Raw genomic sequence first — 113,888 nt, forward strand, 5'->3', positions numbered from 1 at the left:
ATGTTCAAACTAAACACGATTTATCATGCTTCAATATCAACTATCATTTAGGGCTAGGACTATTAAAGTATCTAATATCTTTTGCATGTAGAACATTGATTGCAAAATTATGCATGCCATGATGCCATCATAATTTCCTTTAGAAGATTAAAAAACCCTGCAAGTCCATGTAAAATTGCAAATTGGGCATAATGCACTCCAAATGTCTGTTTTACGTATTTTCTTGTCGACTCTTATGCTGCAATAAAATATTTTCTTTTTCATGCAGAGGATGAATTGTTTTTTACAAATGTCGACCGCGAAGGATATATACCATCGATAAGATAATATCCCATTATATAGTCACTTCCATTGATTGAGTAGTTAACCTTCAGAGTACATCATTCAACAAGCTCTCTAAAGGGAACATCCTTTTACAATTATCTTGAGAGTTTTATTTCACAATTATAAAAAATGAATATTTTCATAATATATTTTGAAAATATTCTCATAATATAATATCTTTTTTAATATTTTGAATCAATTTAAATTTTGGTCTGGCTTATAAATTTGGATTAATCTAAAATTGAACATAATTATATAACATTGTATATGAGTAGATATTGCAAATATCAAAAGATCTAAGGATATCATTGATAGTTAGAGGAAATATTTGAAATGAATAAAAAATATTAAATTATAATATTTAATAGACAAAAAAAATAGATAAGCTAATGTATTGTATATTACAAAAGTTCGTATGTTAAAAAAAAGATTTTGGTAATATATTTTAAATGATAGGATAAAGGAACCATTGAGAATGGTGTTAGCTGACCTCAGTTGACAGTAGTGAAATCAATTATCTATCGTACCCATATCCAAACAGTCTCAACCAACATTTTTCTAAGCAAGCAGATATATCATTTAGATATGGAAAACGAGATACATTAGGAGAGTGGGATTCCCCAACAAATACCCCATAACCATAGCGCAAAAGTGAAAGAAGGAAAAAAAAATCGGGTTTTGGGACCAAAATCTTGATCCCCACTCATACCATGCCAAGAGGGTGCCATCTTAAATGATGGTTTTTACAGTTCACACAGACATGTACTGGAAAAGGAATGGAGAGGCTTCTCTTTGGTGGAAACACTGATGAAAAAGAATTAGTAACTTTTTAAAAGAGAAACAGAGAGAGGGGGAATCCAACCGACCAGTACCTGAATCTTTTAATTGATGCATCAAGCCATCGACATGAGTGAATTCTATGGTATTGTGAAATGATAAGCGGTCTTGGGTGAAACTTAAATACTAGAAGACCTTGTAATGCCCCACTGCAATACTAGAAGACCTAACATTCAATCTTGGGTGAAACTCAAAAAAACAAAAGCAATATGCCATCATTGGACCATTGGTTGTTCACGAAATAGCTCAAAGACATCTTCTCATTACCCTTCTGCCAATCTTGGTAGGAAATCGCCCATCCATCTCAATAGCTCATGATAAGCTTACAATTGGAGAGAAAATTAACCAATCCAAGTTAAATATTTAAGAAATTTACATTTTATACAGTCTTTTTTCTCCCAAAATAAAAAAGACTGTATAAAATGGTAATGTTTCGAGCATCCCTACTTTGAGCTTGAGATGAAGAATTTGTGCACGGAAAGTTATGGAAATCTGAAATAGACATATTTGTAAGCACACACTAAGAAGAAAACTATCAAGGCAATATAGGAAATCTATACCTGAGTTCGATTCAAGTAAATGCACTAGTGTAATAATAATAAAAAAAAAGTGTGGGGAGAGACATCCCTTACCATGCCTTTAAGAATGGTTAATCATTGAGAATACATCAGTGAACAAAAGAAAAATAAAGGTAGAAACACTTGAAGTCACTGCTTAAAGCTTCACACAACCAAATATACTTAATCTGCTCAACCAAGAAACATAGCAGTATCCAAATGTCATATATGCGTTAATCATGAAGCCATTTCCCATTTCCTCAGGATTTCATTTAAGTATATCATGTATCAAAATATATGGAACCATTTTGAATCCAACCTTTTGGGACCATCAAATCTACGAGTGAACAGCACTGTAGGGGGAAGAGGCCGAAGATCTTCGTTTGTACAAAGATTGGAGGAACCCATACTAATATTTTTAGGGACGATTAAGTTAAATATGGGTAAATATTGGAGGAACCCAGACTAATATTTTTAGGGAAGATTAAGTTAAATATGGATACAGGGCAGAGGCAATACACATACCAACAGACTACACAAAACTACTGACATGTCATAATGCGTATACACCATTGAGCAGCTCAGATTCTTCAAAATGAATAAACAGAGGGTTTGAAACCTAGCCAGTATTATAACTACCGGGTTTCAGCAGAGACATCTTGATCAAATTGTGGTCTGATATAGCGATAAGGTGCAACTTAAATAAGACATTTCTATATTAATTTATGAGCAAAAAGCCTCATCCCATTTCTTTGGATCAGCTACAAAACCTTCATCTGCTCATTATAGCATTACAAAACCTTCTTCAAGAGAAAAACCCAGATACCACATCCTTGCCAAACTTACCTTCTGGGTTTTTAGCGCCCTCAACCAAAGATTTATTGATGAATGCCATGGCCTTACCCCTCCTGAGGAGTGAAATCATTATCTATCTTACCCATATCTAAACAGTCTCAGTCAACATTTTCGGACAATTCCCCTAATTAGTGGTACCTGAATCTTTTAATTATGCATCAAGCCATTGACATGAGCAAATTCTACGGTATTGTGAAATGATAAGCAGTCTTTTCTTGACCTTGTCCTCATAATGGGCCTTTATTGCCTTGCTTAGTCTTTGTGAGGCCCAACTTATTGTACTAGTCCATACAACTGCAGCCATGAAGTCTATGCTAATGTCACACTTTCCTAAACTTATGTTGACCAAGCCCACAATCTCATCCATCTTTCTCCACCTCATCCCTTATTTGTGTTGAAACTAACTTGTCATCACAAAGGCAAGACATTGATCAGTAGGCTACGCAAATATACTGCTGCAGCATCATAATATGTCATGTTATACCACTTATATAGCTTCTATTGTTAAAAAATTGAATAAGCCTAAGGTACACCATTCATGGTCATGATTCAGTGGTGCCTGGACTTTTGTACAGATATCTCAACCAATCTATTTATAGAAGACAGGTTAAAAAATGAAAAACACCTTACTAGATTAAATCTGTTGAAGAACAAAAGGGAAGCCAAAAAGAACACATATAATGGAGAAGAAAATAGTTTGATTGGCATAATTGAGCTCTGTACTACTCAGAAAGCCATCAATGAGTCTCATTGCTCACAACAGAACCAGCACGGCCTACATTTCTTTACGTTGTCTGCATTATTGCTACATATAACTTCTCATAACTGAGTGAACTTAAGTAAATCCTTAATGAATCATATATTATTGGAACGGCTGTGAAACCCACTCTCTCAATGATACCATTGCTCCCGCATTTCTCTTCTCAAACCATGCCCTTTCTGACCTCCTGTTATCCTTGTAATGCCCCACTGGAATACTAGAAGACCTAACATTCAATCTTGGGTGAGACTTCAAAAAAAGAAAAATAACACTTCTGCCTATCTTGGTAGCAAATCACTCATCCATCTCAATAGCTCATGATAAGCATACAATTGGAGAGAAAAATTAACCAATCCGAGTTAAATATTTACGAAATTTACATTTTATCAAAATAAAAGCGAAATAATGATCTGTTGAATATACATAAAGCATACTAAAAAAAAAAAAAAAGCAGTTTTTTGGCTAAATAAAAGCAAAATGCACAAACCAAAGAAGGATTTCTGTTCAATTACTTCTAGCAAAAGAATTGTTGATAAGAAATGTTACAATAAGCAGAGCAAAGAAGGAAAAAACACGAGACTTAAAAGTGATAGAGACAGAGAGACCTGAAGCAAAGGATTTAGGGTGTCTTTGTGGGAATCTAATGCGGGGAATCCTCTTCAAGACATGAGCTTCTCCACCCAGTATTGCCCTCTTCAACTGCACCTCTCTCTTTATCTGACGTGATAGCAGAATTTGTTGTCTGGTTGTTCTTCAAGGAAGCCTAGTACATGGCAAAAATCTGCCCTTTACTCGTGTTCAACTTGAGACAATTTACCATCTCTTTACAATTTTTCTCCCATCTTGAATAAAATAATATTTTTAGAAATATTAATTTTAATTTGATGTGTTTAAATTTAAAAAAAGAATACTATTTTACTGATAAATAGTAAATAAAATGTAGATGGGTTTGTAACTCTGTCATTGCACTTAATTTTAGGGGCGTATTTGGAGCTCTCCTTCTGGTCTTAAAGCAGCAAAGTTATTTTGGATAATATTTGGTTTTTTTTTTTTTTTTAAATATTGGATAACATTTGTTGTTTGATTTGTTTGGTGTGATCAACAATAAAAATTCATGGTACAAGAAAAATAATTAGATTTCATAGCTAAAAAAGCAAAAAGCCATATAATTTTTATGAAAATAATAATTCTTTTTCTATCATTTTGAAAAAAAAAAGGAAGACTTTAATAGAATATAGAAGTGGAAGGTATTGAGACACAGAGGGAATAGAACCTTCTCGTCGACTCATAGCTCCCAGACTCGCTCCCATTCATTCCCTTAAGTTAGAGATCTATGTTTTCCTCTTCCCACATCACCTCTTTTGGTAGTGCATGCCATAGATCCCAAATTTGTAGTATGCCCTCACAAATGACCGATGTAGGAATTTTAGTTTCCAGTTAAAATCTATTCTGCCAAGGTACTCAAATGTGCTAAAACAATTGTATCCCCCATGTTCTTGAATGGACTACGGCTCCCTTTTTGCCGTCCCATTCGAGATGTTCTAGATTATATTGCTTTGGCTCCTACGTAGTTTCATCCTAACGTTTGGAGGATCCTTATGTCGTGTTGCATCGTATGGTGCTTGGTCTTGGAAACCGACGATGAGGATTACCCCAACTTGACTGCCAGGGAGTTTTTTACACCCATGGGATATGGTGCCACAAAGGTAATTTGTGTATTTCCCACTCTTGTACCAACTACTAGGTAGCTTGCTTGGAATGCCCGCTCGTCTTGTGTCAAGGACTGGTTTAAAAAATTCCTTTTCATGTCGGGTCACAGTTGAGAATTCTTTGCCGGCGAGGCTGATTGCCAGGAGTTTCCCATTCGAGCTGTGTGGGGATTTGTTCCAGAAGACATGGTGTTTTCTCTGAATCTTTCCGATTGGGAGCAGGCTTGCTTAAAGAATGTCTATCCCTGGGTGAGATGACACTCGGAAGAAGTTTGGACTAACGCCTTTTTTACTAGAGCTAATATTGATTGGTTTTTAGTGATGTTAGATCGGTTACGTGTTAGCGGTCACCATTAGCTAAGGGAGTCATTCGCTTCCTATGACCAAAAGAGGCCTTCTAACACTGTCCAAGGGGAAGGAGAAGAAACCTCGTACGGAGGACAAGGTGATCTGCAAATCGATGGGAGTTTGCGACCGTTCGGGGCTCGAGCAAGAGGCTCCCCTTCCATTTGATGGCTCTAGCCCCTTTCTGTGGGCTTAGTCATTATCGAGGGCTGGTGGATCAAGTCGGTGTGTATCACCCAACCTAAACAACCTTGATGACATCTTGGAACAGGCGGAAGTTGATTTGGCTATGGAGTTGGGTTTCGAATGCCCTTTGCTTAGTCTTCGTTTGGCTCCATCACTTTTCTTGGTTTTGCATTCTACCCCGCTAGGTGATCAGGGGGCTGATTGAGGCTTCCAGCCGGGACGAGGAACTTGAAATGACCTTTTACTTGGCCTTCCTTGAACCTGTTCTGGGTGTGCCATTTGAGGATATTACAGAGATGCCTGCACCTTTGGACGATAATGTCGGGGCATGCGTGAAGACTTCTGGGGTGCCTTCCTACCTGCCTGTTGGCGTTCTCTGGGGAGGTGTTGATGGTGGCACCCACACCCCCTGCTCTATTCCCTCCACCGTTTCTAGTGGTGAAGTGATGAAACCCCGATTCTTCCCTTTGACCCTAGGGGTTTGTCACAAGACAATCCCTTGACCGTGGATTTGAGCAAGGATAGGGTCTCGATACATTCCTTACCCTTTAGTACCTCTTTGAAGTCAGAGGTTCTATTGCCGGTGGCTATGGAGGAAACCATGCCACCAGCTTCTCTGGCAGGTGACGTAGAGCCTCTGGGTGAGCAAGGTTCGACGCTCTTGGGAGCGTGAATCTTCTGCCTTGGGCTCCTTCTCTCACTCCTTCCTACCAGCTTGGGCAGCTGGGAGGCTTGAGGTCGACTTCTTGGGGCGAGAGGCGTGGTTTCTTTGGATTGCCCGGACCCTTCGAAACCTATCCTTCTAGGTCTTGTTCTTCTGGATCCTGTCTGAGTGCTCACATCGTCAGGGTTGAATTTATTCATGAAACAACTGACAAGCTTAGAAGTTTCCTTTCCTCGATGAGCTTTCTCAACGCTCATCTTCAATCTATTCTCCTTTATCATTCCTTTATTGACCAATTTGTGATGGCATGTTAGGGGATTGACTCCGTGGCTACATGTATCATCGACGGTAAGGCTAAGCTAGAAGATGAGGTTTGACTATTACGATCTTTTGAGGTCCAAGCTCATTGAGAGGTCACCAAGGTGAGGGTCAAAAGGGATGAGGCGAAGCCACCTTTGCTCATGTGGATGCTTACTCCCGCTCATTAGAAAGGAGCATCTCTGCTCTCCGCGAGGATGCGTCCTACCTCCGGAGTGACCTAGAAAAATCAAAGGAAAAGATAACTCGCTGCTACCTTGAGGCTAAGTTGTTTGAAGATGAGCGAGATACTGAGTGAGATCGGCTACCTTGCTTGGAGGTAGAGTTGGAGGAGACTAAGGAGCAATGTTGTGGGTATGTGGCCACGATGAATTGAGTAGAAGGGACCTGTCGGGACTTACGTACGGACCTTGACCTCCTTAAAGGCGAGATGGAGAGTCTTGATAGTCGATATGCAATCGCTAAGAGGGAGTAGGAGAAGGTGGAGGCCAAATTTGTCAAGATTAGTGACTCCTTGTTATGCACGAGGAGGAAAGTTGCCTCTCGAGACTAGAGGTGAAAAAAAAGCAATGAACTGGTAAACTGGACCAGACCGAACCGGTGGGTTTGGTCTCGTATCAGGTTCGGTACCGGTTCCATTTTTCTCAAAACCTGTCGAAATCAGCCTGGTTCCGTTTTTCCTTTTTCTAAGATAGGACCCAACCAGACCGGACTGGTTCATATATAGATTTTCTTAATTTTTATATTGTATAAAATATTTTTTATATGATTTTTTATATTATATTTAATTTTTATATATAATTATATATAAAATAATTTTGTATTATTTGATAAATTACTAATTAATATAATATTAAATTTTAAAATCCTATATAAATAACTATATATTATCACTATAGTTTATTGTATTAGTAGTTATACTAATATTATATCATTATATATTATAATATATATTACAATATACTACAATATATTATCACTATATTATATATATACTATATTATAGATACTATATAATATACCAGAAAAACCAGACCGAAATAGGAAAAATCGGAAGTACTGGTTTAAGAATATAACGGGTGCAGTATCGGTTCTTTAAATCTAAAAACCGGTATATACCGGTTTAGTTTTAAAATATGTCCAAACTGGATTGAACCAGACCGGTTACATCCTTACCCGAGACCAACAAATAGCTACTTTAAAATTTGAGTTGGCTTCTTCTAGGGAGGACTTGGTCTAACTTTCTCCTCAGTTGTCAACAACAAAGGTAGTTCGCAGCATAGCTTGGGGCTATCGATACAAGTTGATGGAGACGTTGAGAGACCATTTGATGGAGAACTCTCAGACCGACTTGAATACTCTAGCCCTGAAGACTCTCAAGCCAGACTACCAGTCACTTCAATTCCTCAACACTCTGAGTAGGGATCTGATACCCATTGCCTTTCCTCTTCCAGCCCTAAATCGTTGATTTTTAGTTTTCCCTTTGTGCGTGTATCGATGATGATTATTTTTTAGACATTTTATTGTTGATCCAAACAATATTAATATCGATGTGGTAACATTTCCTGATCTCTGTGTGTGTACCTCACTTTGTTTATTTACTCGGGTTTCATTGAGTGTAACCCGAATGGTTTAGGCCTTCATGACTTGGGCCCATCTAGTTTACTTGGTAGATGATACGAGCTCTGCTCTTTAGCTGCCAAAAAAGTGTTTGGGCGGTAGCTATTTAATTACCTGTGAAAGTTGCCTCGGCTTCCTTGTTGGTTGCGCAGTTCGGCGAGGAAGGGAATACTTTGGGGATGTGTTCCTTCTTCCAACCGCCATGTGGGTTTAGAGACACTCGACTTTGCCGTGCTAGTCGGCGGGGAGATGCATGCTTAGGAAGGGTATCCCCTTCTGTGATTGCCACTTGAGTGCACACATGAGTGTAGGAACACTCAGCTTTGAGATCTAGGCAGAAGATGAGCTCGACCAAACTAGGTGGCTTGGAGAGAATACCTTGAGATGCTCTGCTTTCCACGGGTGCTACAACTCTTTTCCCTCGACATCCCTTAGCTAGTAGGCTCTAGGTCGGTGGTAGGTCGTAACCACATACAGTCCTTACCATTTTGGCTTGAGCTTTCCTTCTTCTTGGGAGGTCACTCTGGCTTCTTTCAGAACCAAGTCTCCTACTTTGAACAATTTAGGCCTCAGTCTTCTATTGAAGTATTCTTTGCTTTCCTCTTGTTGGTAGTCGTCCTTATTTCTGCTTCTCTGATTTCTTCTACCAAGTCCAAGTTCTCACGTAATATTTTTTCGTTCAGTCCTTTGTCGAAGTATTGGACTTTGTAGCTTGACATTCCTACATCCACTGGGGTCATTGCTTCAGTTCCATAAGTTAGGGCGAAGGAAGTTTCTTCTGTCGGGGTTTTGATGGTGGTTCGGTACTCCAACAAAATCCTTGGGAGTTCTTCCCCCAAGCCTACTTTTCGGTCGCTAGTCTATTCTTCAAGATCCCTACCAAAAGTCTTATCAGTCGCTTCCACTTGCCCATTGGCTTAGGGGTGCCTTGGGGAGGAGTATCTGACCTTTATGCTCAACTACGTGCACCAGTCTTGATAGTAATTAGAGTCGAACTGTCGCACATTATTCGTAATGATGACTCGTGATATGCCAAATTGACATACCACAGCCTTCTCAAGAAACCTGGTGATGTTGCGGCAGTTATTGTTGTGAAGGGTTCCATTTCTGCCCACTTTGTGAAGTAGCCCACCGCGATTATGATAAATTGTACATCTCCTTTTCCCGAGGGCATTGGTCCTACGATATCTAGTCCTCATTACGCAACGGGCCGCAAAGATGTAATTGATGTTAGCTCCTCAAGCGGACAATGTTGAATTGGCGCATGTATTTGGCACTTCGCGCATGTCTTGACGAATTGTTCCGCATCTTTGAGAGCTCGACACCATTAATAACTTGCTCTCATGACCTTTCCCACCAAGATTCTTCTACCTAAGTGATTCTCGCACACTTCTTCGTGTAATTCAGCCATCACGTACTGGGTTTCTTCCAGCGAGATACACTTACACTTGGTCCACCACCACTTGAGAATCTGCCTTTACTTCCACTTCCGTCGCAGCTAGTGCCTTTACTATGGCGAGTCCCACAAGTAAGGCTTCAGATTCTGCTTTGTTGTTGGTGGTTTTCAACTTGAGCCTAACCGAGTAATAGGCTTCTTCCCTAGAGTTTGATATTATGTATACACTTACAGCTCCACCCGAGCGGCGAGACGAGTCATCGACGTAGACTTGCTAGTGACTCCGGATAGGTGGGGTGGGCTCAGCTTCAAAGGGATTAGTCAGCTTGACAACAAAATCTACAAGGGCTTTCCTTTTAATGGTAGTCTAACGAAGATAGTCGATGTCGAACTCGTTGAGTTCGATTGACAAGCTTACCAAATTCTTGGATGTTTTTAGTCGTTGAAGCACTTTCTTGAGAGGGGCTTTTGTTAGGAACTTTATCGGGTTTGCTTGGAAATAAGGTCTCAAACGGAGGGCAGGTACCACCAAGGCAAACGCTAATAGCTCCATCGGTGTGTATCTAGTTTCAGCCCCTTCAACTGGTATAATAGTCTGGCCTTTGTGCCTTGTCTTCTTCTCGTACCAAAGCTACTGACATGGCTTCTACCATGACGGACATATATAGGTACAAGGTTTCTCCTTGTACGATTTGACTCAACAGGGGTGCATTCGATAGGTATTCTTTGAGCCGAGTGAATGCTTCTTCACACTCTTTAGAAAGTATTTTTCGATATAAGAAAAAGCATCTATCATAACACTTCTCAATATCAGGTTTTTTTTTTCTACAATATATTTATTATTTTCTTTGTTCATGACCGGTTTACAAAGCATATTGTACAGATTATTTATCTTTCTATTTTTCAACGCATTTTACATTTTTTTGTTCTTAAAGAAAACCTATTGATTATAAGAGAAACACATGCAAATTGTAATTTTTCCTTATTCTAGGCTGAAAATCTAAAAAAGAAATTTTTTGAACATATAGAGCAGTGGTCCGGCTAAATCGTGTATAATGAACACTGCATTAGCTTCTTTATTTTAAACTTAAAACCAACAGAAGCAGCATCTTCAACTCAATATTCCAGAAAAATCAGAAACCGAAAAGCACACACATGCATACTTGTTGCCAAAAAAATTCATTTTATAACCATCAATTTCTAGAAGATTTGAGAGCTCTTTGCACACATTCTATAGAGGTTGAAAAAAAACTAAAATCTTGTTCTTTCATTTTTCAAAATATTTATATGCAAACAATTCTTTTGAGCTTTTATTTTAATTAAGTTGGAGAGATGAGTTATGGACATGGTGGTATAATTGATGAAGGCCCATCACTTGCCTAGACCTATATCAATATCTCTCACTTCCCAGAGAGTAATTAAAAGTCCATCTCCAAAAGAGTGCAAAAAGGTCAAAGCCTATGCACTTCCCTCTCCCTCTCTTTCTCTCTCTCAAAGCCCACCTCCCAAAACATGTGCTTCACTACTCTTTATTGAAGAAAATTGATTGACCTAGTTACTTAAGATATACTCAATATCTAGGATGAAGTAAAGAAAGTGACATGCCTTATAAAATAAAACTGTGGTGAACTTATAAAATATATTAGGGGTGGGCAGCGGGGGCCCGTCCCCCGCTACCTCGCCCCATCCGCCCCACCCTCGCATGGGAGGCCGAGCTACCCTGAACTGCCCATGTGCCAGGGGGGAGGGGGGCTGACCCAGCTCCGCACCGCTCCTATATTTAACATAAAAATATATATTTTTAATATTTATATAAATAATTTATATAAATATATTGTATATAGATATATACATTTTTTAAAAAACTTGCCTTGGCCTCCTAGACCAACTTTTATGTAGGAGGTCAAGACAATACAATAGTCATACTTAAGCAATGTGGGACTTACTGTTAAGTGGCTTACATGGCAAAAAGTCCAAGCGTATACTTCTTCTATGTGTGTTGATGGTATAGATAAGTGGCTTAAGCATTGCTAATAGTTGAGGTGTGATCATCAATCTCTTTATCTTTATGAGGCTGAGTTTTGGACCTTTAGACTCTAGTCTTAACTGTTTTCTTTTTTTCTTGTCATAAGTTATATAAGCAGACCTGTATATTTTAAAACAATGATGACACTCTCTGAACATTCGTATAGGGCAAAGATATGCCATTTGACCTATAGCTCATGATACTGAACTTTCTAGCTTTTAGCAAGTTCAAACTTGTCACGTTGTTTATCATTATGTTTTTGAGCAGCATAACAGAACCCAGAAAACAATCAAGGTGGGTAACTCAATATATATACAAGGGCCAGTTACGTGAAATGTCCCGTAGTGTGTGGAAATCCCCAACTTTGTGCAACAACTTCACAAATTCATATACTCTAGGAAAAATGGTAGCACTTTCTTCAAGCATTATAAGAATTCACTTACAGTAAATAAGGTAAAAAAAACAGGGCCATAAATTCTACAAGAAAAAGCTTATGATTCGGCAAAAAAAAAAAGCAATATTTGGTGAATTAAAATTATCTAATACCCACAATTGATTGAGCAGCTCAAACACAAGAGGCAGATACACAACATTAAACCTCAAACAGAGGAACATGCGCAACAGTTTCACAGAGGAAAGAAAATTATTATACATCTAAAAATGACTACTTTTGTAATCCAACCTACTCGTGAAGGGGGGAAGATAAATGCAATGGCAACAAGAGATACCTGCAGCCTCGATCGATCATTCTTGAAAACCCCAAAATATTAACTTCTATGTCAAAATGGAGGCACGGAATTGAAATTTGTAACGGAAGCTGGAAACGTAGGACCTAGCTTCCCAAAGAGAGACAATATTCAAGTGGAGAGAAGGCTGTTTGCACACTAAGGTAGCCGATTGTGGGATTTGAAGTTATTATGTGAAATTGGTGAACCAAGAACGGAAGGGAGAAGGCCGATGTGGGGAAATGGGACTCGGAAAATGGGCTAAAAGCTCACGACAGAGGAGTTGACGCTGTGAGAGAACACTGGGAAGGGTGGAGCTTGCAGGATTTGAAAATTGAGTCTGTTGGTGCAATGGGTCAAAGTGCAAAAGGGTGCTTGCACGTCGAAGTGGGCAAACATCAGGGCAAATAAGTTGGGGGGAAATTAAAGGCATTTTGTGCTTTTGGCGCCCCTATGCTTCAATCCTGGCGAAAATGATAGCGACGAAAAATTTTTTTACCTTGCGAAGGACAAATTCGTCGTAAGTAACACATTAGATCGCCGCAAAACACATTTTAATGAAAACCCAGCGTGCAGATTCATTTTGACAGATTCATACTTTTATTTTTTATTAGTATCCATGTGGATTGATTAATTAACTTGCTGCTTGACCAAGTAAATGTTTGTGAAATCCCATTTCCTACTAAATAAATTTTATAAAAATTTCATTACCAAAGCTGCTATCAAGCACTGGAACCACAACTCAGAAACACAATTCGATGGCATGGTAGTAGTGTATTTTAAACGAAACCAAAATAATTAACAAACCAACCCAGAACCACAACTTATATGCACAAAACAGACCCACAACACAGATGCACAAAAAAGACTCACAACTCAGATGCACAAAAAAACAACCACAACTGTCATGTGCACTAAAATGCCACTGCACTAAAACAGAACCACGTAACAGATGAAGTTTGTGGTTCGTGCAGTCACAAAGGCTAGTTGAATGCACAAAACACAAGCTGAAGACCACTTCTCTTTCTTTTATATTTTCTTTAAAAGTTTTACTAATTTGAAATATAAAATAGATGTTAAACACATGTAGAGCATCTGAAGCATGAACCTTATTGTTAAAAAAACAGAGAAATGCACTAAAAATTCTAGTTAGTATCGATGGATGCTAACTCTTCCAATATTCTAATGGGATGAATTAACTTATAAGGTGATAAATCGGTGCAAATAATAAAGTGATTGGACCACAGACTTTAAATTATAAGTCGATGTTAAAAGGCCGCGACGATTTTAAAATCGCAGGAAAAAAGTTACTTCTTGCATCGATTTTATTTCAATTTTTTATCTGATTCTTTATTTCACTTTAATTTGGTTATTTTAATGATTTGGTGGAGTAGGGGATAGATCTACTTGGAGGACTGATGAAAATTTTGCAAGGGAAATGCTGGCTGGAGTAAACCCCATCATCATTCAACATCTCCAAGTAAACTTGCTTTCATTAATCTATGTCTAAGAAACTCTTTGAACAGGAAACATACAGAAAAATGAATGAAATTGGAAGAAGTTTTGAAATCCATATATGATATATATGTTTATATGTTTTGAAATCTCCAAGTAGGTCATCATGTTCGTTTGCCAAAACATACCCATTCTAATTTATCTGCAGGAATTCCCTCCATCAAGCAAGTTGGACAGTAAAATATATGGTGATCAAACTAGTACAATAACCAAGGAGCACATAGAAAAGTACTTAAATGGGCTCACCATAGATGAGGTAGTTGTACTGATTATTAGCTCACAATAGTCTTATAGTTATTCCACAGCCAATAAATATGCTAAAGAATGTCTATCACAACATGTTATCAAAAAATTTCCGAAATGTTACTATGTTTCATATACTTATAATCTACAGTTAAACCATGCAAAAATTAATGCCCTGTGTCTGGAGGCTTATGCTAACAAACCAGTGCAGTGTTATAACCTTTGTAGATACAGACTTGCTTATCCTTTAAATCAAGTGTTAATGGTAAGGGAAGCTAATTTTAACACTATTACAACCACAAGAATAAACAAGCCAATAATGTAGAAGGTAATGCTATAACTGCTAGCAAGACATCAGAATCGAATATGATGATTGGCATGTGCTTAAAACTAGACGATCTTATTGAAGCATAGAGAAATCACTTACCTACAGATTAGACGGTAAAAAAAAGGGGGCATAAATTATACAAAAAAAGGCTGTGTAAAATATGTTAGTAAAAGAATAGGTGAATGTTATAATTAATGGAATCCATTTAGTTTTGTAAACTAAAAGAATTTCCATCTCACAAATAATGTGAAATCTCATTTATGGTATTTTAAAATATATTTATAACAATATAAAGAAATAAGTCCAATTCATTTTAAAAGAACCAGCACTTAAGATCATGACAAATTGCACGATCTTACTTATCATGGCTAAAGTGAGATTGATGATATTATTTGTAATACATAGATCAAGAAAAACCCAAATCATATGAGATTTATCACAAATTATAATTGACCCTTTTATAATAGATATAAATTATTATCAGAACTTCAAAAACTTTTTTCTCCCAAGGAGAATATGTGGGTGGCCCTCATCAAAATGGAAAGAACTTTCATGCACCTGGAATATGATTAACTACAAGAATATGATCAAAATGGAAAGAACTTTCAGAAATGAGATGAGATGACTTTAGATGAAAGATAAAAGTTAAAAAAAATATTGTTAGAATATTATTTTTTAATATTATTATTGTTTTTATATTTGAAAAAGTTGAATTGAGATTTGAAAAAGTTGAATTGTTTATTATATTTTGTATGTAAATTAAAAAAAATTGTATAGATGAGATGAGATGAAACACTTTCTGAATCTTAACGGAGTCTAATCTAGTTCTAGGATAATGTCCAATAATTCTTGGCCTAAATAGTCATAGGCTTTAGCCGTGCATAGATTCTCGTAGGGCCTGGGGAGGCAAAACGATTAGGAGGCATAATTAATTTATCTCCTTCTTCTTCCAACATTTGAACCACAAGTTTCATGGAAGGACGAGCCATTGGGTGCCACTGGATGCACCGAAGTCCCACGATTGCAAGTTTTTTTGCAATTTTCATATCTCCATCATCTCGATAAAAACTACATTGTAGATCCATTCTGGAAAGTATACTTGGCTAGCATTTTCCGACGTAACGTCAGTACTTCTCTTCCCTCCAACAATATCAAGCAACAACATTTCAAAACTATAAACATCTGCTTTATAAGACACAGTCCCAAAGTTTTTAGAGAACACTTCAGGTGCGATGTAACCCATGGTCCCCCTGCCTGTGGTCATAGATACTGCACTTTGATCCTCGGAACACAACTTTGTAAGACCAAAATCATAAATTTTTGGAATAAAGTTTTGTTCTAACAAAACATTATGAGGCTTGATATCAAAATGGAGGACTCATGGCTCTTATCGTTATAGTTGTGCTGCTTCTTCATCAAACTTGTAGTGCTAAGGATTCAAATCGGGATTGTGTTCCTTCTTCCTGCGGCAATATCCCCAACATAAGTTCTCCATTTCGATTGGAAGACGATCCTTCAACCTGCGGTGATGAGTGTATGAAATTGTACTCTAAATATTCTATTATTGGATTAAAATGCTAAAATGTGAATAGAAATAATAGGAATTAATGTGTATTCTTGAGTTGAGTTTCTATTTATTTTAAAATACTCTTGAGTAGATTTTCATATTCAATTTCAGAGTAAGACTTTTCAAATAAGGATAATTATGGGGTTTGATAGTAATTTAGATCAAGAGAAAAAGTCTGTCTGAAATTTGCTAGAAGACACAACTTGTACATACTTTAGTATTTTAATCATAACTTTCTGTTCAAATATCGGATAGATTCAATTCTTATGCGTTGGAAAGCTATCTTAAAGGGCTACAAAGTTATGTCTAATAAGGATTTCCAAATTCAAACTCCTGAAGTGCGTACATGGCTGCAAATTTGAGTCTTAAAATTAGACGATTTTGTATGCGGGAATATGAAAGGTATTAGGGTTTATTTCCTACCCTATATAAGTATTTCATTAGCACGAAATTGAGGGTGAAAAAAAAGGGAGACGGCTCAATTCTGAAGAGGGGGAAACGAAATTAATTTCCATGACCTCTGTTTGCTTTATTTTTCTCTTTAGATTTTTGTTGTCTATTATATTTATGGGTAGCTAAATTCTCAAGTAGGATTATGAATGAACTTGCACATTAAATAATATTTTTAATTTATGTATTTGATTTTCAATTATTAAATTTTTTTTTTATTTTATCATTCTCAATTCATTGTTGATGTTTTCTTCTCCAAATAATCATAAAATTTATTCTGTTTATAGATTCATTCATGCCTTTTCTATTGAATGGATTGGCTCTTTGATTATGTTTGGATCAATTATTTTTCTATATTAATTTAATTCTTTGCTGCAATATCGCTTCCTGAGTATATTGTCGTTGTTAGATTTTCTTAATAGTGATAATAATTTACGTATTTTAAAAGTGGTGAATGATTTTTCAAATAGTTACATTTGATTTAATATTGGTTTATAAATTTATACCTTCCAATTGAGAATTCTAAGAATTGAGTTCCCAATTGAGTTATTCAATAAATTAAGGATAATTAAAACACCAGATTTGTGTAAGGGATTCTCGACGATTTACTATTTGTCAAGTTTGAATATTTTTTTCATTAGTCATTTTGCTTTACTTTAATTTGTATTTAAAATTAATTTTTATTCTCCATCAATCATTTAATATTTTTCTTTAATTTTTTTTATTCTATATATTCTTTTAATTTGTCTCTCGGTAGAATCGATATTTCAAAATTGTGCTACAAGTACAATATTATTCTTTGGGCGTAATCATGCGGCAACCAATGGTACTATAACCTATCATGTCAGGAAAATCAAACCATGTTACACTTATTTGCCGGAGAGTACAACGTACAGGAAATCAATTACACTTTCCAAATAATCCGAGTTGTAGATTCAGGTATTCAATAGGATAATTACTCCTCCATCCCTCGTCATTTTCTAAGCAAAAATAATTTCAGTACATCAACGACTTATGGTACATATTTCTGTCCCTACGAAGAGTTGTTGAACGCCGTAGTTTTTTTGAACTGTGAAAAGCGAGTGGATTTCCGATGGTATTTGAACAAATCTAGTTGCTTTGGCAATAGAGTGTATACTTCCAACTCATCTTCATCCAAGCCTGAGGCCGGTTTTAGATATGCTACATAGATGCTGACGAGTGCATGGGCTGTGGAGGACTTGTTCAAAGTAGAGCAAATATTTTGGACATCGTGGCGCACGAGGCCTCAATCTACCAAATGACCCAAGTAGTATTTCCTGTACAAAACCTATTGCTATACGGTTTTGGGCTTTCTTCGAGTTTTCCGAAGAATGTTATTGCTGCAAAAGACATACGGGTGAGTATACAATGCGGGATCCGATTTCTTATTAAATAAACGATGAATGCTCTTTTATGAAATTTCTATTTGATGGCTTTTTTATTCCACGAATTAGTTAAGGACATAATTTGATTTATTAGGTTTAAATTTTAAAATTCATCTGTAAATTTTAATTTGATGTGTGATGTAAATGTCTTTCAAATGAATTATTTAATTTCTTTATGCATGTATACCCCATAATATATAGGAATGTTTGCAACCGCTAATATTATTTCTCTTTTGTTTGTCAAACCAGGAATCCTTGGAATAGTGGAAAAAATAGGAATAGCTTTGTGTACATGTAAGGTTGCAGGTACATGTACACCAGCAGTTGCAGAGTTACAAACTTTGTGGAGAGCCTTAAAGCTTTGTGAGGAGGTGAATTGGCAGAGGGTCATCTTCGAAGGTGATGAGTTGGGGATCATACAAGCTGTAAATAGGAATAGCTGCTGTCGGGAGTGGCATGGACAGATAGTTGAAGATATACAATAGACTGAATTGGTCAATACAATACACACAGAGATAACAATAGAGTAGCTCATACTTTAGTTAAACTGGGTCTCAATGTAACAGAAGAGGTTGTTCAGGAATTAACTCCTTTGTATTGCAAGACAAACTCTGTAATGTTCGTTTTGAGGTAATACAGAAATGAAAATTCTGTTTCAAAAAAAAAAAAAAAAAAGGAATCCTTGGAATACCATTTTGGGTTTACAATGGTGAGGTTAATTTTTATCTAAAAATTGAAGAATATGTGATCGAAATCACAATGAAATTATTGAACAAAAAGTTTGTATACACTCGTCTGAAATTATTTTCAAGTCACCTTTTCGTTAATTATTTTTCATGGAAGCTAATTTATCATGTATATACTTTTTTAACTATTGTAGTTATTGAAGATAAAGTAACGCAGACAGCCCTCGGTGCGGGGAGTGATATCATTCCCCTGAGTTTAATTTGCACAAGGGGCTCCTTAATTTGATTTCCACTGTAAAAACTTCACTCAACAGAGACAGAGTTGAGAGATAAATTTTTCTGGATTTCAATTTTCTGATGCCTCTAAATTAATTTGCACGAGGGGCTCCGGTCCCACATATAATAATAATCAAAGCCCCGCGATTCAATACATCGAAGTGGCCGAAGGTTTAGGCGAATTTCCCACTCTATTAAATTTACAGAAAAGAACAATTCTAAAATCACAAAAATCAACTGAATTCTTTACCTGATCATTCATTGCTCTTTGAAGCATGAAAAAAGTCTCAGCATTTGGTCAATTAGAAGAAATTTTTAAGGACAGTTACTTGAAAATTTTAAGAAAGTACTTTGATTAGGAAGGCAATTAGTTCTATGTATGTATTAACTATATTTTCGACTTCATAAATTGCTGGTTTTTAAATCTGACTTTGCAAATGCTGATGTTATTTTTTTTCTTTGTCAAAGCAGGATCGAAGGCATATCAATGATTTTATCTACAAGTATTTTATATATTATTGGCATGATCATACAGGTGAGGTTTGTATGACATAATTAAGATAATTGATAATTTAGTATAGTAACATGGTAGAGTTCGAAAGAAAACTGATCAATACTTCAGCCGTATGAATTAAATATTTGATCTCATGCTAGATCTACTTAATTATTAAAGAAAATAAGAGAGAATGTGATTTACACGTGAGGATGCATGGTGTAGGTAAAAACATAAATGAAATGATTACTAAACATGTTAATGTTTGAAGGACATAATTAAGATAGAAAGAAAAACATAATGTTGGGTTTGATGAAATTTACACTGAAATTACTTTGTGCTTAATTAATAGAAGTGAAACAACACATAAGTTTCCAGCCAATTATGATCTATTTTGGTGATGCTTTTTCATAGGACTATGCCACGGAGCAAAAATTATAATGGGGACCCCATTTGTGCTTGCATTCTTTATATATAAATGGCTTAGAAGACATTTATCAGCGTTTGACATCATTGAAGAATATTCACAAAATAACAATAATCTCATGCCAATAAGGTATTCGTATTTAGAAGTTAGGAAAATGACCAAAAATTTTAAGGATGAACTAGGTGAAGGTGGCTATGGCATTGTCTTTAAGGGAACACTTCGAAGTGGCCTTCAAACTAAACCTATATAATCTTGATAAACATATAGAGTTAGAGATGGAATCAAATACTAGTGTATGATCATTTATAAATAAATGCGGACTCCCTCTAAGAATCGTAGAGGAAATCGTTCTTTACAAAACAATGCATACTTATAGTTTTGCACTTATTTTCCTATTTTTCAATTTTAAAATTTTGTTATCTAGAAAATAAGCTCGCTTTCACGAAATTTTTGAGAAGATTGTTAACGTCAACAAGGAAAGAAAGCAAACTTCTTCCATTTAAAAGACGGAGCATATTATATATTTTAACAGGCATGGTACCAACCTCACTGATTGATCGATTGCCATGTTGTAGAAGACTCATTGGCATAGGCTTCTTTCTGTATGTATGTATGTGTGTGTGTGTGTATATATATTGTATAGTAACAAGTTTCATAGCAAATTCAAATTATCATTTCTTTTTTTTTTTTCAATTTTAGTATAGTTTATTCCCAAACACATAAAAAGAAATCGCCGATATGATCATTTGATCTTGAACAAGGAAAATTATTAAGTAGCCACAGAATACAGCTACGTGATACTCCCAACTTATTATGACATGCCATACTGCTTGTATAAACATTAATTTCTTATGACATGCATAACATTTTAAGATATATTAAGAGTACCACTTGTCCATATTTTAAAACTATCTAATAATTACTTATAAAATAGTGAACATTTAATAGAAGTGGCGCATGATAAACTAAATATTGGTTTATTTCTATGCATGCTAAAAACAGGCAACTAAAATTAGGCGGCATAACCACAAACGAAGATCACGAAGACCATGAGAACAAACCTACTACAAAGTCTATGTTCATTTGACAATATTAAACCTACTACGAAGACCATCCTTGTAATCATCTCATTGGGTATTAGAAGGACCCAGAAACGAAGCTCACCATTTTGTCTTTTCTCTTTTCATTTTCTTTTGTGGTTAGTTTATCTTATATATTTAATTCCAAAAATAGCAAATAAAAAAAGGCTTTGTTGTGGACCTGTGGTGCGAAATATAGATTGCTGCTATTTATGATACAATGCCAATGGATGATTAAGGAAGGTAGAAACGGTATTGAAATTTGTAATATTTTTCATCCTCATTATAAATATCATGTCTGGCCGAGCTACAATTTGGTTTTCTAAGCTTTAGCAGGCAATAAAAATAGAGTATTGGTATGGGCATAATTATTTTACAACTCCATAATACAATATTGATTCTTTTAAAATCAAAACAGAAATTAAAGAAATTTAAATTGTGTATTTTTGGATAATAATATACTTATAATTATTCTTTTATAATTATTTTACAATCAATCAATACTACTATACCATTCCAGTAAAATTTAAATTTAAATTTTCAATATTAGCCCCCACTTAATATAGAGTTGTAAATAAACTATTTTTCAATATTTTATCATGTAATTTTTTCCTAGTTATATATTGGTTCTATCCCTACTATATTTGATGATCCATTATATGGAATGCTGCCTCCCTTAACAATTTTTCTTTCCTCAGGAGACTTTCTCATTTGTGGAATCTAAGATTTCTTACTAAATAATGTTAGATATAGTCGTGGAGTATACAAGTACTGTACAATCATTTTAAAAAAGAGTAGGGTCTACTATTAAAAAATTAGATTTTTTTTCATGTTGGTCTCCTATTTACTTGTTTTTATCAAAAATTAGATTTTGTATTTTTTTCACTACTAGGTCAAAAAATATCTCACATAATGCCTTTTGGTCACCAAATTTGTACAAGCTCCAAAACACTACAGTCCCCATGCAATGATCTACTACATGGGCCAAGAAATGGTGCTGTTGAACTAGCACGTGACTCTCACACGGCACAAAAGTTGCACGTGAGCTCCATGCGTCGTCATTGAGAAATGAAATTTATGGAATTGTAAAAAAAAAAAAAAAATGAAGTTTTATAGAAATGAAGTTTTCTATATTACAATATTTTGGTTTAAGCATGGCAAATGAAGTTTTATAGAATTGTAACAAAAATATGAAAAATGGCCTATGTGTGCTTCGGCTTTGATGAGTTTGTTATATATGGTTGTAATGTGTTTTAATTTTTTCTAATTAGATATTTAGATTTAAGACAAAATTTATAAGAGGAATATAATTTTTAGTGAATTTTGGAGTTAGGATGTAAAATAATCATTTTTTTACATATAGATAGAAACAATCGAGTGAACAATCGAGTTTTGGTGGAAGTATTGGTGAAATGGAAAGGAATGGATGAGGAAGAAGCCACCTAGGAGTCTTATTGGCAATTAAGGAACACCTACCCTCACCTTGTGGCCCAGATGCTTTGAAAAGTAGGGATATGTCATGGGTTGAGGGCAAATCGAGTTATGGAGCATAACGAGAGTTAACTATGTTAAAATGGATATTCATCGGTTCGGGAAGGTTGCAGTTTCAGGGAAGTGGTAGTTAAAGTAGTTAAGTTGGAGAAATGCAGTACTGTCGTTTTGTGAATGAGGGAAAATTGTGTTTGTTGTGCAATGTCTTTTTTAATAAATGGAACAGTATCGTTTACATTTGTAGTTAATAATAGAGAGTTGATAAGATGTCGTCTTTTGTTGTTTAAGGAATACGTTTTGTTTTGCCTTTAACTTGTAATTGTAATATGCTATCGTTTGGAAAGAATATATAGTTGAAGGAAAAATGAGGAAAGATCATCGATGATCATTTCAGAAGCAATTATTCTTCAATCTCTCTCTCTCTCTCTCTCTCTCTCTCTATATATATATATCTTTCTGCACTACAATTATCTAGTATAAGTGGAAGGAATTCATGGGTCCATTACACCTATCATAGTGATTTTCACTCTCAAACAATTCATAAATGTAGGCATTATGTCGAACTACGTAAATTTCTGTATTTTTTTATATTTATTTTTTTATATTATTTATTTTCATAGATGAACATAAAAAATACCGTATCGAAACTTGAATAATCATTATGACTCACAAATAATTTTTTCCTCCACTGCGACATGTTTTTCCGATTTTTTATATTAACAATGCTCACACCCTTTAGAGTATTCTCATTGGGGTGTTTGGCTAATAAAGTTTTAAAATGTATTGTATTAGATTATACAAATGTAAAAGGGAATGTCTTTTAATTTGCTACAGTAAGTTAGTGTTGTGGAACGAATTTGATAGTTAATGTAGTATGGCCAAAAGGAATAAAAAATATTATTTTCCTTGTTTCTTACCATGACTTGGTTACAACAGTTTTTATGAGTTATAATATTATTACTAATTAACATATGGTAGAATAATAAAATAAAATAAAATAATTTAAAATTTTTAAAAAATAAATTAAAATTATTGTTTTATTATATAAAAAATATATGAATCATTTAATGTGGAAATTGACTATGAATAAAATAGATAAAAATAAATTCATATCATATTAATTAAAATTTAATACAAAAATCATATAATATAAAATAAAAGAAAATACTACTCTTACCTTTAGTTTCTAAGGCTAGTTTTACTTAATGATTAAGTAAGTATTTTTTAATAATATTATAATTTTTTTATTTTTAAAATATATTTAAATATGTTAAAAAAATACATATAAAAAAATAAAAATAAAATAAAAAACTCATTTCAAGAGCACTAGCGGAAGCTGAGTAGCACTGTTCTAAAATAAATATTTATTTTAAAGATAAAAAGGCAAAAGATAACTGGACACGAAGAGCACTGCTATGGATCCCAAATTCAGAATCCAAAAAAAATCCTGAATTTTATTTTTTTTAAATATTTTTTTAATCATCATAAATATTTTAAAAAATATTAAAAAATTTATAATATTATTAAAAAATATTTTTTAATCATTCAAAAAAAAATAAAAATAAAAATAAAAGTCCCATTCTGGACATTTTTGAGTCCCGCAAAGCATTTCTCGGACACGAAATATCAGCAGGACACGAGGTACGAGGTCCAAGTCGAGCACGCGATCCTGCATCTCACGACACCTGTACTCTTCCAGCACAGACATTAGACTTCATGGATGGAACATTCATTGTCAGAGGCGGGAAGGACCAAACATAAAAGGCCAAAAAAAAAAAAAAAAGAGCAAAAAGCAGCACCCAACACACGAGACGCCACGTATTGGTATTTCTAGCCACCCACCATCCTTGTTGGACCCCACCAGCACTCATAAAATCTTTCTTTTTCCCAGTACCGAATCACTAACTGCCTGATCGTCTCTCCACGCGTCCAATATCTTCATCTCTACCGTCCACGTCTCTGTTTTTGAAAAATCCAAGTCAGTGGTCATGCATACCATCTGTCCCCAATCTAACGGCCACGTAAAACCAACGGCCAGGATTTCATGTATTTTTTTATATACTACTCCAGCGTCATTCGCTGCAGCTTTGCAAGCAAATGAAAAAGAAACCCAAACCGAAGCCGACGTCCGATCACCTCCCTGTGAAAATGGCGTTAGATTCCGAAGAGCTCAGCCAACTCACCTTGACAAAAACAAAGAATACCCGTCGGAAGAGGCTGAAAGTCCGGCTACTAAAGTACACGTATCGAACGAAGATGCACGTCGAGCGACAGAAAGAGAAACAACTACTAGACGAGAATCAGGATGATTATAACCACACGGTGGAGAAGAAGATATCGTTATCTTTGACATCGTCCTACAAAAACGAAGAGGTTTTGTCTTTCCGTAGAGATAGTCCGGAGAGTTTTACTTCCTACGGCTCGGTGTCCTTGATTGGGAGGAGGAGAGAGATGGAAGATGCGGTGAGAGCGGAGTTAGGGCTCATGACAAAGAGTAAGACTGACGTAAAGTACGATTTTTTCGGAGTTTACGATGGGCACGGAGGGCCCGAAGTGGCGACAGCGTGCGAGGAGAGGTTGCATGGGGTTCTGGTTGAGGAGAGAGATGATCATGTTCAAGGTGAGGATGAAGGGATCGATTATTGGCAGAGGGTGATGGAGGCGTGTTTTGGTAAAATGGACGAGGAGGTGAGGGATAACGGGTTGGGAAGGACTGTGGGATCGACGGCTGTTGTGGCGATGGTGGGGGAGGAGGAGGTGGTGGTGGCAAACTGTGGGGATTGCAGGGCGGTGATGTGTAGTGGTGGTGTGGCTTTGGCCTTGTCTACGGATCACAAGGTACGTACGTTTTCTTGCCTTTCCTTTGTTTCGTATCAGAAAATTTAAGAAAAATCGCTAATGGAAGCAGCGGCTTGGGGCCTTGAGGTCGACACGTTGTTTGATTCGATCTGTTGCAGCTGTTTGGTGTAACGAAAGTCTTACGCCTTCGTTTGTTTTCGCTCGAGAGTTAAAAAATAAATAAAATATTATTAGAAAATATTATTTTAATATAATTTTTATTTTAAGATTTGAAAAAATTAGATTAGTTATTTTATTTTATATAAAAATTTAAAAAAATTGAAATAATTAAATGAGATTAGCTGGGAAAATAAACTAGCCTATCGGTCAAGTTACTTTTCCCCGTAAGGCACATGCCACATAGAAAGTTACAACCAAACAAGGGATGTCTGGACTTCAAGCTTAACAAGGTAACATAGAGAGGCTGGTAAAGTTGCGATTGGTGCTGTCATGAGGACCCTATGGGTCAAGTTAATGGCCCAATCCAAGCCCACCGAGACCTACTGGCAGACCCTTCATTGCAGAGTCTTATGCACTAATGTTAGCAGCCATATTCTGTCGAGACATGGGAATACAGGATGTTATCATGGAGGGTGATGCACTCCAAGTCATCAACATTCTGAACAAAGAAACTTCTGATTTAAGCCAAGGAGGAGTCCTAATTGCAGACACCAAAATGATACTTAATACCTTGCATTCATGGTCAGCTTCCCATGTCAAGAGGGAAGGTAACAAAACTGCCCACATTTTAGCTAGAAATGCTCAATCCCTTGAGGAAGATTTATATGTACTGGAAGATTAGCCAGCTTGTATACATTCCACTATTATGAGTGAAATGCTTAAGTCAGTCATGAGCAATAAACCTGATGGTTTTCAAAAATCAAAAAACAAGGTAACATAGAACATAGACATCTGGTTAGTGCCCAAAATCTCAGAAGTAACAAGAATGAGATTTTGAAGGCTTTAAAAAGTGTATATATAGGATAGGTGCAGACCTTAATTACAGTTATAATTGGGTACAGAAAAATCGAAATTGATACTTTTGACCTTACAAAAATGATAGTTATTGACCCTAAGTTCTTCCCATCCTTCCACCCAGCTGCAGTTTAGACTACAAATAGGGGGATGAATGTGACTTTAATTTTGAAGCTGCGAATTTTCCTGTGAAATTTTAGGAGAACATTCAGAGGAAATTTCATGGAATGCTTTAACTCTTGAGAGCCATGTATTGAGGTTTCGAGAATAATAAATTGCAGGATTGTCTATTTCTTCTGTTCTGCACAAATTTTCTTTCCCCAGGGAGCTCTTATTTTCTATTGGCGTGAATTTTATTTAGGGCAACCTTGTCTAGAACAGCCGTGTTTTGGGGCCGGAGGCATGCATGCACTTTGTCAATTAATTAATCCCCTAATCATTCCAAGGGACTAATTTACCGCCCCTGACCCACCAGTCATTTTGTGACTCTCATCTACTTTAGCTACTAGACAATACTCTTAACTTTGTGAACTGTCACCATATTTCTCTGATTTTGCGGTATGTTAACATGCAGCCCAATTTTTGTATTTTATTTCTTCACATATAAGTTGAGGAGGATGTACGAACTAAGGAAACGAGCCGTTAGGTATAAGATGCTCTTAATATTTATTTGTTTAAAGAGTAATGCTATATACATAGGTCTAAGGTGTATAAGTCACGTGCAGTACTCCATTTGAAAAAGTAGGCTCTGTTATTAAAAAATTATTATTTCACGTAAGCATTAGATTTACTCACTTATTTCAAAATGAGTGCACCTGCAAATATCATTTCTTTTGTTTAAATCAAGAGTCAGAAAAACACGACGTCAGACCCTATGATATTTACACAGTATTGTGTTTGCTAATTACCATGTACCGATGTTTCTCTCTCTGGGAAATCTGGGTCATAGAATTCGTAGGTCCAAGTCTAGTTTTCTGGCTCTATGTGTTGGTCAATCTTATCAAATGTGTCACGAAGGTGGTGATAGCATGCATTCTTTCATTTACTTAGCGTTATCTTTTGGATTGTTAAGTTTTGCCTTATCTGAACGTTCATGGTTAGATTTGCGTGTTGTAGATCAACTTGATATTTACATGGTCCTATCGTACCATTCACGAGATCTATCTTTCTGTCATGAGAATTGAGTTTAATGTCAACAATACCTAAATCATACGAGTGATGTCGTTTGTGTGCATATAGCCTGGTAGACCAGATGAGTTGAACAGAATTGAATCTGCTGGTGGAAGGGTCATAAATTGGAATGGGCAACGCGTTCTTGGTGTTCTTGCCACTTCAAGATCAATAGGTATGTAATTATAAGTAGTCTTTATTTCTGTCTCTTCCTTGGAATTGTTCTAGTTTTTTCAGAATAGTATTCTTGTGAATGAAATTTCTAGCTCCGTGTAGGAAACAAAATGGTGATTTTACATAGCTAAAGAACAAAAGCCTTAAAACATGAATAACTTACACCTGTTCCTGGTGGCCATAAAATTTTCCATGACATCTTCTGCCAGTCATTAATGAAGATGTTCCAGAAGCAAAACTTCCTAACAAAGTTGATAAGTATATGTTAATGCAATTTTACAAGGCAAAAAAGGGTCACTCCACTGAGAAAGTTAATTTATTTTGTTTATCGAGAGAGATTCAACTTAGAGATTTTTTTTGCACGTTCTTATAATTCATATAAGAATAATGTCACTCTTCATCTTAAGTTTTGTCATATTTAATTATACATGTTTTGTTGCAAAATTTTTAAATGGCTTTGTATATGTAATTGAATTTGCATAAGTAGACAATATTCAATTAAACTATGTTATATTGACAGGAATGACTTAAGGATATCTAAATTTAGTATGAAAAACACCATCGCTCTTTGTATAGATTTACATCGTGACATTTCTAAGCAATTTGCTTAGATCTTTCGGTCTCTAAATTCTCTCTCAATCTCTGTGTCTCGAAACTCTGGATCTCTCTTAAGCCCAATTTTGAATGTAGGTGATCATTACCTTAGACCGTACGTAATTTCCAAACCAGAAGTGACCATTACCAGGCGAACCGATAAAGATGAATTCCTCGTACTAGCCAGTGATGGCTTGTGGGACGTTATCCCTAATGAACTTGCATGCCGGATTGTGAAGACATGTCTTGATGGAAAAATGAGGAGGAGCTCCATGCAGGAGGTTGTTATTGAATGCCGCCCGGCCGAGGCAGCAGCATTACTGGCTGAGCTAGCACTGGCTCGGGGAAGCAAAGATAACGTTAGTGTTATTGTAGTTGAGCTGAGGAAACCCATAGGTTTTGTCGGTTCATAGTCTTACCTGCCAATCTACATTTAGTCCCTGATCATCATGGCATTTACTCTTCTGGGTTGCTTTTCCGAATGCAAAAAGCTATCAATCTGGAAACCGACCAAGGATTTGGATGAGGAAATCGAACCACGGGAAACGGTGGCCGGATGGGAGCTGTATGTAAAAATTTATGGAACACCTGTGTCATAGACTCAATACTACAATAAATTCTTTTGATTTGGTTTGTTAACCACAACATGCACCGTCCTTGTAATCATCTCCCTCGCCCTTGGGTATTACAAGGACTCGGACTGATCAGAAAACAAGGACTCGGAAACGGAGCTTACCATTTTGTTTTTGATTTTTTTATCATTTTAAAATATTTTTAAAAAATATAAAAAAATATTAATACACTAATAGTTATTTAACCATTAAGTAAGAAAAAAAAAAGTTTCAAAATAAGGTGTCAAATTTAGTTGTTAAAGTAGCATTTTTTTCTTTGTTTTTTCTCTTTTCCACTTCTTTTGGGTTTGGCACTTCGGCTAGTATGTCTTATTTAATTCCAAAAATAGCCCCCCAAAAAAAAAGGCTTTGCTGTTGAGGTATATTTTATTTTTTGATGGGCTTCTTTATGCATTGGGCCTGCTTTTACTTTGTTTTCTCTGCTTGCTGTGGTAGGCCTTCAAGTCAAAACCAGACAATCAGCCAGGATTTTTGCTTTGTGGTTCTTTGATAATATAGATGGCTACTGTTTATGATATAATGCAAATGGATGATTAAGGTAGAAAGGGTGTTGAAATTTGTAAATATCATTCATCCTCGTTATAAATATAATGCTTGGCCGAGCTGCAATTTGGTTTTCTAAAACATTAGCACGCAATGAAAATAGAGAATCGGTTAGGCATAATTATCTTTCAACTCTATAATAGAATATTGATTTTTTAAAATTCAAAACAAAAATTAAAGAAATTTCAAATATATATTTTTTGGATGATAATATACTTATAACTTAATTATTTTACAATCTAGTTTGCAATCAATCAATGCATTCAATAATTTCCATTAAAAGTAAATCTTAATTTTTCAAAACTACCTCTCATTTAATATAGAGTTGCAAAATAGGTGTAAATAAATTATTTTTCAATATTTTATTCTGTAGTTGTTGCCTAGTTATATATTGGTTCTATCTCCTACTAAATTAGATAATATGATGGAAGTGTAAGCCGAAAGCCGAAAGCCGAAAGCCGAAAGATAAGTATGATAAGAAGATTATCTCACGTTGCGTGGATCTTTTATTTTTCTTAAAAATGGCGTCCTTCAACTTAAAAATAAACAAAGCCAATAGCTTGTATATATTTTTTCGATTTTTCATCCCCCATATAATTTAATTTGTATATTGTAACCTGTCACTGCAAGAAAATATTTATTTGTTGCTAGTCATTTTTTACTAAAATGAATTCATTTTTATTAAAATAGTAATTCTCGTCGTAAATAATTTGTCTTTTTTGGTAGTGTGCATTTTATAAGTAATTATGTGGCCATACATACATATACTTATATATATATATATATATATATATATATGATGTCACGTTAAGAAACTAGGGAATTTTACAAGAGAGTTAATCCATTATGGAGGGAAATTACAACATAATAGTGTTTCATTTGGATCTAATACTACCTATACTTCTGATGATACTTGAAAATTTTGTAACAGATCCATTTCTCATGAAAGTCGAGAAATATTCATCTGAATACATGAGATCTTAGAAGATCACTTGTGGCCACTTAATTAAAAAAGTAAATCATATATATAGAGAGATCAAGACGGAGATCTTTTTGGGCTGTCCCTTTAAAATTATCATGAATTGTATTACCGAATCGAGATCCCCCCATCACAGCAAACTTCCACAATTTCAGCAATCCCACATATTTAGCTAGTTGACCGTTACACAATATATTTGTACAACAAATTATTTTCCTTTCCATGTATAGATAACTCTACTCACAATTTATATGTACGTGAATAACATCAATCAAAAGCAAGTGAATATTTTCCTACAATCTGTTTCTTAACATGGTATCAGCCCAATATTGATCTGAACATACCTGTGCCTAGCTTCTATGGCTTCCTCTTCTGATGATTCCTCTCTTTCTTCTCCATACCTTCTTCATCTCTCTGACTCTCCCAGCCTCATACTTGTCTCCTGTCATCTCACTGGCGATAATTTTCTCAAATGGCAACATGCTCTTCGCCGAGTTCTCAATGTCAAAAATAAACTTTCTTTTGTTGACAACAATCTCAAATCACCAGCCACCACATCCTCGAAATATGCTCAATGGAGTAGGACCAAAGACATGGTTCTTACTTGGATTCTAAACACCATAACCCCTTCTCTTGCCAACTCTCTGGACTACTATGATGACCCATGCGATGTATGGCTCGACCTTGAGTCTCGGTTTTGCCATGGCAACAACGCCCGTCTCTTCCATCTCAAACGAGAAATCTCAAACTTTTACCAAAATCAACTTTCCATCCCAGATTATTACAATAGCATCATACAATTATGGAATGAACTTGGCAATCTTCAACCCCCTACTGATGCAAATACCTTAGAGAAAATGGCTGAAGATAAGCGTGTGTTTCAGTTTCTACTGGGACTCAACGACTCGTTTGCTGCCCTTCGCACCCAAATCCTCGCCACCGAACCCCTTCCTTCTCTCAACAAAGTATTCTCCATCCTTTTCCAAGAAGAAAAATAATGTCTCTTCCATATAACCGGTCTGCCCTCTGAAAATATTGCTCTTGTCGCTCGAACCTCTCATCCCGACAGACCATCTTTCAAATGCACTAAGTGTGGCAAAGAAGACCATACCCGTAATCATTGCTGGCTCATCATCGGATATCCTTCAGGTCGAGAACCACGCAACAGCCGCAGACTGTCCCTTCTTGGAAAACCTTCATCTGCTGCTAACCTTGCAGGTGCTAGCTCCAGTCCGGTACCAAGCCTTTATCCAGAAATTTACCAGCAGCTTATGAGTCCTTCAATCTTCTTCTCTAGCCGAACAATTTGTGGGTAAATCCATCGCGTCAAAATTCCCTTTTGACCCACAGCAACATTGGATCATCGACAGTGGCGCGACTGATCACATGAGCCACTGCCGATCTGCCTTCTTGAACCTCCTACCACCACCCATGGCTCGGTCAATTCGGCTACCCACAGGAGAGACCATTCCTATTGAAGGAATTGGCTCTGTTATTCTATCTAAAACCCTCTCCCTACTAAATATCCTTTATGTCCCTAAATTTTGTTTTAATCTCCTCTTTATCCCTTATCTCACTACTCATTTATCTTATGTTGCTATCTTTTCATCTTCTCATTGTCTTTTTAGGACCTACAGTTGAAGAGGCTGATTGGAGCGAGTGAAGCTTGCAATAGACTCTATGTTTTTCGGCCCCAACAAAAAGCTGCTTTCTCCGTTCAGAACATTGACAATAAAACCCTATGGCATTGTCATCTAGGTCACCCTTCATGCTTTACTATTCCTACTATTTTTTATAGTCCATATACTCTTTCTAATTGTGATATTTGTGCTCGTTCTAAGCACACCCGTTTACCATTTCAAGTTCATGTGAATAAAATTTTAATTTCTTTTAATCGCTTACATTGTGATATTTTGGGAGGTTATCATATGGTCTCTATTTGTGGAGCTTATTATTTTTTAACTATTGTTGATGATTTTTCTCGTATCATATGGATTTATTTAATGCGTTTTAAATCAGAAACTTTTAGTCATTTAATGCATTTCTTTGTTCTTGTCAAAAATCAATATCAATCCACGGTTAAAATTATTCACGCAGATAATGGCCAAGAAGTCCTTTCAAATAATCTTTAAACCTTCTTTCATGCTCATGGCATCATTCATGAACGCACATGTGTTGAAACTTCTCAACAAAATGGTGTTGCGGAGCATAAATATCAACTTCTTCTGAATGTTGCTCGGAGTCTCCATTTTCAGGCACATTTACCTCTTAAATTTTGAGAAGAATGTGTTCTTACTGCTGCCTATCTCATCAATAGGACACTTAATTGGTCTCTTCAAAATCAAACTCATTTTCAAATTCTTCTCAAAACTGCACCCACATACACCCATCTAAGTGTATTTGGTTGTCTTTGTTATGCTCAAACCCTTACTGCTCATTGAAACAAATTTTCTCCCTGAGCATCCCATTGTATCTTTATTGGTTATCCTAACAACCGTAAAGCTTACAAATTATACAATCTTGATACTGACACAATTTTCTACTCACGTGATGTCACTTTCCATAAAGACCAATTTCCTTTCTAGCGATCTGTCACTCAATATCCAATTTCATCTCTACCTATTTCGGAACCTACTTCCTCTCCCACTCCCACACTAACCACACCTATAGACCCGACACCCCCTTCCCCTATCCCCTTTCGTCCCGGTCGTATTCTCACTTGTCCTGCTTACCTTCTAGATTATGTTTGTCCTACCATTCCCATAGAGTCCACTGCTTCTTTAACCGCTGCACAGTTCTCAGATACTTTTCATCCCTTATATATTTTTCTTTTTTACTCTTGTTTTTCACATGTTCATCATTCATTCTTAACTGCTCTTATTGCTTCTATTGAGCCTACTTGCTACTCCGAAGCCAATCGTCATTCTCATTGGTGCGACGCTATGGCTTCTGAACTTCGTGCCCTTGAGAAAAACTCTACTTGGACACTTGAACATCTTCCTCCCGGAAAAAAACCTATTGGTTGCAAATGGATTTTCAAGACCAAATTCCAAGCATACGGTACCGTTGAGCGCCACAAGGCCCGACTTGTAGCCAAAGGCTACACTTAGGTGGAAGGTATAGACTATCATGAAACTTTTGCTCCAGTGGCAAAAATGACAACAGTTCGCTGTGTTCTAGTCGTTGCTGCTACAAAAAATTGGATCATTCACTAAATGGATGTTCACAATGATTTCTTGCATAGCGACCTGGATGAAGAAGTCTACATGCAACTCCCACCAAGCTACTGTATTAAGGGGGAGACACATGCCTGTCGTCTCTGAAAGTCCCTTTATGGCCTCAAGCAAGTATCCCGAAACTGATTTTTTAAACTAACATATGTTCTTCTTAATGCAGGTTTTGTTCAATCTCAGGCATATCATTCTCTGTTTACCTTACTCATCACTACCGGTCTCACTATTATCTTGGTATATGTTGATGACATCTTAGTCGTTGGCAATGATCTCTCTCAAGTCACTTTTTTCAAGAATATTATTTCTACTCACTTCAAAACCAAAGATCTTGGACCTCTCAAATATTTCCTTAGTCTTAAAGTCACTCGATCACCTTTAGACATTTTTCTTGATCAGCGAAAATATACCCTGGATATTCTTGCCGATAGTGGTCAGCTTGGCTCTCGTCCTGCTTCATTTCCCATGGAATAAAACCTGAAGCTCAATAACACTGATGATGATTTGCTTCCTGATCCTGCTCCATACTAACGATTAGTTGGACATCTTATTTATCTTACCATCACCTGACTTGACATAGTCTTTGGAGTGAATACCCTTAACCAGTTCATGCATGCTCCCAGAATTCCTCACATGATCGCTACCACTCACATCCTTCACTACATTAAAGGCACTCCAAGCCAAGACATCTTCTTTTCTTCTTCAAATGACCTCCATGTTCGTGCAAACACAAATTCTCATTGGGCCAGCTACCCCACCACCAAGCGCTCTACCACTGGATTTTCCGTCACTCTTGGCTCTAGTCCTATTTCATGGTGCACCAAAAAATAGATTACAGTCGCCTACAGAAGCAGAATACTGTGTCATGGCTATCACCACATGTGAACTCATATAGTTTCTTTGTGATCTCGGGATCTCACACAAAGGTCCCATGACCCTCCACTATGACAATCAATTCCCTATCTACATTGCTCACAACCCTGTTTTCCATGAACGCACCAAGCATATAGAGATTGATTGCCACATTGTACGTGATAAACTCCGCTCAAGTCTTCTCACCACTGCTCACCTACCCTTTTCCGAGCAACTCGCTGATACTTTCACCAAAGCGTTGGGTCATGGTCTTCTTCATCATCTATCTTTTAAGTTGGACATTACGAACTTTCATGCATCAAATTGAGGGGTATTACCTAATCAAGATCCCCCCATCACATCAAACTTCCAGAATTTCAGCAATCCCACATATTTAGCTAGTTGACCGTTACACAATATATTTGCATAACAAATTATTTTCCTTTCCATGTATAGATAACTTTATTCACAGTTTATATGTACGTGAATAACGTCAATGAAAAGAAAGTGAATATTTTACTACAATTTGTTTCTTAACAAATTGTAATCCTTAAATTCTTGCCACCCGGCGAGTTTATAGTTTTTTTTTTTTAGATAAATATTTTAGTCGCAAAGAGATTATATAAAAGTAAATTAAAAAATTAATGTTGTTTGAAGTAGTACGTCAGATTATAAAGTTATTTTTATTATAAAGTAGATCTAACGAATTCTATAAATTCACATCAATTTAATTTGTGAATTTACTTTTATATAATTTATTTATGTCTGTAACACTTTTTTTTTATAACAAAAGGTGAGTTTATAGTTATTTAAGCAATTGTGCAACGAAGTTCAATCCTATTACATTTATTATTTATTTAATAATTTTTAAAATATATTTTCGGATAACAATAAATAACATAATGTCTATTTTATGTGTCTCTCTGCTCAAGACTTATATTTGGACAAGATCTTAGGGAAATATTTTTCCTGAACTCGGATGCAATTAACTTAATTTCCAAGTACAAGTGAAGTACTTGAGCATTTATTCTTCATGCAGTGACATTTCACGAATAGATCCCATTGCAATTTATATCCTCGTCAATTTCTAACAAAAAGAAATAAATATATAGATGCCTCGGTTGCAAAACCCTGATATCGGAAGTCTGAGGACGCCTTGCAAAGGGTAAAATTTCCAAGAAAAATTAATCACTTATATTTGCTGTGTATGATTTATTTGTAAAATTCTATGTTATTATGCATGGGCGGCCATATTTTGCAAGTACCACATGCACGTTGCCTTTCTTTATAGAGTTTCAATTTCCTTGAGGGCAATGAGAGATTCACACGCCCAGTACACGATAACATGATTTTTTTCTATTTAAAATCCCCAGCATCTTTCGCCACATGCCATGGACGTCTTGTGCTCCTCTGCTTTTAGAAAAGAGATACATTTCGATATCATGGAATATATATATATATATATATATATATATATATATCTTCTTAATTAAAACTTATATGGTACGTACTGCTTTTCTAATTTTTAATTACCACGTTTAAAATTTTAAAACATGGATGAAACATGGCTTAGAGGTGGGACAGACTACAGTACTACAGCTTGGTAATGATATTTTTATAAATTTTCTTAAAATAATTTTTGCAGTTCAGGTTTATTTTTTAGTATCAAAGTAACTTAGTCATAGTTTTATAAAAATATTTCATAAAAATAAGCTCACAAACTTTCGATATAACTTCTTGTAATATGTTAAATTTATTTTGTAATAAAAATAATTTTATAATAGAATATACTTTATCAAAATACATCAATTAATTTATGATTTTATTCTCATAAAATTTCTTTAAAATTAAAGCATTTTTCTCTTATTTTCATTACGAGATTATCCTATTTCGTGCATATCCATGCAAACAAATTGATTTAAAACTCTTAAAGATATGTTTGAAAGATGAAATTATCTCAATTCATTTCATACTATTTATCGATGAGAGTACTTATTATTTCTTTAATTTTTTATAAAAAGTTAAAATTCTTCTCAAACGTATTTTATATATTTAAACATATATATCAATTTATTTACATTTAAATATATTTTAATAAAATTATAAAATATTATTATTTAAATATCAATACAAATCATCTGAAATGACTTTATCATCAATCGCTACTCAAATATTAAGCATCTTGATTGTTGCACGTACGAACCGAACATGGCATTGGATTCGCGAGTTCCTTTTAGAAAAGTAATCAAATATATAATCTTCTTAAACATATAAAGTTATTCTGCTCTTTCATTTCTGTCAAATACGTGTTATAGATGCGTCACTGAACAAGATTATTATATATGTACTTCGACTACCACGTTTAAAACATGGATACCACGTGGCCCCAGGCTCCAGCGAGTTGTGGACCAGTGAGGGCTAGCGACATTTCAGTTCTGACAAATAATTTGTCCTTCAACAATAAACATTACAGAAAGGGCCCGAAGAAAAAAACATTATGGAAAAGAATTTATTACGGATGAGTGATTATTTATTCTTATATTTTATATTTATGATTTTTTTTATAAAATATAAACATATTTTTTATAAGATATGAGAATATTTTTATAAGATGTAGAATGTAAAGTGATGAACAATAATTGATAAGAGATTTTTCTTATAAAAAAATATTAATTAAGCTTTTTTTTATGGAAAAAATATTAATTAAGCTATACAAAAGAAAGGGGTCTATCTATCATCTACCACGTGTCCGATAAATCTATATATATATATTATATGACGAGCAATGGAAAAGTGAAAGAAAGAACCTCCACATTCGTGTCCACCATTCTTTTTGATGTTATTTTACTGTATATATTATGTTCCATGGTCCATGATTTAATGATGTTTTTATTACTTTGGGCCATTATTCTTTTTTTGGGAACCCACCCTCCTGTCCCCACCATCCTCATCTTTGTTCATTGAGTCATCGAATTAAATGATAATTGGTACAATGTTCTCTACGTTGGTGACAATCTCACGCTTTCTCCATTTCTGCCATGAACATGCTGAGAAAGAAAAAGACATTTGCTAGCTATAGCTTGCTTTTGGTCCGCCAATTAACTCAAATCTCTTTCTCAGATTCTGCATGGGAATACTTGCAGAAAAAGATCTGTTCCTGACAACTAATTAGCTACTTTTCTTTTTTTAACAATAATTTAAGCTACTGTACTTTGATGGTGTTTGCCACGTTATCTACTGTGTTTGTATATAAGAAATATTTTATTTTATTATTATAATCTTTTTAAATTTTTATATAAAAATAGAATAAATAATTTAATTTTTTTAAATGTTAAAATAATAATAATAATATTAAAAAATAATATTATAATAATATGTATTTTTTAATTTTTAATTTTTATCTTAATTTATCTTATTTTATCTCAACTCATTATGTAAACGATATCTACATGTATTGGTTACTATTATCTTCTAATATGGGAAGAAGGTGGCTAATTATCTGGATTGTTATAGCTTTTGTGGAAGAAAACTACAAAGGCAAGCAGTCCACAAAATGAACATGCACGACTACTGGCGCTGCTGCTATCATCATGCAGAATTCATCGTGATTCTATTCTCCAACCCAAAGCGAGTGGTGGTTATTGATTTTCTTTCCGACTATTGTGACAAAAAACCCTGATCTTTGAAGATCTGGACAGAATTACATGATAAAAACATATAAAAGAATGGGACATGAGAAGGGAGAAAATGACGTCTTTCATGATCATGATAAGTCTATCTATCCCAGCTTTGAGCATATACGTTTAGGCGCGCGCGGCATTTCCCATATCTACACCGATATATAAGTCGACTATTTCTTTATAAAATTGTAACGACTCTGAAATGACTGATGAATGATAAGTTTTTGTTAGACGAGTAACCTTGGATATAATTTTAGGGTTTGTAAATTTCATATATTCTTTTTGAAGAAATTTAATATGAGTCATAAATTTGTTTATATTTTTTAAAAATGAGTGTACAAGGCTTGCAAATTTTAAAATTATACATATTATTTTCCTTGTTAGATTAGGATCTTTCTAGATTTCGTTTGGTTACACAGTTCAAATGAGACGAGATGTTTTATTAAAAATTAAATAAAATATTATTAGAATATAATTTTTTAATATAATTTTTATTTTGAGATTTGAAAAAATTGAATTTTTTATTATATTTCGTATGAGAGTTTAAAAAAATTATAATAATAAGATGAGATGAGATGATTTTATGTACGTATCCAAACCGTTGTTTTGTTATGTTTATAAATTTAGGTTGAAGAATGAATAATACAATTTGTGGTGTTACTATATTTATTTTTGTTTATATTTAGTTTTAAACATCTATTCAGTAAATATTATTATTAAGGCTTGGTTTGGATAAAGATATATTTCCATCTCATTCAATTACATCTTATTTTATCTTATCTCAATATGCAAAGACCACAAACATAAATACTCTTCAATTTCAAATCTTCAACTTTTATTTAGTTATTATCTAATTATTACAAATTTATCAAACTTTTAAACAAAATACAAAAAAAAAAAAAAAAAAAAAAAAATCAATTTTTTCAAATTTTAAAACAAAAATTCTATAAAATATTTTAATTCAAACAATTTCACTATTATTCACAAACCATCTTAATTCACTATCTAAACCAATAACATTTTATGTCATCTTTCTCGGTATGGCAATTTTAGACTTGGCGGTAAAAGTCATAAGAAATTCTGTTTTTTTTGGTTGTTACTTTCATCGTGAGTCACAAGTAGCCACGTGTTCAAATTTAAATAATTAAGGACATGATAATCTTATCATATCTAATTAACAAATTGATGCTTGTGGGACACATTACGAGGTTATACATGTGGTGACATATTAAAGTCAAATCCTTATTCATGATCACATGATTCCATAAGCGTGTAGCACGTTTCGGCATTTTGTTAAATATAATTCCAAGGCTTCCTTACAACTTTATCTTTACTCCAACTGAAGATCAATTAATCACGTTTCAAATTACCATATCTCATCGATTGATATATATTAAGGACGTGTTTCATAATTTTTTATATACGATAACCTGCAACCAAAGATTAAAGGGACTTGGGAGTTCAATAGAACACCTCCGATGCCTAAGTCAGTGAAGATTAATATGATTTCTCTAGCTCGATGTTCAGATGACCTCATATTCGTACATGGATCCTATAAATAGAGGTTTGTGACTTTTTCGGATAACATTCGATAATCGTCCCATGGTTATTTGAAATTCAAGCCTTAGGGATATTATAGCTTATCTTATCTCCAAATAAGCCGATAATCCTTTCATGCTGAAATGCTCGAGCAGTTAGTGGTCTGGCTCCATCCAAATCAAGCTCGTATGGGGTTAGGCCTTGGATTCATTAGCTTATTGGACCATGTCATGGCCCAAGCTCATGCTAATACCCAACGGGCCCTTAGACCATGTCGTACTCACGCTCGTAATCGCCTTGAGGTGTTGGGCCTTTGCAGCACATTTTGTAAGGGCGACGAGGTAACAACTCTTATTGAGTGAGCTTGAAAATAAGAGCATAATTGCCGCATATATGTCACAAGTGTGAAAGCACTAAGTTCTATCTTTAGGAACCTCTTCTTGGCTCCTCTTAAAGCTTTACTAACATAGTACACATGTTTTTGCTCTTTCCCTTCATCCTTGACTAAAGTGGCTGATACGATGTCTAAGGTGGCGGCCAAATACAATGAATGACAAAGGTTCCCCCTACTTGGGCTGGCTAAGCATCGGTGACTAAGTTAGGTATTCTTTCAGTTGTGTGAATGCCTCCTCACACCGAGAGTCCTAGCCCTAGGCCTTCTTTAGTACCTAAAATAAAAAGCGGCACTTGTCTATTGATCGAGACAAGAATTTGTTGAGGGCTGCTATCCTCCCTGCCAACTTTTGGACCTCGTTCGAGTTTGTGGACGACTTCTTCTCAATGATTGCCCCTAGCTTCTTGGGATTTGCCTCGATGCCTCTATCTAACACCATAAATCCTAGAAATTTGCCCGATTGCACGCTGAATGCACATTTGGTCGGATTAAGCTTCATCTTGTATCGGCGTAACAGGCCGAAGGTTTCCCTCAGATCATCCATGTGCTGTGTGAACTCCATGCTTTTTACTAAGAGGTCATCCATGTACACTTCCATGTTCTGGCTTATTTGATGTTTGAACATCTTGTTTACTAGCCTCTGGTATGTTGTCCCCCCATTCTTCAACCCAAAAGGCATGACTTTGTAGCAATATAGTCCCCGATTAGTTATGAAAACCGTTCTATCTTAGTTAGACTAACCCATCTTGATTTGGTTATACCCTTAATAGGCATCTATGAAACTTAATACCTTATGACCTGCCGTGTCTTCACTACTAAGAACTCCATCATGGTGGTGGCGAGGTGGGGATTTGTCCTCACTAACATTGGTAGTGTGATAGACTCATAGGCTGCACTGCTTTTCCCGTAAACCCTTTCAAGGTAGTCAGTGCTGGACGAAATTGGTCTACGCTTATTCCTATCCTTATGAAGGCGTCCCAGAATAGGTTATATGCTGAACTCCTGTTATGGATTAGTATCCTCCAAGCAGTGTAGTTTGCCACCAACATCGTTACTACCAACGCGTCATCGTGCGAGTAAACCACTCCTCGATAATCATTGTCGTCGAAACAGATCGTGGAAGAGGATTGTACCCTAGGTTTTCTACACTATACACCCCTCGTGCTTAACAGGTCTTTCTACGCTAACTGTTAAGGACGTGTTTCACAACTTCTTACACATGATCACTTGCAACCAAAGAGTAAAGAGGCTTGGGAGTTCAATAGAACGCCTTTGATGTCTAAGTTAGTGAAGAGTAATATGATTTCTTCAGCCCAATGTTTAGATGATCTCATAATCGTACTTGGATCCTATAAATAGAGCTTTGCGACTTCTTCGGATAGCATTCGATAACCGTCCCACAATTATTTGAAATTCAAGGTTTAAGGATATTAAGGCTTATCTTATTTCTAAATGAGTCAAAAATCCTTTCATCCTGAAATGCTTGGGCAGTTAGTATTCTGGCTCCATCCAGATCAGACTCGTATGGAGTTAGGCCTTGGATAATTGTTTTTAATCTCGTACTATACCGGCCGGTACGATTGGTATTTGCCGTACTAGCTACTGGGTCGGTACAGGTGTCATATACATTTGTACCGGCCTGTATTTCGACCTTTAATTTTTTTTATTTTTTCAAACTATAAACTTATTTTTTGATCTTCAATTCAGACTAGGCTATTAATAATTTATATATATATATGTATTTATATATAATTTATTCATATATAGACTATTATTTTAGAATATAATTTACATATATATAATTTATTTATATATTAACTATCTCGAAATGGTACATGAAACGATACTGATATCGCAATATTTTATTCTAGTATCTTGATCGATAAGACATCCGATACGATATTCAAAACAAAATTCATTAATTTATTGGAAAATGCTATGGCTCAAGCTCGTGATAATACCCACCTGGCCTTAGAAGAAGACTAAGCCCCTCCCAATATCCTTTCATCAACTTGGACATGAAGCTAATAATAATAAAATAAATAAATTTTTGGATGGTCTGCAAATATAATATATCAAAGCTAGCGATTAAAGTAGTTGAGAAGTTGTTCGCAAAATTAAAACATGTCCAAAAACCCGAGAAATGGGAAAAGAATTAAATGATCAATAGTAACAAAATATGACGCAATGCCTAAACACGAGTACATAAGCGTACAGACCTCGTGCGAACTATTTCCAAAAAAAAAAAAAAAAAAAAAAAATTATTAAATAATTGATTTTTAAATTTTTTTTTCTTTCAAAGTGCATGTACAAAACTTATATGGTGTGCGGGTAGTGAGTGACCTATAGCATTCATATATGCACAGTCTCATGGTAGGCTTTTATTCTACCATGTCCTACTTGCCATTTTATATGATTGAAAATTCTTGGTAATTTTTGGAAGAATAATATTACGTATAGTTATGAAATATTCAAATATTATACAATTATTTTTAAAAGAAGTACAATTTACTATTAAAAAAAAAAAAAAGTCAGATCTCATATTCCTCTTTAAAACACCACTAACCTTATTGTCTTCGATTCAAACACGAAATTACATGAACCCAATATAGCTTTGGCTTTGATTTTCCTTGTCGGTTGGATCACGATTTGAATATCTTAGGTTTAAAAGGAAATAAATTAACAAATCTAAATATTATTTCCTATATATCTTATCTTACTATTATGAAATGATTTGATTTTTTTTTAAATCGAAAATTATTTTTTTCACAAATTAAATACATCTTTTAAATAAATATATTACATAAAGAACACGTGGGCATGAGGACATTTTATTTCTCAAAAAAATAAATATTATACAAAAAACACAGATCACTAGATCAGTCACTGTTTGTGTATAAATACGCGCAGTATTCATCCTGCAAAGGTATAACAGAGAGACAGAGAGAGAACCAGCCCCTCAGCTCTTTCCCGCTCACTCTCTGCCCTCAGTAGAGACAAACGAAGAGAAGAAGAAAGCATCTTGAGCAATACAATATCACTGCCATTTTAGCCAGGCAAGATCTCTCTCTCTCTCTCTCTCTCTCTCTCTCTCTCTCTTCTTCTTCTTCTGTCTCCACGTCTATGGATTCCTCTTCAATATATTCGAAGGTTTCAACTCTCTCCATTCTGCTTTTTTTTTTGGTATGATCTGTCTTACACTGCTGCAGGTTTTGGATGACACGTGAATTTTCTTTTCCTTCATTTTCTTTTGATCTTCGTTTCGTTTCGTTTCATTTACTAAGTTTTCTGAGCAGAGGCTATCTTTTGGCTTTTGGGCTTTGTTTAATGGACCGTCCTGTGTTAAACCCTAGCACCTCTGTTTGGCTCCTGGGGAAATTTTGAGAGCGAATTTGATTGTTGCACTCGTTACTGTTTGGAATAGTTCGTCTTCAAGATGATTGCTAATTTACTGTTCTGCCAGATATTCCCCTTCATATTTTTCTCTTCCCATAGTTTCTCGGAAACCAAAGCGGGTTCCCTTTCACGAAGTTTTGTGCCAATTTAATGCAATAGGTAAGTATTATTGGAACTGGAAATATTTGAATCTGACGCTTTCGTGGGGAACTTAATTTTCTTAGTTTCACGTGGTTCGATATAGCTTAGCACTTAGCTTTTCCGCATTTTAACGTAAAGAAATTTATTTTCTTTGTTTTCTGCGCAAAAGTGGATTACATGTGTTGATAAGAAAACGTTGGAAACGTAAAGAAACAATAATTATGATTTTTTTTTTCTATAGAGAATTATGATTTTTTTATTTCTTTGTAACGTTATTTGGGGCCGTAGAAAAATCGGAGCCTAGCAAAATCATCTGGGTGTTTTTTTTTACAAGCTGGCTTTTTTTTTTTTTTTTTTTTTTTTTTTTTTTTTTTTTTTTTTTTTTTTTTTTACCCTTTTGGGAATGGAGCCTGTGATATTTCCTCAAGTTTGGGGCATTTGATTGCGTCATTTCTGTACCATTTTTTGGTTTTTTATTTGCTGAACTAGCGAATAATTTGTGCTGTATATTTACTTACTATAAGGAAAGATTCTCCAACTTTTAAAGTAAAAGCCTCCGTTTTTGGCGATGGATCTTGTTTTAAATTACGCCCTTGTACTTGGAAGTTCTGTATTTGAGATTTATGCCTGGTATTCTTCTGTGCAAAGTCCTTTTTTCTATTTATTCATACGTACAGGATACATAAAGATTTTCTTTTGAAGCTTCAATGTCTTTTTGGTAGTAATCTCAATTGAATTTATGAACTGTAGTAATGGAGATCAATGCATGAACTTCAAGGGGAATGCTTCCCTTTGTGTTTGGAAATAATTAACACCTAACATGTAACTAGGTTTTATCTTTTGAATATTTCCCATGTCCTTAGGCTATGCCTATTTACTTGATTGAGTAAAAGTTTATTTTACTGATAAAAATGTTATTTTTTCTTATTGATATATTTTGTAATCTAGATACTGGAGCCCAAAAAGAAAAAGATAATATATGGAGGGTGTCGCAGGAAGAGGTTTGGAATGCCAGAAGACTATGGATGGGGAGGCGAGTAACCGGAATGGTTCAGAGAAGGCTCTCCCTTCTTGTTGCTTGAAGGCCAGGGCGTCAGACCCTGAGTTTGAGGCAAAATGCCATTCTACTGTTGTTTCTGGGTGGTTTTCGGAAACTTACCCTTGCTCTGGTAATTATCTATGATTTTCCCAACATCTCATTTATGTTCATGTATTTAAATCCATGCAAATTGGTTGGGATAAATAAGTTTACATCACTGACCACTTTTCATGTCTTTCTACTTCAGGGAAAGCTAGCAAAAAGGTTTATTTTAACAACCCGATGTGGCCAGGTAGGCATTACTTTCATATATGTTATGCATATTTTCTGTGGAACAAATGGCGACAGCTGATGCTGTTTTGGTTATACTTAGGAGAAGCCCATTCACTAGTAGTGGAAAAGGTTTTGTACAAGGGAAAGTCAGAGTTTCAAGAGGTCCTGGTTTTCGAGGTTTGGAATTCTTACCTTCGGTTACTTATAATTTTCTCATATGAGTTGGTGATACCATCTCTTTTATCTGCAGTCCTCAGCATATGGGAAAGTGCTTGCACTTGATGGCATTGTTCAGCTGACAGAGAAAGATGAATGCGCCTACCAGGAGATGATTGCTCATCTTCCTCTTTGTTCAATTCCATCGCCCAAAACTGTAATTTCCATCTGGAAATCATTGTTTGAAGTCCTTACTGTTAATAGCTTACATTTGCTGTGTAACTCATAAAAAAAAAAGCTTACATTTGCTGTGTATGATTTTCTTTTGCATAGTCTTTGTTTTATGTGGTAATGAATAATGGGATAAAGTTCCTATGAATATTGAACGATTTGAAACAATAGTAAAAACAATTTTGTAGTGTTACATGATGCTCTTAATCGTAACTCCCTTTTTTTTTATCTCTAATATAACTAAATCTAAATCATTAGAAGAAAATAAATCACAGCAATAAGTGCATTGTGATAATTGAAGTTTGTCCTCTAATGCTCCTGGTTGATTGCGTACTGATCCTGGAACTTTAAGAGGAAATGCTGCTAAGAAACGTGATTGTGTTCTTCTTCTTAACCGATTATTAAAGTTTTCCTTTTGAAGTTAGAACCAAAAGTAAACAGTGGTGGTTAGAAGAGAGCAGAATGAAACTTTGAAACCCATTAGACAGATGCAAGTGTTGTACCATCAGTCTGTCTTTAGCAGGATGGGTAGATATCATTTCATTTGTTGTATGATCATTTGATCTTTTTATCTGGTCATCTTGCTTTGAAATATGCATAGCTTTTTAAAACATTTTTCAATCCGATCATTCTTCCATTTTGACCAATAACTTTGCATGTTGGTTTTTCCTCTGTGTTGGCATAATTCTCTGCGTTACAAAACATCATTTTACAGGTTCTGGTGGTTGGTGGTGGCGATGGAGGAGTTCTAAGAGAAATTTCTCGCCATAGCTCTGTGGAAAAAATTGATATCTGTGAGATAGACAAGATGGTCATTGATGTGAGTGGATGATGTACCGTGCATTCTTCATTTGATTGCCTGTTGACATGTTTTTCTATTTAATCAAGTGATTGGATCATTTTCTTTTATTGTAGGTCTCTAAAAAGTTTTTTCCTGAGTTGGCTGTTGGATTCGAGGATCCTCGTGTCCACCTTTACATTGGTGACGGTATGTTTAAAAACGTGTCATAGATTCATTTACTTTTCACTTGTAATTGTTGAGAATAAGGCTATATGCCTGTTGTTGATCCTACTTTTTTTTTTTAAATCCTACTAGCTGTTGATTTTCTTCGGCACGCACCCAAAGGGAAGTATGATGCTATCATTGTCGATTCATCAGACCCTGTGGGTATGTCTTAGTATCTTGCTCTGTTATGATCATTTAATATCTCTTCATAATGGATCACTGCTCAGATTATTTTCTGAGGTTGATGGTTCTTTCCCCCCCACCAAAAGAAAACCTTAATGTGGTGTTTATTAGATCTGAAATTATCCAAAACTTAACCAAAACGTCGGTCATGGGGTCCCTTTGTCTGAAATAGGTCCTGCACAGGAGCTTGTAGAGAAACCTTTTTTTGAAACTGTAGCTCGAGCATTGAGGCCTGGTGGCGTTCTCTGTAACATGGCGGAAAGCATGTGGCTCCATACACATCTTATTCAAGATATGATCTCTATTTGCCGTCAGACATTCAAGGGTTCTGTTCATTATGCCTGGGCCAATGTGCCAACATACCCAAGGTATTGATTTCACAACATTTTCGATTTTCCGTTTACTGCCAGCTTATTGCCTTCTCGGTTTTGTGTGCGGTCAAACTGATAAGGGATTTCTGAAGTTTGGTCATCTCCATATTGGCTTGGCACTGACGGAACTTATGCATGTTTAGCTTTTTCTAATGAATAGTTTTGATGTAGTCTGGCAAATTTCCTATATAAAAAAAAAAACGTAGTCTGGCAAATTTGTTATTTTAAATTACTTGGACATTTTGACATTTTATAAAGTGACCAGCTACACAGAGGTTTAAACCATTACACATCTGTATCCTCCCAACTAATTATTCACATTTAGAATTTCTGTGGTTACATCTCGCCGCCTCATTCTTGTTGACTGCTTCTGTGTCATGCAGTGGTGTGATAGGATTTCTTATATGCTCAACTGAAGGGCCAACTGTTGATTTCGTAAATCCCATCAATCCCATTGAGAAGCTAGAGGGAGCTGTAAAGCATAAAAGAGAACTAAGGTTCTACAACTCAGAGGTATGTTTTTATTTATTTATTAACTTATTGTTGATATCTCCTCTACAGCCTATGGCTATGCTGCAAGTTATTCTTTTCCTTTTAAAAGCAAGTTAGCTGTAGGAAAATATTAACGTCATACAGCTTGCAAGAGCTGAATTATGATACACACTAGACAGCAGACATTATTTGTTAATGATGTATACTTTTTGAGATATAGGCTTACCCGAGTAATCAAGCCCTTTCTCGTAGATATTGGGTGAAACATTTTCTATTTTTCTTCCCACTCTAATCTGTTATCATTATCAACAAAATACAATCTCTGCATGTTTGAATCAAAGTTGAGTACATTTTCTTGTTATTAAATTCCTTATGCAAACTCTGGCTGAAAATAAATTTCACACAACAGAAAAACAAACCTTATTTGCAGAATGGAATACACGCAAACAATATGGCTTGACACTAAATGGCATTGTTGTTGTAACAGATGCATTCGGCTGCCTTTGCCTTGCCATCCTTTCTGAAAAGGGAGGTGATATTGCTTCAGGATTCTCCGACCCTGGCACAACGAATCTCCGTTTCCTAGATAATTATTACCTGCCCTTGTTTGATTTTTCAGATATATAACATTATTCCAAATGGAAAGCAGAAACTGGGTGATTATTGAGGAAGTGTAGATAGGGTCATGACCTTGCTTCGAGGTATTAGTGAGGATATTTATTCTACAATGTGATATTGTCGCCTCCAACAATCAATTTGTGGATGGCAACTTTTATCGTATCATGCCTTTGTGACATTACCATTTCTGTGATTATCCATTCACTTTGTCTATTTTAGTATGGAGTTTTAGTAATTGCGGGGTTTTTTGTGCCCCAAGAAAAATATAAATGGAAGTTGACAATTGTTTTGTGATTATTAAAATAGGAGGCAAGCTGAATTTGCCCATTACGATCTCTTTTATGGCCAACCGAATTTGTAAGGTTGGGGCTGAGGTCCCTTAAATCGATTTTTAAGCGTGAATATTGATCTGTTCATGCCTAGCTAGCTCGTGAATTTTGTGCTCTGAAAGCTGTTCAAACAGCCGATTTCTTACAATCTGCACCTCAAACTTAACTGGGGGACTCAAACATGATCTCCCATGTGAATACTTCATGTGGAAGAGCCAGTTATATTGGCTAACAATTTCTTCATTACCTAATCCAAACCATTCCATTCAGAATCCAAACAACTACCAACTCTATCAATGGTAAACCTGCATGTGGATGTTTTTCTTCTCTTTTCGTTTTCAAAACTGTGGATGTTTTCATTTTGTACAAACTACCTGAACAAACTTGTGCTTATAACGAAATGTTTATTAGTATACTGAGGTGGCTTCAGACAAGGTTTCAGGCATGCGTCAAACACGGAAGGTTTTCACCTTACAGCAGGGACAGGGGCTCTGCAGAAGCCCATTCCGAACTACCTAAGCATCCATACCAGATTAATGCAAACTCCATTACCTTGTTTTGCTTTGGCCCTTGTAATTTACAGAACACAAAATGTAATTGTTCATATAATTGTAATTGTTTATCAATCTGGAATGGAAACACACCACAAGCACCCGGTCGATAGCCAAAGCTTAAATTTGACTTTCACTAGAGACTATTAAATTTTCGCGCACCATCAACGACGGGTGTCAGTCCTTTTAGAAATCCTGAAGCGCGAGGAGCACGATGGCTAGTTGTTGGTTTCTTTGCCAACGTGGTGTCCGTTTCAATAGTAGTCTTCTTTTCATGAAAGCGTCGCCAAGCTGCTTGTAAAGCAGATGCTGCTTCCGTTTCAGATGTTGCTTCCGTTGGCCGCTTGGAGAGTGTCTGCAAGTCTTTTGCCATTAGAGCAAAGGCTTCAACTTTTGTATGGGTTTTGAAAGTCTTGGTAGAGACTGGAGGGTTGGAAAGGCTTGGTATGGAGCAACCTCCGAACCCCCAATCTAGAAGTTCTTCTCCAAAGAAATGGCCACTTTCAATACACCCTGCACTTAAGGAGACAGTTCCGTCAGTAGCCCTGACACTGGTTGTGAAGTTCCATACAATGCCTTGCGTGATGAAAATCATTGCATCAAGTGGTTCTCCCTCCCGAACAATGTAGGTGCGCTCGTTGTAGTACACTGGCCTGAGGCTGTCGCAGATCAATTGCAACAGCTTTTCACTTTTTGTTTGGAGCATTGGCACCTAGCTCACAAACAATCGAGACAAATGTGAGGAACTCCATTCATATATAAATTATTGTTTTCAATCTGACCAAGAAGAGTATGCCATATCACCTATTTTCAATCCATTTAGGTACTAACAAGGGTGCACATTGTAACTTATGATTCGATTCTGGTGCAAATCACAACTTTAATTGGTAGTTTAAAGGTCACATTGCAAACATAGATCAACTGGAATTGCGAATGAAATTTGGGGGTAATTAAGTGCAAAAACTGCATATTGCTTGACCGCTTGTCCCACTGCACCTAAAAGAAACATATTGCTGTGCATATTTTATTCCAGATTTCATCCAAAGCAAAGCAATAAAATTTTCAATCGAGTTGGTTTCTTTACCATTTCCAAAAGAGTGGGAGAATTAATGACGGAAATGACTCACTTTCTTTAGCAGAGGTAAGCAAAGATAGCGCTTAATATCTTTTCTAAGCGCTATGGGAAGATGAGGGAGCGGATTCTGCGCATCAACATCCATATCTTGTTCCAAAATCCGCTGTATGTTGGGCATGATCTGCCGTCTTAAATTATCATCGAGCCCGTTTCTCGTTATCCACAAGTCTATGTGTCGTTCTTTAATTTTCATCTTTTGTATAACTTCCTCGGACCTTTCAGTTGTCAACTGCATATATGTCTGCCACTCACAACAACGACTATGATTCATCAATCCTATCCAAGAATTACTATATATATATATATATATATATATATATATATAAACGAGGGCCTTGAAGCTGAAATGAGGAAATGTTGAGTACCAACCTGCACATTACCAATGAAATACAAAAAGAGCAGCAAGCCAAAGATCGAAATAAAAATCGTAAAGCAGTTTTCCCAGAAATTGGTGCTGGCTTGAAGGTTTTGACCCAAAGAACTGCAAAAATTCCAGTGACCACAATGCATGAGATATATATAGTAGTCTCAGAATTACAGAATATATTGATATATATGATACGCTCAAATCTATATATAGTAAAAAAAGAAAAAGCTATTTTCGTCCCAAATATTTGGTCTAGAATAAGAATTTTTCTTGCAGTATTAGAGAATAGCTCAATGTTGAATGACAACGGTAAAAGATGTGTGCAAACCTCAAATTTCGCAGTCCCCACCAGAAACAGTGCAGTATCTTTTTGGGATAATTTGTGGACGCCACGGTACCTGACTTAATGGCTTCAAGAAATATTCCGAAATCAAATTGAGTTGCATTTGATTTTTCTAGGGGGCTACAAAAATCATTTAAAAATGTGTGATTTGTGGACTCGGAAACTCTGCTGCTACAACTGAAAGAACTTGGGCATTGGCTAGTTTGCTTTTTGCAGGCTTTGTACCAGCAAGCGGTCTCTCGTTGGATAGAAAATAAGTACCAAAAGGCACCCAGTACCTGATCAAAGACCAGCAATTTCCTTTAGAGATCGATTAGTATATTTTGTGCAGATATCTTTGCAAAATGAAACATAAAAGCAGGAAAGAGAGAATTCTGCACATAAGAGATACAAAATAATGATTCCGTGAATTAAAGTAACAGAAGAGGTAAATGATTTTAAGAACATTAATATAATAATAATGCTCTGGTCTCATATATATAAGCTTAAAGGAACAGGAAACTGATAATCAACATACATGACTGGCAAGGATGTACAGAAAGAAATTGAATGCAGCTTTAACCCAAACAATTCGAGCAATTATGTTAGCAGTCCTGATAAGTTTCCTCCATGATATGTAGATCCGAATAACTCTTGGCACGTATTGGAGAAGAACAATAGCACTCAGAACCTTTCTTTTGTACAAATAGCTTGAGCCTTTCATCTCTGAAAAAATAATTGGAACTAACACCTGCATGGAAAGATTACAACAAGTACGTACATGCAGTAAGGAATAATTCCTCAGGACATTTTTTCAAGCACCTATTGAATTTTGTACAAAATCTAAGAGTAATAATAGAAGGGGGGAGAAGTAACACGCAGATCATTGCATTTCTTTCTCATTTGTTACTTTATGGAGAAATCGGGGATACTATTCTAAAATCCCTGAATGGTGTTTGCCATTTATTCCTTAATTAATTCTCTGTTTCATACTCAATTGTGGTTATATTAGCTAGAAATTTAGCCAAGCGTGAAGGTGTAATAAAATATGTCTCGTGCATTATTTGGTAAGTTGCGAAATAGTTGCAAGAACTTAATCTGATGATTAAACCATCAAAGAGCATATCCAAACATGGCGCTATCTCCACATTAGATCTTTTGAGAACCTCTTTATGGAAGACTACAACACACAAGGTCAAATTAATTGGTTTATTGGTTAAATCCTCATACTAGTAGAATAAAACTCAGCATTGTCAGAATCTCAAAGGGCAGCCCTGCATCTACTGGTTATATAATCCTTTGTGATCACTATGGACGTCATTTCCTACATGGCTTTTCCATCATACATGGCTAGCCTCTCTTTATGTTACTAATTGGGTTTTTGTACTCTTATTGTTGAATTAAATGCTTTGCTGGTATGTATAAAAATATGAAAAGCACTCCTTCCTGGTATGTGCATCTCTGGGATGGTATACTTGGCTTTAGCAAATTTTTTTATCTTTAATATTCAACATATATATATATATATAGAGAGAGAGAGAGAGAGAGAGAGAGAGAGAGAGAGAAGGAAATAGAATGACAATGGTTTAGCTAACTTTAGAGCATTTGGTATTGCTTTGTCTTTTTCTTTTACTGTACAATTGTCTCCACAACTTTATAAAATCTTTGTTACTGATAAATCTGGTTTGCAAAAGTTTAGATCGAAATAAGAGCTTCAATTTTGGAATTATATAGCCTTGATTTTTGTAGATAGTTATTGCTTTTCATTGCTGATCAGTACTACGTATTGTAATGCTTAGTATAGAAATTTTTTGAAACTTTTCTGGTTAGGGACTTTTGTAACCCCAGATTTGTTTGTAATATAATATTCTTTCGCCATAAGTTTAGGTATATTAAATACTTATATAATCGAACATAAATAGTAAAAAGTTATTTAATCATAAGTGAAGTGAGAATTTAATCATAAAAAGTTAAGGTGTCTCCTACCCGAAGTGGAAATTTCTACCTTTATTAATAATCATGTGGTTACTATGTGAATCATTTTGTAGCGAACTTAAATGCTTAACTAATTCAATAGAAAAAAGGTACAGAAATTGATATAAATTAACATTAAGTTAATTGAAAAGTTAAACACATCGCATGCTTTTAAACTATAAGACATTGAAAGGAAACCATGACCACATGCATGCTTGCTTTTAATTATTAGAAGCAGAAAATTGAAGACTCCTTACCTGTGGGAGGGGAAGAATAGCAAGAATATCAATTCGGAAGTACCACGAGAACATGTACCTCTTTGCTATTCGCCGAGCATCTGTAACAACCTTAATTCTTCCAACTTTACGGGCGCCATTGTCTATATATGGACAGATAAATTGCAAAATGATATTCACCATATAAATCAAGTCGGTCACCGCTCGCAAACAAATAGCTATGACATGTAATCTTTTATCCAGCTCAAGGCAGTTCTCATGTCCTTTGATCACGGGAATGTAAAAGAACAAAGGGTCCACTGATATTGCAATCACACAAGACACTACAAAAATCATCCTCCAGATTCGAAGGTTTTGCCCATGTGGGTCAAGAATTTTCATTTTTGTTGTTTTCTTTTCTTTTGTCTCACGCAGAACTACTCCATTGTGGGAAGCATGCTTCTCAACATCTTCATCCCTGAATAGAAAATAACAAGCAAGGAATCATGTTGATATGAATCACAAATTAATTCATATTTCAGTTCACCATTAGAGGAAAAGAAAAAGATAGAGGAAAGTTGATCATGATAAATGTTGTTTGGTCAGAAATTCAGTTTCTCCACAAGGGACAAGATATTTGTCAGAACCCATCAATGATGTCACTATTGATGTAGAGCTGGGCTCCAACGCTGATGGAGTAGTCAATTCCGACTTCCGACTCCGACGTAGGTCGGAGGCCATTTTGAGTTCCGATCCTGATTTTAAATCAGGCCATATTTTGACTCCAATCCATGTTGTCGGAATTGGAGTCGTACGTCAGAGCCCATTTCAGAACGTTGATGAGATTGTCGGAAGTTCTTGATCTTGATCGCGGAGCAGCCGATGGCTCGACCTGAGTCGTAGCTGGTGCATGAAGCTGGAGTCAGCATCGTTAGCGTAGTTGATGAATGCTTCGCAGTGGGCGGTGGAGGCTCGGGCGCTGTACTTCTTGAACGAGTCGTTGGGTTTGTTCAGTAGTTCTTGAGCGATTCGCCGACACCTCGACAGGAAGAGACGCAGTTGGCGAAGCCTTTGTTGGAGTAGACGGCGAAGTTGGCGTCTTTGTCATGCTTATTGTCCAGCACTGTGCTCGAGGAGTTGAAGGAACGGTACAAGTTGGGAGAAGGGTGGTTTTGGAGGAGGAGGAGGAGTGGTTTTGGAGAAGAAGAAGAAGAAGAAGAAGAAGAAGAAGGAAGAAGAAGCTTACCTCACCCCGTTCTCTTGCCGATGCCCACGGTAGCTCATACTTAACTGTACCTGCCGTACACTGTGAATTGCGCTTCTTGAAAAAACTGAAAACGGATTAGAGAAACGTAACATTCTTGGTCGATCTATCATTCCAAGTGCAACATCCAGAGATCGTTTAAAAACTGCAGCTGAAAGACATCATCACTAGGAAATTAAAATCTTCTTTTCCCAAACTCGGTAGAGTATCCGGACCCGGGGAAAAAGAAGAAGAAAAAGGAAACTCTTCGCGGTTGTGTCGGCCGGAGCTGAAACAAAAACAGACCATTCTAAATGTTGGGAATAAGTGTAGCTAAGACTAACTCGAAGTATAGTAGCGGAACTAAATGAAAGAAATTGATGACAATCACACAGAAAGAACACCAAGAATTAAGTGGTTCGACTCAAAATGAGCCTACGTCCACTGGTGGGGTCGGTATCGAAGATTTCACTATCAACAGAGATGGAGTACAGATCAATACAACAAAACTTCACAAGGAAGTTATCTCTCAAACTCACTCTAGAATTCTCTCTCAAGAAAATACTAAAACAAGAGCAAAATGTATTCTGAAGAAGATAGAAAAGAAATGGGCGCCGTTTGATATTTATAGGAAAAGTGAGAATTCACTTTTGTGAACATTGGCTCGAGCGAACGTCGAGCGAGTGTCGAGCGAGTGTCGAGCGAACGTAGATATTCTGCACTTCGCTCAAGCCAACAGTTGTGCAAGAGTCGAGCGAAGCTCTCTGCCTGAACTCGCTCGAGCTGGGTGTCGAGCGAGGGTCTAGCGAAGCTCTCTGACTTGGATATTGCTCGAGCTGAATGTCGAGCGATACTTGAGTGAAGCTCTCTGTCTGAATTCGCTCGAGCTGAGTGTCGAGCGAATGTCGAGCGAAGCTCTCTGTCTGACTTCGCTCGAGCTGAGTGAACCTCCGCTCGAGCGAACCTACGACACATGCACTGTTCAATCTGAATTCAAGCCACCTCATAACACTAAATGTCTATAAGCTAAGGTATCGAAAAGGAACGTATAATATTCATATAACAACTCATTGAACCTGATAGACTTGTCGAGTCAAGTCCATTATAATTAATTAAGTAGCTTCTCAGACTTTACCGATCGAGACTAGTCTACCCCCTCAAACACTTCTCACTAAGTCCAACTTCTTTTTCTTTACATTCTCTTGCAAATATAAATAGATATTAACAAAAAATCAAACAAGGTAGGCGACTGATCCCCGGCCAGCATTTGGTTGAAGGGACTCAGAAGAAAAAGAACATGAATTTGCTGATTGACCGAGCGTTTACCTATATATATATATAGAAAACCACGTGGGAACTCAAGAAAATAAAGGTGGAAACTAGAAGCCAATTATATGCATACATACAAATAAAGAAAATCAAAGCCGCGTAGAATTTCATGCAAGATGATGATCATGATCAAATTAAATTAGCTGACCAACCAATTGTCTCTTGACTTCTACTGGCTAGTACGATCATAAGGACAGTCAGCGTAATTTGGGGGCCTGATCTCCTTAATTATTTTGAGGATAAGTATCAATTTCTCTTCATTTTAGCTAATTAAGAACAACAACTAACGAGTTAATAACGGGATTATATAAGTAAATTACATTAATTATAGTATGAATCATGATGATCTGTAATTTCAAGACGTAATGTTGAAGTAGAGAGTAATTAAGACCATGCATATTATGAGATGGTGTTTAAGCTGCAATTCACGCTACAACATACATGCGTCGCCGCAAAAGACCGTGTGAAGGTTGTCGCAATTATCTGTTTTTTTCATTTTTATCTTCAAAATTTGATGGACGCAAATATTGTATCACAAAAATTTTTTTGCGGCGAAAAATAATTTTGCAGCGACATTTGTATCATGTGTGTGTATATATATATATATATATATATATATGATTAAAATAAGTTATCGATTTGAGACAGTGATAAACAGTGACTTTTGTTCATCCATTTTTTTCTTTTTGTTTTGCCGGTTTTATGCACAACTATGCTTTTGTCCTCATTTGCATCATTACGTTATTGTCCTCTAATTCATGTTTAAAAATACAATTAGATTTTTTGTTCTTCTAATATTAATTAGAATATAATAATAATAATAAAATATTAATATCTTACAAATAATCTCAATTGAAGATTTTTTTTTATTAAACTTTTGTGGAACAAATTAATAACTTAGGATTTTTTTTTATATATCTTATTAGATTTTAAAATAATAGTATATTTCGCATATAATATTATTTGAAAAGCTAACAATTATATTCATATGATTTTTCATAGTAATTCATAAAAATAAATTATAGTCATTGGACTAATAATATTTTCATTTTACAAAATGTAATTCTTATTTTTAGATTCCAATCTATGCATTAGCTTATAATTGGTCTTTAATTTATCATATTCACTATTTTATTTTTTGTGATAACGCATTCCATATTAACCTATTTTTAATGTATTTTTAAAATTATTATTAAAAGAATTAATAACACTTTTTATCCTTTGAAGATTATTTTGGTAAGAACATGCTTTTATTTTCTAAGGTCGATATTGCAATTCCAGATTTAAAAAGAATGGTAATATTATATTTAAGTTAAAAAATGAAAATACTGTCTTTAAATTTAAAGAATAATAATTTATTACTATAGGATATCATTTCAAAAAAATAATAATTGTCTTCAAATTATTTCTCATAATAATGAATCATAATAAATCCCTTTTTAAATTAATAATATTTTCATTTGAAAAAAAAACATTATAATTTTTTAAATTTCAAATTAATACTCTCTTTTTACATTTTATCATTCCAATAACGCTTACATCTATGAAGTTTTCTGAAAAAATTAAAAATATTATTATCTTATTTTATTTTCATTTATTATTATTGTTATTGATGCTGTTGTTGTTATTATTATTATTATCTACATGTCTAATTGGTCTTATAGTGGAGCAATACATGTCCTATTATGATTTCAATATAATTAGTTAATTTCCAATATTAGATCTGTTATGTGTTCAATAATTTTACAGTTTTTGTTTTCTTCATTTTTTTAAATATATTTATAAAATTTGTAAAATTTTTTGCATAGATTTATGATTATCTTTACATTTATCATACGTGTTGTTTTAATTGATATACATCTTAAACCTCATATCTACCATATTAGAAATGCTGTAGCGCTTTCAATAGGGAATACGTGCCTTGCAAGCTCTTACCTAGTGTATATATATAAAACATTGCCGTCTTATATTATTACCCATTTTGTTGACTATGTTGGGATATGTTATATGTACTTTACCAATTGCCGGTTTATTGTGCCCCAATCGAAAAATAAAGGGGGCGGCTATGTAGCCCCATTTTGACCGCTGGGCAGTAAAATTTTTTTTTTCACATTTTTTTAACATATTTAAATATATTTAAAAAATAAAAAAATATATCAATACACTTAAAATCACTTCCTTAATCACTAAGTAAAAAAAAAAAAAAAAATTTGACTAGCGGTCAAATGGAGGTGTCAAGTTGGGGAGGCAAAGTAGACTTTCTCAAAAATAAATGGAAGCGAACAATTGTTTTGCGATTTAGCTAAAATTGGATGCAAGCTAAATTTTTTCATTGAGAGTAATGTTTCATGGGTTCCATTGAGATGCGTTTGAATCTATGAAGTAGGTTGAAATATGTGTTTAAATGTATGAATTCGGTTGAGTATGTTTAACTTTTTATGGATAGTTAAAAACGTAGTGAGTCTCATTAATGATTGGTAAGAAATAGGTTGAGATGAGCTTAACACCCAAACAAACTTAATGGCCAATCAAATTTGTAATGTTGGGGCGGAGGTCCTTAAATCGATTAAGCGATCGTCTATTTATAATGCTAAGTCCAGATGACGCGGGATAGAATAATGATTATTCTGTAGGCTAATTTTAACATATAATTCACAGGGAAGGAAGACAAGAGAAACGCGCCCAAAACTCAGAGAAAACAACTCTGATGTTCAATTCAAAATTGTAAAAAATAAAGAAGCCCCAAATCAACTCACAAGCCAAGCTTTTAGAGCTGAAAAGCAACCATATCAAAATTTTACAAAAAATAGCAAAATCCCAATAATCATACAAAAAATAAATACGTAATAAAATAAGTAATCTGCCAAAAATCTGGCCCAAATCGAGTTCAGAATCACTTCATAAACTAGAAATGAAATGTTGCCATAAAAGACAAAAAATAACTAAAAATAGGGATTTAGAGTGGCAAACAGTGGAATTTGGCCTAAAAAATGATGCACACCGAGCGTAGCTCGAGGCTCATGACGTGTGCGATTTTGATTTGGGGTCATATGCACGATTTTGAAACCCGTAGCGAAAGTTATGGCCAAAATACCGAAATGTACCCAAAATTACTCCAATTAAGGAAAGATCACGATTTCCTACCATCTTTGTGCTGATTTGCCACCTCAAGATATTTCAGTGTAGTCAACGTGCAATTAAACAACTCAGCATCATCTGACTCAGATCCTCTTGCATCAGTCTCCTCAAGTTAGAAAGAGCTCACCCTCGAGTTCACAGTAGCTTTATCGGGATCCAGAAAACAACGTCTCAAGTTTTTCACATTAAACACATCATAAGTCTTCAAATGGCTAGGGAGGCGTAACCTATAGGCATTATCATTGATCTTCTATAGAATCTCATAGGGTCAAATCTTCCGCTCTTTAAGCTTATCATACTCACCAACAGGAAAATGATCACGAGTTAATACTGCCCAAACAAAATAACCAACATCAAAAAGTATCTGACGACGATGACTATCTGCTTGAACCTTGTACTTGGGATTGCTCTCGTGAATGACCAGCTTCACTTGCTCATGGATGCCCCTAAGATGTTTTGCCATCTCATCTGTCTTGTGATTTAAACGACCTACACGTGGGATAGTGGCTAAGTCCAGCACACTGGACGATTTCTTACCATTGACAATCTCAAATGGGCTCAGTCATGTGGTTCTGTTCTTGGATCTGTTATAGGCAAATTCTGCCTGGGAAAGAGCCAGATCCCATTGCTTTTGCTTATTTCCAGCCAAACTCCTCAAAAGGTTGCCCAAACTCAAGTTCACCATCTCAGTCTGACCATCTATTTGGGGGTGGTAGGCGCTACTGAAATTCAACTTTGTCCCCAGTTTCTTCCATAAACTCTTCCAGAAATGGTTCATGAACTTGGTGTCACGATCTGAAGTGATTGATCGGGGAACACCATGTAAGCAAACAATCTCATTGAAATAAAGATGAGCGATCTGAGCAACATCCACTGTTTTCCTGCAAGCTACAAAATGAGCCATCTTCGAAAACCTGTCAACCACAACCAAAATAGAATCCATGAACCGTTGGGTTCGGGGTAAGCCCAACATAAAGTCTATACTGACATCGAACCAAGGTGCCTCAAGAGCAGGCAAGTGGGCATATAGCCTGCATTTGTGAGAATCCACTTAGACCATTGACACATATAGCATCGCTCTACATAATTAGCCACATCACTGGTCAATTTGGGCCAATAGTAATCAAAGGAGACCAAGGGCAACATCTTATCTCGCCCAAAGTGACGCTCGCTATGAAGTTCACTAATAATCTATTGCCTTAGCGAACAATCTGGGATGCATAATTGTAATCCACAAAATAAATAACCTTTATGCAAAACAAAATCATTTCGTCGACCATCAGTTACCTCTCGAAATATCCTCCCAAATGAAGGATCTGCTACATACATATCACTGAAAACCTCAAATCCTGCAACTCTACCAGTCATGCTGGTTAGGAGTAATGTACGACGACTTAAGGCATCTGCTACGCGATTCAGACTTCCTGATAGGTGCCTTAACAAAAATGTGAATTCCTATAAGTAGGCCACCCATTTAGCATGTCGCCTGCTCAACTTGTGCTGGCCATTGATGTACTTTTAGGACCTCGTGGTCAGTAACAAGCATGAACTCCCTCTGCACCAAGTAGTGACGCCAATGCTTCAGATGGTAGAATCATATATAATATATTCTTAATACATTTTGAGGATATATATATATATATATATATATATATATATATATATATGCTTTATTTTGTAAATCAACTTGGTGCAATATTTTATGACGTGATCATATTGCCCCAAGAGTAGACCATTTATATAAAAGAAAAGAAAGAAAAATTGATGATATATAAATTAATGCTGTTTGGTCGGACGCCAATTATTAATTGCTCCACAAGGGACACAATAGTTGTAAGATTCCGTCAATGATGCCTTTCAGCCACACAAAACCCTCTAAATTAATATGTTTACAATAACAACATTTATATATCGATCGGCGCTGGTGGAAGAAGACAGAGGATGCCCACCTAGCCCAAGCCCCGTTCCTTGCCGACGCCCATGCGGGTAGCTCATTCTTAGTTGTACGTACCAGTAGACTGTGAATTCTGCTGATTCCTGAAAAAATGGAAAACAGATCAGAGAAACGTAAGTGCCACAATCTTATAATTAAAAAAAAAAGAAAAAAGTGCAACAATCTTAAGTAAATATATAACACCCTGTATTTTAGTGTATTTTTATTGAAGAATTATTTTTAATAATTCAAAAATTTATTCTCTTGTTTTAAAACTTTCAGATTTTTTAGTGGATTTAATTTTATGATTTTTAATTAGAATGTTTTCTTAATGTTTATTATTGTTATGCATTTAAATTTTTTTATTTTAAATTAATTGATGGCTGGATTTAATTATTGTATTTTCATTTTATCATTACGTTTAAATTATTTTAATTGACTTGCTATTTTAAAATCTTTTTCGTTGGATCAATTTCGTGACCCAAGATGTGAGGATTGGACCTCATTTCTTTCCCTCCATTTTCCATTTTCCTTTTTCTTTAACCTTCCCTTTTTTTTTCTTTCTTCTTCATTTCTTCTTCTCTCTCTCTCTTCTCTCCCACGCGACCTTTCCCCTTCCTCCCCCGTGCGTTTCCTTCTTCTCCCCAGCCCGTCGCCGCCGTGCTGCCGTGGCCGGCACCACCCACCCTTTAGCTCCCCCTCCCTCCGGCGACCACCCCCTTCCAACCTCAACCTCCCTCGCACCGCCGTTAGCCTCCACGAGCTCCTCAAAGCCGTGGCGTTCTCTTCGCTCCAGCGCTGCCGTCGCGCCACCTCCGGCCACCATCTCTTCACCACTTCATCATCGACCTCCTAGCAACCTAACCCACCCATCCTCAGCTCCGATCCGCCACTGGTGAAGCTCCACCATCCTCTTTTCCGTTTTGAGATTTTTGGCCTAAAACCGCCCTCTACGCTGCCACCCACGGCAAACCACCACCACCCCTAGCTTCACCGACATTCCTAAGCCCTACCCTATCAATTTCGGGTCTTGGTTTGTCTCCGTTCAAAAGTGGGTTTTTGAGACCCACGGTCACAGTGTATTTTACATTGTTACGTTGCCGTGCAGTCACTTCTAGCACCTCCGTGATCTTTCAAAAATTATATTATAGCATTGTAAGTATTTCTCAAATAATTTTTGAGATTTAAATATATTTTTACACTAACTCATATTTACTGTGAACTAGTTGGTTATGCCGGATTGAGTCCGAGGAGTAAGGGGGTCGGTTGGATTGGATTATGGAGTTGTTTGTGTGATTGGTTTATGATGTGAGATTTATTGGCGGTTTTGGATTTAAATATTGATGTTTTGAGTTTTGACGTTGGTTACGGTGGATATTGATGATTTTAGAAAGTGATGATATATTTTGGGATTATGAGGGTTTTAAGTTTTGAGGAATTAAAATAGATTATTTTAGAAGCTTAGGCTTAAATATCGAAATCTGTGAATGATTAAAAACTTACGAAAATTACGTGATTATTTTTATAGGTAATGATTTATAGTCGACTCGACATTTTTGAGGAAAATTCTGGAAATGCTAAGTCGTTTAGGTAAGCGGGGTTCCTATGCTAGATTTGCATAAAAAGAAATGAACTGATGTTGGTTTGTAAAAATGTGCATGTGGTTTTAAAAAGAAAAAGTGAAAAACAACCTTAGTATATGTTTTGCATTCGCTCATGAGATATGTAAGAAAGAGAAAATAATTGTTTCTGACATGAAATGTGTAGACATGAGCATTATTTGACATATTTATGAAATATGTAAATAAGCGAATATGATATCATTGAGATTTTTATGCATGTGGTATGAAATGATTTGGATCTGTTTTTGATCAAATGGAAATGATATGAATATGTTTCGCACGTGTTTTGATATGATGTGAATATGATAAAACTTTGGCATACTTATCTGTTTTGAATATGATTCTGGATATGGTTCTAATACGATGATACTGGTTCACATGATATAGCTGGTACCAACATGATATGATATGATATGAATGCACCCACTTTGGAAACAAAGTGATCTTTTACGTGTTCTTTTCTGTGTACACACTCGGGACTCTGAGATTGAAAAAGGGGAAGTTCACCATATGATACTGCCTGGTTTGGCCACCGGGGATAGCACAACCTTACTACGGGGGTTAATCATGGTACATGATATGATACGATATGACATGATATGATAAGATGAAGATGTTCATTTATGTTATGCCAAAGCGTTTTTGAATATGAAACGGATATTTAAATATAAACTGTTAGTTTTCAAATATGAAAATGGTTTTTGAATACTAAAAAAAAGGTCTTTGATTATGAAACGGATTTTTGAATATGAACAGTTGGTTGTTGAACATGACAATGGTCTTTAAATATGAAAATGGTATTTGAATATGGAAAGTGTCTTTAAATATGAACAATTAATTTTTGAGTCTGAAAAGTCTGAAGAGTCGTTCTGATTTTCTGATAACACGTTTCTGATATCTGCATATAAAAATGAAATGTTTTATTTCTGCATACGGAATTTTCTAAAAAGGCTCATGTTAACATACTAGTATATGTTTTCTGCTTACTGAGTTGTTGATAACTCACACCCTTCTTATCTCCAATATTTTCAGATGATTTTTGAATATTTCAACTGAGGATAAGGACCATGAAGAATTGGGTGAGATGACTTAAGAATAGTGGATTGAGAATAGAAAGCTTTCGATGAATATTGGTGATTTTTGATAATTATATTGTTGAAATGTGAGTTTAAGTGACATGTAGAGAAATTGGTAATTTTTGGGGTTACTGTATCGAGGATTTTATATACAAGTATGTGTGGTTAATTAAATTTGAGGTGTTTACGTTGGATTTGGAGCTTTTAGAAGAGTATTAGCAATGTTTGAGTTGATTATCAGGTAATTTGAGTTAACTATCCGGACGCTCGGGGACGGAGCATTACAGTTGATATCAGAGCTAAGGTTTGAAATTCTGCAAATTTTATGGATTGGGGTTTTGGGAATTCAAAGTTTTAGATTTGATTGGCTTGTTTTGAAGGTTGTAAGACATGACTTGGAGGTCTAGATTTCGATATTTATATAAGTTTGAATGAAAGCCAGGTTTGTGGTTTTGCATACTGTAATAAGATGTTTGATGACATTTATGGTCTTAAAAATTTGAAAGCACTAGGACATGATTTTAAAGATATTTGGTTTGAGCTTTTGCATACTCATGTTGGGTGGCCTATGAAATAGGAAGTTAATTCAGATTGGAGTTATGAAAATTTGTAGACTATAAGAGATGATTTTATTTGTTTTTAAAGTTTTAGAATCCGGCAACCTTTTGGAATATATTCTAGGATGTTTGAGGTCTTAGATGGTGTGGGTTTAAGAAATGGCTTTCTTTACACTTGGGGTTTTAGATCAAGTAGGCGTACTTTGTTGACTATAGGTAATGATCTTTTATAAGATGTAAGGTTTAGGTTTTTGAAGGTGCACATAAGTTCAATTGTAGGATAAGTTTGAGGTTCTACAGACTATAACATATGAGGTTTTGGATTTCGATTCAGTTTAGGAAGTAATTTCATATTTGATATATAGAGATTTGAAAACTAAGACATGATCATGGGGATATTTCAGGTTTGAGGTTCTGCAGACTAAAAATATTTGAGTTTTGGATATCCGTGGGTTTGGGAAGAAACTTCAAATTTGAGGTGTGGATTTGTAAAGGATAAGAGCTGATTTTGTAGACATTTAAGGTTTTAAATTTTGCAGACCTTATGATTGAGTTTTGAGATTTTGAGAATTTGGGATTTTAGATTCGACAAGCTTACTTTATAGACTATAAGAGATAATTTTTATAAGATTTAGGGTTTAGATTCTAAAGATGTATGGGAGTTTAGAGCGATGTCGGGTTTACAATTATCGATGGTATGAAGGACTATATAAGTTGGTTAAAGATATGGCTAAGAATGGGTAAAACCTTATGTGCAGTTCTAGAAAAGTTTAAAAGTTTAATTTGAAATTATTATTATTTTTATTTAAGTTGAATTTATTTGATTTGATTTGATTTGAGTTGATTTGATTTGAATGGAAATTATGTTATTTTATTTATTAAGTTTATTTTATTTTATAACTTATAAAAAAAAGTTTATTTTATTTTATAACTTATAAAAAAAAAAGTTTATTTTATTTTATATTATTTTATATTTTATTTTATTTTGTTCGTTTAGTTCGAAGTTGAAAAATGGGTTAAATGTTAAGTTATGGCAGGAAGATAGTACGATTGAGAATGCCATTATTTGGTATAAATATTTAGTGTAGTAAGCTTGAACTTTTATCGACTTGGTTTTGTAATCTTGAGGCATGAAAGGAACGGCAGGTCTAGGTGATCTCTTTGGGGCGTAGGATAATTGAGGTTTTAGATTTTGTGGAGATATGACAGAAGACTTTAGAATAGGAGGTTGTAAGTTCACCAAACTTTAAGGATAGATTTACGAGAATATCACCCAAGGTTTAAGGTTTTGCAGACTTTAAGAAATGATTTGCTATCTTTTAATATTTTAGATTTTGAAAGCTTCGGGAGTCTATTGTTTTATTATTGGATATAAGTTCATCGATCTTACAGATTTCGGAAAATGATTCTAATATAATTTGAGGTTTTAGAATTACAGATTTGAAGGACTGATTTGTAATAAGATTTGAGTTTTTAATTCCGCAGGCTTAGTGTGCTAGCTTTAATTATTTTTGGAGACTAAGTAGTCTGTGACCATTAAAATGGGGTTGATCAGAGTTGAGTTACTGATATGAGAATCTTTCAGGCGAGAATTTCTTTGGAGATGGAAGGTAATGATCTAGTTTGTGTATTTTTTAGGATTGAAGATGTTGATCTAGTTCAGAAAATGATTGTTTTTAGCTCAGGGTTACAGTGATAGGTTAAGGATTTAATCCATATCAATTTTAAGGATAATAGATGGTGCGGATTTAGGAAATGATTCTTGTTGAATTCGAGGATATAGGTCCAGATGATGAAAATGGTAACGATGGATCACTTGCATGTTTGGAGGCTTTTTGGTTTTGACTAAGGGTGCATGAGATCGATGCGTAGTAGTGGTGAGTGTGTATGCATTTCGGAGAAGTACAGGTCCTAGTCTCATTTTTTTTTACTTGGAAGAAGTGGCTTGGGTAGGTGCTGGAGAGGAGTAAATACAATAGTATTAAATTAAAGGGATTTTGGCTTGGAGTTTTTGGTGAGTCGATCGGAGTGTGTAGTCGAAGCGGGTTACTCAATGGAATGATGGTTGGCAATAATTATTGTGATTATCTATAGGAATTAATTGTGACTTGAGGTTGCTTAGGAATTTAAATTTTGAGGTTATACTTTTTTTTGGAGATTGCGCATCCAGTTGGTTGAATTAGGGACATTGTTATTTAACTTGAACTGAGATTGATGGGTCGTCATGTATGGTGTAGGATAAGATCTTGGAAGTTCAAACTTAGGCATCAGCGGTGGATGATATGATCAAGTATGTGAGTTAATATAGCATTAGGATCCTTGGGTGCTTTGCTTTGGCTTTTGGTGGATTGATGGTTTGAACAGTATGGCTTGCCTTGAGGTTTAATAGTGATGCGCTATTGAATGAATTATTCGTGCTAATATTAGCTTATAGGAATAGATGTAGGTGGGCAAGTTACCAAGAAGGTTTTGATAATGTTTTGGGTGAAGTCAATGGTGATTCGTAGTGAGTTTAGTTACCGCTAGATTATATATTATTCAGAATGTAGGTGATGAGCTTTTGGGTTTAGGTTGTCAGGTAGAAGTTTATAGGCGCTCTTATTGGTTGGCCGGGTTGGTATCGAGCCTTTTAGGGTATGTTCCTTACTTAGATAAGACAGATTTATTTTGGAGTGATGTTACTTGTTTGCACTTTGGGATGTTGAGGTTGATTGATATTGGTTTTCTGTCTAATATAATGGATGTATTTGTGGAGTATTGATTTTGATTAAGGCAGCAGAGTTATTTGAGGAATATGAGTGATAACTCCTGGTTTTGGGAAATATAATATTTTCTACCAAAAGGTGGTAAGAGTTTTGTGGTTAGTAGGTATGGAGCCATCTTATATTCGATGGTGTTAGTTTTATGAGGACATAAATTTTATGCATGTGGCGAATTATCAGAATGCGCAGCAGAAGCGTGATATTTGTGGTTGTAGTTAGGAGTTCGGATTTTGTGCTGATCTTGAGGAATTAGTGGTGACTCGAATTTTTGAGATGATACTTGTAGTTGGAGATTAATTACTCAGTTGGACCAATTATGTTATTGATGGTTAACTTTGGAAGTGGTCATTAGGTTACCAAAGGTAGAATTCAATGGAGGTTTAGAAGTTGTAGCATAGGAGTTGATTGATGTTAGCATGGATTATTGTATGGAGCTATTAATCATTGGAATTTATTGGATTTGTATTGAGGTTCTTGTGATAAAGGGAGATTTTGGGTAACATAGCCACCCTAGGAATACTGGACGTGAGATGCCATTGGAAGACTAATGCGAGTATGATGGAATTGCCTATGGGAGTAGGCTTGAGAGAACATTACTCATGCCTGTTGGGCGTTAGTGATGGTATGTTGTCTCAAGCGTATTCTGGTTGTATCTTGTATCCTGCTTTAGGGTGATGTATGATCTTACAAATTTCGAGGACGAAATTTTATTTTAAGGGGGGAGGATGTAACACCCCGTATTTTAGTGTATTTTTATTGAAGAATTATTTTTAATAATTCAAAAATTTATTCTCTTATTTTAAAAATTTTGGATTTTTTAGTGGATTTAATTTTATAATTTTTAATTTGTGAAAAATTAATTTGTTATGTTTTCTTAATGTTTATTATTGTTATGCATTTAAATTGTTCTTTATTTTAAATTAATTGATGGCTGGATTTAATTATTGTATTTTCATTTTATCATTACGTTTAAATTTTTTTAATTGACTTGCCGTTTTAAAATCTTTTTCGTTGGATCAATTTCGTGACCCAAGATGTGAGGATTAGACCTCATTTCTTTCCTTCCATTTTCCATTTTCCTTTTTCTTTCTCCTTCCCTTTTTTTTTTCTTTCTTCTTCATTTCTTCTTCTCTCTCTCTCTCATCTCCCGCACGGCCTCTCCCCTTTCTCCCCCGTGCATTTCCTTTTTCTCCCCAGCCCATTGCCGTCGTGGCCGATACCGCCCAACCCTTCAGCTCCCCCTCCCTCCGGCGACCACCCCTTCCAACCTCAGCCTCCCTCGCACCGCCGTTAGCCTCCACGAGCTCCTCAAAGCCGCGGCGTTCTCTTCGCTCCAGCGCCTCCGTCGCGCCACCTCCGGCCACCATCTCTTTACCACTTCATCATCGACCTCCGAGCAACCTAACCCACCCATCCTCAGCTCCGATCCGCCACCGGTGAAGCTCCACCATCCTCATTTCCGTTTTGGGCATTTTGGCCTAAAACCACCCTCTACGCTGTCACCCACGGCAAACCACCACCACCCCTAACTTCACCGACATCCTTAAGCCTTACCCTATCAATTTCGGGTCTTGGTTTGTCTCCGTTCAAAAGTGAGTTATTCAGACCCACGGCCACAGTGTATTTTACACTATTACGTTGCCGTGACGTCACTTCTAACACCTCCGTGATCTTTCAAAAATTATATTATAGGATTGTAAGTATTTCTCAAATAACTTTTGAGATTTAAATGTATTTTTGCTCCAACTCATATTTTCTGTGGACTGGTTGGTTATGCTGGACTGAGTCCGAGGAGGAAGGGGGTCGGTTGGATTTGATTATGGAGTTGTTTGTGTGATTGGTTTATGATGTGAGATTTATTGGCGGTTTCGGATTTAAATATTTGTGTTTTGAGTTTTGACGTTGGTTATGGTGGATATTGATGATTTTAGAAAGTGATGATATATTTTGGGATTATGAGGGTTTTAAGTTTCGAGGAATTAAAATAGATTATTTTAGAAGCTTAGGCTTAAATATCAAAATCCGTGAATGATTGAAACTTACAGAAATTACGTGATTATTTTTATAGGTAACGATTTATAGTCGACTCGACATTTTTGAGGAAAATTCTGGAAAAGCTTAGTCATCTAGATAAGCGGGGTTCCTATGCTAGATTTGTATAAAAAGAAATAAACTGAGGTTGGTTTGTAAAAATGTGCATGTGGTTTTAAAAAGAAAAAGTGAAAAACAACCTCAGTATATGTTTTGCATTCACTCATGAGATACGTATGAAAGAGAAAATAATTGTTTCTGACATGAAATGTGTAGACATGAGCAATATTTGACATGTTTATGAAATATGCAAATAAGCGAATATGATATCATTGAGATTTTTATGCATGTGGTATGAAATGATTTGGATCTGTTTTTGATCAAATGGAAATGATATGAATATGTTTCGCACGTGTTTTGATATGATGTGGATATGATAAAACTTTAGCATACTTATTTGTTCTGAATCTGATTCTGAATATGGTTCTGATACGATGATACTGGTTCACATGATATGGTTGGTACCAACATGATATGATATGATATGAGTACACCCACTTTGGAAATAAAGAGGTCTTTTACTTGTTCTTTCCTGTGTGCACACTCGGGACTCTGAGATTGAAAAAGGGAAAGTTCACTATATGATACTGCCTGGTTTGGCCACCGGGGATAGCACAACCTTACTATGGGGGTTAAACATGGTACATGATATGATACGATATGACATGATATGATAAGATGAAGATATTCAGTTATGTGATGCCAAAGCGTTTTTGAATATGAAACGGATATTTAAATATAAACTGTTGGTTTTCAAATATGAAAATGGTTTTTTGAATACTAAAAAAAAGGTCTTTGATTATGAAACGGATCTTTAAATATTAACAGTTGGTTGTTGAACATGACAATGGTCTTTGAATATGAAAATGGTTTTTGAATATGGAAAGTGTCTTTAAATATGAACAGTCAATTTTTGAATCTGAAAAGTCTGAAGAGTCGCTCTGATTTTTTGATAACACGTTTATAAGATCTGCATATAAAAATGAAATGTTTTATTTCTGCATACGGAATTTTCTAAAAAGGCTAATGTTTACATACTAGTTTATGTTCTCTGCTTACTGAGTTGTTGGTAACTCACCCCCCTCTTATCTCTAATATTTTCAGATGATTTTTGGATATTTCAGCTGAGGATAAGGACCATAAAGAATTGGGTGAGATGACTTAAGAATAGTAGATTGAGAATAGAAAGCTTTCGATGAATATTGGTGATTTTTGATAATTATATTGTTGAAATGTGAGTTTAAGTGACATGTAGAGAAATTGGTAATTTTTGGGGTTACTGTATAGAGGATTTTATATACAAGTATATGTGGTTAATTAAATTTGAAGTGTTTACGTTGGATTTGGAGCTTTTAGAAGAGTATTAGCAATGTTGGAGTTGATTATCAGGTAATATGTGTAAACTCTCCGGACTCTCGGGGACGGGGCATTTCAAAATAAAAGGCTGCATGCAGCTAATTAAGACAATAATATGATGATCATCACGAAGAAGCAAAGGTCTTCTCGAGTACACTTTTACAAATCTGAGTAGAGTAGTATAGTACTCTCAGCTCGGACGTCGTGTTAAATCATTTAGACAATAAATAGATCATAGTACTACTTCTATATATCAATCCCCTTTCTATGAAAAAATTGAAAAATAACCTTTATTCACGTAACAGTTCGTTGAACCTTGATCATAAGACTCTTGTATTTTGTTTGAGCAGATCGCCACTATATATATATATATATATATATATATATATATATATATATCTTATATATAATAAGTGCCAATAAGCAGGTGTCGTCCACTATTTTTTTGGATTTTGCCCTCCACCATCTATGTATTTTACCTTCCTGCTCTGTCTCTCGTCAGTTTTAATTTGGGTTTTGCCGAATGGATTTTGCCGAATTAATTTCGTTATCCTGTTCTGAATATGTCAACATTTCTTTCCCATTTTGTCCTCTACTCTCGTATGTTCTGGATTTCACCTTTCTGCACGACACTATTTTTTTTGATTTTGCCCTCCACCATCGATGTATTTTACCTTCCTGCTGTCTCTCATCAGTTTTAATTTGGATTTTGCCGAATGGGTTTTGCCGAATTGTTTCGTTATTATCCTGTTCAGAATATGTCACCATTTCTATCCCATTTTGTCCTCTACTCTTGTATGTTCTGGATTTCACCTACTCTAGTATGTTCTAGATTTCACCTTTCTGCCGAATTATTTTCCAATTCTTATCCTATTCTAGAAAAGTATTGTTCTAATTAGATTTTTACTTCTTTAAGTTTCCCACCGCCTTTGCAGTTGTTATCAGATTCTATTTTTAATTTTTTCTCACTGCTTGCGGTTTACCATAAAAGCAATTGTCACCGTCTCATTTTCTACTGTTTTTGTTACTAAATTTTTCAAATCTATTTCCTTGCTTCCGCGTTTAAAATTTACTGTCAGATTTTACTGCTTGGCTTTCGAATTTCAGATTAAATTCGGTATGCTTTCCGTTTGGTTTTATGCTCTATTAATTATGAAATTTCCTTTGCTTTCATAAAATAATAAATACTTATAGATGTGAAAATCTTTTTATGTTTTTTATGATTACAGAAACCATTAATTACAGCTTAGCAAAATTATATTGTAGACTCATAACATCAGGACATAATTACTTTTACATTCATAACATGTATATACATAACGTAAAAGACATATAAATAACATGTCAAGAATTTCTTGGTTGAATATCCTAGACTTTTTTTTTTTTTAAGTATTTCCAGACTTAATACTTAAAATTCTAAAAATTTAAGCCAAAACTCATAACATGTAATAGATTTGTTATATATGTGTGTCAAACATATAAATTTTCAAATATGAAAAAGGTTGGTATACGTACAGGAAAAAAAAAAACCCCAACAGAAATGAACACATGCATTCATTTATCTACAAGTTCACAATAGAAGAAAAAAAAATAAATGTAAAAAATAGGAACATCGAAGATATGAAAATTTGTTGAGATTTAAAATAACAGAACAATAGAGTGAAAGTAAAATAACAGAAACGATATTAAATTTTCACATCTAACAAATGATATGATATAGACATTTCAGCCGTCAAACATATGAGATTTCAGGTTTGAGATAATAACAAAAACTCATAACATGTAATAGATATGTTATATATGTGTGTCAAACATATAAATTTTCAAATATGAAAAAGGTTGGTATACGTATAGGAAAAAAAACCCCAACAAAAACGAACACATACATTCATTTATCTAGAGATTCACAATAGAAGATATGAAAATTTGTTGAGATTTAAAATAACAGAACAATAGAGTAAAAGTAAAATAACAGAAACGATATTAAATTTTCACATCTAACAAAGAAATGATAGACATTTCAGCCGTCAAACATATGAGATTTCAGGCTTAAGATAATAACAAAAGTAACAAATAAAGAAGAGATGCAGGAATTTACAAAACAAAACAAAAAAATAAAGAAACTTACGAACACACATATGGACACAATTGCTTCAAATATATGAATGTCTCCAGAAATAAACTCACATAAAAAAAAAATACGCCAACTCAGATCTGTAGAAAATGAACATCACATCTTCATTTACTTAATGGAGGCAAAAATTAACAAACAAAATAAAAAAACAGAAGACGAAGGCGTAAAAAAATTGCAGACGAATGAAAAAGTAAAAATAAATAGAAATAAAGTTTAGATCTGAACATGATAGCTTCAAATATATGAAGATCTGTTCAGATCTATAGAGAGAAAAAAAACAAATATAGCGCCCTAAAAAAATATACATGGAATCGGATCTGTAAGACAGTAATTTAATACAAAAAAATATATGAAAAAGCTATAAACATTGACTACGATCTGAAGATTTCTAGATCTGTAGAGAAATTAAATAAATAAAAAAACTATTGTTCAGATCTCAACAAAATATCTTCAAATATACAAGGATCTGTTTAGATCTTTAGACAAAAAACTCCAGATATAAGCCAACTAAAAGAAATTTCTATCCATTCCGATCTGCATGTCAGAAGCACAAACAAAACGAAAAATAAAAAATAAAACCATTTACAAAAAAAAACACCTACAAACTAACGAAAATGTAAAAAAAAAAAAAACAGAGGGGAAGATAGAAACGGAGAAATAAAACCACTTAAGAAAAATAAAACCTACAGATGAAAGAAACCAATAGAGGAGGAAAAAAAAACAGAAATAGACGAAAAGGGAGAAGACGAAAAAGCCAGAAGAAGAAAGGTGAAAAAGAAAAAAAACAAAGAGAAGAGAGGCGGAGGATTAGAGGAAAAGTGAGAAGAAGAAAAACAGATGAATTGAGGGGTATAATGATGTATTTATAGTGGTAGGTATAAAACTAGGGTCTTCTTTTAGGCAAAACGTCGCCCTTTTTGAAATGTCATTGATGGGTGTTACACGGCTGTGCTGGAAACGGCGCCGTTTAGGTGACTTGGGCTGATGATTGGGCTGGGTTTGTAGGGCTGATTTTCCTTCTTTGTTTTCTTTTGAGCTTTAAGTGAGAAAAAAAAACCCCTAATAAAATTAAGACTTTTAATAAAATTAACAATATTAATTTCACTAATATAATTATAAAACTTCATGATGTAAAAATATATATTCTATTACATTTTTTTTTACAGGTTTTCTGTTCCTGTTCTTCATTTATTATTCTTTATTACTGTTATATTATAATTATAAACATTATGCAAATCATGTGTATAATATGTGTTGTAAACAAAAAAATAAATTCTGAAAACATAGACATAAATCTGTACCCCATTTGTAGTTAAGATTTCTATGTTATTTATCAATATTTTGCACATAACAAATGTGATTTTTTTTATGATAAAAAATAAAAACTTAAAATATAGATGAAACTCTATGCATTAATATTTAAAATTAAGAAATTGTGTAAATCTAAATTATAGTTTTGCTGTTTATTGTGGATTGGCAAGTAATTAATTTTTCATATGTTTTCATGTGTTAAATAATTATATGATTAAATTATTTAACACTTATTTAACAATTATTGTTATCCGATTGAAAACTATAGAAAAAAAAAATATAGAAACAAAAGAAAAAAGATTTAGGATATTACGCGACTTTTATTTGCAATCTCACAAATTTTATTCTTATTATATAGTTATTTTTGTTTGTGACAGTTAGATAGCCACTTATTATAATTGAATTTAAATAAAAAATATTAACAAATTATATTTTAATATGTTAGTATAGCTTTATTTAACAAACGACAATGTATTATTGGAATAATCATATGATCTTATATAATATATTTCTTTATAACAGGCGTTATGGTTTTGTCACTTTGTGCTTGTCTTTCTGTTCGTTGTTCGGCTCTAATTCTAATGATCTTTTATTTGCCCCTATCTCCAGGTATGTATTATTATTATTTATACAAATAGATATTGTTATTTATATTTTATAATATTTAATGCATTTATTTTTACAATGCACCTTGCAAATATATGGAATTGTGATTATCAATTAGAATTGCTCAATATTTATTGTATTTGTATTAAGATTTTTAATTGTAAATAGTTCAATATCATATTAAATAATTTGGTTTTAATATTAAGCATATTTTATTGATTGAATGATATTTATTTATGCTTTAAATGTAGATAACTGTACTATTGTTTATTTTTTATTATGTTGTTTTTGTACTTTATATTTTATGTGTTTGACAGATTGTTATTGATTTTTTATTAGTTTGTAAGATTGTTGCTACATTCTCATCTTGTCGTAAGAATGTCAATTGGTAGGCTGATCTTAATTAAAAATAAATCAATTTTTATTAAAACTTTCCTAATTCAATAGTCACTTTTTTATTTACAATAGAAAATTGTGTAATTATAAATATGTTCGCGCAAATTCCTATATTATAATCATAGATATTCTGAAGATAATATATATGATTATTTTTATGATCAATGAGAATCTTAAAATATTGATAAAACTATTACATTTTAAAATTATATATATTAACCTATTTTTTATTATTACATATCTTTAGATTTCATAAATATTATTTTTAAAAATATTTTTTATATTTTCACAATTGGGCACACGTGCAATGCACGTGTTTGCCCTTTACTAGTATATATATAAGTAGCTATGGAGCCGTACCTGGAGCGAGAGTTTCCGTGTATACCTCAAGTCTTGCCATAGCTGTGTGCATATGTATATGTATATATATATGTATATGTATATGAGCCATTAGCTAGTGGTCCTTTTTTTCTTTTCATTTTTTGACAACGCTTCTGTAAACATTTCATATATATTAATCATGTCTTTCTAATTACCAACATGGAAATTTTAATTTTTAGTGTAAATGCATATACTGAACAAATCAAAGTTGGCGACTTGGTCAGTTGCAAATTGAAGCGATTAAACAAAAAACAACTTGCTAATTCGTGAATGGGGCCCTCGAGAGTAGATATTGCAAAACCATGTACATAAAGGTGGAAAAAAGATTATATATATGCATATATATGTTGCAAGTTGATTAAAAAAAAAAAAGAAAAAAAAAACTTAGATATGGAATATTCGTATAACGGCCTAACCATCCACTCGCGACTATCCGCACCTTGATCATGATCTAAGCACATGGCTCCATAATAAAATTATGTCGACGCGCGTACGGTCTGAGATTAATTTTTTTTTTTTTTTTTGATAACCAATGAATCATTCATTCCAAAATAGTAAAGTCCTTACAAGATATCGCTTCCATCAAGTCATATCGCTTCTGATACAAATGAAGGACAAGAACCCCACCACGTTACCATATCCTCAACATTCCATGCATGCCTTGCTAATTGGTGCGTAGCTGCATTGCCTAGCCTGTTCACATGTAGAATCTGAACCTATTGAAAACCTCTCAACATATGTCAAATGTCATGAAGTAGAAATGCAAGATCTGTTAAAAACCCAGTTTGAGAGTTCAAAGCATTTACAAGAATCAAGCAATCCGATTCCAACACCAATTTTTGAACACCCCATTGAGCACAAAATTGTAAACCCCTCAACATGGCACTTGCCTCAATAAATTTCGGAGAAACAACATCATCTTCTAACTTACTACAAGTAGCAACCACACAGCCTTGATCATCCCGAAGGATAATCCCAATACCTGCCTTGTGTAAATCAGGGAAAATAGCACCATCCACATTTAATTTCAGAAAATCTTTATTACTTCCTTACCAAAACCATAAAAAACTTACACCTGTTTGTAAACCGACTGCATGGAGAGGGCATTATTAACAACAGCTGAACATAGATGCACCACCTGCTCATATATAAACTGGTTCCTACGATACCACAAAACCCAGCAAGTAACAAAAAATGTTGCAAGCATTTCAGCACCACCCTTATCTCTAACATGAAGCGCCAAATCTCAAAAAGATAAAGTATGTTGTAAAATCCTCAAAGGAGGTAAATACTGCAGGAATATATCATGAATAATAGGACAGAAAAATAAAGCGTGGGCTACATCTTCAGAATACAAATTGTAGAAAACACATTTATCTTCATCTTTAATCCTTCTTCGTCTCAAATTCTGAAAAGTAGGTAAGTTTTCTTGGCATGCCCTCCAGGTAAAAATTTTCATTTTCTTGGGAATCTTCAACTGCCATAGACACTTCCAAATCTTCAAACTTTGTCCACTTCTTGACCCCTCACCTACATTATGAGAAACTTCCAACTGCAATACTTTATACCCACTCTTGACTGAGTAAGAACCACATCGTTCTTGAGTCCAAAACCATGAGTCTTCTTGAGCTAAGCAAAAATTAAGTTTTAGAATTAGATTTGCCAATCTTGGACTAAAGAGAGCTCTAACAACATCGATCTTCCACCAACCTGTACTTTCATCGATTAATTCATGAACCATCAAAGTATCTTCATTTATCTGCCCCACAGCTTCCTGAAACTCATCCCAGCCGCAACCAGGTATCCAAGAGTCGCGAAAGACTCTAACACTCCTACCGTTTCCCACTCTCTACATACAATCAAATTTTAACAAAGGTAAAGCACTAAAAATTTCTTTTCAAACATACGGAGCATTAATATCAATATTAGCCTAAAAAAAACTACAATTTGGAAAGTACCTTGCTTTAAACACTCGATAAAGGATAGAATTCTGTTGTGTGAGAAGCCGCCAGCCATGTTTTGCAAGTAGTGCCAAGTTGAAGTCACTAAGTTTCTTAAAGCCCATACCACCACGAAATTAAGAAGTACAAGGTTTTGCCTAACTAACCCAATGAATTTTCTTTCCTTGAGCTTGATTACCCCCACCAAAATCGAGCCATCATCATCTCCAACTCATGACTCAAAGACTTTGGAAATAAAAAACAACTCATAGCATAAGTTGGTAAAGACATAGCTACAACTTTTACCAAAACTTCTTTACCTCCTTAAGAAATCAAATTCCCTTTCCAAACTTGTAGTTTTTGGCACAACCGGTGTTTAATACCAGAAAAGCCCGTTGTTTTGATCTCCCAACCATCGGTGGTAGCCCCAAATATTTCTCATACTGCTGTGTAGAACTTCCACCCCAAAGCTGCATAATTTCTGTTTGCAAGTCCTTGTCAACATTTTTACTAAAGACCATTGAGGTCTTCCTCTCATACAATCTCCCTCTCACCTTCAGCTCCATGTGATAAGCACTCTTCACAGAATATTTACCATTTTTTTGCTGGCCTCTAGATCAATCTGTCCACTTCCCACATTCGACTAATAGGTATTGAAAGTATCAAATTAGCCTCATCTTCTTCAAAAATCTGCCTAATCAATTATTCCTTCCACCTTTTACTATCCTTATCAACAAGGTCACATACTTGAGCATCATTTTGCAACACTTTAATTTGTGATTGAACACATCCCAGTAACTGGTTTTGGTAGCCATTTTTGTCTCCATATATTAATGGTCTCTCCATTCCCCACCTTCCGTATCAACCCACTCCTTAGCACATCCAAACCAGACCAAATAATACTCCAGATAAATGAAGGAGATTTACCCAAGGGGGAATCCAGCAGCTAAGCATTTTTAAAATATTTTTCCTCAAAAGCTTTTGCAACAAGGGATTAGGGGACTTTTAGCATTCTCCATCCTTGTTTTGCAAGCATGGCCTTGTTAAGTTTTCTACTTGCTTAAATCCCAACCATCCTCTTGCTTTACTCAACCCCATTTTGTCCCACCTCCACCAATGTATCCCTTTCTCATTCTTGTTCTGTGACCACCAAAACCTAGCAAACAATGCTTCAATCTCTTGACACAATCTTTGAGGTAATTTGAATACACTCATAGTATACGTGGGGATGACTTGTAAGATTGTCTTTATCATCACTTCTTTACTAGCTTTTGAGAGAAAAACATTTTTCCAATTTTGCAATCTTTGCCACACTCTCTCCTTAATACTCCTTAGTGCATTATACTTAGACCTACCAAGAACTGCTACCAGCCCCAAGTATTTCTCATATATATCACAAATAATAGACCCCGCCACACACTTCCTTTGTATTAGAGTTGAAAAGACTGGAAGTTTATGCTTGTTCAATAGCTGACCCGAAGCTTTTTCATACCATTCTAAAATCGAATAAATGCTGGCCCATTCTTATTTCTTTGCTCTACGAAAGATCACATAATCATTTGCAAATAATAGGTGATTAACCCTCAACACCCCCCCCCCCCCCCCCCCCCCCCAAAAAAAAAAAATGCTGCAATGCCTTTAATAACACCATCCCTTTTAGCTTTCTGAAAAAGTTGACTCAACCCTTTTGCACATATCAAGAATAGGTAGGGGGAGATGGAATCCCTCTGTCTTAGCCCCCTTGTTGGTATAACCTTCCTAGGCTTCCCATTTACTAAAACAGAATAACTCACAGATGTGACACATCTCATTAGCAAAGCTGGTTATTCTATCCCCAAACCCCAACCTTCTTAACATGGCTTCCAAGAAATACCACCCAAACCTAAAGTAGGCCTTAGACATGTTTAATTTAATAGCCATGCTACTAGTCTTACCCTTCTGTTTAGTTTGCATCGTGTGAAGCAATTCAAATGCCACCATTATGTTATCAGTTATGAGTCTACCTGGGATGAAAGCCTTTTGGTTTTGGGATATTACCTGATTCAGTACCTTCTTGACTTTATTTGCCAGCACTTTTGAAATTAACTTATACAAAATATTGCATAAGCTAATTGGCCTAGAGTCCACCATTGACTTTGGATCCTTCACCTTAGGTATCAAGGCTATATAAGTGTGGTTTAAGCCTTCATTTTAGACTCCCCCTTTGAGAAACTCTAGCATTGCCAAACAGACCTCCTCCCCTACAGTATCACAATGATTTTGAAAAAACCCTACCCCAAAACCATCAAGATTAGGGGATTTCCATGCTAACATTTGTTTCAAGGCCTCTTCCACTTTTTCCCTTTTAAAATCACTTTCTAGCCCTCTCAACATTTCTGGTGTGATCTTAGATTCAGTAGCAGAGATACCCCTTTCTGTTTCATGGACTAAAGGAGAGGATGATGTGAATATCTCATTAAAATATCCCCAAAAGCCATCTTCAATATCATTCTTTGCAGTCAACTGTTGCCCCTGAGCATTGACAACTTTCTGGATAGTATTCTTTTTCTTCCTCTGGCTTGCATAGGCATGAAAGTACTTACTAATACAATCCCCCTGTTGCAGCCAGTGTCTCTTGGCCCTCTGCTTCCACCATGTATTTTCTTGATCCAGTAAGTTATTGAGCTCCCCACTCACTTGTTTTATCAATACAGAATGCTCAAGCCCCTCATTCTCTTTAAGGCTTTTTAACTTTTCAGTCAACAACTTAATAGCTCCACCACTCTTTCTTTCAGATTCTCCAGACCACAAGTTTAAAGCCTGCCTACATGAGGAAAGTTGTTTTTGAATACTGTGGACATCTCTCTATCCCCCAACTTGTCTTTTCCATGCCCTTTCCACTATTCTCCCACACTTTTCCTCCATATCCCAACTTACTTCATATCCCTCTTCCTACATCTACTATCATATTCACCCTTTGAACAATTCAGTAAAATAGGCAAATCATCTAAGCCCTACTCCATGATAGCCTCAACCTTTACTTCATCAAAACCAACCCTCCACTCACAGTTTGCAACAGCTCGATCCAATATTTCCTTGATGAAAGATCCATCTCCATGACTATTGCTCCATGTATATTTAATGCCCTTCCATCCAAGATCAATTAGTCCTCCTTCAACCAAACCACCTTAAAACCTATCCATTTGCCCCTCCCTTCTTTCTCTCCCACCCCACTTCTCTTTTTGGGACACGATTTCATTGAAATCCCCAAGCACACACCAGCCAAGCTCGGGTGGAGGTCTTATTGCTAGTAACAGATCCCACGACCCCTCCCTCTTTGATGAATCTGGATTCCCATAAAACCCAGTTAACAGCCACTTTGTGGTCTCCACTTTGTTCTTCACCCACACACTGATATGCCATTGGGAGTAGTTCCAAAGCTCCACCTCTTCCACATCTTTCCACAACATAATCAATCCCCCACAAAGTCCTACTGGCTCTACCACCAAACAACCCTTATAACCCATTTTTCTCTGCACAACTTCCACTTTATAAGATCTAAGTTTTGTCTCCATAATGAAGACAATATCTGGTTGCTTATCCTTGGCTAATTTGCCAAGAACTTGAACTGTCCAAGGGTTGCTAAGCCCTTGGCAGTTCCAACTCATTATCTTCATTGATCCTGGCAAGGCTGTCCAACAGCTCCCGCCTTTATATTCTCCAATTGCATAACTTCCCTCACTCATTCCCTTCTTTGCTTTTTACCCACCACAGCCTTATCACAATTTTCCTTATTCTCCTATGCTAACATTTTTTTTTTTTTAACTATGGGTCCACCCAAACTATTAAACTTATCCTGATCTCTTGTTGTCCTTTTCCATTTCCTCTTTTACTCAAGCCCCTCCCTATCCTCAGGTTTCCCAGCCACGACCAACTCCTTCTCAACCTTTATAAGCAAATGCACCTCTGCCTCCCCCTTACAAGCTTCCCCCTTATAATCCTCTTCCCTCCCCTTGCTCCCCTCATAGATTTTTTGTATCTCACTTTGCTCCTCTTCTCCCACCACCTCATTGACTATACCTTGCCCTATAACAACAACAGTTACTTCCTCTTCATCCTCTCTCTGCCCCTCCTTCCCCTCACCAACTTTATCTCCTACTCCCTCACCAACCTCCATCCCCCTCCCCATCCCAGCATTGGTTGAAATCTCACAACCCCTCATCCAGCTATTTATGTTCCTTCTCCCTCCAAACCCCTGACCCTTATACATATTTCTCCTGGGCCTTGGGTCAGCTCGAAGCCATGCTCCAAATTGCTCATTCTTCCACGTCACACTAACACCCCCTACAGTCCCCTTCTCACATCCCTTACCCCCATGAACAATCATACCACAATTGAAACACACCTTAGGCAGTTCTAATATCTCAGATTTACCCAAATATCCTTACCATTCACTTTGAGTCATCGTCCTCTTGTCACAGCCTTCATCAACGGAATTTCCACTCTGACTCTAAGGAAATTTCCTCATCCAACCTTATCCACTAGGACATCAACCTCAACTAACTTACCTAAGAATTCCCCAATCAGTCCCCCCTTATCATTCATCACACACACAATAGGTAAATCATGGATCTGCACCCAAAAAAGTTCCTTGTCAAATTGACATTGTTTTGGTTGAGCATAACCATCAAACACTTGAAGGAAAAACATGTGGTTGTCAAAGAACCACGACCTTCTATCCATTACGCGCATTTTATCTACCTGATTTCTGAACGTTATCACAAAGGTGTTAAACGCAACTTCCCTAAATTCCGCAGGTTTGCTCACTCTCTAGATTTCCCCATCGTAGAGGATAAGACTTCCACCCCGATACCTCTATCTAGACATATCTTTCCAATTACACTCCGATCACCCAACTCCCATACCTCTGCACCCTCTTATCCAATGTCTATCACTTCATTCTCTTCCTCCGTTAATCTCAAATTCTCCCACTAAACTTCCAGACTCCTCATTCCTCCCTTGGAGCTTCTTCCATGGTCGTTCCGCAACCTCCTACCCCACACAGTCAGTAAGTTATAACTGATTACTCCACCTCTATTCCCATAGAGAGAAAACAGAGAGAAGACTCCAAGATAAGAGATATGTATTGATTAGTGTCATTGAAAAACAAAATTTAAAATATAGGTAGCATTCTTGTTCACAAGAAGTAATATTGAAGTAGACGGTGCAGAGCTACAAGCTGGTGTGTGGATTTCAAAAGTGTCCAAGATGCTGAAGACTAGTCCAAGAACCCCAACAGGCCAAAGGAAGAATCATAAATAAGATTTACCATGTTAGGGTTGTCCTACATTAGTTGTAGAAGGAACTGGTGGTCATGAGTTAATAAGTGTGAGAGAAAGCCTTACCTCTTGAGCTAGGTTTTGAGATTAAGAGAGGCTCAAGACTACCCAACACTGGTATCAGAAATCAGGTTTACAAACAGTTTTAGACTCAACAGTCCGTGGGAAAAATGGGTTATCACTACTCCGACCTAGAGCCCGATGTGTGAAGGGGAGATTGTTGAGATTTTTCCACATCGGTTGTGGAAGGGACTAGTGGCCATGAGTTTATAAGTGTATGTGAGGGAAAGTCTCATCTCTTGAACTGGCTTTTGAGGTTGAGAGAGGCTCAAGACTACCCAACACCACGATCGAGCTCTAGATGAGGTGGTGTGTAGTTGCCACCACTGGACCTACAGTTGTGGGTAGGGCCCACATGCTTGGCCAGTTGGCTAGCTAGCTATAAATTAATACAAAAATGAGACGACCATGAGATATTGATAGATCGATTGACAGGTTGGGCATGCATGAGGATTGGGAAGGGGGAAAAAATTAGGAGATAGAAAAGAATGGACAAAGAAAGAAATGGATCGAGGGTGGTGGTAGAAAGGAAAGGATGAAAAGGATGAAGATGACGAGGAAAATAAACAACAAAACAAAATGCTGAGCACAAAACATGAGATCGAGAATGAGATAAGGTCCGGGAGGCGCTCCTCCTAATTACTGTTCTCATGTAGGTTGGAGAGACAGATTAGAGCAGTCTTTAGAGTTTTTTCATCTTGTACAGAGAGATTATTATGCTTTGGCTTTTCACATGATGTACAGAAAACATATTGATTTTTTTTTTCTAATGTGGAATATTTACAGATAACAAGCTAGGTATCCGGTTGATAACCAAAGCACGCTGATTAGAAAGCTTTACGTATAGTGTCACTATACAAATAATTCAAAGGTTCTTTCGCCAATAACGTGGGCATTGTGGGATTTTCAAGCCGTCTTGTGAAGCATCAAGAGCAAATAGCTAATTTGGTCTCCTTGCCAAATGGGTGGACATTTCACTATTCTTCTTTAAATGAAAGCGTCACCAAGTTGCTTGTAAAGTAGAAGCTGCCTTTGATTTGGTCTGCCACCAGGAAATTAGAGTCCTCAAGTCATTGGCCATTAGAGCAAAGGCTTAAACTTTTGTATAGGTTTTGAAAGTTTTTTTTGGAGATGGGGAGATCGGAAAGGTTGGTTATGGGGGAACCTCTGAACCCCAATCTAAAAGTTCTTCTCCAAAGAAATGGCCTCTTTCAATACACTCGGCACTTAAGAAGAAAGACCCATCGCCCCTAACAGTACTGGTTCCAAAGTTACTTACTATTCCTTGTGTGATGAAGAGCATTGCATCGAGTGGTTCACCTTCTCGGACAATGTAGGAGCGCTCATTGTAGTACACTGGCTTGAGACTGTCGCAGAGCGATTGCAACAGACTTTCACTTTCTGTCTCAAGCATTGGCACCTAGATTACAAGAAATCGAGATGTTTATATCAAGGTGTATGTATTGATGCTGTGTTATGTGTTTATGTTACATGTTTGCCCGATATTTTTCTTCACGTTCAAGATCACGATAGAAAAGTGTAAAAGACTTGAAGATAGGTGTTAGAGCATCAACGTTCTTTTAAAAAAAAAATCACCCAATTTTAACTAACAAATTAACTTCTTTCTATTTGGGCAAACCAATTTAAAAGCACCTTACATCTCATTTTTGAACAGTTTATTCATAGAATTTAAATATTATTTTTTAAAGCTTTCTTTATTATTATCTTATTCTTATCAATAAACCATTGTAATTCTCTCTTATCAATATTTACTAAATTATTTTGATGGTTAAAACATTAAAATGAAAAATTAACTTTATTTATTGTGGAGAACATGTTATGATCTTATATGAATTAATTTCTGCCTTTTTAACAGTGTGAATGATATATTCTCTATCCAACTTATAAGGAGGACTCTTCTGGACGTAATTATATGTTGTACTATTTGCCTGCCCATCTGTGTAACGTCCTGTCCCTGTGGGTCAGGAGAGTTAAATCATGTCACCTAAAATCATCTCCAATAACACTTTTAAAATAAACCAGAGTCTCCATAACATATTAACCTATTTGTTCAACACAAATATCCATGTTCCTACATAAGAGCACATCAGAAGTGCCTCAATAATATACATAAACATTTCCACAAAAATTAGGAATATCCATTACTAACAAAAATAGGTATACTCCCTATTTTTGACTTCCAGCTGTTACATCAAAATTATCTGAAACATATTATGGAGATAATAGGTGACTTATCAACAATTCAGTAAACAAAAACATATATTAGTATGCAAACATGAGTATTTACGGAGTTCAGAATGCAGAACAAAACATTTTTCATTTTCAGAATGTAGAATCAGAATATGTTATCAAAAATATCAGAGTGAAAGTTAAAAAATATTCTTATTCAAAATTCCCTTGACACAACATAACTAAAACACCATATCAGAACAGAATTCTATATTTAACCCCCGTGGTAGGGCTGTGTAAACCTTGGCGGCCAACCGAGCAGAAAAAAATATGAATCTTTCCCTTATTATTCTCGGAGCCCCGAGTGTGTACACTGGAAAGACCACACAGAAAACCACTTTGATTCCAAAGTAGGTGCACTAGAAACAGAAAAGTTGCTACTAACCCAAACAAATACCACAGTTTTACACCCGTGGTAAGGTCAGAATAGAAGAAAAATAAAATGTCATGCCAGAGATTTCAGAAATCACATCATATCATATCAGAGTACATAACATTTTCAGAACAGAACAGAATCAAATCACAAAAATATAATTTATGCACAAATTTCATATTTGCTCTCTTTTGCACAGTTTAGAAATAAAATGTCAAAATAAGCTCATGTCTACACTAGTCATGATAGAAACTACTTTCTTATACAGAATTTCATGAGTAATGCAGAACAAATAACTGAAGTCGTTTCTAAAATTTATTTTCATAACAAAACATGCATATTTTCCAAAATCAACTTTAGATTATTTTATTTTATGCAAAATGTAGCATAGGAACCCCGCTTACTTGGACTTTTTAACTTTTTAGAATTTTCCTAAAAAATGCCGAACAAATATTAATTGTCACCTATAAAAATCACGCAATTCTTGTAAATTTTAATTGAACATGTATTTCAATATTTAAGCCTAATCTTCGAAAATAACCTATTTTAATTCCTCAAAACCTAAAATTCTCATAACCTCCAAATATATCAGCACTTTTTAAAATTATCAATGTCCATTTAATAATTTCGACTAAAACATTAAAAATCTAACTTATTTACAATTGAAGTGTAACTATAAAATCTACTACTAGATAACATAATTATAAAAATTTGATTCCAATTATTGATATTTATAACAGTGAAACTTTATCTGATAAAAATCTCAGCCCAATAAAAGTACTAAAACAATTTATCAACCATAATAAAATCAAGCCTAATAAAAAGAAAATACACAAGCCTGTCACAATGATGTATGTCTAATTAATCTCAAGCCCAACCCACTAGAAAAAAAGTAGCTTACTAGATTAAAACATCAATCAGTTAAAGCTAAGCCCATTCGTATAAGTCTTGTAAGCCATTAAAAAGCCTTTCCAAAAATTAAAGCACGCGTTTAATTAAAAGGGTAGAAAGGTAAAAATAAAAACACACTCTCTTTCCTACTAGGTTAACCGATATATACCATATGTTTTCCTTTTTAAGTAAACTATCAACAAAAATAGAGGTGAGATAAGAGCATTAGTAGTGGGCTCAACAAAGTCAAAATTTAGCCAAAATTTAACTAAATTACACAAAAAAGGGTTGTAGTGGACTCAACAAATGAACAGTCATTTTAGCTTTCAATATTTTCACTAGCTAAATTTGTTGAGCCCCAGCTGCTAGCCAAAACAATATTTTGGCATAAAAAATTCTTCTCCCGAATGCTATTCCTTTCGTGCATTTCACTTGAAGCATAATTTTATTTCACGCTTTTCATTCGCTTTGGTCTTTTCCCTCACTCCTAAGCTACGCGACCATTTTTCACAGAGACATTTGATGCATACGGCATGTAAATCTGGTCTTCTCCCTCACTCCTGGGTTTACTTCATACATTTTTCATCATATTCTCAAAACACTGCATACGGCAGTTCCATCCATTTATCACTTCGGACTTCATCTTCATCTCCCATGCCCACATCCTTGTAGGTGACCCACGATTCATCTATTTATAAACCCATTTACTTGTATTTGGAAATTATTTTCCATACCAGCAGCTGAAGCATTTACATTATTTTCCATACCAATAGCCGAAGCATTATTTTCTGAAATATGGAAATCTGGTTTGTGATGTTTGGGCGTTTTTTCTGGATTTTGGTCTCTTTTTGTGAAAAGTAAAGGAAAAAAAAGTAGAACTTGGGTAGTTGCTAGTTGGTGTAGATGATGGTGAAGAAGAATTTTGGGCCTTTTTTTGTCAACAAGAACAGAGCAGTAGAAGAACTAATAGTTGCTAGTTGGAGTAGATGATAGTTGTTTTTGTCAAAATCAATATTTTAAGAGAATAATGATAGATTTGTTGACCCTGTTATTTGATGTTGTTGAAAAATAGCTAGCTAAATTTGTAAAAGTGAATTTTCTAGTCAAATTTTGGCCAAAATTTGTTGAGGCCACTACATATTGCTCTAAGGCGTGAGCAGTGGTAGCAACACTTACAGAGAGATGGAGTTACGATGGCAGCGAGCTAGGCGGATGCGGTGGACGATGGTTGCCCCGAGGGAGGCACACTGAGCGGGAGAAAGAGATGAGCAAGAGAGAGAGAGGTATGAGGGCACCGTGAGGGAGACGGAGTGTGAGGGAAAGAAAGAATATGAGAAGAAAACAAAGGCTTACGGCAGTGAATGTGATTGACCTGGAAGTGCTGTACGGTTGAGCTATGGTGCACGACTGTAAAAGGATGGGAAGTTTTGATTGTCGGTCGTGGAGGTGCGACGCTTGGCTCTGTTTTGGGTGAAGGAAAATAAGGGACCACACGACTGATTTTCCCGTGAGATGGGTGGTGGCCCCGAAGGAGATGAGCACTGGGCTGTTGCGTCGGGGTGGCTACGATTTCATGTGGCTGAGTAGGTAGTGACGACACGGAGAGAGCTAGTGCTGGGGGTGGCTGGGTTGTAGCTTGGATTGGTGGTGTTCGTGAGGAGGGGTGCAGTGGGTCACGGAAACAGATTCACACTCTGTTTTTGGTGAAAGAAAACGAAGGGTGATGGAGGTTGTTTCCGTTGCGCGGATCGAAGGAGATCGTGATGAAGGAAGTGGTTGGTGGCAAGGGTCCTCGCTAGCAGCAGCAAAGTGGAGATCTTGGTTTGACACTTCGAAGAGGAGGACGAGCAGCACTTATTGTAAGGTTGGGGATGCTTAACATAAAAAATGAAGTAGAATGAGGGATATGCATGAAAATCGAAAATGGCGTGAAACCATACGACGTGGAGTCTAGAATCGCATCCACAGACTTGGGCTCTTTATCCTAAAAAAAATATTTGGCCCACGACTTAGGATCATGTATGAAATTATTACATGGACTTTTTTTCTTAAGTTTTGGGCCTAGACTCAACTTAAAAAAAAAAATACATTTGTCCCATAAATTTTTCGGGTGAAAATCTACTTGGTCCAATAAAATATTTTAAACCTAATTATCAAACTCGTTGAAAAATTATATTCTGCGAAAAATATCTTAGGTCCAAACTCTCTTCCAAAAGAATTTACTCGCAATCCCAATTGATTTTTCATAACTATAAACCTAAAAGTTTGTAAAGTGGCTTGGCCAGGCCAGGTGTTACAATCTAACTATTGCCAACTAATACAAAAAACTTGTATGAACACAAACTACGTAGGGTACGTTCGACTATTAAGTTTGGTCTTTTTATATATGTAAATTACGTCGATATACAAATCGAGTCAAGCAAGCTTTTAAAAATTATTGATTGATTAAAATTACCTCTAAGAATAAGCCGTAACGGATTTAAAAACTTGTTTGACTTTTTTAGAGGTCTGAAAAATTCGTATCTTGTCTTTTACTTTTTAAAATAAACTAGACCACTTTTTAATTCAAATTGACCCGTACTGAAGTACTCGGCCCAAGGACTACTGTTTGAAACCTCAAAAATAGAGAATAATGGGGCGTGGGGAGAGTTTTTCAAGGAGTTTTGCCAAAATTAGCAAGCTAGAAATTATGGTTTTTTCATTTTTTTTTCGGTTTTTAGTTTTTTCACATTATAATTTCTTTGCAAGCAAATAATAAGATTTTCAATTGTAACTGCCTTTAGTAGTAGTGCTGATCATCTTTCCGCGAAAAGGAATTCGAAGAATAGATGAAAAAAGGAGGACTCACTTAATTTCTTAAGCAAGGGCAAGCAAAGATGGTACTTGCTCTCCCTTGTAAGTTCTTTGGGAAGATGAGGAAGTGGATTCTTTGCATCAACATCTATATTGTGCTCTAATACCCGTTGTATGTTGGCCATGATTTCCAGTTTTATGTTATCATTCAGCCCATTTCTGGATATCCACAACTCTATGTCTCGTTCTTTACTTTTGATCTTTTGTATAATCTCCCCTCTTCTTTCAGTTGTCAACTGCATATGTCCTTTTTATTTTTTTATTTTTTTTTATTTTTTTTACTGCAAATATGTCTACAACTATATATATATATATATATATATATATATATATATATATATACGTCGAAGTTGGCCTGCCGGAGGCTCAACAGCCGCCATGCAGACCACATGAACCCTAGACGAAGGAGAAAAACTTCAAAACCCTAGCAGAGCGTTCAGAAGTTATTTTTAGCTAATCGAATTCGAAAATTTGAAATACAAATACTACAGACTTATGCTTATAACGAAATGTTAATAGTATACTGAGGTGGCCTCAGACAAAGTTTCAGGCATGCCTCAAACACGGAAGGTTTTCACCTTAAAGCAGGGACGGGGGCTCAGCAGAAGCCCATTCCGAACTCTTATCTCTATATTGCTACCTAACTACCTAAGCATACATACCAGATTAATGCAAACTCCAGTACCTTGTTTTGCTTTGGCCCTTGTAATTTACAGAACACAAAACATGTTATTGTTCATATAATTGTAATTGTTTATAAATCAGGAATAGAAACACGCCACAAGCACCCGGTTGATAGCCACTGCTTAAATTTGACTTTCACCAGATAGTATTAAATTCTCGCGCACCATAAACGTCGGTTGTCAGTCTTTTTAGAAATCCAATCCTGAAGCGCGTGGAGCACGACGGGTAGTTATTGGTTTCTTTGCCAACATGGTGTCCGTTTCAATAGTAGTCTTCTTTTCATGAAAGCGTCGCCAAGCTGCTTGTAAAGCACATGCTGCTTCCGTCGGCCGCTTGGAAAGTGTCTGCAAGTCTTTTGCCATTAGAGCAAAGGCTTCAACTTTTGTATGGGTTTTGAAAGTCTTGGTAGAGACTGGAGGGTTGAAAAGGCTTGGTATGGAGTAGTAACCTCCGAACCCCCACTCTAGAAGTTCTTCTCCAAAGAAATGGCCACTTTCAATACACCCTGCACTTAAGGAGACAGTTCCGTCAGTAGCCCTGACACTGGTTGTGAAGTTCCATACAATGCCTTGCGTGATGAAAATCATTGCATCAAGTGGTTCTCCCTCCCGAACAATGTAGGTGCGCTCGTTGTAGTACACTGGCCTGAGGCTGTCGCAGATCAATTGCAACAGCTTTTCACTTTTTGTTCGGAGCATTGGCACCTAGCTCACAAACAATCGAGACAAATGTGAGGAACTCCATCCATTCATATATAAATTATTAAATGTACTTCTAATTTATACCTCCTTCAAAATCTGACCAAGAAGAGTATGCCATATCACCTATTTTCAATCCATTTAGGTACTAACAAGGGTGCACAGTGTAACTCATGATTCGATTCAGGTGCAAATCACAACTTTAATTGGTAGTTTAAAGGTCACATTGCAAACATAGATCAACTGGAATTGCGAATGAAATTTTTGATGGTCTGGAGATTATATTGAGAAGTGGTGATATTTAATTTGGGGGTAATTAAGTGCAAAAACATATTGCTTGACCGCTTGTCCCATTGCACCTAAAAAACACATTGCTGTGCATATGTTAATCCCGATTTCATCCAAAGCAAAGTAATACAATTTTCAATCGAGTTGGTTTCTTTACCGTTTCCAAAAGAGTGGGAGAATTAATGAAGGAAATGACTCACTTTCTTTAGCAGAGGTAAGCAAAGATAGCATTTAATATCTTTTATAAGCTCTATGGGAAGATGAGGGAGCGGATTCTGCGCATCAACATCCATATTTTGTTCAAAAATCCGCTGTATGTTGGGCTTGATCTGCCTTCTTAAATTATCATCGAGCCTGTTTCTCTCTATCCACAAGTCTATGTCTCGTTCTTTAATTTTCATCTTTTGTATAACTTCCTCGGACCTTTCAGTTGTCAACTGCATATATGTCTGCCACTCACAAAAACTATGATTCATCAATCCTATCCAAGAATTACTATATATATATATATATATATATATAAACGAGGGCCTTGAAGCTGAAATGAGGAAATGTTGAGTACGAACCTGCACATTACCAATGAAATACAAAAAGAATAGCAAGCCAGAGATCGAAATAAAAATCGTAAAGCAGTTTTCCCAGAAATTGGTGCTGGCTTGAAGGTTTTGACCCAAAGAACTGCAAAATTTGCAGTGACCACATTGCATGAGATATATTTATATATAGTTGATATATATGATACGCTCAAATCTATGCATAGTAAAAAGAAAAGGTTATTTCGCCCTAAATATTTAGTCTAGAATAAGAATTTTTCTTGCCGTATTAGGGAATAGCTCAATGTTGAATGACGAAGGTTAAAGATGAGTGCAAACCTCAAATTTCGCAGTCCCCACCAGAAACAGTGCAGTATCTTTCTGGGAAATTTTGTGGACTCCAGTACGGTATCTGACTGTATGGCTTCAAGAAATATTCCGAAATCAAAATGAGTTGCATTTGCTTTTTCTAGGGGGCTACAAAAATCATTTAAAAATGTGGGATTTGTGGACTTGGGAACTCCGTTTTTACAACTGAGAGAACTTGAGACACATTGGCCGGCTGTTTGGTTGTCGCAGGATTTGTACCAGCAAGCGGTCTCTCGTTCGATAGAAAAAAAGTACCAAAAGGCACCCAGTACCTGATCAAAGACCAGCAATTTCCTTTAGAGATCGATTAGTACATTTTGTGCAGATATCTTTGCAAAACAAAAAATAAAAGCAGGAAAGAGACAATTCTGCACATAAGAGATAAAAAAAATAATGCTTCCGTGAATTAAAGTAAGAGAAGAGGAAAATGATTTTAAGGACATTAACATAATCAACTTACATGACTGGCAAGGATGTACAGAAAGAAATTGAATGCAGCTTTAACCCAAACAATTCGAGCAATTATGTTAGAAGTCCTGATAAGTTTCCTCCATGATATGTAGATCCGAATAACTCTTGGCACGTATTGGAGAAGAACAATAGCACTCAGAACCTTTCTTTTGTCCAAATTTTTTGAGCCATTCATCTCTGAAAAAATAATTGTAACTAACACCTGCATGGAAAGATTACAACAAGTACGTACATGCAGTAAGGAATAACTTCCTCAGGACATTTTTTCAAGCATCTATTGAATTTTGTACAAAATTTAAGAGTAATAAAATAATAGAAGGGGGAAAAAGTAACGCGCAGATCATTGCATTTCTTTCTCATTTGTTACTTTATGGAGAAATCCCTATTCTAAAATCCCTGAATGGTGTTTGCCATATTCTTGTATTCTAATTGGAGAATAGAATTTGGTACGTTCTATATATCAGAATTTCAGCCTTAATTATCAGCTTTGGGATGGAGAGATAAGTTGCTGACTTGGTGGTCGTTTTTCACGGTTCAAACCAATTTCATTTACTAGCTCAATTAATTCCCTGTGTCATACTCTAGGAATTGTGTAAAGATGTGATAAAATATGTTATGAAATAGTTGCAGGAACTAAATCTGATGATTAAACCATCAAAGAGAATAAAACTCAACATTGTCAGAATCTCAAAGGCCTGGATTTACTGGTTATATATGGCGGAATCCTTCGTGATCACTATGGACGTCATTTCATACATGGCTTTTCCATCTACTTTGGGACTGGTACAAATGTTTTTGCAGAACTATTTGTTGAATTAAATGCTTTGCTGGTAGTTAACTGGTATAAAAATATGAAAAGCCCTTCTTCCTGGTATGTGCATCTCTGGGAAATGTTTTTTGAAACTTTTCTGGTTAGGGACTTTTGTAAACCCAGATTTGTTGTAATATATAAATGAGGTATATGAAATACCTATATAATCGAACATAACAATGTACGGAGATCGTAATTGAAGTGAAAATTTAATCATAAAAAGTTAAGGTGGAAGTTTCTACCTATCTGAATCATTTTGTAGCTTGCGAACTTAAATGCTTAACTTATTCAATAGAAAAAAAGGTACATAAATAGTCTAAAGATATAAATTAACATTAAGTTAATTGAAAAGTTAAACACATCGCGTGCTTTTAAACTATCAGACATTGAAAGGAAACCAAGACCACATCCATGCTTGCTTTTAATTATTAGAAGCAGAAAATTAAAGAACTCCTTACCTGAGGGAGGGGAAGAATGGCAAGAAAATCAATTCCGAAGTACCAAGAGAACATGTACCTCTTTGCTATTGACCAAGCATCTGTAACAACCTTAATTTTTCCAACTTTACGGGCACTTTTGTCTATATATGGACAAATAAATTGCAAAATGATATTCACCATATAAATCAAGTCGGTCACCGCTCGCAAACAAATAGTTATGACACGTAATCTTTTATCCAACGCAAGGCAGTTCTCATTTTCTCTGATCACGGGAATGTAAAAGAACAAAGGGTCCACTGATACTGCAATCACACACGACACTACAAAAATCATCCTCCAGATTCGAAGGTTTTGCCCATGTGGGTCAAGAATTTTCATTTTTGTTGTTTTCTTTTGTTTTGTCACATGCCGTACTCCAACATTGTGGGAAGCATGATACTTCTCTCCATCTTCATCCCTGAATAGAAAATAACAAGCAAGGAATCATGTTGATATGAACATTGGTCATAAATTAGTCAATATTTGAGTTCACCATTTAGAGGAAAAGAAAAAGATAGGGAAAAGTTGATCATGATAAATGTTGTTTGATCGGAAATACAATTTCTCCACAAGGGACAAGCTGGGAGAAGGAAGGGTGGTTTTGGAGGAGGAGGAGGAGGAGGAGGAGTGGTTTTGGAGGAGAAGAAGAAGAAGAAGAAGGAAGAAGAAGCTTACCTCACCCCGTTCTCTTGCCGATGCCCACGGTAGCTCATACTTAACGGTACCCGTACACTGTGAATTGTGCTTCTTGAAAAAACTGAAAACGGATTAGAGAAACGTGTAACTTCTTGGTCGATCTATCATTCTAAGTGCAGCATCCACAGATCGTTTAAAAACTACAGCTTAAAGACATTATCACTAGGAACTTAAAATCTTGTTTTCGCAAACTCGGTAGAGTATCGGGACCCGGGGAAAAAGAAGAAGAAAAGGGAAACTCTCTGCGCTTGCAAAGGAACGTGTATCTATTGCTGCGGATCTTTCTTGCAAAGGAACGTGTATCTTGTAGAGTGTCCGCCGGAAAAGGGATCCTTCGCAAAAGCTCTTTTGCAAAAGGATCTTTCTTGGAAATTGTGTCCGCCGGAGCTGAGAAAGAAAAAGACAATTCTAAATGTGTATTGGTTTCATCAAAATTAATACATCTTTCAAATTTAAAGAAATATTAATAAAATATTCACATTAACTTTATCAAAATATAAAAGTTTATGACCTCCAACCATTTTATGTACAATTTTAAATTTGATGAAATAGTATTCATCATAAAAAATAATATTTTATTATAAAAACTAAAACTAACTTCTTTATTGTGTAAGCGTTATATAGTACTAATATAATAGTTTGTTATTTAAATAATAATCTAATTAAATTCGTGTAGAGTTAATACTATATGATTATAGCTACAATAATTTTTATTTGTTGTAATAATATAATATAATATTATTAGCTAAAATTTCGATATTCCCATCTAATTCCAAGCCAGCAAAAAAGTTGCCGTTTCTATTTTGGATGCCTTCTATTTAATTTTTTATTTTTAATCATTAGAATTTCTTTAGATAGTGTAAATGCAAAATATGAAAAAAAATATATTACTATTAAAATAATAATATTATATTATTATTTTGATAAATCTAATGCCTAATCCAATATAAAATTATATATAGATATGGAAGTTTCAGAATTATAAAAAATATATATTTTTTTATCAAATTTTAAAAGATAATTTTTACGAAGCCTATACCAATATTCCGAAGACTTGTCAGTGAGGTATTGAAAAGGAACGTATATTCATATAACAACTCATTGAACCTGATAGAGTACTTGTGCGTTCGAGCAGACCAGGATATGTACTAAGCAAAGAGCAGCTAGCAGAACGCTGGATTTTAAGCAAGCTGATGAGTCCACATCGATGTCCAGCCAGTCTAGTTTTTTTCTTCACATTCTCTTGCAAATATAAATAGATATTAACAAAAAATAATGTTCATAAATTAATGTGGATATATATTTGATATATTATATATTTTTTATAATAATTTTTTTTTGGTAATCCAGTGTACTTTAATTAACAAATTATATATATAAATTTAGATTTATTTTTATGAGTGTTTTTTTTATAAACAAAAAATCTATTTTGATTATAAATTCTCTTTTGTACCAACACAAAATTTTAACTTTTAGTATAGTGTAGATATTGAACAAATCAAACAAGTTAGCGAACTTCTCTGGCCGGCCGGCCAGCACATGATTGAAGCGACTCACAAGAAAAAGAACATGAATTTGCTAATTGACCGAGCGTTTACTAGAATATATATGCAAAACCACGTGGGAACTCAAGAAAATAAAGGTGGAAATTAGAAGATATATAATTATATGCATATATACATACAAATAAAGAAAATAAAAGCCGCGACGTACGTAGAAGATCGAATTTCATGCAAGATCATGATCATGATCAAACTAAATTTTCTAACTAACCAATTGTCTCTAATTGACTTGATCTACTGGCTAGTAAGATTATAAGGACATTCAGCTAGCGTAATTGGGGGGCCTCACCTTAATTATTTTGAGGATAAGTACTATCAATATTTTCTCTTCATTTTAGCTAACTAAGAAAAACTAACGAGTTAATAACGGGATTATGTAATTAAATTGCATTATCCTATTATCATTTTATTTTTTATTTTTTTAAAACTATTATATATATATATATATATCATTTTATTTTGTTTGCGGACGTCCAAATATATATTATCGGTACCTAAAAATATTAATAATGCAGAATACAATATAATTGATTTTTTTAAAATTTAGTTTTATAAATCTGAAAGCTAAAATTTCTATATCAACTGTTTTCATTAATATATATATTATATTTATATATATCGATCGCTGCTTGCTCCGGCTGGTTGATTATTTTTCTTTTTTCTGATGGAGAAAAATTGAAGAAGAAATTAGAAGCGCAAGATTTTAACACGCTAGCTAGCTATGTCTTTTTGGGCCTTAATTTCCCGGTTTCTCCACGTTCGTTAATTTATATAGATAAAGAAAAAGCACTCAAGGTGTTGTTATTAAGATGAGCGGCCAGATCAGGCTCAAAGCAAATAGTATTAATTCTAGTACGAATCATCATGATGATCCGTGATTTCAAGACGTAATGATCGATGATGTAGAGTGTAATTAAAATTTAAGACCATGTATATTGTGAGATGGTAATGATAGGTTACTATTTTTTTATTATTTATTTATTATTTATAATGTATTTGAAATTATTTATTTATTTATTATTTTTTAAGTATTTTTTTAACATTCTTAATCATTAAAAAAGAATTAAAAAAATATAATTTTATTAATAATCACTTTCTTAACCATTATGTAAAATAAAAAATTAAAAAAAAATCAAATAAAATAAATAATAAATAGATAGTAATTCTATTATTATCCATGGTAAGATATTGGTGTTTAAGCTGCAATCCACGCTACGCAATATATGTTGACTACGATTACCCATTTTGTTGACTATGTTGGTATATATCATATATGTACTTCACAAATTGCGGGTTTATCGTGCCCCAAGCAAAAAATAAATGGAAGCGTACAATTGTTTGTGATTTTGCTAAAATTGGATGCAAGCTGAATTTTTGCATTGAGAGATGTGCAATTGGGTACTGAGGTGATAATAGATGATTTGAATTAATTTATAAATAATAATATTTTCTAGATCTTATTAAGATACATTTAAATTTATAAAATATATTAAAATATGTATTTAAATATATGAATCCGGTTGAGTATGTTTAATTTTTTTACGAATAGTTGAGGAGATAGTGAATTTTATTAATAATTAATAAAAAATAAATTGAGATGAGCTCATCATCCAGACAAACCTACGGAGGATGAATGCCCTTAGCCAAACCTTTTAGTTACAATCATTATATGGTCCCAAATTCTCACCTACAAACGTTAATGTTGGGTTCTAGGTCTTTAAATAGTCTTGAAGCACGAAAAGCATGATAGCTAGTTTTTGGCCTCTTCGCTGCAAATAATTAAGTTAGGGACCACCTGGTGATTTTATGAAAGATTCGATTTTAAACCATCCGACGAATTCGAAATGGCTGCAAATAATATCTTATTGCAGCGATTTCTTTTGCAGCAAAAAAAGAATAGTTGGGAAAGGGCTTATTTCTCGTAGCTAGTGACATTAACTCACTATTCTTCTTTCCATTAAAGTGCCGCCAAGCACCTTGTAAAGCTGAAGTTGCTTTAGTCGGCCTCCTGGAAATTAGGGTCTTCAATTCGTTGGCCATTAGGACAGAACCTTCTACTTTTGTATGAGTTTCGACAGTTTTGGTGTCGGGGAGACTTTGAACCCCCAATCTAGAAGTTCTCCATAAAAATGACCTATTTCAATACAATCTACGCTTAATGTCGTGGCATCATGAACTACTATTTGTGAGGAGATAACAGATATAGTGCATGCAAAGATCTGTGCATAGATTTCAAATATGATTGATGTAGTGTGTACGAAGATCTATAATGTCCTTTCTGCCTTACGTATAGAGATTAATGTTAAAATCTCTGATTTACGTATAGAGATTGATGTCATCTCTATGACTTAAGTCATTATCAATACTCAGCTAATATAGCTAGAGATATGCCTAACTGCAGTCAAGGATGTGGTTAGAGAGTTGGGTTAGTAGTAGTCTGTATCTTTTATTTGCATTTTTTTTTATATAGACAATATATTGTATTTTGTAAAACCCAGCTCTGTGCTTGGAGCGTACGTGATCAGGCATCCTCTAACCTTCGCTAGTAGAGAGGTCACAGAGTAGGCACGAGAGTGTTGCCGTCTTGTCCAAGCCCATTGTTGCCCAGCAACAACCCAATGGACGTTACTCAGTTTTACATGCTTCCGAATGATCAAAGGAGTTCCATCAAGATAATACCCTATTTCGACTTGGGATCGTGATATGCATACGCCCACAAAATATCCTTTTAATCTTTTAACACCAAAATATTGTTTTTTTCGGGTTTCACGGCACAACCATAGAACAAAGCACAATTAATAAAATCATGACAAGTAATACCAATTAAAATGCATATGCATATATGATAGACAATTATTGGATGACATGACAATAGGTACAACAAACCATGACAGATCAACATACAGTTTCACATATTCACAAATCACAACTACACGCAATTCCCAACTCTTCACTTGGTCCATAACCGTCAATTCCAACATTAACAACATTATTATATCCCAATACTCCACAAGGCCTTCGACCACTTAACCAACCACAACTAGATTGAAACAAACACATCTTGATAGTTTATTCCACATTAGTATTTCAAGGATCAGCCTAGAGTTTTACTTACAATATGGAAGGGTAATTCTGGATGATCAAGCACACTGACTTAAAGTGTCCCTCTCGGAGCAAGAGAAAATTATGAGTGTGCACGTGCACATGAGGTCGTTGCGCAGATGGGGAAAATGGTTAGTCAAATCTGTATGCGGCCTAAAAATAATATACAAGGTAAGTGGCAAACAGACTTACTATTGTGGCGTCTAGAGGGGTGGAGCACGACAGCAGTAGTGGCGTTGCACAGTGATAGGGGTAGATCTAAATAGATTGAAGGGGATCTACGACTAGGAAAAAAAATCAAAGGGTGGTAGATCTAACGGGACAGAGGATGGACAAAGAAAATCTGGCGGCAGAGGGTGGTGGTAGGTAGTAGTGTAGAACACTAAAGGAGGATCTAGACTCAGGTTGGGTGGATCTGAAAGGGGAAAGGCTGAGTGGGAGCTGGAGGGGGGACTGGTCAAGTGACCTCTAGTGAGCTCCAGAAGGCGGTAGATCACAGCTGCGTGTGGCAGAACTGTAGGCAAAACTCTCCTAAGCCGCACAATATGGAAAACAAAGAGAGGAATGAGAGATCCGGGGGTTGAGGATGAGATTGAGAGGAAAATGAGGGCTCGGTGATGGGTTTTCAAAGGGTGGAAGCTAACTTAGCTCAACGGCGGCGTGACTTTCGAATGGTGAGATTTGGACGATAGGTTTTGGTGGTTTGATGTGAGGCAAGCTACAAAGGCTTCATGCGGTGTCGTGAGCGGTGATGCTCACATGATTGAAAAAAGCCATGCGTTGCATGTGGTGAATTCGGCTTCGACTGGGGGTAGCGAAAGTTGGTTAGACGGTGGAAGGGGATGCACGAATGACGTTAGCACATGGAGCCGAGGTGGTGGTGATAGGGAGAGGTGTTGCATGCCACGGGTGGCGGAAAGCCTCTACTAGACAGAGGGGAAAAAAAGAAGAGAAAATATATTTGTAATCGTAAATTATACAACCGTCGCGTAATCGTTTTGAAAAAAATAAATAAAACATGAGACCTATATGAAAAAATAAATTAATTTTTAAATAGTAGATTTCACTCTTTTTTGAAGTTATTATGCAGTATTTATGTATTTTATAGTTGTACATAGAATTACTTTAAAAAAAAAAAAAGGAAAAAAAAAACATACGAAGAGAGGGAGACTCTTGTGAGGCGCTACGGGAAAGAAGAACTTGTTTCCTGCTTATGAGTTCACTTACACGGGTTGAGCCCAAAATTTGAATACTCTCACGCTAAAAATGAAACCCTTACTTGAACAACATATAGGGCATAACTTCACTAAAAGAAAACACACATACACACAAAAAAGAAAGAAAAACAAAACCCACCTCACCAAAAAAGAAACACACATAGAGTTCAACTTCTCCTAAACCCACTTCTAAATCAGTCTTGGGCTTCACACGGGCTGGGCTTCACATATTTTCTTAATACAATTCGAGGATATATGCTTTGTTTTGAGAATTAACTTGGTGCAATATTTTATGACTTGTATTTGAGCATATTGCCCCAAGAGACCAACATGGTGCCCCAATAGAGCAAAAAATAAATGGAAGGGTACAATTGTTTTGTGATTGCTAAAATTGGATGCATGATGAATTTTCCTATCAAGAGCTGCTTTCTAATTGCCAATCAAATTTGTAATGTTGTGGCGGATCGGAGGTCCTTAAATCGACTAGGCGTGAATATGATCTATTTATAATGCAAACTCCAGAGTTCCTTGTACAAACAGATTGATCAATGTTTTACTGACCTCCATTTTTTATACTTCCTTAAAAAGGGAATTAAATACTGCCTTTCTAACGATTACTTTTGATGGGGGCTAGCTCATATCTATAATTTGCAATTAAAAATCGATATAAATTTATAAGTTTGAGATGCATGCATGCCTATGGTTTAATTAACAAGTTGATTCGTTTGCGACCCAAGCTTAAAACTTGATAGAAATGAAAATGGGCCAAGCAAAAAAATAGTAATTTAAGCTCAAGTCAACAGGCCGGCAGACTTGCATGATGACTGGCAAGGATGTACAGAAAGAAATTGAAGGCAGCTTTAAGCCATACAATTTGAGCAGTTATGTTACCAGTCCGGGTAAGTTTCCTCCATGATATGTAGATCCGAATAACTCTTGGCACATATTGGAGAAGAACAATACCACTCAGAACCGTTCTCTTGTTCAATTTTCCTGAGCCTCTCATCTCTGTAAATATCATTGGAACTAACACCTGGAGTATATGCAAGATGTTGATTTCATTTCATCCGGACCGTAACAACTGATCTTCACCATTCTGTTTTGGGGGAAAAAGAAACTCTAAAGATCCTAATTAGCGTACTTTAACTGAAATAAAAATCACAGCAACCATTATGTGTGTGCACAGTACTACGTACGATGAAATTACATGGAACTATTTTAAAGGGTCTCTAACTTCATCTCTTGGATCTCTAATATATCCACAGAAGAAAGTTTGACCAAAATGGCCGTATGCACATGATCACCAATCAATGTGCTATATATATACAAGCTCTTTTTGCGATGGAAACGGAATCGGCCAGAAATGTTTTAGATTTTATAAAAGTCAACTTATGATAAACTGACACATGAATTTCACGTGAAGTTTAAGCCTTATTGTTTTTTGTAGATGAGATGAGATGAGTTGAGATAAAAGTTAAAAAGTTAAATAAAATATTATTAGAATATATTTTTTAATATTATTTTTATTTTAAGATTTAAAAAAATTAAATTATTTATTTTATTTTATATTAAAAGTTAAAAAAATTATAATAATTATATTAAATGAGATGTGATGTTCTTTAAAAATAAAAGGTGCAGAATTTTTAATAAGCACTGTCCTATACTTACTTATTTGAAAATAAATTAAAAACGTATTTTTTTGAGGTAAAAATGATATAAAAGGACGTATTCTTGAAGAGAAGAGGTTGAAGAGAAGAGGATACGAGAAGTCCGAAAAGGAATGATGGGCAAAGCTGTCATTAGGTTAAAACGATGAGGGTCATTACGTAGCACGTTAGAATAGGGACCACTTTCTGTGAAGTGCGTCAGACAAAAAGCATCACTAATAACGTGGTTTTTTACTTTTTCGTTTAAAAGTACTTTAATGTAAAACTAGGCAAATTTTGTCACTAATAACGTGGTCATCAAGATTAATGGTAATTGACTTTAATAAAATACAAATGTCAAAAGATGCATATGGGGATTAACTAAATTTACTTTAACTAGAGAACAACATTATAATGTAATGGTTTGTACAATATAAGAGGTGGGAATGTTTAAGTAGATACAAACAAAAATAAAACACATCAAAATTGCATGATTTGTATACTATTACAAGGGTTTTAATATAAGTCACAGACCCAGAGCAAATAGAATGAATGAGATTGATGATTTTAGGGAGAAATGATATTTCTCATCTTAAATCTTATCTTTTAATAACACCTTGCATGCGACATATTTTAAGTTTCCGCCATTTAACCATTAATATATAAAATTATTTAAGATGTATATAGTGTGATTGAAAATACAAAATTTAAAATATAGGTAGCACTTTTTTTCACAGGAAGTAATATTGAAGCGGACAGTGAAGGCTACAAGCTGGTGTGTGGATTTCAAAGTGTCCAATGAGATGAAGACTAGTCCAAGTAGGCCTGCACACAGTCCAACCCGCACTGGTTTTGGACCCAGCCCGTGTCCAGCCCAACAAGAAAAGAATCAACCCGACTTTAGTCGGGTCAACCCGTCTACCAGTTGAGAACTTAAAAGTCGAAATTGATTTCCCCATTTCTTTTCCACGCCCTAAACATTCCTTCCTCTCATCTCATCCCCCATTTCTTCTGCACCGCAAAAACAATCTTCTTTCCCTTTAGCTGCTGCTGTTGCCCTTTGAATGGTCGAGTGAATTTATGGGGCTTACTGTGGAGGACTTCTTGAATGAATGCTACATTGACGTCCGCATCTTCCTCTCTCTTCTCTAGAATCACTTCGCCTCCTCCCCTTCCAAACTCGTTGCAGATAAGTTTTTCCACTATTTCCATTTTCATATCGACGACATTCTCCTCGATGGGGATGAGTTGGGTCGCGTGATGTTTTTCTTCAGGCTACCAAAATGTTTTAGCTAAGATGAGCTTTGTCGATTAATCACCCAGCTTGTGATGAATATCTGGTTGCTTGGTGGACGAGGGCTACGTTATTGGGTATTTGGGAAGTGAATGTGATTATATTATTTGAGTCAGAATGACCATGTGATTTTCCTTATTTTCCCTCTGTTTGAGGTTGTGCTTGTTGCTTGTTGGAGTCAACAGGGAAGACAAATAGAGTCGACAATGATGATGAACAAAGTTGACGGCGATGACGGTGATGACAAAGAGAAATGGGGAGGGATGGCAGCTAGGGTTTGAGATTTGGGGAGTTTTAGTCGGATCGAAATCGACAGTTAGCGGGTTTGATGTGCAAATTAGTTCAACCCGTTTTTATCGGTCGGGTCAGGTCGGTTGGTACGGACGGTGCGGATTGACGACTTTTATGCAAAGCCCTAAGTCCACGTACACCAACATGCTAGAGGAACAAACATAAATAAGATTTACCACGTCTTGGGTTGTCCAATGTAAAAGGGGTTAATGGTCATGAGTTAATAGTATGAGGAAAAGTCTCACATTTTGAGCTAGTTTTTGAGGTTGAGAGAGGTCTAAAACTACCCAATACTGGTATCAGAGTCCAAATTTACCAACAGTCTGCAACAGAAACGGGTTATTGCTGCTTTGATCTAAAGCCCGATGTGTGAAGGAAAGATTGTTGGGATTGTCCCACATCAGTTGTGGAAAGGGTTAGTGTGATAATGAATTTATAAGTGTGAGGTAAAGTCTCATATCTTGAACTAATTTTTGAGGTTGAGAGAGGCCCAAGACCACCCAACACCATAGTGGAGCTTTGGGTGGGTGATGAGATGGCGTGTGGTGGCCACTGCCAGACCTATAGCTGTAAGTAGGGCCCACATGCTTAGCCAGTTGCCTAGCTAACTATAAAATCCAAAAATGAGACGACCACGAGATATTGCTAAATCGATTGATTGGTTGGGATCAAGAGTGGTGGTAGAAGGGAAATGATGAAGAGGACGAAAAAAAAAACAACAAAACAAAATGCCGAGCACAAAACATGAGATCGAGAATGATCAGATAAGGTCCGGGAGGGGCTCCTCCTAATTACTATTCCCATGCAAGTTGGAGCTAGCGACGGATCAGAGCAGGCTTTAGAATTTTTTTCTCTTGTACAGAGAGATTATTATGCTCTGGCTTTTCACATGATGTACAGAAAACATATTGATTTTTTTTCCTAATGTAGAATATTTACAGATAACAAGCTAGGTATCCGGTTGCATAGCCAAAGCGTGCAGCTTAGAAAGCTTTATGTATAGTGTCACTATACAAATAATTCGAAGGTTCTTTCCCCAATAACGTGGGCATTGTGAGATTTTCAGGCAGTCTTGTGAAGAATCAAGAGCATGATAGCTAATTGGGTCTCCTTGCCAAATGGGTGGACATCTCACTATTCTTCTTTACACAAAAGCGCCGCCAAGCTGCTTGTAAAGTAGAAGCTGCCTTTGATTCAGTCTGCCACCAGGAAATTAGAGTCCTCAAGTCATTGGCCATTAGAGCAAAGGCTTCAACTTTTGTATGGGTTTTGAAAGTTTTTGTGGAGATGGGGAGATCGGAAAGGTTAGTTATGGGGGGGCCTCTGAACCCCCAATTTAAAAGTTCTTCTCCAAAGAAATGGCCTCTTTCAATGCACTCTGCGCTTAAGGAGAAAGACCCATCGCCCCTAACAGTATTGGTTCTAAAATTACATACTATTCCTTGTGTGATGAAGAACATTGCATCGAGTGGTTCACCTTCTCGAACAATGTAGGAGCGCTCATTGTAGTACACTGGCTTGAGACTGTAGCAGATTGATTGCAACAGTCTTTCACTTTCTGTCTCAAAAATTGGCACCTAGCATATATACAAAAAATCGAGATGTTTATACCAAGGTCTTGATGATGTGTTATGTGTTTATGTTTCATGTTTGTCCGATATTTTTCTTCATATTCAAGATCACGGTAGAAAAGTATAAAAGACTCGAAGATATGTGTTAGAGCGTCAACGTCTTTATTTTTGAAGGAAAAAAAAAAAAAAGAAAAATTCACCCAATTTTAGCTAGCAAATTAACTTCTTTCTATTTGGGCAAACCAATTTAAAAACACCTTACAACTCATTTTTAAACTGTTTATTCATTCAATTTAAATATTATTTTTTAAAACTTTCTTTATTATTATCTTATTCTTATCAATAAGCCATTGTAATTCTCTCTTGTCAATATTTGCTAAATTATTTTGATGGTTAAAACATTCAAATTAAATTTTTTTTTTTTTTTTTGAATTTACTGTGGAGAACAGGTTATATCTTACGAATAAATTTATGAGCAGGACTCTTCTGGACGTAATATGTAGTACTATTGCATGCCCATCGGACTATTGCCAACTAATACCAAGAACTGGTATGAACACTAGCTAGGTACGTAGGATACGTTCGCTAAGTTTGGTCCTTTTATATGCAAATTACGTCGATATACAAATCGAGTGAAGCAAGCTTTTAAAAATTATTGATTGATTAAAAATTATCTTTTTTATTTTTACAGGTGAGATGAGTTGAGATTAAAATTAAAAATTAAGTAAAAAATTATTAAAATATATATTTTTAATATTATTTTTACTTTAAAATTTAAAAAAATTGAATTATTTATTTTATTTTATAAGAAAATTTAAAAATATTGTAATTATTAGATGAAATAAGATAAAATAAATTAAAAAAAAATTGTGAAAAGAAACGAATCATAGGTCTGAAAAATTTGTATCTTGTCCTTTACTTTTTAAAATAAACTAGACCTCTTTTTAAATCAAATTGACCCATACCGAAGTACTTGGCCCAAGCACTACTGCTGTTTGCAACCTCAAATATAAGAGAATGTGGCGTGGGGAGAGTTTTTCAAGGAATTTTGCCAAAATTAGGTAGCTAGAAATTATGGTTTTTTCATTTTTTTTTTTAGCTTTTTCACATTTATAATTTCTTTGCAAGCAAATAATAAGATTTTGAATTGTAACTTCTTTTAATTAGTAGTGCTGTTCTTTCCAGGAACAGGAACTCGAAGAATAGATGAAAAAAGGAGGACTCACTTTCTTAAGCAAGGGCAAGCAAAGATGGCACTTGATCTCCCTTGTAAGTTCTTTGGGAAGACGAGGAAGTGGATTCTTTGCATCAACATCTATATTGTGGTCTAATACCCGTTGTATATTGGCCATGATTTCCCGTTTTAGGTTATCATTCAGCCCATTTCTGGATATCCACAACTCTATGTCTCGTTCTTTACTTTTCATCTTTTGTATAATCTCCTCTCTTCTTTCAGTTGTCAACTGCATATATGTCTGCAACATATATAGCAAGTTTAACACATAAAGTCCTATATATTGGCAAATTAGTACACGTAAAAGATTTAGGTAATATTGCATAAACAAAGCACAATAAAATGTAGTTGTAGAGATGTTGACGAGGAAGTGTATGAACACCATTTCGATCGATCGGGATAGTCAAACTTAGCCTAACAAGTTAAAACCGAGGCGTTGACAAAAGTAAAAGCTGATTTTGGTACAGAAAATCTTTAGAGTTCGACTTTTATTAGATAACTGTCTCAGTATTAATAAATTAAATTCTAGAGAAAAAAATATATAGCAAGTGCATTAATTCTGGAATAATGCTAGAGCGATCGTTGGGGCTTTCGCTGGGCTCTAAGATGTATTTTTTATATGTTTATTTAAGTTCTTTTTAATATAGATTTTTTTAACAATTTTAAATATTTTAAAAAATAAAAAAAATTCACAACATTATTAAAAAATACTTTCTTAATCACGAAGTAAAATAATTTTTTTGTTAATTTTTAATTTAACTTCGTGATTAAGGAAATATTTCTTTTTATGATTTTTTTTTTTTTACTTTCTGATTAAAGAAGTGTTTTTTTAATGATGTTCTACATTTATGTTATTTTTTAAAAATATTTAAAAGTGTTAAAAAATCTATATAAAAAATAACTTTAAAAAAAGATATAAAAAAATACATGCTATAGCCTGCGGGAGCCCCAAGCGGTGGCTCTATGTGTGTGTGCATAGAACTTATCCCTGATACAAGTCAATAGAAATATATAATAATTAACGTAAATAGATCATAAGTGCACTTCATGAAGCTTAAAAAGAATGTTGAGAATTAACCAATTACCTGCACATTGCCAATGAAATATAAAAACAATAGCAAGCCGAAGATGGAAATAAAAATTGCAAAGCTGTTCTCCCAGAAATTGGTACTTGTTTGAAGGTTTTGACCAAAAGAACTGCATGCAAAAATTGGAGCAACAATACATGATGAGACGATGGACAGTAGTCATAAGAAATTATTGGTGCTTTCATTTTTCCACGCAATATTACAAAGACCACTGTATCTGTAAATTAATTAGGCCAATTTCCTCGTACACCTGATATGCTAGCTGCATTATGCATGATATAATGGACTCGATTTTTCATGATTTTGCAATCCTATAATATGTGATCAATTAAAATTAATATATATATATATATATATATATATATATAACGTGTCTTCTAATTTTCTAAGAAAATTAAATTAAGTTATATATATATACGAATAGAGAGAAGAAGGCCAACAAGTGCAAACCTCAAATTTCGCAAGCCCCACCAAGAACAATACAAAATCTTTTTCGGAAAATTTCTGGATGCTACAATACCAGATTTAATGGCGTCATGATAGATCCCAAAATCAAAGGGCATTGTACCATCCTTTGTTTCCACAGGGCAATAATCATTCATAAATGTGTAATTTCCCGAACTGTGAACATGATCAAGACAGCTAAAAGAATTCGGAGTACATGCGGTATCATTTTTCTCACAGGCAGAGTGCCAACAAATCGTCTCTCGTTCGATAGAAAAGAAATACCAGATGGCACCGAGTACCTAAAAGAGATCAGTCATTCTCTTATAAGTCAGAAAATTATGACATGTATATGTGTACGTATATCTAATTGAGAAACTTTCAATATTAGAATATATCTAGTTTTGGTAAACAATATAATCACTTTAAAAGTATTTTAAGCTTTCTAACACAATTTCAAACATCCATGTCCCAATTAAATCTCAAACTAGGTCATTTAGAAAATTCTGCAAATTTTTCAAAACCATCGTCCTTTTGCCGAACCAGCCAACTGAAAAATCCTTCAAGATCAAAGGACATCTAAAGAGCATTATGTTGGGTTTGTGGAGCCTGATTTATTGATCTTGTGGTGGCCTGATTTGATGAACAAACCTGACAAGAATTCGTTGCTTAGATTTGGAGTGAATTTTCAATGAGGCTTGTGCCATAGAGCACAGTACCAAGTTGCAGCAAAGGCTCAAGCTGAGAGTCCACTCAAGCAACCAGCAGACAGAGTTTGCTTGAGCCTCACTCGACAATCTGCTCAAGGGACCGGTAGATAGAGAGTTCGTTTGATGCTTACTCAACACGCCGCTCAAGTGGACTTATGGAAAAGTAATTGCCTAGGTCTTTTCTCACTGCTCCGCTTACAACATATAAATACCCACATAATGAAAATAGAAAAGAAATGAAGAGGAATGGCGTTTTTCAGCTAAGAGGGAGAGAGTGGGAGAGCTTGAGTTGAGTGAAAATCTTGTAATTTTCATAGTGAATCTCTTGCAGCCCTGTGAGTGTAGGCGAATAACTACATATATCTTGTATTGTGCGATTGTTTTTTCTCTAATATTTTTCTAACTATTCTTACATCTTAGTTCCCCACATATTACTTCATGCGCTCTTGTAGATCCAACTTGTAAAAGGACATTTATTGTATTGTGCAATTTTTGTTTCCAGAGGATTTTAATTATATAGGGATATAAAGTTCATACATGTATGTGTGAGCGTGAGGTGCATAAATGCCTATGATTTATCAAGCTGGTTGATCTGTTTGCAACCTAAAGTTAAAAACCTGATAAGATCCGAGACTTACCAAATTAAGAAAAATTGAATTATTAAGCAATACAAATATTACGATATTGAAGTTTAATGAATGTGAAATTGATATTAAGAAACTTACGTGACTGGCCATGATGTACAGAAAGAGATTTAATGCAGCTTTAACCCGCACAACTCGAGAATGTTTGTTCGCAGTCCGGATGAACATAGAGATTCGGATAAGTCTTGGCACATATTGGTAGAGAAGAAAAGTAATAAGAAGCTTTCTTTTGTGCAAAGATTCGGAGCCTCTGATTTCTGAAAAAATTATTGGAATTAACACCTGCAGGAAAGATTACAACGTACGAGAACGTGTAAGATCATCTACTTGCGCAGCACATTAATGTCTGTTTAAGGCATATATTATAAATTCCCTGATAAGATCATCCGAGACTTAACGAAGCTAAACAAAAGGTTAAACACATCCAAGTTTAATTTTAGACTAGAAGAGTACTTATTGACTCATCCATGTTAAACTTCAAAAAAGAAAAGCATGGGAAACGCTGTTTGATTAGAGGAAGAAGAAGCCTGATCCTTAATTACCTGTGGGAGGGGAAGAATGGCGAGAATGTCAATGGGGAAGTACCGCGACAAGAAATACCTCTTTGCTATAGGCCAAGAATCTGTAACTACTTTAATTCGTCCAAGTTTACGAGCGGCCTCATCTACATAAGGGCAAAGAAATTGCAAGACGATATTCACGACATAAATCAAATCGGTGGCCGTTCGCAGACAAATAGCTACGACCCTTAATCTCTCGTCTAACACAAAGCATTTTTTTTTTTCATTGATCAAGGGCAGGTAGAAAAATAAAGGGTCCACCGATACTGCCATCATACACGACACTACAAAAATCATCCTCCAGATTCGAAGGAACTGCCCCTCTGGGTCAAGAAATGTCTTTGTTGTTGTTTTCTTTTCTTTCGAATCAACTCCATCATTGTTGAGGGCTTGCCTCTCAACATCCTCATCCCTGAACAAGAAATAACGAACAGAGACTTCATGTTAATACAAGGTTTTCCAAATTCCTGGCGTTGAGAGTCAGGGTCAAGCAATTGTAATATATTCTTAAACTTAACTGCAAATTAGATTTTATGATATACGTGTATGATGTAGCAAATTTAATATTAATTAATAGTCATAAGGAATATCTCTATCCCAATCAATCATTAGGGTACTGTCTTTTTCTTACTTTTTTTAAAAAAAAAAAAAAACAGAAAATTAGGTAAGTTTGAACGGCAAGTGATCAGAGTTGCATTCATTTTCTTTGAAATCTTGCTCTAACGAATCCGGCAATGCATGTATACGAGTACTTTAGCTAATTTGCATAATAAAAACTTCATAAACGTCCATGATTGCTCTTGGCGTGGTAATTCAGGAAACATTTATAAGACCAACTTGGTGCATGCACAAGTCTATGTATATGCTCTATACGCGTATGACTTGTTCAATACTTGTGATATGTATTGAATTTGATGAAAGAAACTGAAATAGGAATTTGACGAAAAATGTACTTTTTAATATTAAATTAAAGGGTGTCTTTAATTTCAGCCACTCAAAATCGTGTCAAATAATTAGAGAAAGAAGATGACGACGATGCTCACCTCCCCCGGCTGTCTTGCCGACGCGGGCGCCCGCGGAAACTCATGGAAATGCTTATCAATAATACAATATACAAAATAAACCACGAACTTCGTATAGTACCAGAAAGATCAGAATTCTGATTAAGATGGAAAACTGATTAGACATAGCCATCATGTGCAGCTAAATCATGTCATGATTGTGCACCAAAAGAAAATCTTTCTGATAAGGCCTGATGAAAAAAAAAGTATTTCCACCGTAAACTTTTCCAGTTCAAGACTTGATTGCCATTAAGAAACAAAGTTTTTTTGTAAAAATACTTGAACCAAAATCATTAGAATAGTCAGAAGAAGAAAGAAAAAACAGAAAACTCGCTCTGCGTGGTTGTTTTAGACATGTAATTAATGAAAATAAAGCAGGCAATAACTAGTACTTCCAAATATATGTATTCATACAAGAGTGAAGAGTTAATTGAACCTGATAGGCTGATAGATTCGGTCGATCGCGGAACAAAGCAACGCGCATGCAGCAGGAAGTTGGATTTAGAAGTGTGCAGATGCAGGTGCAAAGTAATATAGAAGGGTAGCGCTCTCTCTCTCTCTCTCTCTCTCTCTATATATATATATATATGAAAAAACTACTTTACCTCCCAATTGTACATATACATACATATATATATATATTTAACACATATATGGCTATTCAACATTGTTGATCTAGATGCTACCCCTCTAGCTAGCCTTGAACTCTTCTTTTCCACCCCCTCCCCTCCGTCCCTCTTTCTTTTTCGGCAAGCATCCTTCGAGTATTTCTTTTGACATGTGTTTTTCCAAGGTGCAAGGAGTTTGGTCCCAACTAGAAAAACCGACCAGACCGAATCGGTCTCAGGATCTATACGGTCTCAAGATCTATAAATTTTGGACCGACTGAATTCTTATATATATTTTAAAAATATTTTTAATAATTTAATATATTATTTTTATATAATAATTATATAAGTTAATGATATAATTTTTATTTATTATCATTGATCATATAAAATATAAAACAATATATGCTATGAATTAATAATAAATCATAAATCATGTGATAATTTATGTCATTATATATAAATAGTTAATACATCATACATTCACATATATTCTACTATTTACACTTAATTAAAATAATTAGGTAATTCTTTTTAATAACTAAGTTGCAAGCAAGCATAAATAATATATGCACAATGAAATTATTTGATATTCATTAACCATATATAAAATATATGACATTATTAATAATTATATATATTAAAGAGTAAAGTCTAAGTTAGTAAGTAGTAACTATCAACATCATAAATATAATTATAGTAAAATATCTTTTTTAATGAGTTAGTTACATAATTCACATTAATAAATCACTTAATTTTAATTTAATAATTTAAATAAATTTTTTTATTAATTTATTTGAAAAAAGAAAGATGAAATAAAATAAAATAAAAGTAATTGAGCCGAACCAATTGGACTGATAGCTATTGGTCCGGTTCGGTCCCTATGGATGTTTGGTCCAGGAAAAATGATAGACCGAAAATTCATCACTGGACTGGAGCGGAGCACCCATAATTTTTTCTATAGGCTAAACATCAATATGTGTAGACTGCGTTAATAAAAAAAATCTAACTATGTCGTATTAATGCGTATATGATCAACTAATTCCGCTATTTGGAAATGCATGGAGACACATACAAATAACAACATGAATATTAGGGGTAGTAATATGTGACACGATATGTTAACTCAATACGAACATGACACGATAAAAGTGGGTTAGAGTTTAGTTTTAACGCGTTAAGACATGATTGTTTAAGGGGTCACTAGCAAGTCAACCTGTTATGACCAGTTAAGAAAATTAAATTTACCTTTATACCCTTAGACCTAAAGGGTAAGGAGGACGCTCCACTTCCTTCTTCAAGTTCTAAATTTTTTTAGATCTGTGTTTTTAATTTTTTATTATATTTAGGATTGTAACATTAATATATTTACATTGTATGTTTTGTTTATTATATTTGAGATGTAATTTTAACAATGAATATTATTACAAATTATATGAATCATATTTGTTTGGATTGTAATTTTAGACTTGTAGTAAGTTTTTTATTTTTAATAGATATTATTTATATTTATATAAAATCAATCAAGTCAAACGGGTCGTGTTGTGTCGTATCGTGTCTGTTCAACCCATTAATATAAATGGATTGAAACGGAACAGGTCGTGTCGTGTCATGTTATATCAATTTATTTCTTATTCATTAACGGATCATGTCGTGTCAATCCGTTATCTTACTGTGTCGTGTTTGGGTTTAAAATTTTGATACGAAATTCTTAATGAGTCGTGTTCGTATTGACCTATTAAGTATAATGTACATACTTTGACACGACCCGTTAACACGATTTAACACCCTAATAAATATATGTTTTTAATTTATCAATAGAAACCATCTGAATTAGTACAGGAGGTTAACGGGTATTGGAAAATCAAACCTGCTAGACGAATTTGAAAATAGCGTCTTTCGAACCAACAAGCACGTAATGCATCGTAATATTGAAAAAATCAAGCCATGCGCAACTTCCCAGAAAATCAAAGCGGCGAAAATTATTTATACATTGACTGAACCCTCGACCGACATTCGGCCAATACTGCGTGGGAAGTCAAGAAAACGAAGGGTTTGAAAAGAAAGACCGAATTAAAAAAACCATCAAACCTTGAATATTGCAATTAAGAGAGATTCTAATTAATTATGACAGTCCGCGGTGAGATTGGGGTTCTCATTATTCTAGAAATTAATAAGTTGATATCAATTTCTCTACCTTCAAAAGAATAATGAGTGCTTCTTACGAGACGTCCCTGGGATTGTACATTTTATAAACGAAAAATTTAATTATAAGTGATTTTAGTATTAATATGCGCACATATTTGATATAATTGGTCAGGAAGTAGATTTTATTCAGTACTAATTTAAATTTTAAATATAAAGATAATAATATTAATACGCAGATTAGTATGTAAACTTGTTTGTATGTAATAAAACTCTTTCATAAAATCTGACACTTGTACATTTGATAAATTACACTCAAATTTAAAATTTCATTCTTACCACAAATATTCACTGTACTTATCCATACTGTTTAATAACAACAAGTTTGAAAGCCAGCCCACTTGAAGCCCACGGTCAGATTTCCACTAAGTGGTGTTGAGTGTGTGGAAGTACTGAGGGCTTGGCCCGTGGGGAAACCTAGCTGAGAAAGAAACAAAAAGCCCATCTCCCCTCCTACTCCCAAACGGCGTTGTTTCATTTCCAAAGGTTAAAAACACTCAAATCTTTTTTTCTCTTCTTTTCTTCTCCCCCCCTCCCTTCTCCTATGCGCCACACCATTCCCCTGCGTGGGTTCTGCTCCGCCACCCCCGCCCGCCATGAGCTCGTCGGCAACACTTGTAACTCTCGGTTCAACCACGTTATTTTTCTCCACCCCTTGTGAATACACGTTCATTTTCCTTTACCCCCCCCTTCCCTCTGTAATCTTTATTTTTAGAGTTCTTTGGATTCCTACCCACTACTCCTATGTGCGGACAAACTCCCCCGCATGCACCTCGTGATTCCTTCCTTTCCACTGCCCAGTTTCTTTTCTCTTTCGGTGAAACAAATCATTATTCGACCATTGAGGACTTTCTGCTTTAATCTAAAGCATTTCACTTAAGTGCTTTGTATTTTATTATTTGGAGCTTAAGATATTTTTTCTACACTCTGTTTTTCACGTAGCACCACCATCGTGAAGCCTTGTTCCTTCGGCCAGCCGCTTTCCCAAGCTTACCTTGCCGCACCACTGCAAGCCTCCAACGGACGCCACCACAACGGAGACTCAGTTGCACCTCACGGCCTCCCCACAACCCATAACCTCCGTTGCATCCAGCAGCCCCGCCACAGCCTCCACCTCGCGAAACTACCAGTACCTTCGTAAGCCAATCTCCAACCAAGAAGCTTCTCACCGCTGCCAAACCCTACCACCTCAGGGAAATCGCCGCAGACCGAGTGAATACACAGCCACGGCAGCCCTTGTCCAATGTTGCATCGCAGCCCTCCTCGTGCGTCACCACCATCACTGTGAGCCTCCTGCGTTCTGCTCAGCCGTTACCAGCT

General features: G+C 35.3%; 6 protein-coding genes and 2 long non-coding RNA genes across 12 annotated transcripts; 2 read left to right on the forward strand and 6 right to left on the reverse strand.

Moving 5' to 3' along the window:
- Positions 1-13,778: 13,778 nt before the first annotated feature.
- Positions 13,779-34,593, reverse strand: LOC121254647. Its single transcript, XR_005938682.1, has 3 exons — positions 34,581-34,593; positions 33,169-33,175; positions 13,779-14,034 (listed from the first exon to the last, which is right to left on the reverse strand). It is a non-coding gene; the product is annotated as an uncharacterized LOC121254647 (long non-coding RNA).
- On the forward strand, positions 24,380-28,734 carry LOC121254641 (protein phosphatase 2C 51-like). The gene is made up of 3 exons (XM_041154763.1): positions 24,380-25,121; positions 27,336-27,441; positions 28,131-28,734. Exons 1-3 carry the CDS (start codon positions 24,381-24,383, stop codon positions 28,445-28,447), a joined length of 1,164 nt encoding a protein of 387 aa, XP_041010697.1. The 5' UTR covers position 24,380; the 3' UTR covers positions 28,448-28,734.
- An 8,192-nt stretch (positions 34,594-42,785) lies between the features above and the next one.
- Positions 42,786-48,092, forward strand: LOC121256522 (spermine synthase-like). 4 transcript variants are annotated; one of them, XM_041157354.1, is made up of 11 exons: positions 42,790-42,939; positions 44,369-44,589; positions 44,707-44,751; positions 44,833-44,894; positions 44,983-45,105; positions 45,835-45,939; positions 46,035-46,107; positions 46,216-46,287; positions 46,481-46,676; positions 47,063-47,192; positions 47,659-48,092. In XM_041157354.1, the coding sequence occupies exons 2-11, from the start codon at positions 44,400-44,402 to the stop codon at positions 47,755-47,757; spliced, it is 1,095 nt and encodes a 364-aa protein (XP_041013288.1). In that variant the 5' UTR covers positions 42,790-42,939; positions 44,369-44,399; the 3' UTR covers positions 47,758-48,092. The 4 variants fall into 4 exon arrangements, with proteins under 4 accessions (XP_041013290.1, XP_041013288.1, XP_041013287.1 ...); XM_041157353.1 differs by having other exon boundaries at positions 42,791-42,939; positions 44,833-44,909; XM_041157355.1 differs by having other exon boundaries at positions 42,791-42,939; positions 44,416-44,589; positions 44,833-44,909.
- A 559-nt stretch (positions 48,093-48,651) lies between these two features.
- LOC121254173 (cyclic nucleotide-gated ion channel 1-like) lies at positions 48,652-94,546 on the reverse strand. Its single transcript, XM_041154130.1, has 8 exons — positions 94,439-94,546; positions 53,929-54,097; positions 52,725-53,160; positions 51,032-51,244; positions 50,500-50,792; positions 50,174-50,285; positions 49,797-50,045; positions 48,652-49,381 (listed from the first exon to the last, which is right to left on the reverse strand). Exons 2-8 carry the CDS (start codon positions 54,057-54,059, stop codon positions 48,806-48,808), a joined length of 2,010 nt encoding a protein of 669 aa, XP_041010064.1. The 5' UTR covers positions 54,060-54,097; positions 94,439-94,546; the 3' UTR covers positions 48,652-48,805.
- LOC121255312 lies at positions 58,955-77,123 on the reverse strand. Its single transcript, XM_041155574.1, has 6 exons — positions 76,941-77,123; positions 76,328-76,466; positions 75,424-75,599; positions 75,253-75,333; positions 60,404-60,429; positions 58,955-59,423 (listed from the first exon to the last, which is right to left on the reverse strand). Exons 1-6 carry the CDS (start codon positions 77,121-77,123, stop codon positions 58,955-58,957), a joined length of 1,074 nt encoding a protein of 357 aa, XP_041011508.1.
- On the reverse strand, positions 89,175-89,684 carry LOC121255313 (cyclic nucleotide-gated ion channel 1-like). The gene has a single exon (XM_041155575.1). The coding sequence runs from the start codon at positions 89,682-89,684 to the stop codon at positions 89,175-89,177; it is 510 nt and encodes a 169-aa protein (XP_041011509.1).
- LOC121254178 lies at positions 90,190-90,886 on the reverse strand. The gene is made up of 3 exons (XR_005938586.1): positions 90,845-90,886; positions 90,539-90,650; positions 90,190-90,437 (listed from the first exon to the last, which is right to left on the reverse strand). It is a non-coding gene; the product is annotated as an uncharacterized LOC121254178 (long non-coding RNA).
- A 10,552-nt stretch (positions 94,547-105,098) lies between the features above and the next one.
- Positions 105,099-110,338, reverse strand: LOC121254174 (cyclic nucleotide-gated ion channel 1-like). Of its 2 annotated transcripts, XM_041154131.1 has the most exons (7): positions 110,192-110,338; positions 109,738-109,853; positions 108,677-109,106; positions 108,216-108,416; positions 106,787-107,082; positions 106,334-106,445; positions 105,099-105,489 (listed from the first exon to the last, which is right to left on the reverse strand). In XM_041154131.1, exons 1-7 carry the CDS (start codon positions 110,237-110,239, stop codon positions 105,178-105,180), a joined length of 1,515 nt encoding a protein of 504 aa, XP_041010065.1. In that variant the 5' UTR covers positions 110,240-110,338; the 3' UTR covers positions 105,099-105,177. The 2 variants fall into 2 exon arrangements, with proteins under 2 accessions (XP_041010065.1, XP_041010066.1); XM_041154132.1 differs by lacking the exon at positions 109,738-109,853 and having other exon boundaries at positions 110,192-110,311.
- Between the last annotated feature and the right edge of the window lie 3,550 nt (positions 110,339-113,888).

The sequence above is a fragment of the Juglans microcarpa x Juglans regia genome, chromosome 3D (genome assembly GCF_004785595.1).
Source record: "Juglans microcarpa x Juglans regia isolate MS1-56 chromosome 3D, Jm3101_v1.0, whole genome shotgun sequence".
In the NCBI taxonomy this organism is placed as follows: domain Eukaryota; kingdom Viridiplantae; phylum Streptophyta; class Magnoliopsida; order Fagales; family Juglandaceae; genus Juglans; species Juglans microcarpa x Juglans regia.

Excerpts from the sequence above, each read along its gene's own strand:
- LOC121254641 (XM_041154763.1), top strand. The coding sequence starts at position 24,381 with ATGAAAAAGAAACCCAAACCGAAGCCGACGTCCGATCACCTCCCTGTG. Across the intron at positions 25,122-27,335 it reads CCTTGTCTACGGATCACAAG|CCTGGTAGACCAGATGAGTT; the intron begins GTACGTACGTTT and ends GTGTGCATATAG. Across the intron at positions 27,442-28,130 it reads TGCCACTTCAAGATCAATAG|GTGATCATTACCTTAGACCG; the intron begins GTATGTAATTAT and ends TTTTGAATGTAG.
- LOC121256522 (XM_041157353.1), top strand. The coding sequence starts at position 44,400 with ATGGAGGGTGTCGCAGGAAGAGGTTTGGAATGCCAGAAGACTATGGAT. Across the intron at positions 44,752-44,832 it reads TAACAACCCGATGTGGCCAG|GAGAAGCCCATTCACTAGTA; the intron begins GTAGGCATTACT and ends GGTTATACTTAG. Across the intron at positions 47,193-47,658 it reads TAAGGTTCTACAACTCAGAG|ATGCATTCGGCTGCCTTTGC; the intron begins GTATGTTTTTAT and ends TTGTTGTAACAG.
- LOC121254173 (XM_041154130.1), bottom strand. The coding sequence starts at position 54,059 with ATGATAGATCGACCAAGAATGTTACGTTTCTCTAATCCGTTTTCAGTT. Across the intron at positions 50,793-51,031 it reads TGTACATCCTTGCCAGTCAT|GTACTGGGTGCCTTTTGGTA; the intron begins GTATGTTGATTA and ends GTCTTTGATCAG. Across the intron at positions 50,046-50,173 it reads ATTTCATTGGTAATGTGCAG|ACATATATGCAGTTGACAAC; the intron begins GTTGGTACTCAA and ends TGTGAGTGGCAG.
- LOC121255312 (XM_041155574.1), bottom strand. The coding sequence starts at position 77,123 with ATGGAGCTGAAGGTGAGAGGGAGATTGTATGAGAGGAAGACCTCAATG. Across the intron at positions 76,467-76,940 it reads CAAAACAACGGGCTTTTCTG|AGAGTGGGAAACGGTAGGAG; the intron begins GTATTAAACACC and ends GATTGTATGTAG. Across the intron at positions 75,334-75,423 it reads AATCGGATTGCTTGATTCTT|GTTCAGATTCTACATGTGAA; the intron begins GTAAATGCTTTG and ends GGTTTTCAATAG.
- LOC121255313 (XM_041155575.1), bottom strand. The coding sequence starts at position 89,684 with ATGCTCCGAACAAAAAGTGAAAAGCTGTTGCAATTGATCTGCGACAGC.
- LOC121254174 (XM_041154131.1), bottom strand. The coding sequence starts at position 110,239 with ATGCGCGTTGCTTTGTTCCGCGATCGACCGAATCTATCAGCCTATCAG. Across the intron at positions 109,854-110,191 it reads CGAATCTATCAGCCTATCAG|AATTCTGATCTTTCTGGTAC; the intron begins GTTCAATTAACT and ends CATCTTAATCAG. Across the intron at positions 106,446-106,786 it reads TGGGGCTTGCGAAATTTGAG|TTCTTTTGGTCAAAACCTTC; the intron begins GTTTGCACTTGT and ends TTTTGCATGCAG.